We start from the raw sequence: 105,877 nt of genomic DNA, 5'->3' as shown, positions 1-105,877 counted from the left end.
CCTAATATGTTTATAAGAATGCCTCTAAAACACACACCTTGATGCACATAGCTTGTCAGAAATTCCTGAAGTGTCAGTAATTCCAATCTCTGATAAGATATAGCATATAAGGGCTTTCAGTTGTGAGGAGAGATCGTTTGCTCAGATTATCAGGCACGATACTACCGGAGACGATCTTGAGTGCCCGCACACCACTGAGAAGATGCTGCATCATGCTTGATGCTGATAACAAGCCAGTTCGAGGAGGAGAGACGCGGCTGCAATGCGTGATTTTCTTTCGCAGTTAACACTGTGTCCACAATTTTAATTGCCATAAGAAAATCTAGCCAGGCTCTCCTAGCGTAGAGCATAGAAATAGGTTTTTAGATGACATTTTAACAATGGTAGAAATGTTACTTTTACTGTCTTTGTTCACAACACTCATTTGTGCTTTTATAAATTTTGTGTGGTTATTTTAGATATGCTAAGGAACATGTTCAGCCTATCATAATATTTTTTTTCAGTTAAAGCCTCTATCCTTTTTAGTACGTATACATAGAAATCCTCGGCACACATCGCGGGCGTCTCAAATAGTTTTTAAGATACGCAGTGTAAGCACAAATAATATACAAGTGGGTGAATCCTTTTCTTGTTTCTTTTAATCTCGGGGTTTTCAAACAGCCGACACGTGTTTCGTCGCTTACATGGGAAATCGTCCCGCAACTTTATCAAGGCTGCACAAAACAAACCAGAGAATGTACCACTTTACACAATATCAGGTGTACATATACTCGGATTCAAAATCAAAATGAGGGTGACAGGTGAAATGGTAGAAATGCACAAGGTGGAGGGAATCTGCAATAGAAGTAAAAGGCGGATAAAATTATCCAGACTACCGAAAGGAGGATGGAGTGATGAGTGAGCATTCATTGCATACGTGAACAAGGCTAAGACTAAGTGTGATAATTTTCAAATAAACGTGAGTTTCCAAGGGGACTGATCGTCTTTATTAGAATGCGTGAGCATCTGAAATTCACTTCCAAATTGTGATGAAATTGACTATTAGTGATCCTTATAGAACCCAAGTCGTGAGTCAAAATAGGGCGCGATATATACCCAAGTCTTCTGAGATGTAATCTCTATAAAAGTAAGTAGGGACAGACAATGAATTAGCATGTTTGTCCAGCTGTCGATGTAGTCACTATTATCCAGATATGCGTGTAACATTTAGAAACCTACTTTATTTGTGGTGATAGTTCTGACCCACAAAGGGGTTCTGTATTTTACGACATCTAAACGCAGCCGTGTGTATACCAGAAGGATTCCAATATGTCCCCAAAGTCTCCAGCTGTAACAAAACAGAATTAAGACCGGGAATATCTGTCAGTCTGCTAATATATTAGTATTATCATTAATATCAATTCTACATATTTCAATAATCCTAAAGTGCATTACACTCCACACGTGCTATACTCAATCACTCAGCCTAATGTCTCAGAAATAATCCTTGAAAGATACATTCTTGTCATAAGCACCTCCAAATACCATGCCCATAAAATGGCACAGACCCTACACACTGCTATCTTCAAAGCAGTAAAATCTCTCTCTACCAGTAGCAGGTCAGTTGGTTTTTTCGTTCTGTGAAAGTACATGTGGGCATTATGGAAAAGCCCTTTGGTACACAGAGAACTAGAAAGCATATTACGTTAAAACCCAAGCCCATATGCAGACTTTAGTGACATTACAATATTGTCTCTCACATGATCATCGTACTATTGAAAAATGTAACACTACCGGTAACCATAATATACTATGGATCCCGCTGTGGTAGGGGGGGGGGGGGACAGTAAATCAGTGTCATCCCATATTCGTTATACGCCACCATGCAGGAAACAAGAATTGTAGCTCTAGTATCCAATTTATCATTTCGTGACCACCATATTAAAATTAACCGCCTCATTAAAGAAAGTAACCAAATCTGTGCACTCTAATATCAAGCAGTGACCGTACTCTGGAATCGACCAGCGTATCCCATAACCACATTAGACTGCCTACCAGATATGAGCAACCCATCTAACTCTTACCGTGATTCTATGTGCAGAATGTCTCAACCTCGTTCTACGATGTACTCCGAGTGCGGGACAGAGCGTACTGTTATATGCAGGCTTTTCCCCCATGATGCATGAACATCAAGAGAGGACCCAAATCAGACTCCAAGCCGTCTCTTCCTATGTGGCAACCATTTTGAGATGTCTAAGTCAGTGCCGAAATACGCGAGGCAAATCATTATTCGTCTCCCAGGACATAAATGGTACAAACCCATATCGTGATGTGAATAAGATCATCTATAATGTTGCTCAATTAGGCCTTCTTTGATTATTTCAAAGGTGCAGTTCCTCATCTCGTATTCCCATAATAATTTGTGTGCGCCATCTTGTAATGGGTAACAGACACATTCATACTGTATATATTAAGCCAAAGAGTAATATAGCGATGCGCCAAAAGTGATGCGTGATTCGCATGAAACTATTGTTACTCCATTTCCTTGAGGTAAACGAACACTACCGTAGGGAACTGATATAATCAAAAGAAACAATTAATGAACATAGCGGCAAGTCAGCATTGAGGAGGTAAACATAAGTATCACTATATAAACCGTTAATAAACATAGTGGAAACTTGCATTGTGGAAGTAAAGCAAGAAAGAATCACAGCGGTCATTTAATACATATTGTTCATACATACGTTACTTTCTATCCAACACATGAAGGAATAAATCTCAAGTCAGTATGCATAAAATGGGGCTGTTTTATGCATTTATCGTCCCAGAAAGTAATGTAGTTCCTGGTCTACATTAAGCCCTGTCTCAGTACTCCGTAATCTCAATATCCAGAGTGCCTCACGCCTCCGTAGGGCTAATTCTCTGTTGCCACCCCTGGGGTGTCGCTGAGTCTGTTCAATACCATAAAATTCGAACTGTTTGTGACTGGTCTGGGCAGGGCACTGAGCTATATGCGCCGCAATTGGATATCTTGTGTCCCCTTGCTTCACTGCTCTTATGTGTTCACCCACTCTCCCACATAGCGTTCTAATCGTACTCCCGACATATTTCTTCTTGCATTTACATTCAATAATGTAGACAACAAATTTTGTCAGGCAATTGATGTTAGTCATTATACTGTAGTTTTTGTTACCAGGGCCCCTGAATTGTGTTTTCTTGTTACATGCCCATTTGCAGGCACTGCAGTGACCGCATCCATAAAAGCCTTTCGTTTGTTGTCAGCCAGCTTTCTACCCTGGGATAGCTAGGGTTCAGCAGATTCCTTGGGGACATCCCGCGTCTGTAAGTTATGTTTGGCCTGTCCGTGATATGATCGTTGAGATTTATCTGCCCTAAGGAGGTGCCAATGTCTATTCATGCTGCGCATTAAAACATCTGACCAGGTGTTCTAACCTGTTATCAATCGTATTTTCTCAGTTTTCTTGGTAGGCTTAGTCCGTTCTCTAAGTGTATCCCGTCTTGTGATTCTGCAAATTCTCTGTTCTGCTTTCATAAGTGTATTACTATCATAGCCCCTGTTCTTGAAACGGGCCATCACACTCTTCTTGCATTCCTCAAACTCTGGATCAAAGATGCAGTTACGTCTCACCCCAACCAATTCACCATATGGAATGGACCTAAACTGATGAGCGCGGTGGGCACTGGACGCATGCAGTAATGCATTGCATGATGTTTTTTTGCTAAACAGTCTGCTCTGAATCTTGTTGTCTCTAATATACAGTTCAACATTCAAAAATGTGATTCTACTCATGCTGTACTGAAAAGTTAATCTAATGTTGTGTTCATTGTCGTTCAGGTAGGTAAAAAACTCGGCTTGTTTAGTGAGCCCGTCCATATCATTAGGCAGTCATCAATGTACCTGCCCCAATACAGAACAGAATCATTCCATTCTGATCCCATTCGGCCCCAGATTCTCATCTTTTCGAACCAACCCATGAACAGGTTCGCGTACGAAGGAGAGAATCTGGAGCCCATGGCCACCCCTTGTTTCTGTCTACACCATTGTTCTTTGAATGAAAACATTGTTGTCCAATATTAACTCAATCATTGCGATCAGCATCTCAGTGTGACTCCATGCGCTAGCTGACCTGCTGTTAAGAGTTTTTCTGATCGCACTCAGGCAAATGTCTCTCCTGATGCTGGTGTAAAATGCAGTCACGTCAAGGGTCACCAAGGTCATATTTTCATCCCAGTTTAGATCTGCCAAAATCCCTAGGACATCTTTTCTGTCGGACCATCACTGCCTGAAATTATGGGTCTACCAGGAGGGAAGGGAAGGTCTTTATGTATCTTTGGTAGTGTATAGATGCAGGGGTACCTAGGTCTGTCAACTCTCAGGTATGCCAGCTCATTGTCATCAAGTAACCCCTGTTCATGCCATCGTTTCAATTGTCTGTTAAGTTTTCAAATAGGGTTGTTAGGGAGAAGCTAACATTCCTGATCACTAAGTTGGGACAGGATGTCGTAGTCAGTACTGTGCATGAGGACAATGTTCCCCCCTTTGTCTGCTTCCCTGATTGTAATGTCCTTGTCACTCATCAGGTTCCTAAGGGGCTCACGTTCTTTGTGTGTCAGGTTTTCCCCTCTTCGTCTTATGATGTCTTTTCTTGTCCACATGCCTGTCTAGATCTGATGCCACTTGTTAGTGGAAAATATCCTAAAAGTATATCACAGACCATTATCCTTTTTAGTACAGTTAGTGTGTGTGATATAGTTAAGAGCAAAATAGGATTGTTTTTGTAACCATGGTGCCCCAGATCCCTGTTTAGGGATTGTTAGTCACCCAAAACCAATGAAACTACTTCAACTATGTATTGGATGGGGTCTTGTGAGGCTACAATAACCTGCATTGAACAAAGTTCACTCATGTCACCTGTGGGTGTGAAAACAAACCTTGTAGAGCTACGCCAGAGTCCTAGTTTATGCAACAGTATGTTCCTCTGATCCTACTGACGGGTAGGGAGGATGATTGCTCTAGTTCCAATCCTCAGTAAGAGCCTCAGATGCACACAGGTCACTATGACGTCCTCTCCTCTTTATGACAGTGAAACCAAGCAGCGTTCCTTGTTCACTGTGTCCCTTGCTGGCATACACGGTCACCGGCCTTACTCTGCCCAATTGGCACAGGAGTCTTCACAGCAGCCCTCTCTGGCATACGGGGTTGTTGACTTCACTCCGCAAACAGACTGTGGCCTAATTGGCACAGCAGTCATGCAATCTTCACAGTGGTTCTCTGGCATATGGAGTCGCTGAATTTACTCCACACACGGGCTACAGCCTGAATGATTGGGTAGTCATGCAGTTTTTATGGCAGCCCCTGGCATAAGGGGGTCACCAACTTGATTCTACACATGGGTGATGGCCCCATTGGTGCAGCAACAATTTTCTCAAACCTTGCTGCAGAGATCCTCTCACCAGGATCCTGCACTGGACCTCATTCCCTCCAAGTGCCTTCCTCTTAGGGCACACTGGAATTGGCAAGCAGGCTGACACTGGTGCTTCAGGTGCAGGTGGTCTTGGATTTCAGTGGGTGACGTCCCCATACCTAGATGGGAGATAGGCAGGCCTTAATTCCCAGTCCTGGTCACAGGCAGTCTTGCAGAGTTTCTTGCACAGCTAGACTGGCTGCTGGAAGTTGACAATCTGGGGTGCCTTGACCTCCTCTTCTTGTAATCTATTTTCAGACACCAAATACGATTTAGGTCCGAGTCTTAAGTTTATTTCGGGGGGTGGGTTCTGCATTTTTTTTTTAAGTGCCCATTCTTCTATCCTTCCTCTAGAAAGCATTCTGTCACTGCAGGAGCAACTCAAAATCTGACAGCCCCACCACACAGGCCAGGGAGTCACTGGAGGTTCACACCTGGATCATGTTAAAACCCAAGCCCATATGCATACTTTAGTGACATTAAAATAGTGTCTCTCACTTGATCATCGTACTATTGAAAAATGTAACACTATCGTAACCATAATAAACTATGGATCCCGATGTGGTAGGACAGTAAATCACAGTGTCCTCCCATATTAGTTATACGCCACCACGCAGGAAACAAGAATTGTAGCTCTAGTATCCAATTTATCATTTCGTGAACCCCATAGTAAAATTAACCACCTCATTAAAGAAAGTAACCAAATCTAAACACTTAAATATCAAGCGGTGACCGTACTCCGGAATCGACCAGCGTATACCATAACCACATTAGACTGCCTACCAGATCTGAGCAACCCATCTAACTCTTACCGTGATTCTATGTGCAGAATGTCTCAATGTTGTTCTATATAAATCAAAAGGTTACACCAGGTTTCCAGCCTTCCTCTTAATGAAACCTTTATCAGCCCCATTTCCTTGCTGAGATGTGCCCAGGCCCCCTTTCGGTAACCTTTACCAGAATCAAAGAGCACCAGTTGAAGTGTATTAAAGAGACGGACTTCTTCCTCCATCTGTGCGTGTCCCTTCCAGCTCGAAGGAATGCTGTGAGCCACAAATCTGTCTGGTATTCCTTTACTTCCTGATTTCCCTCAAGTCAGCCTTGGGTCTCCCAAAATGAAACAGTTTCCTCCATGTGTTGTACCATACACATACAGCACTACATACTAACGATGTAGACCAGGGGTGAGTTGAGTACATTGCAGCAGAACTTTACACAAGAGTCTGTAGGCTTCAATCCTACTTATCACTACACTGCCCCCACCGCAATCATACTACTTAACTATTCGCAAAGGCCTTTCACCACTGTGAAGGTCGTTTTTTTGGGCACCCTGCCTGGTCCAACACTACAAAAAGTCATGATACAGACCTATGTCATGATGCACCTGCATGATCCTTGTTTGCTGAAGACAAAAGTCAGCATCAGGGGATCCAGACATCACTGCAGTAGGGGCACTCAGTGCTTGGTTGCACATCGGTCACAATGTAAGGGACTCTTCTGTCCCAACAGTAATCCAGGTCTTTTTGTGTACTCAAGTAAATAAAATAATTGATGGCTGGAATGCTTGTATTAATCTCAGCCACTGACAATTACTCAGGCTCAATCCAGTATTACCTGTGGCTGCGATTAATTCAGGCATTCCGGCCATCACTTTTATTATGCTTTAGCTTGTCTGTGTGTAGACAAACACTTATCAAAACATTCCTTAGATGTACATTGTAAAGTACTTAAATATGTTAACTGTTCTAAATGCGAGGAACCCTCCCAAATCTACCGAAACCATGTAGGGCAGAATATAACACTTTCAGCAGGAACAAGGTTGTTTTTTATTTTTGCAACCACAAAACCCTCAAATGTATTTGATATATTCCTAAGAGCTCCTATTATCTACTTGTAATGCCAATGTCTGAATGTTCTTTTCCATCCAAATTCTTAAGGGGGACTAGCTCTTTCTCTATATATCCCTCCTACCCATCTCTACGACAATGAACTGTCACCACTGTTCCAGTTAGATGTGAAATTATACAGCCATTTGAAAAACCTAAGCATTCACGAAACCAGCAATAAATTAATTCATGAGCTGCTAAGTTAAATGCAAAACTGCTTATGGTTGAAACCACTTGGCTAAATAGTCCAACACACTTTGAAATTGATAGAGTATGGCTTTAGGTAGTCATTGAGCTAAGCTGTACAGACGTCAGAGGATTAGATGTGGTATGATCAAGGATTACATTGCATCCGATGGTATGAATGTTTAGTTAGCAGACTGTTCTCTGTTGCTGAAATCTGTGAGTGTGGCTTTTCAGTGTTCTATGGGCCCCATTGCATATGAAGTGATACAATTCTTCAACATACCTTCCACAATACATTAATTTGTTGCTACTAGTCCTGCCAGATCAGTGTCCTTGTTTTGTAACCATGTATGTTTGTATTTTTTACATTCAGAACACGTTAAGAATGTGTGTTTAAAAAAAAAAAGTTAGTCTTTCTGCCCCCCCTAGTGGCAGATCGGGACAGTAGCCCCCAATCTGCAGAAAGCCCACTAGACACCAGGTTTTCTTTCCACCCCGATGAATTTAGGGGTGGGGGATGCCCAAGATAGGCATGCCAATGCCCCCCCACCACAAACTTCCAGTCTTTCTGCCCAGAAATAGCCTCTGATTCCCCCCCCCCTCCCCAGGGCAGCAGAAAGCCCACTAGGCACTGACTTTTTTTTCGGAATGTGCCTACCTGTGGATTTTGGGTACTAGCGCAGCCGGCACCTTGGGAAACAAAGCAAACATGTATATTTTTGAAAACTAGACACTGAGGGGAATCGGGGATGGGGTGACTTGTGTGGCTCTCACTAAGTTAGGTTACCCAGAATCCCTTGCAAACCTCGAGCTTAGTTAAAAAAAAAAAACAACACATTTTCCTCACACTTCTGTGATGGAAAGTTCTGGGATCAGCATGGATCCACAAACTTCCACGCATTCCCGAAAGTCTTCCAAGAAAAATGGTACCTCACTTGTGTGGGTAAGTCAACCCATTCTGGATTTCTCTGGGTGTCTAGTTTTCTAAAATGTATAGATTTGCTAGGTTTCCCCAGGTGCCGGCAGAGCTAGGTTTCAAAATCTACAGCTAGGCACTTTGCAAAAAAACAGGTCAGATGCGTTTTGGGCCATTTCCTGTCGGGGTACTAGGCCTACCCACAAAAGTGAGGTCCCATTTTTATCGGGAGACTTAGGGTAACAGAATTGTAGAGCAACCGTTATTACCTATTGACTTTCGATGCACTTCTGCCTTCCAAATGAAAGACAATGTGTAAAAAAGTCATTTTGAAAAATGACCTATAATTCTCATACTAGTATGGGTACTCACAATTTTGGAAATGTGCAAATATCTACTCTTTCTAAACTCTATATTTTTTTCCAATTTCAGAAATACATAGGTGTCACATTTCCATGTATATATTTAATTAATTGCTATATATCGTGAGACCCTTAGCCGACGTCGCGGAAGAGGCAGGGCTATCCCCGTTTTCCTATGCTGACGAATCCCAGATAATTTTTTCTCTCTCCATGGGGAGTGCAGCCGGGCCATCCCCCCTGCAGCTTGGCTTGGGTAAAATTGCATCATGGATGCAGAATAACTACCTTAAGCTCAACGGAGAGAAAATGGAGGTCCTGATCCTTGGAAAAAACGAAGATCTCTGGGGCCCACAACTCTGGCCCGGTGAAATGGGAATACTCCCTCAGCCCTCTAGTCAAGTCCGCAACTTGGGTGTCATCATCGATGAATTGCTCACTATGCACCCTCAGGCAGTCAAAGTAACTGCCACTTGCTTTACCATCCTGAAGTGGCTAAAAAAGATCATCTGGATGCTGCCCGAGTCCACTCAGAGAACAGTAGTCCAGGCTCTTATTACCTCGAGACTGGATTACGGTAACGCTCTCTACCTCGGATCCAACAAGGCAGTGACTCGCAGGCTGCAGATGGTGCAGAACTCTGTGGCAAGATTACTCTGCAGAGTCCCCAGAGCTACCTCCGTCTCTAGTCATCTGCGGGACCTACATTGGCTCAGGGTGGAGAACTGGATCAAGTTAAAAGCCCTGAGCTACATGTTCAAAATCAAAACTGGAGTTGCCCCTCAATATCTGCAGTCTCTTGTCAGCCCCTATGTGCCTTCCCCGTGCCTTCCCTCATCCACTCAAGTGAAATTCTCTGTTCCCAGAATCAAATTATCTTGGATGGGAGGCAGATTGTTTGCATGCCTTGGTCCCTCACTATGGAACTCACTTCCCACAGCCATTCGAAACGAAATACACACTATTTTGCAAATCCCTTAAGACTTGGCTTTTTAACCAATAACCTAATAAGCTGCGATGCATTCTTCTGATCTGCTCCGGTGCCGGGAAACCCTTTTTGGGTAGCTGCCGCCCCTTACAAATTTAATAATAATAATATATACCCGGTACATAATAAAAAACCATTAAAAGACGCTGCTCAGTTATTGGCTCTGGGTTCGTCTGGTTCTTGGTGAACCTACAAGTCCTATATATCCCCACAACCAGAAAGGTCCAGCGGATGTAACAGTGTATTGCTTTCAAAGAGCTGTCATAATTAGAAGACGTTATAGGTGAAAACGTTGACACATGGCAGTTTTATTCAACTCATTTTCAATTTTTCCTATATTCAATGGTTAGGTTCTATAAAGAAACCTTGAAGGATCTACCAAATGACCACTTGCTGAATTCACTTTTCTAAAATGTATAGCTTTCCAGGATCCATTATTGCTTTCATACCCATTTCTACCATTAACTGGAAGGAGGTTCAAAGCACAAAAAATTAGCAAAAATAGGCTATGTCCCAGAAAAATGTCAAAACTGTGTAAAAAATATTGGTTTTCTGACAAAAGTCTGCTTGTCCCTGAAAGCTTGGGAAGATGGTGATTTCAGCACCACAGCCCCTTTTTTGATAACATTTGCAGGGAAAAAACACAGATGCTTTCATCTGTACCCCTTTTTCCCCATTCCCCCAAAAGAATAGTTAGCTGTATTTTGGCTAATTTCTGGGTCCCCTCCAGGGGAATCCACAAACCCTGGGTACCTTTAGAATCACCATGATGTTGGAAGAAATGGACGCAAATTTGGTGTGGATACCTAATGTGGTCAAAAGGTTACAGGGGCCTAAGCGCAAACTACCCCAAATAGCCAAAGAAAAGCTTAGCACGGGGGGGGGGGGGGGGGGAAAGCCTAGCAGCAAAGGGGTTAAGGCTCTACGAGGGTGTCAACTTTGAGAATGAGACTATAGGGTTAGTCCTAAAGGAGGTACCTGTGACTGCCAATGTGCAAGGCAGGGTTTGACTGCACTAGTCTCTGAAGTGGACATGGTACTCTTATTTATATAGAATAATACTGTTACACTACAGCAACCTATTAATCTTCGGTCAAAATAGATTAACACTGAATAAACAGCAGTGTAATCGCAGATTGTGAAAAAACATAAAAGACCCAAATGGCTGAACAATGTTCACCAATGCTCCTGCACTGGAAGCTGAAGGTAGCGAAAGCATCAAGGAAAATAACAATGGGAGCATCCTAATCCAAACCTCCAATGTCAATCTAATTAAGATAGCCATTATCTTCCCTTTACTCAAAAACGCGGTTTCGGCGAAACCCAATTACACACACTCTCATCACTCAGGTCACCACTCGGGGTACCCCCCTCGCTCTCTCTAATTCACTCTTCGCTTTTGATGACCACAGAGTGGTGTTGTCCCCTGTTGACGTGCCCCAACCTCTAGACTCCCGACTCGGAATGTGAGACATTCCAGGTTCACCCGTCGCTCAGCCAGCCAATCCGATTATATCCGTTCGTCGCTCACAGAGATCCCCATGTAACCTACTATCATTGCCTTCAACGACTGATCCCTCTTCCCACGCCTCTTACTATGTTGGTGAGTGGGCAATGGCCCTCAACCGACCATGCTCTGTCAAACCCATTCTTTCCTGTCTGGACCGTATCTGACCATCGGCTAAATGGTCATATCGCCTTCGCTAATGCTCCAACCTTGATATCCAAAGGTCAAGGAACTCCGCTAGTCCCAATTGATCAACTGCCTCCCCAGGAGCCACTCTCCATCACCTTGGACCCCAAGGGCTTACACCGAGGCCCCCCTTCTCCGCTTGCTTTCCCAACACACCTTTTACTCCTTTCAGACTTGGTTACACGCCTGGACGATATATCTCTCCAGCTGCACCTCCTCACTACTGAACTACATGACCTGAAAGCACTCTCAAACAATCTTTTCCCCGCGACCAGCTCTTTCCTCACCTATGCGAACCTGCCCAGAGCCTCCCCTAGTGTGAGTGAAAGCATGGGCCAGTTTTTAGCCCTCCCCCGTCTCACAAACCATTCCCTTAGCTATTGCACCCTCCCGCCCTAGAAGATTGGAGACCTACCTGGCACCCAATAATCTCAATGACCTTCACAAATCTTACTCTACTAGGTCCAATTCCAACATGATCCCGCCGAGCAAAATACAAACCATCCATTCTAACCCGTTCAGAGAACCTCCTCACAATCCTAGAGTCATCAATAAAGATAAATTCAAGAGAGTTAACGACATCCAGTCTCCTTCCCACACTAATCCACCCCAACTTAAATGTGTACTACTCAATTGCAGGTCAGCCATTAAACACGCCTCCGACATCTTCGACCTCATCCAACACAATGATTTAGACATTATCATCCTCACTGAAACTTGGCTAAATCCCACCTCCACTCCTATACTAGACCTACTAGCACCTCCTACTCACGACATAATTAGGCTAGACAGAGCTTGGAAGCTGGGGGGTGGCCTAGCGTGTATTCATAGGAACACACTCTATTTCTCACTTAGAGTCCTCTTCGCCCTCCTCCTGTGAATACCTTTGTCTCGGCATCGCAAGTAATAACATGCTGGTTTGCAAACTTCACACTTTTTATCACCCCCACCGGGAGACAATCTCCCCTTCATCGAGCAACTAATGCAAGTCATCTCTGGGAATGTCGACTCAGCCGTTTCCCAAATCTTCCTTGGTGATTTCAACCTTCACTGGTCTAACCCCAATGACCAAGCGATAACTTGCCTTAAAGCATTTTTGAATGATCAAGAACTGATTCAGCACTGTGACCAACCAACTCACAATAAAGGAGAAACTCTAGACCTCATTATGTCGAACATCACATTGGATACCATTACCCCTTGGGATTGATCGAACACCACAGCATCCTGTTTTATATAAACAGGGAGGTGTCGTTGAGGAAGGCTCAACCAACAAAATCAAAGATCTGGAAAAGGGATCTCAGATCAATAAACTCAGTTGGATCTAGCAGCCCACTGTAAATCTGCCCTCTCCTTCCAAGAAGACTTGATCGATGTTCAGTTACTCACTGACTCCTACAACTCTACCATCTCCAACATCATGGACGACATCGCACCACTACAACAAAAAAATGCCTCAAAAATATCCAAACCATGGTACAACGACAATTTAAACACGGAGTGCCGCAATCTTAGGACAGCTGAACGTTCCTGGAGATCCAATCCCTCCTTGGAACAACTAAAACTCCTTAGAGATGTTGGAAGCTTTTACAGCAAACAAATCAAGAGCGCTAAGGCAGACTACTTCAGACTCCAACTTGATCAAGCTGCAAACCGCCCCAAGAAACTTTTCAAGTTGGTCAAACAACAATCAGTGGTAGGCCCAAACCACCCTCACTCCAGAGGCAGCCCACCGTCTTGTGAGGATCGTGCTGCTTTATTCACTGAGAAATCAAAGCTCATCACCATTGAACTCGCTACTAAAAAGGCGCTACTGCCATCCCCCGGGTCCGCACCACCCCTTGACCTCTCTGAAAAGCGCAAACTTATTAGCCTGGACACCAAGAAGCTTGAACACTATGAACAATGCGGCATGGGGTACCTTTACCCCATTTAGTGAAAAAGACATCAACAAGATTCTTCAGAACATCAATCCATCTAACCACTTCACTGACCCGCTGCCACCGGCCATCTTCAAAGAAATCAAGAATGTACTCATCCCCACCTGGACAAGGATTGTAAACGCTTCTCTATCACAAGGCATGATCCCAGACTGCCTGGGCAGGTGTCACCTATACCAAAAAAAATGAACGTAGATAAAACTGACCTCAATAATTTCCGCCCTATCTTCAACATCCCCACATTAGCCAAACTACTTGAAAAATGCTTACAGTCCCAACACTGTGCTCACGTACAGAATTTCCAACTCCTAGACCAGCATCAATCCGGCTTTCGGAAGGGGCACAGCACCGAATCGGCTCTCACGCACGTTATGGATGACATCTTAAAAATGCTTGACCAAAAGGATTCCTGCCTCATAATCCTCCTTGATCTTTCTTTCGCTTTCGACAACGTTAATCACGACAACCTTCTATCCATTCTGAAGAACAGGATGAGTTTCTTGGGTCGGGTGTTACAATGGTTCTCGTCCTTCCTTCATCACAGATCATAAAGAATCAAGGCAAACCACTCTCACTCCAGTACTCCTGGGTGTCCCCCAAGGGCCCGCCCTATCTCCTATCCTCTTCAGCCTTTTTTTGGAACCACTAGCTAATTCTCAAAATTCCATGAACATTCTCTTCTATATGTACGCGGACAACACACAACTTTATTTGAAAATCTCATCCCCGGACAACATCATCTCACTCAACACTACCCTAAATACAACGCAAAATGGGTTAACGGAGAACCATCTACTGCTCAATACCTCCAAAACTGAATTCCTTTTCATCTCTACCCCGAACCACATCTCCAAGCTAGACCCTTGGCTGAATAACCGCACTGCCTTCAATTGCACCCCTCTCATCATAGACTCAGCCAAATCTCTCGGAATCACCCTGGACAAACACCTGAATATGAAAAATCATATCAGCAATCTATGTACTGGAGCTAATCACTTGATGAGGACTCTCAGAAACATCACGCCATTCCTTCCACAAAAGGACTTCAAGCAGGTGGTACAAGCACTGGTCCTGCCAAGGCTGGATTACGGCAGCGCTACGTTCTGTGGCATTCCCAAATACACCCTGGCTCCCCTAAGGGCATCACTGAACGCTGCGGCCAGACTGGTCACAGGTACCAAACGAAATGAGCAAATATCCCCAATCCTAAAATCTCTTAAATGGTTACCCTATGAAGCTCAAATTCAGTTAAAGATTGCCATTAGGGTGCACAAAGCCCTGCATTTCAAAAAAACTCCCAGGTACCTAGCGCAAAAGCTTGAATTATCCTGCGGTGGGAGAGCCACAAGAAGCGCTATTCCTCTCCTCCTGAAACCACCCATCCTTAGCAAAAAGAGAACCGGTCTCCGAGCCTTCTCCAGCGCAGCCCCAAGGATATGGAACTCTCTTCCACCGGAAGTACGCAGAATCTCTTCAACGCCTGCTTTCAAACTGGAAGCCAAAAGATTCCTGATGAACACATTTTTACCTTAACTTGGATTAGGAACACATGCTTGAAATCATTGTTCCTGCAACCATTGTACCTTCATGTGATGCTGCTCTTTACCACATTGTGTGTCCCCCTTCGTAGTCCGTTATATTCCTGTTTGTTGTATTACTCTCCTTGATTCACTTGTCTGGGAAACATGCGAGTATTCCTGTTGTGTATTCCTACTTGATGTCGATATTGGATCTATGCTCTTCTTTTCCGCATTGTGTACCCCCTTTCGTAGCCTGCTACATACCCGTTTATTGTACTATGCTCCTTGATTCATTTGCCTGGGAATTATGTGATTATTTGTCTGGGATTTAAGCGATTATTCCTGTTGTGTATTCTTATCTGTTGTCTATTGGATTTATGTCCTTCCTTCCTTTGTAAAGCGCTCTGATATCCTTCGGGATCTTCTTCGCGCTATATAAAACTTTATAAATAAATTAAAATAAATAAAAGCAAAGACAAAAAGTGAGATGTGTACAGGGAATCATGAAATAGCAACTGTGACCGAGCCACATCTACAGTACAACACCCTACACGTCTATAAATGGTGAATAGACCACTAAAGGCATGTGGATAATTTTAGCAGAAAAAACAAGTATGCTATAAAACTGAAAGAAGGAAAAGCACTTTAATGAACTTATAACGATTTTAAAGTAAGTGAAATAGCTTCAAGCGGTAAACCACAAAAACAACAAGGCAACAAAACATGAGAAACAGTGTGTTGTTCAAAATCATCCACATCCAACAGTCAATGGCCAGTAGGTTTAGCAAAAGCACGTTCAGGCTAACACCGTGCTCTGCACAGATGAACTGAAATAACAAATCTAAGATACAACAGGAAATGTACAGTGCATAAGCACAGTCACGTAAATAAAAGGGTGTGACAGACAAAATAAACCTGAGTAAAGAACTAACTGTCGGAAAATGAGGAATGTTGATGACGGTGTGACTTTGCATCTCATCAGGTCTTCGCTGTCTAGATCTTTGATTGACTTCTGTGATGAGGTTTCGTAGGCTCTCACGTGTTTCTGGGTCTTCGCAGTGACTAACATCAACTATGGTAATCCTCGTAGAGTCCCAAACACAGTCCTCCTCTCGCCCGGTCCTTATAGTTGTAATGTTACTGTTGGGAGGTACCCAAGCAGTGTCGTACCCATTCTGATGCCAAGTCTTCTGCATGGGGTGGTTGTCGCAGTCAATCTTCTTGACTTTGCCGATCTTTACCCTAACCTTGAATACCACCCTGTCATGGTCGCTGGCATGCAGTGGGTAACACATTGCCTTCTTCTTATCCCTGCTCACATAGATCCCTGGACCCAGAAGCCCATCTGCAGATCGTTGAAAACCAGATGTGATGATGTCCCGAGCTTTACTCCTGTGAGTTCCGTGATACATAGTATATTCCCTGTCACTTTCCGGTTCCTGGTTTGTCCTTAAACTTTGGCAAATGTGTACCGCCCCATCCATAATCACACAAAAAAGGTGTAACACAGACGTGAGTATCCTGTGAAAACAAAAGTACAAGAATGTCAATACCACACAATTTCAATATACAAGGGAACACACTGATGGACTAGAAACACAACCCAACCTTAAACATGAATTGTTGTATCCTACTGCTCTCGGTACTAATGGTTCTCATGTTATGATACACTGAACTATGTGCTGATAACTATTTCTGTAACTTGTATTCCAAAATGTGTGTGCAACCCTGATCCACGTTTTAAGTGGCATGAGGTCTCCTGTACCTGGGGATCAAATGGCGGAAGTTAAGCTCTTTCTGTAAGATAAGACATTTACTAGGAACACTACATTCCACCACATAATCCCATATTAGACCTCATGAAACTGAAAACAGTGGGTCAAGAGCACATATACACATGCGCATAAAGGGTCGCCTGTGGATTGTATATTGAATTTATATGAAGGTGGTGTGGAGTACAAACCTACAACTTAATGAAACGTATACTAGGAGTTAGTAGGGTGCAGCCAGTGCTTACACATGTAATTTTCCTTACACCATTGGAATGCTGGGAGCTCCGTTGAAAACAATGGAGTGCTCCGGACTTCTAATGGCCCGTCGAGGCCCGGAGCTCCAACATTCCAATGTTGTAATTCACAGCTGTTGTGGTGAACAAAAGCCTCACAGAGCCTAAGGGCACTTCAATCCGCTCGGGCTCCATTGAGGCCTTTTTTTTATTTGATAGAACATTCTGCTTTCTAGTGGCGGAATGTTCTAATAGCCTTATAGCCCTCCATAGCCGGGTTTTACTGGCATTAAAGTCCAGTTCCCTTGTTAAAGGCCCGAGCTGAGGTATAGCCCGCTATGGTGGGCTATAAGGCCATAGTACTTTACTTCTAACTTACAAAGCAATAGTCAAAGAATTCATATATTGGAAATATGGTGCACCATCACTAACTGGAGGGAGCAAGCAGGATTGTCTTAGGCTGCTACCCTAATGGCAAAGTATTGCATCAAACTACAGTCAGTAGAGGATTAGGCACAATACCCTCTGGGGGAATGGATGTTCTATCAATGCCTCTCCGGGTTACCACATCTCTTCCACAAGGTTAATTATGGTCACTTTCTTGGTAGTGCGTAAGATGGTCCCAGAGATTCTTAGTGTAACCGCAAAGCCACACAATACCTTTGTTACCCGGAATGTAGCCAGTAGGTCCACTTCCGCCAGTTAAAGGTAATGCTGGTGCCCAGTAGTGTGCAGTCCTGCATGGCCCACCAAGAACATCTGCACTCACTCTGCCCTGCACTGTCTAGTGTCGGACATGTCTGCAGCCTTGCATCAGGTGTGCAGATACAGGAAAGTGAGGCTGCACTCTGAAGGGACAGTTGGATCTTCGTGGATAGTTCTTCTTTGGGCATAAATACAAATCCAGTACCCAAACAAAGTCAAGAGCCCACCTTGGTTGCAGCAGGTGTCTAAAGGAGGTCAGATTGTGGTATGCAATTTTGATGTAGTGCCAACCTTTTCTTGACTTCTGTTGATGGTACTCCCAAAAAACAGTCACAATTGTACAACCACAGGCTCTCAGCCTCATAAAGGGGAGCCATTGAGATGTGGTTGCGATCTCCATGAGAGAAAGCAGTCACAATCACTTCTGTACATGCTGCATTGTCTCAAGGCCTCTCCACACAGCCCTTAGTGCAGATCGTCCCCAGGGTTGCAGTAGGCACTGATACTCCCTTCCCACTTTCAGCTCCTCACAGTGCTCCTTTTTAGGTCTCAGCTAGACTGCGCATGTGCTGTCTCTTCGAGACTGTTGTGTAAAATAACGGGCTTGCAATCCACCCATTGCATACCATTTGTTGACTTTACTGCTAATCTTCTTTGCTGCTTCGAGGTTAGCCAGAATGTGCCAGTTAGCATTTCCTTTTCTTTGTGTGGCGCATGAACAGAGTACAGATTGATTCATTGTAATTAATTTCGGTGTTGCTGCCCACTGTTCCTCCACCCCATCCTGTTTATTTAACACATCAGCACGCAGATTTTCAACTGGCCGTGTGGCTCATTTCTACAACTGCTACCCGATTGCAAGAAACATACTTGCACCGCAACTTTGACTTAAAATGTAACATGTTACCCTATTTTCTCTTCTAATTTGTAACAGCCTTGATACTGCTATATAAATCCATGCATTCAGGGCCGGCTTTAGCACTGGTGGCGCCCTGTGCCACAATGTTTGTTGGCACCCCCCAATGACCACCGCTGCCACAGATTCCCTCACTACCACCATTTAACATTGCCCCTCAAGTCTCCATAACCAGTCTCTCAGATTAATTTAGTTTTTTAGAGCCACTCATACCAGTGTGAGGCATCAGAGCACTTTTCATCATACACACATTTAACAGAGAATCACACGTGTAAAACAGTGTATAGGAAATGTTACATAAGACAGAGAATTACAAGATGTAGGAATCACATGTCATCCATACTGGTAGGCAGTATAGTTTAAGAGTCCTTGGTCTGGAAAAACACAAATTCAGAATTTAAAACATAACACTAATTGTTAGGGGTTCTCTTTAATAATAATTATTATTTCTACCCAAATGAACCCTTTTTGCAGAAGTTAAGGAAAGACCAGGCAATAAAACATGTAGGTCTAATATACACCTTGCAGTTTGCATGCAGCTCTTTGATGACAGTTAATACCTCATTTATCTATATTAGGATTTTAACTTATAAACTGCAAGTAATAAAAAAGATCTCTTTGACAAAAGCAGTAACCCATTGACCTATTAACATTATATGAACTTTGTGATCTGCATGGCACACTTTCTTAGCAGCAGCCACATTAACCCTCTGAGCTACCTTAGGAGGAGTCAAACTTTCACTAGACAAAACTCCGTCTCTCTCCAGGAAGAACATTAATCACTGAAGTTATCCTGACATTTGTATCATGTCTGAAAATTGCTGGAAGCAAGGAACGCACGGGGCAGCAGCTGGTTTTCAAGCCATAATACATTTACAAACAGGGCGCCCCCACCCCAAGTCAACACCCGGTGCGGTGGCCCCGATCGCACCGCCCTAGAGCCGGCCCTGCATGCATTTCATTTACTTGACACATGCAAGCATATTTCACACATGTGCCACTGTCTGTGTTTCCAAAAAGTTAAGGCCACATTCCAGCAGGGACACTTCCATTTCAGATCCTTCCTCCAGTCACTGTTACAAACGTCAGACGTCCTTTTTCCAGGACGCAAGTCTGTGCAAGTTTTCACAAACAAGTTTTCTTTATAAACACTCTTCTTTCCACCACTTATTTTTATTGCCTTCATCCTCGATTTCCTCATCTTGCTTATCCATGTGTTTCTAAAAACATCCCCATGTTCTTTGATTTCTTTTGTTCGATCTGCCACATTTCCACACCACACAATTTCACGCTATACAATTTCACTGTATATCGCAATTCTGCAACATAATTCCAATCCATGCCACACAATTCCACACCACATAATTGTACTTCCTGCCACATAATTCCACTCTACTCAATGCAACACAATTCCATGCTCCACATATTTTCACTCCACGCCACATGATTCCACTTAATGTCACACAATTTCATGCCACACAATTCCACTGCACACTACATAATTCCATGGCATGTCACTTTCTCTCCATGCTACACTTCCTCTCCATGCTACAACACCACAATTCCATCCCATGCCACATAATTCCACTCCACTCAAAGCCACACAATTCCTTGCCAAATAATTCCACTCCACACCACACAATTCTAGAGCATGCCACATAATTCCACACCACATATTTCTACTCCATGCTACACCACACAATGCCAGTCCAAAACAAAAAAATCTAAAAGATCTCATATATGTGATACCTACTGGCATTGCCAATAGGTCTTGCATGTGAGAGCTTTTGGCTTTGGCAATGTTTTGCAGCCATGCTGAACAGCAGCGCAAATGCTTTGAAGCGTGGCCAAAACTAATAAAAAAAAAGTGCTAGGGCTAATGCGCTTTTTTAAAATTCAAAGTGTATTAACGCTGGATGAATAGTGGTTCGTTTTTAATATTATTTTTAGTCATACTGCTATACAGCATGGCTACAAAACAATGCCCATTCAGTGCAGCAGGAACAAAAAGCAATGCCAGAGGCAATAGTCTCAACGGCGTGACCTATTGGCTTTGCAATGGTTGTCTAAGTAGTGTGTTGTTCGTGATAGGGCACATTCAGCACCCCTTTTCAGCAGTCTGTCGGCTCCTAGACTGAAGCAGGTTGAAGGCAAATCTTCCTAGCACTTTGCAGAGCTTCTATAATCCCATTGCCAAAATTGGCGAGGAGTTTGAAGGGCTTCTTGGTCTTCAGCGGCTTGGGACCTCAGATTCTGGTAAGGACCTCTTGGCACCCTAAGCTGTACTTTCTGACCCATACACTTGTACTGAGCTTGGGGAGGCTGGACTGATAGTTCCTGATTTTGCATATTCCTGCCAGACAGGTTCAGCCATATCCTGTGTCTCACAACGTCAGCAGGAAGGTGGGTAGTGTTTAGAGACTCTGGTCAGAGGAGATACAAAACAAAGACACAAGAGAGGGTCTTTCCCACCTCTCTAGTTCTCGCACTGTGCCATGGGTCGGTATATATATATATATATATATATATATATATATATATATATATATATATATATATATATATATATATATATATATATATATATATATATATATATATATATACATATATATATATATACATATATATATATATATATATATATACATATATATATATATATATATATATATATATATATATATATATATATATATATATATATATATATATATATATATATATATATATATATATATATATATATATATATATATATATATATATATATATATATATATATATATATTCTACTGGCGGTCGCCAGTAGATAGTTATATAGTTAGGACCGTGTTTCCATAGGAAATCCGCAACATTCTATTTGGAATAACTTTGGCGCCGATTGACGAATCCTCGCGAAATTTTCAAAATAGGTGGGGCGCTCCGCTCCGCTCGTACCCTGCAAATCTCGGGGAGATTCGTCAAGCGGGGGCTGAGAAAAAAGGGGGGTCCCAAAACGCGTTTTTCTCATGCAATTTTCCATAGGGACCTTTAGTCCAAGGTACAGCCCAAACAGCTGAACAGAATTACTTTAAATTTGGCAAAGAGGTAGTCCTCAGGTCAGGGATGTGCCTTTTGCATATCTGGAGTCCATCTGTTCAGTAGTTCCTGAGAAAATCAAAAGTAAAATCATATACATATCTGGGCGGAGCCTAACCACACATCTCATCGTGAGATCTGATTGGCTGTCAGCACTTCATCCAAGAAGTGTTGGCAGCCATCTTGGGACCAATATACATGATAGCACCTCATTAAAAAGCCTTGCAGTTAATAGAAGGTTTTAAGACTTTAGTTACATTATAAATCATTTGTTGATGGTACCATACTCATTTTAGGAATTGTGGTGTGTTCTAAGGTGATTTTACCATGTGAAAAAGCCTTCTGCTGTGATATCATGAATCATGTTTGAGAGAAAACTATTTTATCATGCTTTTCCCACAGAGGTTTGGAAGGTGATCTATAAGCTAAACTGAGAGCATATTTTCTGTAAATTCACATTATCTTTCTCAGTCATGGGAGAATGAAGCCTGACAGTCTCAGTAAAACATGTACATCCAACAAGGGCAGAGACTGTCAGTTGATTCCTTTGTGTTCTACTGCAGCTTCCCAGAGTGTTCTAAAGAACAACTAGAGTGCTAACAGTCCTACTTCTCACAAAAGTATGGCACACCTGAAGCCATCTTGCTTGGAATAAAGTGGTAACTCTTAAAACATTTAATTTAAAAAGGAACAAAATGAGGGGGTTCATTTTGCCATAGAAAGTATGATTAGTGCTGCAGAAAGAAAAATTAGGGCACATTTTGACTTCTCAAATCCTCTTCTATTTCATAAAAATATTCTGACATGCAGACTGAAACATGCACTTTGAATACCAGCAGCAGACTTCCCTGGTGAGCAGTAGCTTAACTACAGTGATCTAATGAGCAACTAGAGTGCTAACATTCAGAATTTATGGCAAATGTGTGACACATCTGAATGCCTTCTTGATGGAACCAAACTAAAAAACTGACAGTTTTTCCTACTGAGGAGACTGCAGTAAATGAGGAAATTAGTAAACTTCATAACAAATACATCTCCCAAGATGGCCACCAGAGACAGAAGAGCCCAAATGTAGCCCAAATATCACCCAGATGTAGCCCAAGTATAGCCCAATGACAGAATGTCCCAGAGTGTCTTAACGAACAACTAGAGCGCTAACAGTCTTACTTATGACAAAAGTATGGCACACCTGAAGCCATCTTGATTGGAATAAAGTGGTAACACTTAAAACATTTAATTTACAATGGAACAAAATGAGGGGGTTCATTTTCCCATAGAAATTATGAATAGTTCTGCAGAAAGAAAAATTAGGGCACATTTTGACTTCTCAAATTCTCTTCTATTTCATAAAAATATTCTGACATGCAGACTGAAACATACACTTTTAATACCAGCAGCAGACTTCCGTGGTGAGCAGTAGCTTTACTACAGTGATCTAATGAGCAACTGGAGTGCTAACATTCAGAATTTATGGCAAATGTGTGACATATCTGAATACCTTCTTGATGGAATCAAAGTAAAAAACTGAAAGCATTTTCTACTGAGGAGACTGCAGTAAATGAGGAAATTAGGAAACTTCATAACAAATAAATCTCCCATGATGGCCACCAGAGACAAAAGAGCCCAAATGCAGCACAAATATCACCCAGATGTAGCCCACATGTAGCCCAATGACAGAAGTGTGCAAAACACTTATTTTTTGTGTATTTGCAGTTTTATATAGTGCAGACTTGTCAGGTACTGGAGTGCTTTACATGAGCATTGGTTACATCACACAAGATCAAATTAATTTTGGTTGTAGACATGGGGAGATTAAGTGATTTGACCAGAATCACAGAATGTTGAGCTGAAGCAGAAACTCCAACCTGGTTCCCCATTTGCAGAGTCTGCAGCTCTGGAAGTAACACCACATCCTGCCCCCTAGGTGCAACATTTAATCAAATGGTCAACTGGATAAAAAAAACATAAAGATTACAAATAATTTAAAAGTTCTTTGTCGCTATTTCAAAACTCAGAAAATATGTCCTCATTTTAGTTTTTTAGAGCACTAACCATAATTTTGATGCAAATAAGACCCTCTCATATATGTAATTTCTAAAGGAAATACTCTAGGTATTACAGTTTTGATTACATCAAGATGACGTCAGGCGTTCCACACTTTTGTAATAAATATAGAATGTTAGCAATCTAGTTGTTCATTGGGAAACTGTTGAGAGGCAGAGGCCAGGGGCACGGACTCTGAAAATTGAAGGCAGGTAGGAGAGTGCAGAGGCAACAATTTGACCACACTGGGCAGGCAGGAAGGGCAGTGGCAGCACAACAGACTATGGAGGGCAGTGGAAAGGGGGGCAGGGGCAACAAACCAACAATACAGGACTGGCAAGAGAGGCTGTGGCAATATAATAGACCATTGTGGGCAGAAGGAAGAGGCAGTGGTAGTACAACCATACATGCCAACAGACCCGTTTCAGCCAGGAAACGTCCAATGTTTTTAAGCTCAAATGGGCTTTACTTGATCTGTCGCCTGTCTACAATCTCCTCTTTTTTAATGTAACTCAAAGGGGAAAATCAATACCCCAGTTTTTTTTCAAAATCTCCCTCTTACCAAGTTCAAAATGTTTGCAAGTATGGTACATTGGATCATGGTAGGCAGGAGGAATTGGGGTAGGGACATGGACTCGGATAACAGACGACAGGAGGGACATGGAGAGGTGCACCAAACTGACCCTACAGGGCAGGCATCAGGGAGTGCAGCACAACAATCCATGGAAAGCAATAGGGAGGGGACAGGACCATGCACATGGACAACAGAGAACAGAGGGGAAAGAGGCAATGGTAGCTAGCTGACCATAATGGACAGACAGGAGAGAAAGCTGCAGCATAACAGACCATAAAGGGCAGGAGGGACGGATCAGAGGCATTACAATGGAACAGGCAAGCTAGGAGGGAGGGAATAGGGGTCTGCACATGGAAACAGAGGGCTGGGGGCAAGGGGGCAGGGCAGGAGCAGCAAGATGACCATGGAGGTCAGGCAGGATGGGCATTAGAAACAAGACACACCATGGAGAGCAACAATGAGACTATGATGTCATACACACAGACCATGGAGGGAAGGTGGGAGGGGCAGCTAGCTGACCACACAGGGAAGGTGGGAGGGGCCATGGCAACACAGAAGACCATGCATGGCAAGCAGGGGGGGTTAGTGGCAGCACAATGGCTATGATGGGCAAGAAGGAGGGTGCAGGGGCATGCACAAATGACCATGGACGATAGAAGGGAGGGTCAGGACCCGGGCACAGACAAGAGAGTTCAGGGGAAGGGGCCTCACAACAGACCGCATGGGGCAGGCAGGAGGGGCAGGCAGGAGGAGCAGTTGCAGCACAACAGACCAGGGAGGGCAGAAGGGTGTGGCAGTAAAATGGACCATGGAGGACAGGAGGAAGGGGATAGGGGCATGGCATGTGGACAGGCAGGGTGGAGGTGGCAGTGACAGGTTACAGTCATCTGACAATACTAGGCAGGTGGGAGGGAAGTGGCAGCTCAACAGAACACTCAGAGTAGATAGGAGTGGCAGGTCCATGAAACATGGTGGGCAAAAAGGATGGAGCAGGGGCATGCACAAAGACATCGGAGGGCAGGGGGGAGGAGAATAGGGGCAGCAAGCTAAGCACAGAGACCAAGCAGGAGGTCAATGATGGGCCATAGAATTGGGCAATGGAGGGCAGGAGGAGTGGACTGGTACATCATGCTAAATGGAGGGCAGTGGCAGCACATCAGACCATGCATGGCAGGAGGGAGGAGGCTAGTCCATGGTTTCAGACAACAGAGGATAGGGAGGAGGTGGATGGGGCAGCAAGCTAACTGTTCAGAGAAGGTGGGTATTAGGAACTTTATTGTTTTTAAAATGTGTGTCTGTGCGTACTACTTAAAATATGAACAAGTATGCAGCATAATCTCACTTTTATTCAGGAAGAAGAGGACGTTTGTGACTGTGACTCTGGGCTCACTTGGCAGAAACACCCCCTGACCCTCCACCCCCCATCACAAAATGTAATGTCCGTGAAAAGGGTAGGTGGACGCAGTGTTATATAGAACATAGTCCTGAGAGCACGATTGAAAATGAAAACTAGATATAGTATATGGTATAAACTATGCACCAAAGAGTGTGATATAAGATGAACCGGGGCGTGAAATATAATATGCAATACATTGTGCGCAATGATAGATTCATTGGAGAGCGCGAGATAGCACAGGCACTAGCTCGTGCTATGCGATATGCGCCTTGGAGTGTAATATGCACAGGGCAGTGTTGTGTAACCTAGCTAGTCTCTAAAGTTGTAAGGTAAAATATGTGCTGGGGAGTGTAACGTTGCATATGCACTGTGACAACGATATGGATCCCAGATTGTAATATGTATGGCATAGCGCTGTGCGTTATAACATAGGCATCGAGGAAGGCATGTTAGATGGGGCAATATAACCCGTGCGAAGGCAAGTGTGGCACGACATATTCACGGGGTGGTGTTACAGTGCACATGGGCTAGAGAGTGTCATAGCATACGCACTAGCTGGTGGAATACAACACAGAGGTGTGAGGCACTCGGCGGGCACTGGTGGGTGTAACACAGCATTGGGCTCAGCCAGGAGCTCGCTGTGACTCTCAAGTGAGGTTCGTCTCCTTTCCAGAGAGTAAAATAAAAAGTATTACACATCCGGCGGTGGATGTGTGTTTGATTAACCGTGAGGGGGGTTTCTTGCATAGTTTGGTTGAATTTTTGTTGAATCCCCTTTGAATGGCTTGGTGTGCGTGTATATTAAATGTGCCCGTCAATAGCTACCCATGTTTGTATAAATAAACGACAAGGGTGTCTACTTGGAGAGTACCCACCAGCGGGGGCCCCGGGATTAGGCACGGTAGGGCGTCAGACACGTCAGAGCTTCACTAGCGGTGTAAATAGATTCCATGTGGATTCATTCTATGCATAGTTGCCTTTTAATGATTATCACGCAAATCGTCATGGTGATAGGTACATACGGTTTGTCCAGCATGTCCTAAGTGTTTCTATAAATATATATATTTTTAAAATAATAAAAAACAAAGGCCGGCCCCGGGGGATGGGGTCCCCGGGGGCCATAAGTGGCCTGAGGAGGGGGGCAACGCAGCCCCCTCCTAAAGAATTTTAAAAAAAAGGCCATGACCCGGGGGTTGGGGTCCCCTGGGTCGATTAAGGCCTTGGGAGGGCCCAATATTTTTTTTTAAAACAAAAAAATTAGGGTGCAGGCCCTGGGGGATGGGGTCCCAAGGGCCAGTAAATTAGAAAAAGAAGGGGGGCAACACAGCCCTCCTTCTTAAAAAAATAAAATAAATAAAAGACTGGCATCGCGCCGGAGGCCACGCCCCCTCCTAGCAGCACTCTGCAAACGCACCCCCTGGCCAGTTGTAAGTTGGGGAATTAATTCCCCTTCAACACTAGCCCAACAGGTATCTCCAGTATGTGCCAGGGAGCTGCGTTGCAGACAGGTGTTCTGAGGCCACGCCCCTTTTTACACCTCTATGCACACAGCTCTGTGGCGCTTACTAGAGGTACCTAGTGGGCTAGTTTGACCCTAGGGACCCCTAGGATTCAAGGGGACTTAATCTCTCAACTTAGAACGGCCACAGGGCGCGTTTACACAGTGGTGAAGGGAGGGGACGGGGCCTGAGGCACGCCCTGTGGCACGTTTTAAGTTGGGGAAATAATTCCCTTTCAATCCTGAGGGACCCTGGGGGCCAACTAGCCCACCAGGGGCTTCCAGTAAGCGCCACTGCTCTGCGTTGCAGAGAGGTGGTGCAGGCCGTGCCCCTTTTTACACATCTCTGCAATGGCGCTTACTGGACGTACCTAGTGGGCTATTTTGCCCCTAGGGATCCTCAGGATTCAAGGGGACTTAATCTCCCAACTTAAAAAACGGCCACAGGGCGTGTTTACACAGTGGGGAAGGGAGGGGACGGGGCCTGAGGTGACGTGTGCAAACACGCCCTATGGCGCGTTTTAAGTTGGGGAAATAATTCCCCTTCAATCCTGAGGGCCCCTGGGGGCTAACTAGCCCACCAGGTGCTTCCAGTAAGCGCCACTGAGCTGCGTTGCAGAGAGGTGGTCCAGGCCATGCCTCTTTTTACACCTCTCTGCAATGCAGCTCTGTGGCGCTTACTGGAGGTACCTAGTGGGCTAGTTGGACCCTAGGGACACTCAGGATTCAAATGAACTTAATCTCCCAACTAAAAATGGCCACAGGGAGTGTTTACACAGTGGTGAAGGGAGGGGACGGGGCCTGAGTTAACGTGTGCAAACAAGCCCTGTGGCACGTTTTAAGTTGGGGAAATAATTCCCCTTCAATCCTGAGGGCCCCTGGGGGCTAACTAGCCCACCAGGTGCTTCCAGTAAGCGCCACTGAGCTGCGTTGCAGAGAGGTGGTCCAGGCCGTGCCTCTTTTTACACCTCTCTGCAATGCAGCTCTGTGGCGCTTACTGGAGGTACCTAGTGGGCTAGTTGGACCCTAGGGACACTCAGGATTCAAATGAACTTAATCTCCCAACTAAAAATGGCCACAGGGCGTGTTTACACAGTGGTGAAGGGAGGGGACGGGGCCTGAGTTAACGTGTGCAAACAAGCCCTGTGGCACGTTTTAAGTTGGGGAAATAATTCCCCTTCAATCCTGAGGGACCCTGGGGGCCAACTAGCCCACCAGGTGCTTCCAGTAAGCGCCACTGCGCTGCGTTACAGAGAGGTGGTCTAGGCCGTGCCCCTTTATACATCTCTCTGCAACGCAGCTCTGTGGCGCTTACTGGATGTACCTAGTGGTCTAGTTGGACCCTAGGGACCCTCAGGATTCAAGGCGACTTAATCTCCCAATTTAAAACAGCCACAGGATGTGTTTACACAGTGGGGAAGTGAGGGGACGGGGCCTGAGGTGACATGTGCAAACACGCCCTGTGGCGCGTTTTAAGAGGTAGTTTTAATCACCTGCCCTATTATATACTAGGGGCTTACAGAGGAGGTCATGCTGATCACAGGGGGACCCCAACGCAGAGTGTTCCCTAGTGTATGTAGGTGTTTTCACTGTATTCTGAGTGTCTTTTAACATAGCACTGGCTCTAGGACTGGTTAGTCAGACTCAGTTAACACCAGTATCCGTCTGAAAAAGTTGAGGGTACAGGATGATTTTGCAACAAGGCTTCTTTCTGTTCTTCTGTTTGTTCTTTCTGCACGTTGTCCTTCTTCCTGCACTTTTCTTCGTCTTTGAGGACTTCTGTTGCTTCTTTCTGCATTTCTTTTTTTTCTTTCTGTGCGTTTTTCTTCTTTCTTCACATGTCCTATCTCTGTAGCCATAGTTAGAAATTAGCATTTAAAAAACCTTTGAAATTCACTGAAAAAACCATAGGTTTCAGGCACGTTATAGTTAGGAATTAGCATTTAAAAAACCTTTGAAATTCACTGAAAAAACCATAGGTTTCAGGGGCGTTATAGTTAGGTGGACTTTTCACTTACAAAACCATAGAAATTCCCCCGTTATAGTTAGTTCAGCTAACTATAACTCGCGCGCCCGCAATACACTGCTGATGACGTCACATATTACATCACTCATGACATGGTCAGTGACATCACTCATGACATCACTGATGACATCTCAAATGACATCACTGATGACATCATGCAGTGAATGTGTGTTTTTCTGAAAATTACATATGTTTTATATATGTATATCTCAAGGTCGATGGAAGAATAAATGGGTATATAAGTGTTTAAATGGATGATTTGTTTTTGAAAAATAGATTGTATAACTGACTGATTAAGTGTATCTTAGTGAATACATGGCTTAGTGAGTAATGTTTAAATATGTAAATATCTGTATCAGTCTCTCACTTTGTGTATAAGTGGCTGCATGGGTTGGTGAGTAGCTACATGAGTGTCTATATAGGTTATTAGTTGGTTTTTTGAGTTGTCTGTATGGTTCGGTGGGGGGTATTACGTAGTGCATAAGTGCATGAATGAGTGACTCACTGTTTGTATGTGTTGAAGACAGCATGTGTGCAGGACTGTATGGGTGGATGAGTGTGTGCATGGGTGGGTTAGTGGGTGAATGACTGTCTCAATAGTGTCTTTATGAGTAACTACATATGTTTTAAACTAGTATATGTGACTATTGGTGTATATAAGTGAGTATATGTGAGAGTGAGAGATTGAAAGAGTTCCTGTATGAATAAGTATGTGTTTCTATAAGTGATTGTTTAAAAGACTGAGTATGTGTAAGTTTCTGTAGAAGTAAGTGTGGTGGTGTGTGCTTAACTGTATATGCAAGTAAATGGATGTTTGATTCTTTATTAGCATGAGTGACTATGTGTGTGAGTAACTCTATGGATGAATGGTGTTGTGTAACAGGATGTATAGGTGTATGAGTACATATGATGAGTGAGTACATGTATGAGTGACTGTATAGGACTGTTGGTGAATGAGTGGATGTGTATGTTGCTCTTAGAATTACTGAATAGGTTGTTGTAACTGATATTGGTATGTCCATTGTTTTGAAAATTTTAGTTTCTATTTTTGAATGTGTGTATCAAAGGTTATATTAGGGTGAGAGGAGGTCTGCCACTCTATCACAAAGATGATGTCATCAGTGATGTCATTTGAGATGTCATCAGTGATGTCATGAGTGATGTCACTGACCATGTCATGAGTGATGTAATATGTGACGTCATCAGCAGTGCATTGCGGGCGCACGAGTTATAGTTAGCTGAACTAACTATAACGGGGGAATTTCAATGGTTTTGTAAGAGTGAAAAGTCCAGCTAACTATAACGCCCCTGAAACCTATGGTTTTTTCAGTGAATTTCAAAGGTTTTTTAAATGCTAATACCTAACTATAACGTGCCTGAAACCTATGGTTTTTTCAGTGAATATATATATATATATCCATCCCCCCCCCCCCCCCCCCTCTTGCTATGAGGAACTTGAGGTAAGGGTGAACACTCTCCAGAACCATGCAAGGGACCTTATCCTTCCCAAAGCACTCTACTGAGACATCACTTTGTGCCAGAGAGGACTGAATTCTGCTCTGTTGAGATAGGCTCCACTGGTAAAAAGATGTTTTGTCTATGGTTCTGAGTTCTTCTTCCAAATCTGTGAGTTCACCAAGAGTTCTCACAGTTAAAGGTTTTCATAACTTTGTTGTTATCATATGATCTGAAGGGTAGAATGGCATTCCTCTTCAAATCTAACCTTGACAATCACAGGTCACTGGTAGTGTAAGAGTTGACTCCAAGGTTCATTGGGCAGTTGATTAAAGTTTCATATGCCTTTACAAGTGTATCAAGCTGATGGACTCCCAGCTGCATGTCAGATTTCTCTTAATATAGGTGAACAGGGTTAAAAAAAAAACAAGACACCGCGCCCACCAATAAAGTTTCTTTCATGAAAAAAAAGTTTGCTTTGTAGATTTCTGCATTTTCTTATAGCACATTTCTACAAGAAGATTCTGTGATGGCATAATATCTTGCTTCTTTGCTTCTCCATCAAAAGGAACCCACTAGTCTCTGACGAACCTTAGTCACAAACCTCTGCCAAAACATCATCTGCCTTCACTTTGTCGGTGTATGCATATACATATATTATCACATTAAACACTATCACCTCTTCAAGCCTTTACACAGTTTGCACCACCTGATTGCACATACGGTGCAATCAGGAGGTGCCTGGCTCCTGCAACGTGGGCGCCATGCTGGATCGGGTACTCGGCATCGGCCTGCCCCATTTTTAAGCGTTACAACAAACAAATGATGGACGGAATGCTGACAATGCAGACATTCTCCCCCAGTCAAGAGATCTGGGTTAAATCCATTGTTCTTTTGCCCACTACACCACCACAGTTTAGACATGGCCATATGCAAATCAGTCTTGACCCTGTGCCTCATGGGAACAGTCCAGCCCGAACTGCCAAGCCATGTCTTCCCTGGACCGGAATCAAGCATCCTAGGACCGGTTTCTGGCTATCAGCCGTCATCAGCCAGGATAGCTTGACTCCAGTGGCGTAGTGAGCACGGGTCCCACGTCTGGGAATACCCATCCCACTTAGGGCGAAAAGCGTTACAACAAACAAATGATGGACGGAATGCTGACAATGCAGACATTCTCCCCCAGTCAAGAGATCTGGGTTAAATCCATTGTTCTTTTGCCCACTACACCACCACAGTTTAGACATGGCCATATGCAAATCAGTCTTGACCCTGTGCCTCATGGGAACAGTCCAGCCCGAACTGCCAAGCCATGTCTTCCCTGGACCGGAATCAAGCATCCTAGGACCGGTTTCTGGCTATCAGCCGTCATCAGCCAGGATAGCTTGACTCCAGTGGCGTAGTGAGCACGGGTCCCACGTCTGGGAATACCCATCCCACTTAGGGCGAAAAGCGTTACAACAAACAAATGATGGACGGAATGCTGACAATGCAGACATTCTCCCCCAGTCAAGAGATCTGGGTTAAATCCATTGTTCTTTTGTCCACTACACCACCACAGTTTAGACATGGCCATATGCAAATCAGTCTTGACCCTGTGCCTCATGGGAACAGTCCAGCCCGAACTGCCAAGCCATGTCTTCCCTGGACCGGAATCAAGCATCCTAGGACCGGTTTCTGGCTATCAGCCGTCATCAGCCAGGATAGCTTGACTCCAGTGGCGTAGTGAGCACGGGTCCCACGTCTGGGAATACCCATCCCACTTAGGGCGAAAAGCGTTACAACAAACAAATGATGGACGGAATGCTGACAATGCAGACATTCTCCCCCAGTCAAGAGATCTGGGTTAAATCCATTGTTCTTTTGCCCACTACACCACCACAGTTTAGACATGGCCATATGCAAATCAGTCTTGACCCTGTGCCTCATGGGAACAGTCCAGCCCGAACTGCCAAGCCATGTCTTCCCTGGACCGGAATCAAGCATCCTAGGACCGGTTTCTGGCTATCAGCCGTCATCAGCCAGGATAGCTTGACTCCAGTGGCGTAGTGAGCACGGGTCCCACGTCTGGGAATACCCATCCCACTTAGGGCGAAAAGCGTTACAACAAACAAATGATGGACGGAATGCTGACAATGCAGACATTCTCCCCCAGTCAAGAGATCTGGGTTAAATCCATTGTTCTTTTGCCCACTACACCACCACAGTTTAGACATGGCCATATGCAAATCAGTCTTGACCCTGTGCCTCATGGGAACAGTCCAGCCCGAACTGCCAAACCATGTCTTCCCTGGACCGGAATCAAGCATCCTAGGACCGGTTTCTGGCTATCAGCCGTCATCAGCCAGGATAGCTTGACTCCAGTGGCGTAGTGAGCACGGGTCCCACGTCTGGGAATACCCATCCCACTTAGGGCGAAAAGCGTTACAACAAACAAATGATGGACGGAATGCTGACAATGCAGACATTCTCCCCCAGTCAAGAGATCTGGGTTAAATCCATTGTTCTTTTGCCCACTACACCACCACAGTTTAGACATGGCCATATGCAAATCAGTCTTGACCCTGTGCCTCATGGGAACAGTCCAGCCCGAACTGCCAAGCCATGTCTTCCCTGGACCGGAATCAAGCATCCTAGGACCGGTTTCTGGCTATCAGCCGTCATCAGCCAGGATAGCTTGACTCCAGTGGCGTAGTGAGCACGGGTCCCACGTCTGGGAATACCCATCCCACTTAGGGCGAAAAGCGTTACAACAAACAAATGATGGACGGAATGCTGACAACGCAGACATTCTCCCCCAGTCAAGAGATCTGGGTTAAATCCATTGTTCTTTTGCCCACTACACCACCACAGTTTAGACATGGCCATATGCAAATCAGTCTTGACCCTGTGCCTCATGGGAACAGTCCAGCCCGAACTGCCAAGCCATGTCTTCCCTGGACCGGAATCAAGCATCCTAGGACCGGTTTTTGGCTATCAGCCGTCATCAGCCAGGATAGCTTGACTCCAGTGGCGTAGTGAGCACGGGTCCCACGTCTGGGAATACCCATCCCACTTAGGGCGAAAAGCGTTACAACAAACAAATGATGGACGGAATGCTGACAATGCAGACATTCTCCCCCAGTCAAGAGATCTGGGTTAAATCCATTGTTCTTTTGCCCACTACACCACCACAGTTTAGACATGGCCATATGCAAATCAGTCTTGACCCTGTGACTCATGGGAACAGTCCAGCCCGAACTGCCAAGCCATGTCTTCCCTGGACCGGAATCAAGCATCCTAGGACCGGTTTTTGGCTATCAGCCGTCATCAGCCAGGATAGCTTGACTCCAGTGGCGTAGTGAGCACGGGTCCCACGTCTGGGAATACCCATCCCACTTAGGGCGAAAAGCGTTACAACAAACAAATGATGGACGGAATGCTGACAATGCAGACATTCTCCCCCAGTCAAGAGATCTGGGTTAAATCCATTGTTCTTTTGCCCACTACACCACCACAGTTTAGACATGGCCATATGCAAATCAGTCTTGACCCTGTGCCTCATGGGAACAGTCCAGCCCGAACTGCCAAGCCATGTCTTCCCTGGACCGGAATCAAGCATCCTAGGACCGGTTTCTGGCTATCAGCCGTCATCAGCCAGGATAGCTTGACTCCAGTGGCGTAGTGAGCACGGGTCCCACGTCTGGGAGTACCCATCCCACTTAGGGCGAAAAGCGTTACAACAAACAAATGATGGACGGAATGCTGACAATGCAGACATTCTCCCCCAGTCAAGAGATCTGGGTTAAATCCATTGTTCTTTTGCCCACTACACCACCACAGTTTAGACATGGCCATATGCAAATCAGTCTTGACCCTGTGCCTCATGGGAACAGTCCAGCCCGAACTGCCAAGCCATGTCTTCCCTGGACCGGAATCAAGCATCCTAGGACCGGTTTCTGGCTATCAGCCGTCCTCAGCCAGGATAGCTTGACTCCAGTGGCGTAGTGAGCACGGGTCCCACGTCTGGGAATACCCATCCCACTTAGGGCGAAAAGCGTTACAACAAACAAATGATGGACGGAATGCTGACAATGCAGACATTCTCCCCCAGTCAAGAGATCTGGGTTAAATCCATTGTTCTTTTGCCCACTACACCACCACAGTTTAGACATGGCCATATGCAAATCAGTCTTGACCCTGTGCCTCATGGGAACAGTCCAGCCCGAACTGCCAAGCCATGTCTTCCCTGGACCGGAATCAAGCATCCTAGGACCGGTTTCTGGCTATCAGCCATCATCAGCCAGGATAGCTTGACTCCAGTGGCGTAGTGAGCACGGGTCCCACGTCTGGGAATACCCATCCCACTTAGGGCGAAAAGCGTTACAACAAACAAATGATGGACGGAATGCTGACAATGCAGACATTCTCCCCCAGTCAAGAGATCTGGGTTAAATCCATTGTTCTTTTGCCCACTACACCACCACAGTTTAGACATGGCCATATGCAAATCAGTCTTGACCCTGTGCCTCATGGAAACAGTCCAGCCCGAACTGCCAAGCCATGTCTTCCCTGGACCGGAATCAAGCATCCTAGGACCGGTTTCTGGCTATCAGCCGTCATCAGCCAGGATAGCTTGACTCCAGTGGCGTAGTGAGCACGGGTCCCACGTCTGGGAATACCCATCCCACTTAGGGCGAAAAGCGTTACAACAAACAAATGATGGACGGAATGCTGACAAAGCAGACATTCTCCCCCAGTCAAGAGATCTGGGTTAAATCCATTGTTCTTTTGCCCACTACACCACCACAGTTTAGACATGGCCATATGCAAATCAGTCTTGACCCTGTGCCTCATGGGAACAGTCCAGCCCGAACTGCCAAGCCATGTCTTCCCTGGACCGGAATCAAGCATCCTAGGACCGGTTTCTGGCTATCAGCCGTCATCAGCCAGGATAGCTTGACTCCAGTGGCGTAGTGAGCACGGGCCCCACGTCTGGGAATACCCATCCCACTTAGGGCGAAAAGCGTTACAACAAACAAATGATGGACGGAATGCTGACAATGCAGACATTCTCCCCCAGTCAAGAGATCTGGGTAAAATCCATTGTTCTTTTGCCCACTACACCACCACAGTTTAGACATGGCCATATGCAAATCAGTCTTGACCCTGTGCCTCATGGGAACAGTCCAGCCCGAACTGCCAAGCCATGTCTTCCCTGGACCGGAATCAAGCATCCTAGGACCGGTTTCTGGCTATCAGCCGTCATCAGCCAGGATAGCTTGACTCCAGTGGCGTAGTGAGCACGGGTCCCACGTCTGGGAATACCCATCCCACTTAGGGCGAAAAGCGTTACAACAAAAAAATGATGGACGGAATGCTGACAATGCAGACATTCTCCCCCAGTCAAGAGATCTGGGTTAAATCCATTGTTCTTTTGCCCACTACACCACCACAGTTTAGACATGGCCATATGCAAATCAGTCTTGACCCTGTGCCTCATGGGAACAGTCCAGCCCGAACTGCCAAACCATGTCTTCCCTGGACCGGAATCAAGCATCCTAGGACCGGTTTCTGGCTATCAGCCGTCATCAGCCAGGATAGCTTGACTCCAGTGGCGTAGTGAGCACGGGTCCCACGTCTGGGAATACCTATCCCACTTAGGGCGAAAAGCGTTACAACAAACAAATGATGGACGGAATGCTGACAATGCAGACATTCTCCCCCAGTCAAGAGATCTGGGTTAAATCCATTGTTCTTTTGCCCACTACACCACCACAGTTTAGACATGGCCATATGCAAATCAGTCTTGACCCTGTGCCTCATGGGAACAGTCCAGCCCGAACTGCCAAGCCATGTCTTCCCTGGACCGGAATCAAGCATCCTAGGACCGGTTTTTGGCTATCAGCCGTCATCAGCCAGGATAGCTTGACTCCAGTGGCGTAGTGAGCACGGGTCCCACGTCTGGGAATACCCATCCCACTTAGGGCGAAAAGCGTTACAACAAACAAATGATGGACGGAATGCTGACAATGCAGACATTCTCCCCCAGTCAAGAGATCTGGGTTAAATCCATTGTTCTTTTGCCCACTACACCACCACAGTTTAGACATGGCCATATGCAAATCAGTCTTGACCCTGTGCCTCATGGGAACAGTCCAGCCCGAACTGCCAAGCCATGTCTTCCCTGGACCGGAATCAAGCATCCTAGGACCGGTTTTTGGCTATCAGCCGTCATCAGCCAGGATAGCTTGACTCCAGTGGCGTAGTGAGCACGGGTCCCACGTCTGGGAATACCCATCCCACTTAGGGCGAAAAGCGTTACAACAAACAAATGATGGACGGAATGCTGACAATGCAGACATTCTCCCCCAGTCAAGAGATCTGGGTTAAATCCATTGTTCTTTTGCCCACTACACCACCACAGTTTAGACATGGCCATATGCAAATCAGTCTTGACCCTGTGCCTCATGGGAACAGTCCAGCCCGAACTGCCAAGCCATGTCTTCCCTGGACCGGAATCAAGCATCCTAGGACCGGTTTCTGGCTATCAGCCGTCATCAGCCAGGATAGCTTGACTCCAGTGGCGTAGTGAGCACGGGTCCCACGTCTGGGAATACCCATCCCACTTAGGGCGAAAAGCGTTACAACAAACAAATGATGGACGGAATGCTGACAATGCAGACATTCTCCCCCAGTCAAGAGATCTGGGTTAAATCCATTGTTCTTTTGCCCACTACACCACCACAGTTTAGACATGGCCATATGCAAATCAGTCTTGACCCTGTGCCTCATGGGAACAGTCCAGCCCGAACTGCCAAGCCATGTCTTCCCTTGACCGGAATCAAGCATCCTAGGACCGGTTTCTGGCTATCAGCCGTCATCAGCCAGGATAGCTTGACTCCAGTGGCGTAGTGAGCACGGGTCCCACGTCTGGGAATACCCATCCCACTTAGGGCGAAAAGCGTTACAACAAACAAATGATGGACGGAATGCTGACAATGCAGACATTCTCCCCCAGTCAAGAGATCTGGGTTAAATCCATTGTTCTTTTGCCCACTACACCACCACAGTTTAGACATGGCCATATGCAAATCAGTCTTGACCCTGTGCCTCATGGGAACAGTCCAGCCCGAACTGCCAAGCCATGTCTTCCCTGGACCGGAATCAAGCATCCTAGGACCGGTTTCTGGCTATCAGCCGTCATCAGCCAGGATAGCTTGACTCCAGTGGCGTAGTGAGCACGGGTCCCACGTCTGGGAATACCCATCCCACTTAGGGCGAAAAGCGTTACAACAAACAAATGATGGACGGAATGCTGACAATGCAGACATTCTCCCCCAGTCAAGAGATCTGGGTTAAATCCATTGTTCTTTTGCCCACTACACCACCACAGTTTAGACATGGCCATATGCAAATCAGTCTTGACCCTGTGCCTCATGGAAACAGTCCTGCCCGAACTGCCAAGCCATGTCTTCCCTGGACCGGAATCAAGCATCCTAGGACCGGTTTCTGGCTATCAGCCGTTATCAGCCAGGATAGCTTGACTCCAGTGGCGTAGTGAGCACGGGTCCCACGTCTGGGAATACCCATCCCACTTAGGGCGAAAAGCGTTACAACAAACAAATGATGGACGGAATGCTGACAATGCAGACATTCTCCCCCAGTCAAGAGATCTGGGTTAAATCCATTGTTCTTTTGCCCACTACACCACCACAGTTTAGACATGGCCATATGCAAATCAGTCTTGACCCTGTGCCTCATGGGAACAGTCCAGCCCGAACTGCCAAGCCATGTCTTCCCTGGACCGGAATCAAGCATCCTAGGACTGGTTTCTGGCTATCAGCCGTCATCAGCCAGGATAGCTTGACTCCAGTGGCGTAGTGAGCACGGGTCCCACGTCTGGGAATACCCATCCCACTTAGGGCGAAAAGCGTTACAACAAACAAATGATGGACGGAATGCTGACAATGCAGACATTCTCCCCCAGTCAAGAGATCTGGGTTAAATCCATTGTTCTTTTGCCCACTACACCACCACAGTTTAGACATGGCCATATGCAAATCAGTCTTGACCCTGTGCCTCATGGGAACAGTCCAGCCCGAACTGCCAAGCCATGTCTTCCCTGGACCGGAATCAAGCATCCTAGGACCGGTTTTTGGCTATCAGCCGTCATCAGCCAGGATAGCTTGACTCCAGTGGCGTAGTGAGCACGGGTCCCACGTCTGGGAATACCCATCCCACTTAGGGCGAAAAGCGTTACAACAAACAAATGATGGACGGAATGCTGACAATGCAGACATTCTCCCCCAGTCAAGAGATCTGGGTTAAATCCATTGTTCTTTTGCCCACTACACCACCACAGTTTAGACATGGCCATATGCAAATCAGTCTTGACCTTGTGACTCATGGGAACAGTCCAGCCCGAACTGCCAAGCCATGTCTTCCCTGGACCGGAATCAAGCATCCTAGGACCGGTTTTTGGCTATCAGCCGTCATCAGCCAGGATAGCTTGACTCCAGTGGCGTAGTGAGCACGGGTCCCACGTCTGGGAATACCCATCCCACTTAGGGCGAAAAGCGTTACAACAAACAAATGATGGACGGAATGCTGACAATGCAGACATTCTCCCCCAGTCAAGAGATCTGGGTTAAATCCATTGTTCTTTTGCCCACTACACCACCACAGTTTAGACATGGCCATATGCAAATCAGTCTTGACCCTGTGCCTCATGGGAACAGTCCAGCCCGAACTGCCAAGCCATGTCTTCCCTGGACCGGAATCAAGCATCCTAGGACCGGTTTCTGGCTATCAGCCGTCATCAGCCAGGATAGCTTGACTCCAGTGGCGTAGTGAGCACGGGTCCCACGTCTGGGAGTACCCATCCCACTTAGGGCGAAAAGCGTTACAACAAACAAATGATGGACGGAATGCTGACAATGCAGACATTCTCCCCCAGTCAAGAGATCTGGGTTAAATCCATTGTTCTTTTGCCCACTACACCACCACAGTTTAGACATGGCCATATGCAAATCAGTCTTGACCCTGTGCCTCATGGGAACAGTCCAGCCCGAACTGCCAAGCCATGTCTTCCCTGGACCGGAATCAAGCATCCTAGGACCGGTTTCTGGCTATCAGCCGTCCTCAGCCAGGATAGCTTGACTCCAGTGGCGTAGTGAGCACGGGTCCCACGTCTGGGAATACCCATCCCACTTAGGGCGAAAAGCGTTACAACAAACAAATGATGGACGGAATGCTGACAATGCAGACATTCTCCCCCAGTCAAGAGATCTGGGTTAAATCCATTGTTCTTTTGCCCACTACACCACCACAGTTTAGACATGGCCATATGCAAATCAGTCTTGACCCTGTGCCTCATGGGAACAGTCCAGCCGAACTGCCAAGCCATGTCTTCCCTGGACCGGAATCAAGCATCCTAGGACCGGTTTCTGGCTATCAGCCATCATCAGCCAGGATAGCTTGACTCCAGTGGCGTAGTGAGCACGGGTCCCACGTCTGGGAATACCCATCCCACTTAGGGCGAAAAGCGTTACAACAAACAAATGATGGACGGAATGCTGACAATGCAGACATTCTCCCCCAGTCAAGAGATCTGGGTTAAATCCATTGTTCTTTTGCCCACTACACCACCACAGTTTAGACATGGCCATATGCAAATCAGTCTTGACCCTGTGCCTCATGGGAACAGTCCAGCCCGAACTGCCAAGCCATGTCTTCCCTGGACCGGAATCAAGCATCCTAGGACCGGTTTCTGGCTATCAGCCGTCATCAGCCAGGATAGCTTGACTCCAGTGGCGTAGTGAGCACGGGTCCCACGTCTGGGAATACCCATCCCACTTAGGGCGAAAAGCGTTACAACAAACAAATGATGGACGGAATGCTGACAATGCAGACATTCTCCCCCAGTCAAGAGATCTGGGTTAAATCCATTGTTCTTTTGCCCACTACACCACCACAGTTTAGACATGGCCATATGCAAATCAGTCTTGACCCTGTGCCTCATGGGAACAGTCCAGCCCGAACTGCCAAGCCATGTCTTCCCTGGACCGGAATCAAGCATCCTAGGACCGGTTTCTGGCTATCAGCCGTCATCAGCCAGGATAGCTTGACTCCAGTGGCGTAGTGAGCACGGGCCCCACGTCTGGGAATACCCATCCCACTTAGGGCGAAAAGCGTTACAACAAACAAATGATGGACGGAATGCTGACAATGCAGACATTCTCCCCCAGTCAAGAGATCTGGGTTAAATCCATTGTTCTTTTGCCCACTACACCACCACAGTTTAGACATGGCCATATGCAAATCAGTCTTGACCCTGTGCCTCATGGGAACAGTCCAGCCCGAACTGCCAAGCCATGTCTTCCCTGGACCGGAATCAAGCATCCTAGGACCGGTTTCTGGCTATCAGCCGTCATCAGCCAGGATAGCTTGACTCCAGTGGCGTAGTGAGCACGGGTCCCACGTCTGGGAATACCCATCCCACTTAGGGCGAAAAGCGTTACAACAAACAAATGATGGACGGAATGCTGACAATGCAGACATTCTCCCCCAGTCAAGAGATCTGGGTTAAATCCATTGTTCTTTTGCCCACTACACCACCACAGTTTAGACATGGCCATATGCAAATCAGTCTTGACCCTGTGCCTCATGGGAACAGTCCAGCCCGAACTGCCAAACCATGTCTTCCCTGGACCGGAATCAAGCATCCTAGGACCGGTTTCTGGCTATCAGCCGTCATCAGCCAGGATAGCTTGACTCCAGTGGCGTAGTGAGCACGGGTCCCACGTCTGGGAATACCTATCCCACTTAGGGCGAAAAGCGTTACAACAAACAAATGATGGACGGAATGCTGACAATGCAGACATTCTCCCCCAGTCAAGAGATCTGGGTTAAATCCATTGTTCTTTTGCCCACTACACCACCACAGTTTAGACATGGCCATATGCAAATCAGTCTTGACCCTGTGCCTCATGGGAACAGTCCAGCCCGAACTGCCAAGCCATGTCTTCCCTGGACCGAAATCAAGCATCCTAGGACCGGTTTTTGGCTATCAGCCGTCATCAGCCAGGATAGCTTGACTTCAGTGGCGTAGTGAGCACGGGTCCCACGTCTGGGAATACCCATCCCACTTAGGGCGAAAAGCGTTACAACAAACAAATGATGGACGGAATGCTGACAATGCAGACATTCTCCCCCAGTCAAGAGATCTGGGTTAAATCCATTGTTCTTTTGCCCACTACACCACCACAGTTTAGACATGGCCATATGCAAATCAGTCTTGACCCTGTGCCTCATGGGAACAGTCCAGCCCGAACTGCCAAGCCATGTCTTCCCTGGACCGGAATCAAGCATCCTAGGACCGGTTTTTGGCTATCAGCCGTCATCAGCCAGGATAGCTTGACTCCAGTGGCGTAGTGAGCACGGGTCCCACGTCTGGGAATACCCATCCCACTTAGGGCGAAAAGCGTTACAACAAACAAATGATGGACGGAATGCTGACAATGCAGACATTCTCCCCCAGTCAAGAGATCTGGGTTAAATCCATTGTTCTTTTGCCCACTACACCACCACAGTTTAGACATGGCCATATGCAAATCAGTCTTGACCCTGTGCCTCATGGGAACAGTCCAGCCCGAACTGCCAAGCCATGTCTTCCCTGGACCGGAATCAAGCATCCTAGGACCGGTTTCTGGCTATCAGCCGTCATCCGCCAGGATAGCTTGACTCCAGTGGCGTAGTGAGCACGGGTCCCACGTCTGGGAATACCCATCCCACTTAGGGCGAAAAGCGTTACAACAAACAAATGATGGACGGAATGCTGACAATGCAGACATTCTCCCCCAGTCAAGAGATCTGGGTTAAATCCATTGTTCTTTTGCCCACTACACCACCACAGTTTAGACATGGCCATATGCAAATCAGTCTTGACCCTGTGCCTCATGGGAACAGTCCAGCCCGAACTGCCAAGCCATGTCTTCCCTTGACCGGAATCAAGCATCCTAGGACCGGTTTCTGGCTATCAGCCGTCATCAGCCAGGATAGCTTGACTCCAGTGGCGTAGTGAGCACGGGTCCCACGTCTGGGAATACCCATCCCACTTAGGGCGAAAAGCGTTACAACAAACAAATGATGGACGGAATGCTGACAATGCAGACATTCTCCCCCAGTCAAGAGATCTGGGTTAAATCCATTGTTCTTTTGCCCACTACACCACCACAGTTTAGACATGGCCATATGCAAATCAGTCTTGACCCTGTGCCTCATGGAAACAGTCCTGCCCGAACTGCCAAGCCATGTCTTCCCTGGACCGGAATCAAGCATCCTAGGACCGGTTTCTGGCTATCAGCCGTCATCAGCCAGGATAGCTTGACTCCAGTGGCGTAGTGAGCACGGGTCCCACGTCTGGGAATACCCATCCCACTTAGGGCGAAAAGCGTTACAACAAACAAATGATGGACGGAATGCTGACAATGCAGACATTCTCCCCCAGTCAAGAGATCTGGGTTAAATCCATTGTTCTTTTGCCCACTACACCACCACAGTTTAGACATGGCCATATGCAAATCAGTCTTGACCCTGTGCCTCATGGGAACAGTCCAGCCCGAACTGCCAAGCCATGTCTTCCCTGGACCGGAATCAAGCATCCTAGGACCGGTTTCTGGCTATCAGCCGTCATCAGCCAGGATAGCTTGACTCCAGTGGCGTAGTGAGCACGGGTCCCACGTCTGGGAATACCCATCCCACTTAGGGCGAAAAGCGTTACAACAAACAAATGATGGACGGAATGCTGACAATGCAGACATTCTCCCCCAGTCAAGAGATCTGGGTTAAATCCATTGTTCTTTTGCCCACTACACCACCACAGTTTAGACATGGCCATATGCAAATCAGTCTTGACCCTGTGCCTCATGGGAACAGTCCAGCCCGAACTGCCAAGCCATGTCTTCCCTTGACCGGAATCAAGCATCCTAGGACCGGTTTCTGGCTATCAGCCGTCATCAGCCAGGATAGCTTGACTCCAGTGGCGTAGTGAGCACGGGTCCCACGTCTGGGAATACCCATCCCACTTAGGGCGAAAAGCGTTACAACAAACAAATGATGGACGGAATGCTGACAATGCAGACATTCTCCCCCAGTCAAGAGATCTGGGTTAAATCCATTGTTCTTTTGCCCACTACACCACCACAGTTTAGACATGGCCATATGCAAATCAGTCTTGACCCTGTGCCTCATGGGAACAGTCCAGCCCGAACTGCCAAGCCATGTCTTCCCTGGACCGGAATCAAGCATCCTAGGACCGGTTTCTGGCTATCAGCCGTCATCAGCCAGGATAGCTTGACTCCAGTGGCGTAGTGAGCACGGGTCCCACGTCTGGGAATACCCATCCCACTTAGGGCGAAAAGCGTTACAACAAACAAATGATGGACGGAATGCTGACAATGCAGACATTCTCCCCCAGTCAAGAGATCTGGGTTAAATCCATTGTTCTTTTGCCCACTACACCACCACAGTTTAGACATGGCCATATGCAAATCAGTCTTGACCCTGTGCCTCATGGAAACAGTCCTGCCCGAACTGCCAAGCCATGTCTTCCCTGGACCGGAATCAAGCATCCTAGGACCGGTTTCTGGCTATCAGCCGTTATCAGCCAGGATAGCTTGACTCCAGTGGCGTAGTGAGCACGGGTCCCACGTCTGGGAATACCCATCCCACTTAGGGCGAAAAGCGTTACAACAAACAAATGATGGACGGAATGCTGACAATGCAGACATTCTCCCCCAGTCAAGAGATCTGGGTTAAATCCATTGTTCTTTTGCCCACTACACCACCACAGTTTAGACATGGCCATATGCAAATCAGTCTTGACCCTGTGCCTCATGGGAACAGTCCAGCCCGAACTGCCAAGCCATGTCTTCCCTGGACCGGAATCAAGCATCCTAGGACTGGTTTCTGGCTATCAGCCGTCATCAGCCAGGATAGCTTGACTCCAGTGGCGTAGTGAGCACGGGTCCCACGTCTGGGAATACCCATCCCACTTAGGGCGAAAAGCGTTACAACAAACAAATGATGGACGGAATGCTGACAATGCAGACATTCTCCCCCAGTCAAGAGATCTGGGTTAAATCCATTGTTCTTTTGCCCACTACACCACCACAGTTTAGACATGGCCATATGCAAATCAGTCTTGACCCTGTGCCTCATGGGAACAGTCCAGCCCGAACTGCCAAGCCATGTCTTCCCTGGACCGGAATCAAGCATCCTAGGACCGGTTTTTGGCTATCAGCCGTCATCAGCCAGGATAGCTTGACTCCAGTGGCGTAGTGAGCACGGGTCCCACGTCTGGGAATACCCATCCCACTTAGGGCGAAAAGCGTTACAACAAACAAATGATGGACGGAATGCTGACAATGCAGACATTCTCCCCCAGTCAAGAGATCTGGGTTAAATCCATTGTTCTTTTGCCCACTACACCACCACAGTTTAGACATGGCCATATGCAAATCAGTCTTGACCTTGTGACTCATGGGAACAGTCCAGCCCGAACTGCCAAGCCATGTCTTCCCTGGACCGGAATCAAGCATCCTAGGACCGGTTTTTGGCTATCAGCCGTCATCAGCCAGGATAGCTTGACTCCAGTGGCGTAGTGAGCACGGGTCCCACGTCTGGGAATACCCATCCCACTTAGGGCGAAAAGCGTTACAACAAACAAATGATGGACGGAATGCTGACAATGCAGACATTCTCCCCCAGTCAAGAGATCTGGGTTAAATCCATTGTTCTTTTGCCCACTACACCACCACAGTTTAGACATGGCCATATGCAAATCAGTCTTGACCCTGTGCCTCATGGGAACAGTCCAGCCCGAACTGCCAAGCCATGTCTTCCCTGGACCGGAATCAAGCATCCTAGGACCGGTTTCTGGCTATCAGCCGTCATCAGCCAGGATAGCTTGACTCCAGTGGCGTAGTGAGCACGGGTCCCACGTCTGGGAGTACCCATCCCACTTAGGGCGAAAAGCGTTACAACAAACAAATGATGGACGGAATGCTGACAATGCAGACATTCTCCCCCAGTCAAGAGATCTGGGTTAAATCCATTGTTCTTTTGCCCACTACACCACCACAGTTTAGACATGGCCATATGCAAATCAGTCTTGACCCTGTGCCTCATGGGAACAGTCCAGCCCGAACTGCCAAGCCATGTCTTCCCTGGACCGGAATCAAGCATCCTAGGACCGGTTTCTGGCTATCAGCCGTCCTCAGCCAGGATAGCTTGACTCCAGTGGCGTAGTGAGCACGGGTCCCACGTCTGGGAATACCCATCCCACTTAGGGCGAAAAGCGTTACAACAAACAAATGATGGACGGAATGCTGACAATGCAGACATTCTCCCCCAGTCAAGAGATCTGGGTTAAATCCATTGTTCTTTTGCCCACTACACCACCACAGTTTAGACATGGCCATATGCAAATCAGTCTTGACCCTGTGCCTCATGGGAACAGTCCAGCCGAACTGCCAAGCCATGTCTTCCCTGGACCGGAATCAAGCATCCTAGGACCGGTTTCTGGCTATCAGCCATCATCAGCCAGGATAGCTTGACTCCAGTGGCGTAGTGAGCACGGGTCCCACGTCTGGGAATACCCATCCCACTTAGGGCGAAAAGCGTTACAACAAACAAATGATGGACGGAATGCTGACAATGCAGACATTCTCCCCCAGTCAAGAGATCTGGGTTAAATCCATTGTTCTTTTGCCCACTACACCACCACAGTTTAGACATGGCCATATGCAAATCAGTCTTGACCCTGTGCCTCATGGGAACAGTCCAGCCCGAACTGCCAAGCCATGTCTTCCCTGGACCGGAATCAAGCATCCTAGGACCGGTTTCTGGCTATCAGCCGTCATCAGCCAGGATAGCTTGACTCCAGTGGCGTAGTGAGCACGGGTCCCACGTCTGGGAATACCCATCCCACTTAGGGCGAAAAGCGTTACAACAAACAAATGATGGACGGAATGCTGACAATGCAGACATTCTCCCCCAGTCAAGAGATCTGGGTTAAATCCATTGTTCTTTTGCCCACTACACCACCACAGTTTAGACATGGCCATATGCAAATCAGTCTTGACCCTGTGCCTCATGGGAACAGTCCAGCCCGAACTGCCAAGCCATGTCTTCCCTGGACCGGAATCAAGCATCCTAGGACCGGTTTCTGGCTATCAGCCGTCATCAGCCAGGATAGCTTGACTCCAGTGGCGTAGTGAGCACGGGCCCCACGTCTGGGAATACCCATCCCACTTAGGGCGAAAAGCGTTACAACAAACAAATGATGGACGGAATGCTGACAATGCAGACATTCTCCCCCAGTCAAGAGATCTGGGTTAAATCCATTGTTCTTTTGCCCACTACACCACCACAGTTTAGACATGGCCATATGCAAATCAGTCTTGACCCTGTGCCTCATGGGAACAGTCCAGCCCGAACTGCCAAGCCATGTCTTCCCTGGACCGGAATCAAGCATCCTAGGACCGGTTTCTGGCTATCAGCCGTCATCAGCCAGGATAGCTTGACTCCAGTGGCGTAGTGAGCACGGGTCCCACGTCTGGGAATACCCATCCCACTTAGGGCGAAAAGCGTTACAACAAACAAATGATGGACGGAATGCTGACAATGCAGACATTCTCCCCCAGTCAAGAGATCTGGGTTAAATCCATTGTTCTTTTGCCCACTACACCACCACAGTTTAGACATGGCCATATGCAAATCAGTCTTGACCCTGTGCCTCATGGGAACAGTCCAGCCCGAACTGCCAAACCATGTCTTCCCTGGACCGGAATCAAGCATCCTAGGACCGGTTTCTGGCTATCAGCCGTCATCAGCCAGGATAGCTTGACTCCAGTGGCGTAGTGAGCACGGGTCCCACGTCTGGGAATACCTATCCCACTTAGGGCGAAAAGCGTTACAACAAACAAATGATGGACGGAATGCTGACAATGCAGACATTCTCCCCCAGTCAAGAGATCTGGGTTAAATCCATTGTTCTTTTGCCCACTACACCACCACAGTTTAGACATGGCCATATGCAAATCAGTCTTGACCCTGTGCCTCATGGGAACAGTCCAGCCCGAACTGCCAAGCCATGTCTTCCCTGGACCGAAATCAAGCATCCTAGGACCGGTTTTTGGCTATCAGCCGTCATCAGCCAGGATAGCTTGACTTCAGTGGCGTAGTGAGCACGGGTCCCACGTCTGGGAATACCCATCCCACTTAGGGCGAAAAGCGTTACAACAAACAAATGATGGACGGAATGCTGACAATGCAGACATTCTCCCCCAGTCAAGAGATCTGGGTTAAATCCATTGTTCTTTTGCCCACTACACCACCACAGTTTAGACATGGCCATATGCAAATCAGTCTTGACCCTGTGCCTCATGGGAACAGTCCAGCCCGAACTGCCAAGCCATGTCTTCCCTGGACCGGAATCAAGCATCCTAGGACCGGTTTTTGGCTATCAGCCGTCATCAGCCAGGATAGCTTGACTCCAGTGGCGTAGTGAGCACGGGTCCCACGTCTGGGAATACCCATCCCACTTAGGGCGAAAAGCGTTACAACAAACAAATGATGGACGGAATGCTGACAATGCAGACATTCTCCCCCAGTCAAGAGATCTGGGTTAAATCCATTGTTCTTTTGCCCACTACACCACCACAGTTTAGACATGGCCATATGCAAATCAGTCTTGACCCTGTGCCTCATGGGAACAGTCCAGCCCGAACTGCCAAGCCATGTCTTCCCTGGACCGGAATCAAGCATCCTAGGACCGGTTTCTGGCTATCAGCCGTCATCCGCCAGGATAGCTTGACTCCAGTGGCGTAGTGAGCACGGGTCCCACGTCTGGGAATACCCATCCCACTTAGGGCGAAAAGCGTTACAACAAACAAATGATGGACGGAATGCTGACAATGCAGACATTCTCCCCCAGTCAAGAGATCTGGGTTAAATCCATTGTTCTTTTGCCCACTACACCACCACAGTTTAGACATGGCCATATGCAAATCAGTCTTGACCCTGTGCCTCATGGGAACAGTCCAGCCCGAACTGCCAAGCCATGTCTTCCCTTGACCGGAATCAAGCATCCTAGGACCGGTTTCTGGCTATCAGCCGTCATCAGCCAGGATAGCTTGACTCCAGTGGCGTAGTGAGCACGGGTCCCACGTCTGGGAATACCCATCCCACTTAGGGCGAAAAGCGTTACAACAAACAAATGATGGACGGAATGCTGACAATGCAGACATTCTCCCCCAGTCAAGAGATCTGGGTTAAATCCATTGTTCTTTTGCCCACTACACCACCACAGTTTAGACATGGCCATATGCAAATCAGTCTTGACCCTGTGCCTCATGGAAACAGTCCTGCCCGAACTGCCAAGCCATGTCTTCCCTGGACCGGAATCAAGCATCCTAGGACCGGTTTCTGGCTATCAGCCGTCATCAGCCAGGATAGCTTGACTCCAGTGGCGTAGTGAGCACGGGTCCCACGTCTGGGAATACCCATCCCACTTAGGGCGAAAAGCGTTACAACAAACAAATGATGGACGGAATGCTGACAATGCAGACATTCTCCCCCAGTCAAGAGATCTGGGTTAAATCCATTGTTCTTTTGCCCACTACACCACCACAGTTTAGACATGGCCATATGCAAATCAGTCTTGACCCTGTGCCTCATGGGAACAGTCCAGCCCGAACTGCCAAGCCATGTCTTCCCTGGACCGGAATCAAGCATCCTAGGACCGGTTTCTGGCTATCAGCCGTCATCAGCCAGGATAGCTTGACTCCAGTGGCGTAGTGAGCACGGGTCCCACGTCTGGGAATACCCATCCCACTTAGGGCGAAAAGCGTTACAACAAACAAATGATGGACGGAATGCTGACAATGCAGACATTCTCCCCCAGTCAAGAGATCTGGGTTAAATCCATTGTTCTTTTGCCCACTACACCACCACAGTTTAGACATGGCCATATGCAAATCAGTCTTGACCCTGTGCCTCATGGGAACAGTCCAGCCCGAACTGCCAAGCCATGTCTTCCCTGGACCGGAATCAAGCATCCTAGGACCGGTTTCTGGCTATCAGCCGTCATCAGCCAGGATAGCTTGACTCCAGTGGCGTAGTGAGCACGGGTCCCACGTCTGGGAATACCCATCCCACTTAGGGCGAAAAGCGTTACAACAAACAAATGATGGACGGAATGCTGACAATGCAGACATTCTCCCCCAGTCAAGAGATCTGGGTTAAATCCATTGTTCTTTTGCCCACTACACCACCACAGTTTAGACATGGCCATATGCAAATCAGTCTTGACCCTGTGCCTCATGGGAACAATCCAGCCCGAACTGCCAAGCCATGTCTTCCCTTGACCGGAATCAAGCATCCTAGGACCGGTTTCTGGCTATCAGCCGTCATCAGCCAGGATAGCTTGACTCCAGTGGCGTAGTGAGCACGGGTCCCACGTCTGGGAATACCCATCCCACTTAGGGCGAAAAGCGTTACAACAAACAAATGATGGACGGAATGCTGACAATGCAGACATTCTCCCCCAGTCAAGAGATCTGGGTTAAATCCATTGTTCTTTTGCCCACTACACCACCACAGTTTAGACATGGCCATATGCAAATCAGTCTTGACCCTGTGCCTCATGGGAACAGTCCAGCCCGAACTGCCAAGCCATGTCTTCCCTGGACCGGAATCAAGCATCCTAGGACCGTTGTTGTTTTTGCATTTGTCACCCCGAGTGGGTCGGGTATGCTCAGACGTGAGTCCCGTGCTCTCCATGCCACTGGAATCAAGCTATCCTGGCTGAAGAGGGGTGAAACCCCGAAACCGGTCCTAGGATGCTTGGTTCCAGTCCAGGGAGGACCTGGCTTGGCAGTTCGGGCTGGACTGTTCCCATGAGGCACAGGGTCAAGACTGATTTGCATATGGCTGGGTTCAAACTGGAATGGCTTGGTGAGCAAAAAAACGATGGATTTAGGCCCAGATCTCTGTACTGGGGTGAATGTATGACATTGTTCTGCATTCTGTCCATCGATTGTTGTTTTTGCATTTGTCACCCCGAGTGGGTCGGGTATGCTCAGACGTGAGTCCCGTGCTCTCCATGCCACTGGAATCAAGCTATCCTGGCTGAAGAGGGGTGAAACCCCGAAACCGGTCCTAGGATGCTTGGTTCCAGTCCAGGGAGGACCTGGCTTGGCAGTTTGGGCTGGACTGTTCCCATGAGGCACAGGGTCAAGACTGATTTGCATATGGCTGGGTTCAAACTGGAATGGCATGGTGAGCAAAAAAACGATGGATTTAGGCCCAGATCTCTGTACTGGGGTGAATGTATGACATTGTTCTGCATTCTGTCCATCGATTGTTGTTTTTGCATTTGTTGCCCCATTTTTAAGGTCACCTCATTTATTTTCCTTGTACTGCACTCAGGAGGTGCCTGGCTACCGCAACGTGGGCGCCATTTCTAACTGGTACTTCACTGATTTGAATTTTATCTATTACTTTGTTTAGCTTTTAAAATTAGAACACTTTTAAATATAGCGCGTTATTAGGGGAACGTGTAGCTGCACTCAAATCCCCTGCCTCACCTGACAGCAATTAGAGCTTGGAATAGGGACCCCCCACACATGCGAGACTACATTTAACGGCCTCAGTGCGTCCGCACAGCAGGCGGGCCAAAGGCTAGCTTGTCTGCGCCCATCCGCACTCGGCCCGTGCTCGACGCCAGCCATGCTGCCCATTTTAAGTCAACCCTTCAACACCGGATTCCTTATACTAGGAAGGAATTATTGGAGTTAAACCCCAGAGGTAAGACAACCATGGCTTGCTTAATAATGGGATGGGAGGGGAGAGAACAGTGCTACTTGCCTGGCATGTAAGGCCACACTACCTATATTCGTTAGACAAGGTGTTACACAGTTGGGGGAACCCAAAGCTAAGTAGCCAAAGACAGGACTGACTCGAAGACCTTACGTTGCACCTTATTTAATGCTAGATCCTTAGTTAAACACAGCTGCAAAGGTGCGGTATTTATTGAAAGTCAAGGATGCAACCTAATTTTTATCACAGAGACTTGGACTGATGCTTCAGAGGGTCCAAGCCTGGTGGAAGCCACACCACCAGGTTTTAGAATGTACACACTGGCTAGGAAAGGCGGAGGCCTGGCCATTCTCTACTGGGAGTCATTGGCTGGTTCCTTCTTTTCCTCTACCCTGCTGGTCTGTGAAGCATTATCCTTAAGTTTTCAACTAAGTGCCCAACAAAACTTTAAGGGCATTTTAGTGTACCGACTGCCAGGACCTAGAAGCGCCTTTACAAACAACCTCCACACTCTCTTAGAAGAGGAGTGGGCAGCCTTCAACCTAACAGTGATGGGGGATTTTAACTTCCATCTGGAAGCGACCACAGAAGCTGATACAGCAAACGTCATTGATCTTATGGAGAGTTTTGGGCATTAACAATTGGTGAAAGAGCCTACTTATTGGGCTGGTCACACGCCTGATGGGATCTTTTCTAATAACCCTCATATTCTAGTGCAGGATACTTTGCCACTCACCTGGTCAGATCATTCAGCTATCCTATTTAACATCGGATTATCAGATACTGCCCCCCCCCAACTGATGGTGTAGTCAGGAGTAGATCAGTTAGAGCCTGGAATATGATTAATCAACAGAAACTTCAAGGAAACCTTGCCAGCTCACAACCAGAGTATGGGGAAGGAGTAGACATAAACGCTAGTTCTTACAACCATTGGATGGATTCAAATGTTTCACTACTAGATTATGACCCCGCAGAGAGACAAATACAAACAAATTCTGAGCAAATATAAAGATTTTATAAGGAGCGAAAAAAACCTCATTCTTTTCCCAAAAAATAGCGAGAGTGCTAATAACACTTCTAAGGAAATTTTTAGAACAGTGCTGCCCCTTACTTCACCAGACACCACAGAGACTGTACCAAATCAATCTCTGTGCGACAAGATCGTCGCGCAATTTGTGCATAAATTAGAACGACCATAAAACGAAGTAGGCAGTCTCAGATCTAAGGAGAAATAATCCATTCCCGACGCTGAACTGGGCTGTCGGGGAGCTGAATATTGACAAGTTTATCGATTTGGACAAGGCACAAGTTATGGAACTAATGGCAAAAATCTAATCCGGATCACCGACCGATCCCTGCCCAGTGGCGGTGGTAAAACTGGCCCAAGAGCTAGTAGCGATAACCTGTCAAAAGTGTTTAACTCGATCTTTAAGGCAGAAGTTTTCCCTAAGATGTGGAAAACAGCCTCAATTTGGCCCATCTTTAAAAAAAAAAAAACTTGAACGCAGAGGATGTTAAAAATTACCGTCCCATATCACTACTGCCTTTTCATGCCAAACTCCTAGAGAGGGCCATGAATATACAGCTCATGGAATATATTGACACACATAACTGGCTTGACGAATCACAACACAGCTTTAGAACCGGACACAGTACCGAGTCGGCCCTGATCAAATCGGTCGAGGAAATTCAATTCAATTCAAAGACATTTGGAGAGCGCACAGCTACCTCCAACTGAGGTGTCCCGGCACTGATGCAGATCCTGCAGAATAGGAGGAGGGGCTACAGACTAGGGACAGGCAAACAGCCAGGTCTTCAATGCTTTTTGAAATGCTTGTTCAGTCTCTGCCTTACGAAGGTGGTCAGGCATGGAGTTCTACAAGGATGCAGTTCTCACTGAGAAAGCTCTACCACCAATCCTCGCTTTAGAAAAGCGGGGATCCTGAGAAGTTGCTGAAGATTGGATCTCAAGGGCCTCGCCTGGTGGTATTTCCAGAGTCTCTGTCTCAGGTACACCGGGCCCCTATCCCTGGAAGCTCTATAGGCGATGGTAAGTGCCTTGAACTCTATCCTCCTTTGGACAGGCAGCCAATGAAGGCTCCGCAGGTGGGGGGAGATACGATGACGAAACAACACATTTCTAATGAGTCTGCCTGCCGCATTTTGAATAACCTGCAGTCTTTGAGTCAGATAGGCAGGAAGACCCAGGTACAGGCTATTAGCATAGTCCAACCTCGATGTTACCATAGCGTGGACTACAGTCTTCCAACAATCCATTGGAAGAAAATGCAAAAAATCTCCACAAGGCTTTTAATTTCCAGAAACAAGCCGAAGAGACTTGGCAGATCTGAGCTTTACAAGAGAGGTGCGTATCAAATTTGAAACCAAGACTCGACTAGAGTGGGTGGAGGGTTCAGATCCAAAGGCCACCAGAGATCAGGAGTCGGAGGAGAAGGTTGATTAAAAAACAATACCTCCGTTTTATCAGTGTTTAATTTGAGGCAACAATCAGTCATCCAAGTCGAGATATTGACCAGACAGTTCTTGAAGCTGTCGAAAGCTGCCTCTGAGTGCTCTTTGAAAGTGAACACCAGCTGAGTGGCATCAGCATAGGAGACAGCTTTCACTCCCCATTGCTCAACGAGAGAAGCCAGCGGGGCTAGATAAACAGTGAACAAGGTGGGGCTCAGGGCAGAGCCCTGGGGCACCCCACACATAAGGGATTTAGGTGCAGAAACATGGGGTGAAAAAATACCTGTTGGGACCGGCCCTCTAAAAACAAACGGAACCAGGCCAGCACAGAACCCGTCACTCCCAGGTGCTCAAGTCTCTCCAGTAAAGTTTGGTAAGACACCGTGTCAAATGCTGCGGAGAGATCCAACAGCACAAGCATGGCTGAGCTACCCTGGTCTAAGGCTTCACGTACAGTTTCTGCCACTTCCAGGAGGGCAGTATCTGTACTATATCCCGATCTAAAGCCTGATTGGGAGTCATGCAAACAGTTGTTAGACTCAGAGAAGTTACATAATTGCTTCTGTACTTTCTTCTCAAGGATTTTGGCTGGGACAGGCAACAGGGAGATAGGCCTAAAATTCTTGAGCTCCATTGGGTCGGGGTTCGCTTTTTTCAGGATCGGCAAGACATAGACCGCTTTCCAGGAGGAAGGGTAACTGCCCGTCATCAGGGAACAGTTCCAAATAGGGTTCAGTTGCCGATTGAACCCATCAGCCAGCAATTTAAAGAACTTAGCCGGGCAAGGATCGCCAGGTGAACCTGATTTGCATTTGCTCAGTTCTAGCAGAGATGCAGCAGGGCTAAATGGACTGAACTCAGACCCCATTCTAGGTAGGTTAAGAGTAGGTTTTGGTATGATAGGAGACCCAGCTGGGGATAAAGAGAAGTAGATGGATTGCACTTTCTCCTGAAAAAAAAGAGATAGGTCCTCACAAAGGGAAGTTGAGGGAACGATAGTGCTATCCAAAGCCGTAGGTGTAATAAAGCCTTGGACAATCTTAAAGACTTCTTTGAGTGAATTGTCAGAGGACTTAATTTGGTTGGCAATAAAGTCTCTTATGGAGTTATGTTTTATCTTGTGGAATTTTTTTTAAGCTGTTCTGTAGGCACACTTTGCCTCAGAATCGTAGGCTTTGCGTCATGCACGCTCCAGCCTCTTACATGAGCTTTTCTCTACCCGGAGATCAGAAGTAAGCAAAGGGGCAGAAAGTTTCCTCCTTGCTAATTTCAAGGTCTTAATCGGAGCTACTCTGTCCAAGGCTGATGTGACCCAGGAAGGAACAAGCATCCATGCAAGGGTCACCCGACAGCTCGAGTGGATCTGACTGCAACACACGACCTAAAGTCCCAGGGAAGATCTTTCTTCAATCTCCCCTTTCTTCATACATGGATCTAGCTTTATTTAGCCATGTAGTGCAAGTCCAGCTGAAATGAACTAACCAATAGTCTGACTAAGTAAGAGGAAGCGGAGCCTGCACTTTCAAAGTGAGATCATTCGTAAAAATAAGATCCAGCATGTGTCCGGCTTTATGGGTGGGAGCGCACACCTTCTGAGCTAAATTCAATCCCTTAAGAGTGTCTGCCAACTGAGAGGCCAGGGGACAGTTGCTATTGTCCATATGGACATTGAAGTCTCCGAGGACAATAAAATTGTGACGCCTTGGAGACAGGTCTGCAATAGTACCACACAGCTCGAGCAGGTGTTTGGGGGGAGTATCCGGGGGTCTGCAGCCCAGCAGTTTGAATGCAGAAAGACAGAACATCAATCATCCCAGAGCTGTCTATTCTCTTGATCGAGATCTCCCAGTCATCTCTCAAAATTACAGCGAGCCTGCCCCCCACTTTGTTGCCAACTCGATTGGAAGTGACACCCCGAAAACCCCCTGGTATCGCCAGGAAAATATCAGGATTGGAACTGTCTTTTAACCAAGTTTCAGTTAAGAACATGAGGTCCGGAGGAGGAGCCTAGCGCGCAACCAAGATGGCCGCGTAGGTGCGAAGCTCCCGAGGACCTCCGCGACCTCCTGAATTAATCCTGATTATATCCTGTCTTTGATGAGGGGACTGTGTCTGTGTACCCGAGCTGAGGCGGCACCCGTTTTCCGTTTTCGAATCGGACCCCGGACACCGGTGGGAGCACCGATCGAAGATTGCGGCCTTCTCCGCGCCGGCCCCCCGGATTGGAGTTGTGGGGCGATCCGGGGACAAAGCGAACAACAGCGGCGGGCAGGGCTGGGCGACTCGCGTACCCCGCGCTTTCACTTTCGCTTTTGCGCCCTCCTTGCCCTCAAGCGAGGTAGGGTTGCGGAGCGGGGTGCGGTGGTGTGGCCTTGTCCCGGTGCCCGGCTGACCCGCCGGCTGTGAGTTGTCCTGCGGTCCAGTGGTCACCCCCCCGGAACCCGTGAACTGGTTTATCGGCCCTTTCGAGGAGATTGGCACGACTTTGGGAGTGCGACATGTCCACAAAGCAAGATGGCGACCGGGCAAAGGTGAAATCGACCCGCCGTGGCCCGGCACATCAGTCTAACAGCATGGACCGCTACACCCTCCAGAAGGGATCTCCAGAGGCACCGCGTACATCCCCCGCGGGCCCGACTGAGGCGTCTGCTCAGCCCGCGGATCTGACCCTCCGGGACGTCATGGGCGCCATTGCCGAGATGAAGGCCTCGGTGGACCAGCGCTTTGATACTCTGGCGCAGAAGATAGACTCGGCCCTGGTGGATGTGGGCCTGGTGAGAGCCGACTTGTCTAAAACAAATGACCGGGTCGATTCCCTGGCCCACACTACCTCGAGTCTCACTACAGACGTGGCGGCCCTTCAAAAGGAGGTGCACCGGCTTGGCCAGGCGAGCGCCCTGATGGACCGTCGATTGGAGGACTCCGAGGGTCGGGCCCGGAGGAACAACGTTCGCATTGTCGGGGTGCCGGAGGGACGGGAGGAGGAGGCGGCAGATTTGTTTGTGGAAGACCTGATCCTCACCCGTCTCCAGCCCCGGGGGCTGAGTAAACTTTTTGCGGTGGAACGTGCTCACAGGGTCCCCGGAGGAAGACCTAAGGCCGGAGCCCCGCCGCGGCCTCTCATTGCCCGGATTTTTAACTTTCGGGACAGAGACGCTATCCTGCAGACTTCCAGGCTACAGGGACCGGTCAAGCTCGATAATATGGACGTGAATTTCTACCCTGACTTTACTCCGACGGTCCAAAAGCAGAGACTGAGTTTTCTCGGAGTTAAACGTCGCCTACGGGACCTGAACCTTAAGTACTCAATGCTTTTTCCAGCTAAGCTGAGGGTGGAGGTGGATGGTCGCACGCACTTTTTTGACCGTCCCGAGGCGGCTGGGGACTGGTTGGATACTCTGCCTGGGGATCGGGGCCGGGGGGGTGGGGGGGGTGCGGTTGGCGGGGAGGGCTCGCCGGATCAGAACTGAGGGGTGAATAGTAGGCCTTGCTCTGGACAACATTCCGGTTACCATTCACTGATCGTGTATGTTCCCCTCCTATGGAGGTCGTACGGGGTCCATTGGGGGCTTTCCCTCCTCCTCTGGGGGACTAGTTAGTTTTTCGTCTATGGGGCGACAGGCACACTGCACTTTGGGGGGGCTGTCTGGGCTCATGCAGGGGTGCAGGGAGGGGGGAGTTCTGTTGGGATGGGTGGGCGGGGGTGGAGTGTTGTTTGTTTGCACCGCAAGGCGAACCCTTTACTGTATTGTTGTTTTCGAGATGCTCTTTGGGGGACGACTGATGGCTTCCATGTATGATGGGGGTAGGGATTTGACTGTGTTATCATGGAACGTTAACGGACTGGGGGATAGGATTAAGCGTGGTGTGGTCCTGCAGTATCTGAAACGTATTTCACCAGATGTGGTCTTCCTGCAGGAGACACACCTTATAGGTAATTCCTTTCATGCCATGAATCGGCGAGGCTATCGCTTGGTGGCCCATTCGGGCTTCACTTCGGGCTCGCGGGGGGTGGGCATCATGATTAAGAACTCGCTCCCATTGGAGATTGATGAGGTGCGCCATGATGAGAGGGGACGTTACACTGTCTTGGTGGGTAGAATGGAGGGCAGAGTGGTCGTTTTTGTATCAGTGTACGTTCCGCCGGGGTTGCAATCTACCACGTTTGCGGACCTGGGGCGCCTCCTCCTTGACCTCCCGGGTGGGCTTCTGGTAGTTGGGGGGGACTTCAATGCGGTGGCTTCTGGGTCTATGGATCGTCATCCCCCCAGGGACCTCCCCCGGGCACAGGCGTGGCTGTCCGGCCTTTTAGATACACTAGGATTGGTGGATTGCTGGCGACTAAAGCATCCCGCGCAGCTGCAATACACCTTCCACTCGGGTGCCCATGGTAGCCTCTCGCGGCTTGATTATGTCCTTGTCCCTGCGGCCTATGCTGGGAGAGTGGGAGAGGTGCGCCATTTGGCGCGGGGTATTTCAGATCACTCCCCACTACTGTTGCACTTTGATGTCTTCCCGAGGGGGGAGGGCAGGGTAGCCCCAATCAATGCCTGGTACCTGCGCGACCCCACTATTCGAGCCGAATTGATCAAATCCTTGCAGCGGTACTTTGAGGAGAATGTGGGGTCTGTCCCTTCGGCTATCTCCCTGTGGGAGGCTTTTAAAGTAGTTCTCAGAGGGGAGGCCCTCTCCTTTATCTCCCATGCCCGGAGGCGCGAGCGGGAGGAGGTAACCCGGGTGGAGGCCGAAATTACTGAACTAGAGGGTGACCTGGGGAGCGGGGTGACGGATGCCACATTGCATGTTCTACACCTCAAGCAGGCGGCCTATAGGGCCCTCGTCACGGAGGCGGCCAGGGGCCTCAGTAGAGAGCAACAGGGGCGACTGTATGATGTGGGTGATAAGGCTGGTAAATTGATTGCGTGGTTGGACAAAAAGGAGAGAGCGAGTCGTGTGGTTCCGTTGATTGAGAGGATGGATGGTGTGTGTGTCACCGAGCCGGACGCCATTGTCTCCTGCTTCGCGGATTATTTCCGCGAGGTGTATTCCCCGGTTTCTCCCTGCTCGGAGGAGGATTCCCATGCCCTGCTTCGGGACATCGCGCTGCCCTCCCTTTCGGTGGAGGACAGGGATTCGCTGGACGCTCCTCCCACCTCGGACGAAATTGCCCTTGCTATCCGCTCGGTCGCATCTGGCAAGGCCATGGGCCCCAATGGCATCCCTATCGAGCTGTATAAGCTGCGACCGGATGTACTGGCGCCCCACCTGCGCGCGATGTTCCTGGCGGCCCGCTCGCGGGGTTCCCTTCCGCCGGACCAGCGTCTGGCCACGATCGTGGTGATCCACAAGGGGGGGAGACCCCGTGAGCGGGTCACATCCTATAGGCCTATCTCGCTCTTGAACGCGGAGCCCAAAATCCTCGCCAAGGTGCTGGCCAACCGGCTGGTCGGCGTGGTGGGCGATTTGGTCCACCAAGACCAGTCCGGCTTCATACCCCATCGCAACACGGCCCTTAATCTGCGACGCTTGCACGGGGTGCTCGCGCGTGTCCCGTTCGTGCGGGAACCGGCCATCTTGGCGTCCTTGGACGCCACCATGGCGTTTGATACGCTCGAGTGGCCATACATTTGGGCGATGCTGGCGAAGTTTGGCTTCGGACCGGGCTTCATCAGCTGGGTCAAGTTGTTGTATTCCGGCCCATTGGCGCAGGTGGTGGTGAATGGACGAGTTTCGGCCCCATTCGCACTGGGACGGGGCACGCGACAGGGTTGCCCCCTGTCGCCTCTCCTGTTTGCACTGGCCCTGGAGCCCCTGGCGGAGTGGCTGCGGTGGCACCCTTCCATCCGTGGTCTCCGCTGGACCCCCGAGCATGAGGACCGTGTGTCCCTCTACGCTGATGATATCCTTCTATATCTCGCCTCCCCGCGTAAATCACTGATCGTCCTAGTTGATGTTTTGCGCTCATTCGGTCGCAACTCAGGCCTCGTCATCAACTGGGCGAAATCCTGTGTATATGTGCTTGCCGGGGAGGCTCCGGTCCTACCACGGGACTGTCCGATCCAGATTGCCTCCCAGGGGTTTCGGTACCTGGGTATATATATTACTCTGGACCCGGAGGCCCGCTACGAGCGGAATTTGCTGCCCCCCCTCCAGCGCTTGAAGGAGGACGTGGTGCGTTGGCGGCGTCTGCCGCTTTCGCCGCTCGGCCGAGCGGCCTTGTTTAAGATGATGTCGTTGCCGCGCTTTCTGTACGCTCTCCAGAACACTATGGACTTGGTCCCGGCGCGCTACTTCCGTGAGGTGGAGAGTTTGCAGCGTCGCCTGTTCTGGGACGGGAGGCCACGTATTGCCTTGGCTAAATTGACGCTCCCGTGGTACGATGGGGGGGTTGCCCTCCCGGATATTAAACGGTATTACTGGGCCTCCCAGCTAGCTGCGATTAATCATGGCCTTTACGGGCCCGCCCTGAACCCGGCATTTGAAATGGACAAGATGCTCCTGCCCGGTGGCGACTACAATCGAGCGCTCTACTCTGGCGCGCCGGACCCTCGCCTGACGGGACCGACGCGTGTCATGGTGCGTGTATGGCACGCGGCTAACGCAGCTATGGGGTGGAAGGACCGTTTGACCCGGGCGTCACCGCTATATGCGTCTGCGAGGTTGGGCTCCCTGTGGACCTCGAAGGGCTTCGAGAAGTGGGACACGATCGGCATCAGCACAGTGGGAGATCTCTGGACGAGGGGGGGATTCAAAACTTTCGAGACGCTGCAGACGGAGTTTCAGTTGCAAGGCAGTGAGTACTTTCGGTACTTACAAGTCCGCCACGCGCTGGGCTCCGTCTTCCCGGATGTCGCGTCCATTCCGGAGTCTTCCCCCCTGGAGGACAGAGTGCTGGATGGCCATGTCCCAGACAGCACGATCTCCCTTATATATAAAAAACTGATCAACGACCGATCGGGCCTGCTGACTGGCCTCCGCGAGGCCTGGGTTGCCGATGGGCTGGAATTGGACGACGAGGACTGGATTTCCGCGGTGGCCTCTCCGAAGGAGGTGGCCATCCCGGCTCGCCTTCGCTTCGTCCAGCTTAAGATCCTCCACCGGGTTTACGTGACGGGGCCAAGGCTTCTACGTATGGGCTTTGCTGAGGATGGACTGTGTAAGCGTGGCTGTGGTGCTTTGGCAACTTTCTTGCATATTCTGTGGGAATGCCCAAAGGTGGAGCGATTCTGGCGTGGTGTGCACGAGGTCCTGCGAGTGGTTACGCGTGTCGCGCTGTTGCCTGAAGCGAGGAGATGCTTGCTGAATGTGTGGGAGCCAACTGACTACTCGGTTCCGCAGACGCGGTGGGTGACTCTGGGATACATGATAGCTAAGCGTGACATTGCTCAATTGTGGGGATCCCAGAGGCCCCCGGCGGTGTCGGCCTGGAAAGAACACATGGATTGGTGTATGTTTCGTGAAAAGGTGGTGTATGTTGCGAGGGGTAAGCCTGGGGCGTGGGTGAAAATCTGGGGCCCCTGGAACGCCTATCGCGAGGGTATTTGCGAGCCGCCACTGCTGCCGGCTGCCTCACCAGCTCCGTCCCCCTAGCCGACCCCCTCCCCCAGCCACGGGCACGTGGTTCCCCAGTCCCTGATCTGTTCTCATTCCCCTCTTCAGAGTTTGGCGATTGGTTGGGGTCCCCCACTTAAGGAGCGCGTGCTGTCACTTGGGATTGCGGGTTGCCTTGCGGGTGTGGTTTTTTGTGTTGTTGTGTTTCGACAAAAGGAAACCGTATTGTGGGTCTGGAGTTATGTGGCCTGCACTACTGATATCTCCTGATTTACCTTTTTGCACCGCCAAGAGATTTTTCTGTATATATGTCATATGCTTCTGCCACTCTAGCGGCCGGCCAGACGGTTGTAGGCCCATACCTGTAACTATTTGAGATTGCAATAAACGGTTTCAAAAAAAAAAAAAAAAAAAAAGAGAACATGAGGTCCCACGTATTGGACTTCAATGCAAGCCAGACCTCATCAGCGTGTTTTAATAGAGATCTACAATTTATCAGGCAGGCCTTAAGTTTATGGCTTGTGGCCATATGATGTACTGTGGGTGTCTTTGGGGGGGGGAGGGGTACACCTGTTTTTCCACTACTCAGGGAATCTTTGGACAACGGCGGGAAGGCCGCCCACATTCTATTAGATTTATTGGCTGCCTTTGGCACTGTTCACCATAGCATCTTGGTTAAGAGGCTAGCAGATATAGGAGTGCGGGGATCAGCCCTCCATCTGCTTAAATCTTTTCTAGAAAATAGGACTCAATTTGTAGCCATGGATTCCTAGAAGTTCACACCTTTTCAGCTTCCTTGTGGAGAACCACAAGGCTCTTCTATAAGCCCCACCCTCTTTAACATATATATCGCAGCGCTGGCTCCAGTTGTAAGATCTTTCGGTTTTGCCCTATCCTTTTACACCGACGATACGCAAATCGTCATAGCAGTTACAAATCAACCCTACACTATTGGAAAACAATTTAGCGATTGCATGTCAGCAGTAAGCTCATGGATGAGGTTTAACTGTCTTAAGCTAAATTTTAATAAAGGCGAGGTTGTGCTTTTTGGAAATGATCCATCTTTCTGGTCCCCTAGTTGGTGGCCAACAAATTTAGGCATGCTGCCTGAGCCAGTCGAAAAAGCCAAAAACCTTGGGATAGTTGTAAACAACAAGCTCTCTTTTGCCAACTAGATCAATGCCTTGACGTCATCTATTTTGTCCTAAGAAAAATCTGTAAGATTTTGGCTTATGTTCCTAAAACCTTCAGAAATTGAGCATATTGGCTTTGGTACTGGCAAGACTAGATTATTGCAATGGCCTATACCTTAATCTCCGGGCTCAACATCTTAGAAAGCTTCAGGTGTTAGGGAATACAGCAGCCAGAGTTCTAACTCGTACCCCTAAACATGTTTAAGTCAGGAAAACTATCAAGGAGCAGCACTGGCTACCAGAGCATTGCACAAACTAGGACCACAATATTTAGACCCGAAACTCAGATGGTACATGCCTAATAGAACACTTAGATCATCCAATTCTAACACCATCGTGGTATCAAAATATAATAGAAAGAACCGGGGTGGCAGAAGTTTCTATCCAGGAACTTCAAAAATCTAGAACAAACTTCCGCTACACATTCGATCTGCTCCTTCGCTTCTTAAATTCAGACGTGAGCTGAAAACTTAGCTTTTCGGCCTATCAGACTTTTGGTAAGATACTGGTTTTCTTGTCCGGTCACTGGTTAGCGCCAGGACACCATTTGGTAACAGTGCGCTTTACAAATATCCCACGTTGACATCCTCACTACTAGCTAAGACTAGCCACTTCCCTTATGCTAACTCTAGCCCATTACCGAAATACAGCAAACCAGATTGTCTCTGAACTACACCATTTACGTAGAATATACCAATATCAGTAATATATATATATATATATATATATATATATATTACCTACTGGCGGTCGCCAGTAGGTAGTTATAGTTAGGACCACGTTTCCATAGGAAATCCGCAACATTCTATTTTGAATAACTTTGGCGCCGGTTGACGAATCCTCGCGAATTTTTCAAAATAGGTGGGGCGCTACGCTCCGCTCCTACCCTGAAAGTCTCGGGGGGATTCGTCAAGCGGGGGCTGAGATAAAAGGGGGGTCCCAAAACGCGTTTTTCCCATGCATTTTTTCATAGGACCTTTAGACACAGCTACAGCCCGAACGGCTGAACAGAATTACTTGAAATTTGGCAGAGAGGTAGTCCTCAGGTCAAGGAAGTGCCTTTTGTAGGTTTGGTGTAAATCTGTTCAGTAGATTCTGAGAAAATAGCCTTTAAATCAATATATATATCTGAGCCAGCTTACGGTGCGCTTACGGTGCGCTTACCGTACGCGTACGGTGGCGTGCGCGAGCGCGATTCTGATTGGCCCTTATATCTTAGTAAACATTCGAATCGGTCGAAACCAGGAAGCGGCGGCCGCCATTTTCTCTCTCGCACTCTGACAGGGGGTTGAAAAACAAAGTGCAAATCATGTAAAGGGGCTGTTTACACAGCTCCAAAGCACCTAGCCATGTCGAGGGAGTCCCCAACGATCCCCCAAGTGAAAAAAGGCAATTTTAATTTTTTCGAAAATTTCGCCGATTACGCTTACCGTACGCGTACGGTAAGAAATAATAAAAAAAATATATATATATCCACATTCTCCCCACCCCGTGTGCAAAAGGTGCCCGAAGGGCACCTTTTGCGCATGGCACATCAGAGCTAAACAAAACATATATTTTACCTGTCACAACGATGCTCATCATATGACCTCCATGTGCGCACGGTGCGCGAAGCGCATTGTGCGTTCATGGCCCATCTAGCGTAACGTGGGCACGCGGTGCGCGAAGCGCACCGCGTGCTCACTGTGCACGCACGGTGCACGAAGCGCACCGTGCGCACACGGAACTAACTGCGTTAAGTGGGCGCGCACGCCATAAATGGCGTAAAGTAACTTAGCATTTAAAAAACCGTACAAATTCACTGAAAAAACCATAGGTTTCACACACGTTATAGTTAGGAATTAGCATTTAAAAAACCTTGCAAATTCACTGAAAAAACCATAGGTTTCACACATGTTATAGTTAGCTGGACATTTTACTGATAAAAAACCAATGAAATTCCCCCGTTATAGTTACTGTAGGCAACTATAACTCACGCGACCGTAATCCTCTGCTGATGACATATGTGTCTTTATGAAAAAAAAATATTTGTAATATATGTATAGCTAAAATTTAATGGAAGAAGACATGGGCAAATAAGTGTCTAAATACAGTATTAGCATCAGCAGAGGATTACGGTCGCGTGAGTTATAGTTGCCTACAGTAACTATAACGGGGGAATTTCATTGGTTTTTTATCAGTAAAATGTCCAGCTAACTATAACATGTGTGAAACCTATGGTTTTTTCAGTGAATATATATATATATATATATATATATTTATTTATTATCTACTGGCGGTCGCCAGTAGATAGTTATAGTTAGGATTTTTTTTTCCATAGGAAACCTCAACATTCTATTTTGAATAACTTTGGCGCCGGTTGACGAATCCTCGCGAAATTTTCAAAACCGATGGGGCGCTCCGCTCAGCTCCTACCCTGAAAGTCTCAGGGTGATTCGTCAAGCGGGGGCCGAGAAAAAAGGGGGGTCCCAAAACGCGTTTTTCCAATGCATTTTTGCATAGGACCTTTAGTCGAAGGTACAGCCCGAACGGCTGAACAGAATTACTTGAAATTTGGCAGAGAGGTAGTCCTCAGGTCAGGGAAGTGCCTTTTGCAGGTCTGGTGTAAATCTGTTCAATATTTCCTGAGAAAATAGCATTTAAAACCATATAAATATCTATACGCGCGCACGGTGCCGTGCGCGAGCGAAATTCTGATTGGTTGTTAGATGTCAGTAAACATTCGAATCGGTCGAAATCAGGAAGTGTTGGCCGCTATTTTGTCTCTCGCAGTCTGAGGCAGTGAAAAACAAAGGTGGAGAACGTGAAAAGGGGGCAGGGTGGACAGTTTCTGACCCCCTAGCCTTTGTCAGGGGGTCCCTGAAGGACCCCCAAGGGCCAAAAAAAGATTATTATTATTTTTTTTTTAAATTGCGGGGTGCGCGCACGGTGAAAAACCCTAAAAACAAAAAAAAACATAGAAGAACGTGAAAAGGGGGCTGGGTAGAGAGTTTCTGACCCCCTAGCCTTTGTCAGAGGGTCCCTGAAGGACCCCGAAGGGTGAAAAAAAATCATTTACATTTTTTACCAAAAAATCGCGAGGTTCGCGCACGGTGCGCGCACGGTGAAAATCCCATAAAAAATTTTAAAAAATACATACATAAATTAGCATTTAAAAAACCTTTGAAATTCACTGAAAAAACCATAGGTTTCACACACGTTATAGTTAGCAATTAGCATTTAAAAAAACCTTGCAAATTCACTTAAAAAACCATAGGTTTCACACATGTTATAGTTAGCTGGACATTTCACTCGTACAAAACCAATGAAATTCCCCCATTATAGTTAGTGCAGGCAACTATAACTCACGCGACCGCAATCCACTGCTGATGACGTCAGATATTACATCACTGATGACATATGTGTCTTTCTGTAAAATAAATATTTGTAATATATGTATAGCTAAAGGTAAATGGAAGAATAAATGGGTAAATACAGTGATGTGATATCTGACGTCATCAGCAGTGGATTGCGGTCGCGTGAGTTATAGTTGCCTGCACTAACTATAACGGGGGAATTTCATTGGTTTTGTACGAGTGAAATGTCCAGCTAACTATAACATGTGTGAAACCTATGGTTTTTTAAGTGAATATATATATATACACACACACACACATATACATACACACACACACACAGGTCGCTCCTTACCCTAACCTTAACACTCACCCTAACTTACTCTTACCACATATTCTAACCCAATATTCACCGGACCCTCACATAGAACACTTTGTTATGATACACTGTGCCATGCCACAAGGTCATGTTATGGCTTGAAGTAACAATAGAGGTAAAAAGAAACCAAGGTAAACTAATCCCGATACGGTCAGCCTCCTCCTTCCCACCAAGTTGCAGCCTTGTTACACATTATTTGCTCATGCTGTGTTTTTTTTGTTTAGGTCTTGCCTACTAGACAGTGCTGTCTGTTGCAATACATTGTAAACTTACAGTGGACTTAGGGACCGCTCATTGGTTGGATTTATTGTCACTCTCATTTGCTTGAAACTTATTTGATAGTGTATGTTGGATTTTCTTCCTCTTATTGTGTTTTCCTTTCAATCGAGCATGGACACATTAGTTGTGTCCTTCTATTCTACGTTTTTCACGCACTACTTTTTTTTGGAGGGGGGGGGGGTGGTTCTTCAGAGCACGTTTTCCAGCTGTCTCCCTTGTACACTTGACCAGTCCCCACAAAGATCAGTGTTCCTCTCTTGTGTGCATGGTTCTCCGCCGCTACCTCTGCGTTGCTTTCTCACCCATGTGCTTCTTCCCGCCAGCTCTATATTGCTCGCTTGACTGTCTGCTCGCCCCTCTCTGCTTTCTGCACAGCTGTGCCCTACCCCCCATGCCACATGTTTCCTCCCACCACCCGTGCCCCCCATGTTGCTTCTGGTCCCCAGTGTTGCCTCCTTCCCCCCACCCGCTTTGCTCATCCCACCCACTCTAAAAACACTATCACATATTTATTTTAGTTACCGATCCAAACAAATCGGTAACTACAATTTTTTTTCTTTAACTAAATCACAGGTGCGTCATTTTGTAGGCGCACGCTTGCACCTATGAAATGTGGCTTGAAGCGTCAAATGCTTTAAAAAATATATTTTGCCATAGTACATAACATCAGAGATGCTGTGCAGGAAGGCTAAAGGCTTTGTCAACGCTTGTTTCTAAGATGCAGTTTTCTGGCAGTTTATGTGATGGCACAGTTAGCGATTCTTTCCTGCGACCAGTGGTCACAGTAGGATCAGGAAACGTGTTACACATGCTCCTGCTTCATGTGTTGCTGCACTTTGCTTTCTGTCTCAAACATAAATCCTCTTTATAATATAAACAAGGGCCTATGTGAATGACGGGGCTTTGAGAGGTTTGCTGCCTGCACCTCCCTTTAGGCCTGCCTTCATTTCAAAATGTTTATTTTTAGGAAGGAAAGTAAAGCTGTAGAAAGTATAGCGGACACTTTGCACACCAACAAGAATATGGTGATGGGGGGGGGGGGGGGGGAGGGGGGGTTCTCATCCCCCTCCTCCGGGCCGCCCCCGGCTCTAGCCAACCTGGACTGATTCAGAGGGCCGCATTTAGAGTCCAGTGGATGCGATACCCATCTGCCGTATCACAAGTGCCATAGGATACAATGCAATTGTAATACTGTGGACGGAATATCTGGTGAATCTCATCTGCCAAACTCTAAATCAGGCCCAGAGTCTAGAGTCACACCTTACCATCCTTTAAGAGAATGATAATGTACACAACCTGAAGATGAATGTGCCTCAATGTGTAGATGGGTGCAATATTCATAATGTATAATGCACATACAAGTGGCGGCTGCTGCCAATCCGACGTGGGGAGGGCAGCGTGGAAAAAAAAGAAGAAGAAGAAAAAAAATACACTTACCTTTCGCTGCTGTCCGCCACGATCTTCTGCTCCTGCGCCTCACTGCTCCTCTGCTCCCGGTACTCCAATACCCAGGAGCACATGCTCCCAGACTCCCCATGCAATCCCAACGCTGCGCTCATGCTATTACTACCAGCATAAGAGGAGGGCCGGGATTGAATGGAGCGGGCCAGTCTCACGCTCCAACAGGGAGCACTGGGGATAGCTCCAAAGAATAGCCTGAAGATATCCAAGAGCAAAGATCGGTTTGGCCGGCCATGGTTGGACGGCCAAACCGACATGCAAACTTTCAGTGCCTACCACCACTCCCCCCCTGCTGCTGACGCGACATGGCGCCACCCTGCCCTAGACTCGCAGATTGGATGTAAAAAATAAAATGACAGAAACATTGTTTTATTGTCATTTTCTTCTGCCTGCAGCGTTTCAGCAGTGGAGCGATGCTCTTCCGCCACAGCGGAGGAGCCGCCCCGGCACATACATAAAATTCCACTTGGGGTACTCAATCTCATATCACCTCCCAACTCCACTTTTATTGCTCAACAGGCAAAATCACACTGAATAAAAATCACGTGTGCAAACATACGAAATTCCCTTTATTTAAAAGATCTGTACTATCTCCCTGCAAAAGTGTATGCACAGAGAGAGAGAGGGTGATGGCCTCACTACTACACATTGAGGAACCTGAGCAGTCACTGCTAGAAAAAGAATAGCTATAACTGCCAAGTCAACAAGCAAAATAGGCAATGTAAATATAGGATAAATAGCTGTCATGCCTATGCAGTTAGATATTGCATATTTGATAAACACTGAAAGCAATGTATCTAATCTCCAGAACACCCTATTTTATTGACAATTTACATTTCCCTAAAATGAGCACGTCATTGTTACCTTTCACCACTACCACGTGCCTTTTTCTGAAAAACTCAATGAGTAGCTGCTTAATTTCCTGAAGAAGAGAGCAAGAGCTGCAACAGCCCAGAGGACATGGGAAAGAGGAGGAGGAATTATTAGAATATGAGCAGATCCTCAGGCAAAATAACTCTGAGTTCCAATATGCAGATATTGCGTTGTAATATTCTTAGTACAGGCTCTATATATTTACAATCGTTTTTGCTGAACGTCCATTTCCCACTAGCCTCCATGGCAGAGGTTCATGAAGAATTCTTCCTGCTGTTCTGTCATGTGGTAAACTTTGATCTACCATGTAAAACAGTGGAGACAACCACCGAAAGGATAATGCCCCTATTGCAACACCCAGCAAGAATGGCTAAAGATAACATTTGTATTCTTGTTAATAACAATAATAAAAACCATAGTAATAATAATGATGATAAAAACAATTATTATAATTATCATTACATCGCTAAATAACATAAAAATAAAATATAATAAAGAAATGTATTCAGGATGATCTAGAGTAATTATTAACCTATTAGACACACTGGGCCTTTTTTGCCACTATGTCTCATTGTAGAGTAAATGAGTCATCAGTTACGCCTCTCCCTTTTATTGCCATGAAATAGCGATTCATTACATCTACAACAAATCAGCAAAACCTATTTTCCGGCCATTTTCTCCTCAACTAATCTTGGAGGACATGTGGTACTGCAACAGACTGAGTGATGGGAACTCCTTGTCTGCCCCCATGGCAGATGTGGCAGCATAGAATGGGTGGGTAGGAAGCTGACTGGTCAGTTGGGGGCAGCCGATTTTCAGAAACACTACAGTTGAGGAGATTGAAGGAGTGGGCAGACACACATCTCAGGTTTTTAAGGTACCAGCTTGGCATCTGCCGCCAGGACGGGAACACCAAGGAAGAAATCTGAAGGATTTTTAAAAGTGGAAGGTTTAAAGAAGCGGAGGCCTTGGATGCAGATGTCGTACCGGGCACCGTGAGTATTCAGGGCTGAATAGTCGCTCGCGAGTGCGGTTTGACGGCAATAGTTCATTCCACGGACTATTGCCGTCAGACCGCACTCGCGACCGACTATTCAGCCTGGAATACTCACGGTGCATGGTACGACTTTTGCGTCCAAGGCCTCCGCTTGGACCATTTGCCGCTAGACTGCACAGGCAAGCTACCATGCATCTCAGATTCTTCTCGGCGCCTGGTAGGTCCATCGCGTCCAAAGCCTCTCCCAGGAAGAATATTCCTCTTTCCAGCGCGCTACACTACCGCCTATTGGACTAAGACCTAAAAGCAGCTAGGATATCACCAGTCCTTGATTTATCTCGAACAGGTCCCAGTTGGATCACACTCCTGACCCCTCGCCTCCAAAGTCTTGTGACGTTGATTCACTTACATCACAAGGAGCTTATCAATACTGGCTGTCCACCTCACTTGTTTGTTCTGAAGAAGACCCTTGTTGACATCATTAATTCATACAGTCTGTCAGGGTCGAAACGTCGACGGTCCTTTTGTCCATGTCATAGGTCCCCTAGCACACAAGTATCTAATTAATTTAGCAATCTAGGGTGATCTCCATTTTTTTATGTGAATATTGGACTTTGTTTTTCAATCTGTGTTGAAAATATCCGTGTACAGTATTTGTTGTATAATACACATTTTTAGTCACATTGTCACTCTATTCACCAAGTCACCACAACCACACCCACTTGCGTTGTTCTTTTAATTAGAATTATCAGACAGCTTTCCTGTTATGGTAATTCTTTACCTTACTTAATGTTTTGCAAATATGAAGTAAAATATCCTTGTGAATTCGATACATTCATCGTTTTGATTTAATTACGTACCTTTCAGTGAATTATTCATGTTGCAAAGAAATTGTCAGACCCGACAGAACCATTTGCCTCTTGTACTATGTATATGCCCAGGTGAGGGATACTGGGTTACCCCATTGCTCTAAATATATACCACTGAAAATTAGTCAAGAATAATCCTCACTTGGCCTTTCAGATAGCAGACAAAAATGCTACTTCGCCAATTAGCGGGATGATGTTTCATCGATGGCATTCCCTCTCCTTTGCCGTATTATACCTTCATACTATTCAGAATGTTTTGTGCATAAAGCAGATAAATAGAAATCCATACAACAAAGACACTTCCTGTAGAAACCATCCTGCCAGATATTTATTTCTGCTACTGTAATTTCACTGAATATTCTTCCTTACAGTTTTTAAAAACGTTACTGACTTTGTGAAGATTGCACAGTTTTAAGGAAAATGTCCAAACGTTCACAGGGGAAAAACATTGCGACTCCAACAGTGCTTACTACTCACCCAGAAGGGAGCACTACTATGTCCATCTCTGTGCTGGCGATATGACCGCGTCCTTGCTGGTTTACAGGTTGTGTTATCCCAGATCATTGATCCCTCTTCACATTCCATCTGGATTTCATTTGCTGATCTGCTTTGTAGAGTTTCTACCTTAGTAGATTTCTCATCAATAGAATAAGTCAATATAAATGTTGCTGAAAAGAAAGAATGATAGTTATTCGACTGAGGCATAACATACATCTTGGCTAGGTTCACCAACATCAAAATATCTTGTAAGCATGATGAATGGGGAAGTGGGACTTTAGAAAGTTGTTTATAGTAGAAAACCTTGGTAGAAATGTCAGTTGTACTGCTGCCTTTCTTGCACTGGATAGAGATGCAGCTTATTTATTTCTGGCCACTGAACTACATGTTTCCAGTACAAAAACGCTGGTTTTATTAGTTTGAAATAAATAGCAACAGAAAACGTACAGACACCTTTAAGCACCAAAACCATAATGTCAAAATACTGACCAACTTCTTATTGGACCCCATAAAAACCCTTTATAACTAACTGGTCAACTGTAATTTCTACCAGAGACAAGGGCCATGTAAGAGTTGTTTCTGTTGTAAGCGCCCACCATCTACATACATGCCATCTCACCCCATGTCATGAAAAAGGCATTTAGCCAGTTCTGGATTTTTAGCCAACAGCAATGAGTATGTCATGACTTGTAGAGTCATCTTTCCCATTCTGGGCATGGGTAGGCAAATAAATCGGAAATGGCTGAAAGTAACAGTGGGCGCATCACTTTGCATGATGGGATTGTGCAATGGGCGTTGCTATGCGTGTTCCACCACAACACCCATTCCTTTTAGACACTGCCCCAGATTTACAAGGATGTGTCAATTTGAGGCAGTGCCAAAAACAGTTGCCACTAAAAAGAGGGCGTTAAGAGTGGCGCAACGAGGAGAAATACTTGTATTTCTCCTCGTTTTTTGCTCTTTCGTGTGTGCTGCATTCTGCAGCACACATAGAAGGAGCAAATCACCTTTAATAATTGTTTATGTGCAGGAAGACATGCTTTCCTGTACATAAACCATCATCCCTGTAATGCAGGCATCCTTGCACCATGGCACAAGGGTGTCTGAGTTGGCACTAGCACCTTTTTTTGCGCTGGCACTAGGGAAAACACAGTGGTGCGCCATATTCTTGTTTTTTAAATGATGCAGCACAGCGCTGCAAAATTGCTTGCAGTGGTGTCATTTCTTTGGAAATATGCTCCCAGGTTTGAGAGGAACGACATTCTCTGATCTGGCCTTCCACATAAGATCACTCCCACTTACCATCAAAGCACAAAAAAGCACCTGTTCTTCGGGAAAGCTCTCATGTGCACTGACTGCACCATAATTGTCCTAATTAGGACACCTCCCCACTATCAACGAGGAACTAACATGGGGCACTGTATTATATGGAGAGCTTAAAAGAGCTTTATGTGCAGTGCATTTATTAAAAATCCCAAAAAAGTCTATTGAACATGTGTGCCAAGTGGCCTAGCTCATGAAAGATTACAGAAAAAGAGGAATTTCCCTTTTGAGGAATTACTATAATTAGAGAGATACCCCTGGGATATTAGGTTGCCCTATATTGTGCAATAGCCTTAGTCGTGTGACACCTCCACCCGCTTCTGACAACTTAGCCTACAGCAGTGTCCGTGTTATGATTTTTAGTATTATAGACAAAAGTACAACCCCCAGAAGGAAACAAAACTTTTAGGTAAATACCCTATACTGACTGAATGCATCATACACAACTGATAATCACCCGGCAACTGTGTGAGATAAGGCGGCTGACAATATTGCTTGAATGATTATTTCGGAACGCAGCATCAGTCAATCTTTTTGGTGGAAGTTGTATTGGATCCTGATACTGAAAGCATGGACTGCATGAATGGTTTATTGTGCAAGATTAATTAAACTCATTGCACACAAAAAACAGAACAAAGTGCAAGGCAGCAGTATATAAAATTCAATACAGTTAAAAATGTATTTCATTTTCATTCATATCCTAATAACTATTTAGTAAAATGACAATCAAATATAGAGCATCTCAATAAAAAAGCTATATCACTAACATACCGGAAAATAATAAACAACCAGACGGACCACCTAACCGCCCTTAAAGCCAAATGGGAAGCAGAGATAGGAGAACTAGACGACACAGACTGGCAGGACGCACTCTCATCCCCTAAGACAGTAGCGATACCCTCAAAACTAAAGTTGATACAACTAAAAATCCTACACCGTACATATTACACCCGAACATTACTATATAAACTGCACCAGACAGATTCACCACTTTGTCTTAGGCAGTGTGGGGAAGAGGGGACTCTCTTTCACACCCTTTGGCTATGTCCAGCAATCGTCCGTTATTGGAAGGCAGTTATGCGGACCCTCTCACAGGTTACAAAAATTACGATTCTCCCGGACCCAAAAAGATATCTCCTTAACGTATGGGAACAGACTGATCTAACTCGCATGACGCAAACATGGGTAACACTGGGCATGATGTTGGCGAAGAGAAGTATAGCGCAGCAGTGGGGGTCCCGCCAGACTCCCACCCTTCCTCAGTGGAGTGAAGCAATGGATAATGTGATGATAGTGGAAAAGACTGTATACATTCACAGAGGGTGCCCCAAAAAATGGTCTCTGATATGGGGAGGGTGGAATACCTACCGTGGGAATATATGTGAGCTCCCGAGGGAGGATCCAGGCTCGGAAGTAAGTGATTGAATTGATCATAAAAAAAGGGATGTACTATAGTATGTAATTCAAGTGTAGGTGCATGAATAGGGGCGCAACAAGAGACTAAAAATGACAAGAATGTCATCTACCGGATATACTGTATGTCAATGGACCATATACGTGTTATCTATGTGTTTCTCATGATGATCAGTGCCAAAACTACTTTGTGTTATATTGGACATGTTAATAAACATAATATTTTTTAAAAAAAGAATAGCTTGGCGGCAAGTACAAATTCCCCTTGCTAAAACAGATGCCCTCAAGAGCTCTTTTCATTCATAGGGCTTGACATATGCAAACCAAATGTACCATATCCTCCTTGCAAGCTCCACACAGAGGACAGCAGCTTTGTTTGTAGGCCCCTTAACCAAGTGCGGTAAGGCTGGTAAGTGTCCAAAGCGAAAAAGCATAACCTTCGGTTTTAGGAACAGTGAGTAACCGGAATCAAAGTAGGGCTGAGATTTTAGGAGCTTGGAATTCTGTAACACTTTCCAGGCAGGAGCTATTTAGGACAGTGTTGCCTTATCTTCCACTACCGTCAGCCTACTTGTGATGCCACTGATCAGTTATTTTATGGCAGTGTAAGGTATACTCAGGTCCCAAAAGGAGTTCAAACCAAAAATGTTTATAGCAGAGTTCAGATACTGTCTGCCAGGCATTGAGGGGCAGTTAGCTTGAGTATACCATAATATTGTGTTCACTGAATATCCGTATGTACTTTTTTAGCCTATAGCAAGTCTTAATATAGGCTCCTTTTTTGCAAAAGGACGGTGCACCAAAGAAAAGTCTTTTCAAATACTCCAATTGTTGTTCTTCTATTCTTAGTCAACTTTTTAGAGATATCAGACTCAGCCAACGCGTTTCGTTCTTTACGAACTTCGTCAGGGCATGAATTATATTTTAGAAACGACCTCCAGGAATTTCAAAGGATGGTCAACTTCCAATTGGCATGATTGTTCAAAAGAAATGTCATGTGACCTCTCCAAGTAGCTGATAGGTGTATATACAGATAAGATCCTGTGTACACCACCGGTTAGTTCAATTAGAGATCGGACTCTCAGTTAGTCCATGGGTAACGTAAGTGAAAATAATTCAACACTGTTGTTGTATATTTAAGACCAATGTGTGGGCTCCATTTTCTTAGCAATGGGTGCTCCCTCGAATCTCGCCGCATATTCGAGGGAGCACCCGTTGCTAAGAAAATGGAGCCCACACATTGGTCTTAAATATACAACAACAGTGTTGAATTATTTTCACTTACGTTACCTATGGACTAACTGAGAGTCCGATCTCTAATTGAACTAACCGGCGGTGTACACAGGATCTTATCTGTATATACACCTATCAGCTACTTGGAGAGGTCACATGACATTTCTTTTGAACAATCATGCCAATTGGAAGTTGACCATCCTTTGAAATTCCTGGAGGTCGTTTCTAAAATATAATTCATGCCCTGACGAGGTTCGTAAAGAACGAAACGCGTTGGCTGAGTCTGATATCTCTAAAAAGTTGACTAAGAATAAAAGAACAACAATTGGAGTATTTGAAAAGACTTTTCTTTGGTGCACCGTCCTTTTGCAAAAAAGTTTGTATATCTGGTTTCCAGTAGAGCATAAGTACGGCTTGCTCTGGACGTGTTCTTGCACCTACCAAGAATTTGTATATTGATTTTGGATTTGATGTGCTCAACATTGGTCAGCCGTACCGTTCTTTTGTTCATATTTAATATAGGCTCCTTGTCTGGCTAGAGACTGTTAATAATTGCAAAATTCTAAATGACACTGGACACCACTTCCTCTGACCCGAAGAGAAGAAACTTTTCTTCGAAGGATAGATGAAGCACCTTGTCAAGAAAAGAGGAGTCATTATATCTCAAGATAGACGATAAGTTGACCTTGGCATTAGGGCCTTGCAAAACTGAGGGGTCCTGAACACTGGACACCACTTGAATTGTGCAGCAGGGATAGGAGGGGGTGAGCAAGTACACACAAGGATAAAATGGAGGCATTGCTGCATGAGTGGAAATATGCTCCAACATCACAGAGAAAAAGGTAACAGACACAGAATAGAAGAAAAAAACAACCTTAGTCCACCTTCGTTTCAACTGAGCTCCAGGGGTTCCCACCCCACCTTTGAAGCTAAATCCACATAGACTTGGTTTGCCATTTACTTAATTAAATGAATATACCTGAGTGCACTGATTTGTTAGCGAAAAGTCCAGTCCTGATAACACAATGTCCGTGATGACTTGGAGCGAGGTGCCCACCGTAGGAGAGATGGAAACCTGATCGAGGGTTAGGACTGTGGAGGAGCCCTTTCTTCCTAGCTAAGAGCATGCTGCATTCAAAGACATGTGGCATGGCTGCTATCATTTCCGATATGGGCTCAAAAATCCCAGCGCGCAAAGTGAGGACTGGTTAAATGTATCCTGCATGGATTGGGCCGATTGTCAGCAATATTTTAACAAGAAACTTTTTATGGAAGCAGAAGCACCTCAAGCATAAAGTGCTGTGTATAGTGCGATATGTTATGCAGTGTCAGGTTACAAGGAACCCGGATGTTTTTTAGATAACAATATTCTGCATATTTTCAATCTGACACACAGGGCTAAAAAGCGACTGGGCCAGAATCGTATGGTAAGAGCAGGAGTATCAGGTTCTAATTTCAGAAACTTTGAATCCGATTTATTTTAAGACGGATGGACCGTGGGTCTGCCATGGGAATGGCGTAAATTACTCTGTCTCCACGGTGGAGAGGCCACCCACCTAAATTTATTAATGACCGCCAAGCAGGTGGTCATTTATAAAGGCACTGGCAGGAACAGCTGTCGCAGCAGTTACTGTCGATGCATTTGGCTGTTTGTTACAGGGCTGCATCGGAAGGACGCAGCCCAGTAGCAAACAATATCATTTTTTTCAAAAAGAAAAGCCCGAAACTGGATTTTCTTTTTGAAAAGTAAGAAAGTAATGCTCCCCTCACCATGGGAGACTTCTTACATGGCAGGGGGAGCATTAGAATTGTTTAATTGTTCCTTATTGATATGTTTTACATGGCAGTAAGGAACAGTAAAAAGTGACTACATGTCCACCCATCTAATTTGGGAAGGCGGACATGTAGCTATTTCTCAGACGGCTCTTCCTCCCCAGGGCAGTATGAAAACTTTGGCCATGGCAGAAACAGAGTAGTCTATGCCGGGGCCATACCGAAGATCCACCTGCATTTAAATCAACTGAGCAAACCTTCATATTGGCAGTATGTATACTTTGGCGCCATTGCAATGGAGTATACATACCGCCAACATATAAATCGGGCCCTTTGTTTAGGTTAAAATGTTTATATTTGAAAAGGGTGCCTTTTTACAACAACAAAAAATTGGGAGGGTGGTGGATGTAGAGTCGGCAGTAAAATATTCCAATGCGGAACGTCTCAAAGTTTACTGACGTAATATATATACACCACAAGGCCACACTACGCATTTAAGTGGCTCTTTTGGCAACACAAGCAGGCACATCTCCTGCCCTTTCTCTTTGTATCTCTGTTTCTTTCTGCCAGGCATTACAAGTAATTTTGGCAGAATAGGGAAGGGATTTGGTAGAACCCTCCAGTATTATCAGGGCCACTGGAATTATGCGATTGTCCTGTAGCTGCTTTTTTCGGATTTTTATAGATTTGTTGCATTTTACACATAATCCACCATCTGCCAAATAACCTTAAGATTTTAAGAAACCAAGTTTATTTTTAGCTCAAAGGGTTCAAGTAATACCATCACAAAATGTACTGCATTATGCCAAAAAATGTGCATTTTCCTGCCGCACAGTCTCTTCAACCCTGCCACAGAATTTGGCCCTCGCCTGCCGCATAATTCCAGTGGCCCTAAGTATTATCCATCAAACCCTGAAAAATGTTTACTCACTACTCATCGAAGTTGACACATTCACTTACATAGAAATATACACTTTCACACTAGGTGTAGCACATCTTTATAAGCTCAACTAATCTGTGACAGTAGCATCAGAGCGGCTGGGAAAATCATCACAGCACTGCAAAAAGCACTGCAATGGCATACTAAAAGCTCTCTATGCAGAGCCCTTCCGGGTAGGAGTGTGTCAGTAGCTCATTCAGTCAGGAATTTTCTTTACATCAGTGACTCGAAGTTGAGTCATGATTTTATAATAGAGGTGCCTGGACAACAAATCTCAAAATGCAATTAGTAAAAAAACACGGACTAGGAAATTGGAAACCCGTGAGCTTTGAAAGTTATTATTCAAATGCCTAGAACATAACATGCACTGCACTGGGGACTGCTACGGGAGATATAAGCAACAGAACCCTCAAGTTTTTCAAGTCCATGCCAGAGTCACTCATCCAGACCAGGTTTTTTGCTTTACATTTATTTTGGGACATGTAATCCCGTTTATCCGATTATAAAATGAAAACTGCAAGAAACAAAAACGTAAAGCTTAAGACTTGTACTGAAATAATGGATCTGGGAAGCTTAAAAGTTCTGGAATAGAAGGGAGTGTAGGGGGGGGGGGGTTAATCAGCAAACGAAGAAGAGAAAGGGCTCGTCTGAGATCTGAGCACAGAAAAGCGAACGGGGGTAATGTTTGCACAACTGGAATTCGGTAAAATTACTTACCGTTTGAACACACTCGTATATCCCTCGCACAGGAATACGTCGTCGCTCTGAAACGTCATTGTCAAAGTGCCCTCTTTCTCCCAATTTCCGTCTTTGTTTCGGTTTCTGTTCTTCGAACTGAAAAAACATTTATATTACTTCCAGTTCATGGAACTGACATGGCGGCTGCTCCCCGGACTGCAAGCGCCAGACGCTTAAAATCTTTGAAAGATACATACAAATTCGATTTTATCTATATTCGCTCTGGTCAGACTCACAAAAAACAAACATTTTTAAAGAAATGTAGCTTTTCGAAAGTTTAAAAATCCCTTTGGAAACAACAAAAAAAGCGCCCAGCCGATACTGCTAAGAGCCAGAAGGTGGCGCCAGAGGGCAATCAACGGCCGCATCTGTTTTAAATGTGTAGTAATTGCAAGCATGATGTGGCATTGACTGCAGATGGTGTGTTATTATGCAATAGTATATGAATATCGATCATGATAAAAATGTATTACTTTTATTTATCTGGGAGCTTTAGAAAGTGCTGCACATCCCCTAAACTTCAGGCGAGAGGTCCAGGGTGCACCTAGATCTGGCATGCCACTGTACTTAACGCTGTCAGATGTATTATATTGTATTGCAACCATTCATATAGGATCTTTTGATCCTGTTTGAGAAGTATTTCCATGTTCTGTGTGAGCAGGGACGGCATTAGGCATGGGCAGTGTGGGCAGCTGCCCAGGGCCTCGATCCCGCGTATAACTAAAGGGCCTCATCCAGTCTACCTGTGTCTTTTAAAAGGAACTGATTTAGAGTAGGTGGTTATGGAATGAAGTGCTAAACATTTGTTCTGTGACTAATAGTCCGCCAATACCTAAAAACATCTTATGAGGCCCAAAGAAAGGGCAAAATTCAGGTAGGAAAGGCAGGGAAACCACAGTTGCCTGGCTGGCAGGCCTATGGCCGGGCCACTGAGTGAGACGTTTGTTTTATTACTGTGGATAAACTGGGCTCCTTGCTTGGGCCGGCTTGGCCGTTGGTGCACAACCCAAAAGACTGCTACAGCCTTAAGGTTGGTGTGCACAGAGTTATTCTGACTGTGTTCATAAAGCCAGCTGGCTCATTGTCATTTGCAGAACATGTTCCAGCCTTTGTTGCTTCGGCCTGCCAATATATTAGCCACTCCCTCTGTTGATGATATTTGTGCTGTTGCCTCTTCTTATATTTTAGAGCCTGTGCCTTCTGCTGTTGGCTGTGGCTCCTGCAGGCCCTCACCCGATGTAGCATGTATCTTTTGTGTAGAGCCTCCAGGTTTTATCAAAAGAGGGGGACTCTAGGAGCTATTCGAAAGGTCCAGTGACCCGTGCTCCCGAAGTTAAACTTATACCAAAAGGGAGTCAGCGTTCCTAAGTAGAGAAAGAAGAGAAGTAAGAGGTACGCCCGTCATGTGCTACTTCAATTGTGGGGGGCACTGTGTCCTCATCTTGATGCGCTCACACACCCCGAAGGATGTCATGCTTCATCATTGGGCTTTTGCTCCTCGTCGGGCCGGTGCTGCAATGCCCTGCGGGACCCTGAAGGGTCTCTTTTTCGGAGATCTTTTGATGAAGCAGTATGGGTGCGGGGGTGTAAGTGGCAGTAAAGTCCTAGAAGGTGTATTAAAAAATGGCTGGAGGGAGAGTAAATAATTTTTATTAAGGTGATCCCTCTCATTATTAAAACAAAGTGTATGGTGCTACTTTAAGGGGTATTATGTCCCTTGGTAGCTGAGCAACTATATGTCCCTAGTGGGCATTTGTTCTTGTCAACATGTTTCACGCTTAAGTGGTCTCAGGGGGAGATCCAGGGCGCTTCGTCAGGACCGAGTAAGAAAATTGTATCCACAGTGACCCGAAATATTCGGTGCACCTGGATAAACAAAGGGAGTAGAACTTCTGAAACGACAAGAGTCAAGAAACAAAGATAAAGTTTGACATTAGGGTATCTATACCAACGGAAGTTTTTATAAGGTCTGGGTTCTCCATTGGAGGGCCAGGTGCTTGTAGTTTGTAGCGTGATCATTACTGCTAACGGTCGCGGGACACTATCAATGTGGAACTTGTAATGTCTGCCCGCTCACAGCACATACCAAAACACTCCAATTGAAGAACCAAGAGTGGACACAAAAGAGACACACCAATTGCAATACATAAAATTGCCTCTACATGGTGAAATGTCCTTGTAACCTACTATACATAGGGATGACCTCCAGTGCTGTAAAAACAAGGGTGAATGAGCACTGGAGCAACATCCGGTGCAGTAGGAACACCACCAAAATGAGCAGGCACTACTTTGAAAAGGGACATACACCAGACCAAGTCAATTGGATCGTCATTGAGTCCAATCCTCTTTGGACAACAAAGACCCTTTTCCAAAAAGAGCAAAGATGGGTCCATCGCCTCCAAACGAACGCCTAGGGTCTTAACGATGAAATACCTTGGATTGAGGTACTATAGAAACCAAACTCTTGACATCGACCTCACGAGTGCAACATTCATAAACACTATAGTGATGACTATGTTAGCACACCTCTCAAAAAACACTATGAAAATATCCAAGATGCACCACCCACCGCAAAATGATGCACCAACTGTAAAAACTGACAAAGAGGACACTGATGTGCTGCATTTAACACCAATAAATGCAGTAACCTTTTATTGCTATTCATTAGTCCACCAGGGATACTTTACTTACCAACATCTATCGAAAGAACCCACTCCAAGATGGCGACCGAGACATTACCCATGCGGGCCTCACTAAAATAAAATAAAATATACATTTAACTTTATGCACAATACATGCATCGCCTCCCTTTGATAAATATCACCATGCCAGCGACACATAAAAACAATGAGCGCACAAATATCCAACACCCCGAGAATATTCCTCATACGAGCTTAACATAGAGTATACCACTCTAAGATGGCACCCATAGTAACAACAAAAACTTGCCAATCAATCCAGTGATTAAACAATTAATGCCCCACCAGGAAGCAGGCTACTTCTATAAAAGGAGACAGGGCTTTCACTTCTCCACTGGGAGGAGACAGCTAGAGGCACACAGGTGACACAGCCCAGATGCACAGAGAGAACCGTGAGTAACTAAGATGTAAGATCGGTCCAGGACAGATCCTACACATAGCTGCATCCCCTCCCTTCATTTGTAAAACTAGCTGTGGGTTATACCTTAGAGCCTTAGGAAGCCCTCCAAAATGTCACATGGGTTTTCTGTCTTCTTTTTCATCACAGCTCTCAAGTGACCCTCACTGATCTCATGTGATCTTACCCTACCTACTAAGGGGTGAGATATATTATCTATGTATTTGTGCTTATAAACACAGCGTCTCGAGGTTTTCCATCAAGGGTGGGGCCCGACGGTAATAATTACCTAGATTTAAAAGGTTCACGAGCTTACTGGATAATAGACCCTTTTCACTTTTGAATTTTGATTTTATTTATACGATTAATTTCTACTTGATAAGACCGGGGCATGTTTACAAATAAAAATACTGATACAGAGAACAACCCTGACACCATTCTCTCAGCACTAATCATTGATCTTATATGTCTGTCTGTCTGTCACTTAGCTATAACTTCCCTTTTAACAATTTTTAGAATGACCACAGCACCTTTAACTCACGTATATATAACGCGACCGTTACCAGTAATGATCACGCTACAAACTACAAGCACCTAACCCTTCAATGGAGAACCCAGACCTTAGCAAAACGTCTATTGGTATAGATACCCTAATGTCAAACTTTATCTTTGCTTCTTGACTCTTGTCATTTCTGAAGTTCTACTCCCTTCGTTTATCCGGGGGCACCGAAATTTCGGGCCACTGTAGATACAACTTTCTTACTCAGTCCTGACGAAGCGTCCTGGATCTCCCCCTGAGACCACTAAAGCGCAAAACATGTTGTCCAGAGCATATGCCCACTAGGGACATATAGTTACTCAGCTACCAAGGGACATAATACCCCTTAAAGTAGCACCATACACTTTGTTTTCATAATGACAGAGGGATCACCTTAATAAAAATTAATCACTCTCCCTCCAGCCATTATTTAATACACCTTCTAGGACTTACGAAAAAGAGACTCTTCGTGGGACCCGTAGGGCATTGCAGCGCCGGCCTGACGAGGAGCAAAAGCCCAATGATGAAGCATGACATCCTTCGGGGGGGGGAAACGTCGCAATGTGGAGGCATTCGGCGTCGTTAGAGGAAACGGAAAGACACTTCTGCTTCCTCTTTACGACGTGCAACGTCAAAATGGAAGAGATTGAAGAGGAGAGGTCGAGGAGAGGTAAGGGGGCTTTTCGTTTTTAAAAATAAAAATGTAATGGATGAGGAGGTTGTGAAGAGATGGGGTAAATTATTAGGGTTAAGGGGAGGGGTATTTGATAAAAGGGTTTGTGGGTGGTATTCTGGAGCAGTTTATAGAATTGGGGCAGGGATCGGAGATAACCTTTACCAAAAAAATGCCATTAACATGCATAGATTTACAACGAAAATCGTTGTACAAATATGCGTGGTAAAGGCATTTTCGTGGTAAAGGTTATGCGCAGTAATTGCATTCGCGTTGTAACGCATGCGTGGTAAAGGCATGCTTTGCAACGGAATGCGTTGTAACGTCATTCAACCCTTCGGGGTGTGTAAGGGCATCAAGATGAGGACACAGTGCCCCCCACAATTAGAGTAGCACACGACGAGAGTACCTCTTATTTCCCTTCTTTCTCTCTCTACTTAGGAAGGGTGACTCCCTTTTGGTATTAGTTAGATTTTAGCTATTTTAGTGATGCCCACACTAGGTAAGTAGTTTCTTGCAAAGCTGCTTCAACAATGTCAGGAAATTGCTGTTCAGTTGATGTCACATCTTAGAGGGGCCTTGCATGTTCCTATTCTACCCATAGCCCCGCAAACTCTAGAACCGGCCCTGCGTGTAAGGCCCACCGAGGTGCAGTTATCGTGTTATGGAACGCAGCACTTAGCAATGTGTTAGGAAGAAGCATGAGAGACAGGTGTGCAGTTTATAGGTTTCAGTAAGATGGCAACTTTGAGTAGCTCTGCAAGTTCCATTTTGGTATTTCTTATATTCATAGTCCACTTAGCTGGTCACTGCACTGTTGTCCATTGTGAAATATTTTGTTTAATGTTTATGGTCCTGAGCAGACATAGGATAAAAGGGAGAAATGGTGGAGCGATAGACCTTAGTAATATCATCGGAAATCTGATTGTCCTTGTGAGATGCCAAGAAGTGGCAATAGTATGTAGCTAGTCGGGATCTGCAGTGGTGTACTAAATTAGAGTCCTCCATTGCCCAGCGGCATATGGCAGATCTCTTTAGTTAGTCCACGCCTGTTTAGATGGCAAGGGGTGGTTTATTGCGGTGGACTAGTACACTACTCTGTTATGGATATGACCCTTAGCAGTTTTGTATTATGTGTAAGCAGGTCAAGCAGTAAAGGGAATTATTAGGCAGTCTGTATGAACTACAATCAACTATCAAACTGCTGACTGTCATGGTTTTCGTTTTAGTGTGGAATATATATTGTATTTTGATTGCATTATATAGCACTTACCGACCCCTAAGAAGGCATTGCTGTGCATTAAGCTGCAAATGCTGCACTTAACTTACAACATCATCTTTTACTGCGTGTATTGATTGAAACAATACCACTGATGACTACTTTTTCAGTCAGATTTAATCAACAGCAAATCCTTAAATTACTTTAAATTTTTCTTTACAACAAATATTCCATAACCCTGATACCACATCTCATAGTAATGTCCGCATTGTATTTTGAACATGAATTTTCTTTTGAACTTTTTAGACACCTTCTAGCATTGTACAACAGTATTAGCATACACATCACTAACTTTCTATACACTCATACCCACTCACACCCATTCATATCCTTTGTCACAATAAAACAAACTAAGTGATATTGCATACATAAACAAAAAAGACCATCAACATAGACAGTATTATGTATTTTTTGAGAACTTTGATCTTTGTTTTTAAGTTTTCACTAATAGATTGGCCTCAAATTATAAGGTCTACACGTTTCGAATCCCTTTTCTTCCTGGGACCCTCGTCAGGACCAGTATTCACTGAAAGAAACAAACAAAACTTTGTTTACCCAATGACCTGCCTCTCTCTGCCTCAAAACTCTGCCATTGCTTTCGTCGCTTACCTGCAGTTTAAATGCAGTCAGAAAACTCCAAGAGTATTAGGCGTATTAAGCGTCCAACCTCTGCCTAAAAGCATACAATGAAGAACCGGTTTAAAACCCACTCTAATTATGTCACTCGTCATTATTACTGTCGGCTTGTTTGGTCACAATATTAGTCATTTATTCTTACTTGAGGTGTCAGCTGGTGGAAAGGACTCAAGTAATTCGTTGCGTGCAACAATCTGTGGAGTGAATGAATGTTTCAATTTAGCGCAATTGTGTTATCGAATAAACGATAAAAATGGAAATGAAAAATGGCAATGGTTACTGCGCGCTACCTTTTAATGGATCTTGGTCCATGGACCGGGGTGGCTTCGGTGTTGCCAATTGCACTCGTAGCACTGTGAAGCGAAGGAGACACACGTAAGGAATTCTTTCTCCAAAATAGCGTATCAAGCGGCATGTCATACTATCTGGCGCCTATTTGTTCCGCTTCTTTCAAGGGAAGAATATCATCTTACCTTTGAGTCACGAGCGTCCAACGTGTCTGTGGCGGGCTAACGATCAGCTGCTCTGCTTCTTTCTGATGCCGTGAATCTTTTCCGGCTTAAACTTGACGCGTGACGTATGTCTAACGGGACCACGTGGTGCTTCTTGGAAATGTAGTTCATTCACACTGGCTTGTAGTTTTCTTTGCCGTATCCTGGAAAAAAGCACAATTGGATTGTCTGAAAAACTTTATTAGTTGGATGTTGTCATATTCCAGCAGGCTGGGGTTGTGTTAACCAATGCTCTGCCTCTCAAGTTAGACGGCTGGTCCCAAACGTTGACCCGATTTTATAGGTGGCTCCTTGTGCATAAAGGACGGCTTTAGTCAACATTTTAACTATCTATAATAAAAAGGCATGATACTGGCTTTGCCATCTATGCTGTCTGATATTATAATTCTTAGATGGAGTTGTTCCCGAATTCTGTGTGTATCTCACTCACTCGCTTCAAGCCCTTTCACAGGTTTTTCTTTTTATTTGTACCGTTATAGAATGGACATTCCCACGCGCAATCTATAATGCTTAAAGTTTCCATTTGTGCCTCTCTTGTAGCTCTAAGTTGCACTAGTAGTGCTTAAAGGTTATATATTTCTGATAATTCGTTTAAACCATCTACTGATGTGTTAAATTTGATAATCAGCATTACTTCGCGTTTCAATAATTTCGAATCCAGATCTCCTCCTCTGGCATCTTGTTCTACTTTCGAAATGGTAGTCCATCTTAAATCTCTTTCAGTGTGGTTGTTCGAAGACCAATGGTTAACCAAAGGCGCATTTTGGACCTGCTTTCGAATTCTTGATTTATGTTGTTGTATTTTGTGTCTGATTTCCTGGTTTGTCTTGCTGATGTATAACTTATTGCACGGGCACAGTATACCATACACCACAAACTTGGATTTACAGTTGGAAAACGTATCATGTTTCCAATGGATACCATTATACGAAAAGAGATCTCCTTCGATGGTTGACTCGCAACAAACGCATGTGCCACATTTGTGATGTCCTTGTATTGGCGGTAGATTAAAAAAACTTCTGATTGTCAAATTTTTTGTTTTCGGCATGGCGGCTCGCACAATCTGGTTTGCAATACTTTTATCTTTTTTAAAAGCAAAAAGTGGGACTTCTTTGAGCGATGGATCCAGATTTTTTACTAAATGACAATTTTGGTTGATTGTCTTCTTTAGCTAATTTGATGTAGGACCAAAAGTGGATACACAGACAATCCTGTCTGTTTTGATTTTGTTTTTTCTCTCTAATAGTACTTCACGAGGAGTCTACCATGCTCTTTTGATTGCCTTTTTGGCCCACTATTTGCTTTTAAAAAAGATAAAAGTATTGCAAACCAGATTGTGCGAGCCGCCATGCCGAAAACAAAAAATTTGACAATCAGAAGTTTTTTTAATCTACCGCCAAAAGAAAGAAGCGGAACAAATAGGCGCCAGATAGTATGACATGCCGCTTGATACGCTATTTTGGAGAAGGAATTCCTTACGCGTGTCTCCTTCGCTTCACAGTGCTACGAGTGCAATTGGCAACACCGAAGCCACCCCGGTCCATGGACCAAGATCCATTAAAAGGTAGCGCACAGTAACCATTGCCATTTTTCATTTCCATTTTTATTGTTTATTCGATAACACAATTGCGCTAAATTGAAACATTCATTCACTCCACAGATTGTTGCACGCAACGAATTACTTGAGTCCTTTCCACCAGCTGACACCTCAAGTAAGAATAAATTACTAATATTGTGACCAAACAGGCCGACAGTAATAATGACGAGTGACATAATTAGAGTGGGTGTTAAACTGGTTCTTCATTGTATGCTTTTAGGCAGAGGTTGGACGCTTAATACGCCTAATACTCTTGGAGTTTTCTGACTGCATTTAAACTGCAGGTAAGCGACGAAAGCAATGGCAGAGTTTTGAGGCAGAGAGAGGCAGGTCATTGGGTAAACAAAGTTTTGTTTGTTTCTTTCAGTGAATACTGGTCCTGACGAGGGTCCCAGGAAGAAAAGGGATTCGAAACGCGTAGACCTTATAATTTGAGGCCAATCTATTAGTGAAAACTTAAAAACAAAGATCAAAGTTCTCAAAAAATACATAATACTGTCTATGTCGATGGTCTTTTTTGTTTATGTATGCAATATCACTTAGTTTGTTTTATTGTGACAAATGATATGAATGGGTGTGAGTGGGTATGAGTGTATAGAAAGTTAGTGATGTGTATGCTAATACTGTTGTACAATGCTAGGAGATGTCTAAAAAGTTCAAAAGAAAATTCATGTTAAAAAAACAATGCGGACATTACTATGAGATGTGGTATCAGGGTTATGGAATAATTGTTGTAAAGAAAAATTTAATGTAATTTAAGGATTTGCTGTTGATTAAATCTGACTGAAAAAGTAGTCATCAGTGGTATAGTTTCAATCAATACACGCAGTAAAAGATGATGTTGTAAGTTAAGTGCAGCACTGGCACATTTTTTGGTATTTGCTATTATTAGGCTAGGCCTTGCTGCCATTAAGCCAAGACCCAAGACTGTTGTTTTCGGTGCTTTAAGCTGGGCAGCATGCTTCTCTAGGTCCCAGCCAGTGGCATAGCTAGACCTTAGACCGCCCGGGCAGGAGCATTGAGGAGCGGGGGAGGGAGTGCTGGCGATTGCCGCCCGAGACGGCAGGTACAAGCTGGGGAGGGGTCACTGCCCCCAAAACTCTTGCAGGCGGGGCAGACCACCCACCCTCCTCTTACGCCACTGGTCCCAGGTTTAGTGTTTTTTGTAGTTATTGTTGCTTATTGAGATTAGTCTTGCACTCCACATTAACCATTCCATGCTTGTACTGCGGTTTCTATGTGGTAGATTACATGAGTAGGAAATTGGGTCTGATTTCAATTGGGAGAGGGGAGTAAGGGAATTGAATGCTTTGGTTGGCGGTATTAATAGACGAGCTACAGGAGATTAGGTATTGTTAGGTTGCAGTGGGTATGACATTTAAAGGAGAGGTTGTGATTTTTTAAATAAGGTGTAGGCAATTTGAAGAGATACAATAATAGGTATTAAAGCAAAGATGCATGTGACTTATAGCAGCCTGTACTCAGAGAGCAGAGGCATGTATGTAGATGATGGAAAGGAAGGAGAGAGACATAGGAAAAAAAGGAGAGCTGACAATCAGAAATTTTAAGTCAAGGATTGTTTTCATGCACAGTTTTCTGGATTATTACAGTTGAAAAGTTTGTTTTAAGAGCTTCTCAACAGACTCAAGTGCACAGTTGAGGGTTGAGGCTGTTCCACAGTTTTGACCCAAAGCGCGACATGCTTCTTCCTTAGGCCTGATTTAGAGTTTTGTTTACAGAGTTATCTGTCACAAACGTGACGGGGCACCTTGTCTACCAAACCCTCACTCTTACCACTCAGTTATGACTCTGGTGCACCATCATCTTTCTGACGGAGGAGCAACCACTTGCTCCACTGTCAGAAAGCTTACTCTTGACAGACCAATGGAGTAGGGGCTGCCAGTCTAAGGACATCAGACCTACCTATTTATTTAGAGGGAATGCCCTTTTGTTGTAAGTCTATCACAACCAGGGGAAAACATCTGGCTGTCACAAACAGAATAAAATGACCCCCAGACCGTGGGAGGTTTTTTTTATGGTGTGGGGGGCATTACAAATTTCTTTTTCATAAGCAAATGTCTTCTTTGGGAGTTTGTTTGTTAAACACAAAGGCCCTGCCTCTGAAGGCACAGAGAGCACCACACCCTGATGGAAGATGGATGGAGGGTGTAAGAAAAGGGGCCATTACTTGTGTTGCCTGCACAAGTGAAGGGTCCACATTCACCTTTTCAGTGGGAACCAAACACTCTATTGTAGTGCTTACGTCTCTCATGGTGGCAAACCACAGACTTCCAAGGCTTACTTAAGAGAGGTATATGGGCTCCATTCGAGGTCACATAATAATTACACACCCACTACTTAAAACTATTGAACAACTTCACAAATATACATAAAGCTAGTAGAAATACCTTTGGCGACATGACATTTGACCCCTAAAGGGCCATGATCACAAAAATCACAGTACCCCTCGCCATGTACAATACAGCACATAACCATATGGGGAGTCACTTTAAATCAGGTCACAAACGTGACCGGGTACCTTGTCCAGCAAACCCTCAGTCTGTCCACTCAATTATGACTTGGTGAACCTTCATCTTTTTGATGGTGGTGCACCCATTCACTCAACAGTCAGAAAATTAACTTTTGACCGCCCATTGAAGTTGGAACAAATAGGAAAAACACAGACCAGGAGAGCTACAAATGCATGGAACTTGGAAACCTGAGAGCTCTGAAAGTTATTATGCAAATGCCTGGAAGCACGCTTAAAGATCAGAATCACATGTCAAAATCCCTCATTTAATCACTGACTTCAGTAACCATAATCCATCTGCATTTAGTATGAGTACTCAAGCATTACAATCTCATGCTCACACTATAATTAATAAAGCCTTGCAGCCTTTTTGGAATAGTATTACTCTCAGCAAAAACAACGCCTTTAAATAAGGAACTGTAAATAACATTTTTGAATGAAGCAGTGCGTAAAACATTGTGAATAATACTGATAAATAAAGCATTCTTCAAACCATTATAAATATCACTTTTAAATAAAGCATTATTAGAACAGAAACCATGTGTCTGTGTCATTTTTCAAATATCTTCAGTCCACATAAAGTGCAGTCATAAAATCAGCCCCTAGAGGAGGTTGCACTCCCACCTGTAGAACAAAAAGCTCAAGCCTTGGGAGTGCTGTAAAATCCTTGGGTGGTCATCAGTTTTTAGACCTTCCAGGCCTAGGGTCAGCACTTGTGTAAACTTCCTTTGGAGGGGCTGCTGCACTTATGCAGCTGCCCACACTCTCTTGGTATAATTGGTGCCACCCCCGCCATCCTGGGCCAGCCACATCACAAAACCTTTGAGCTCGCTGGGAAAAGCCTTGCAGGGATTTATGGGGTGCTCCCTCCCGGGAGTGTGCATATTTAATCAGCCGCTTGGCAGCATACTTTTCTGTAGCTGTGGGGCCTCATGCAGCTTTTCCCTTTTGCATTTTTTTCCCCTTGGGGGTGCCCGCCCCACCAGGGTATCCTGCATGCCTCTGTGCATTGAGGGCACCCCTGGAAGTCCACCCCCGGCTGTACCAATCGACTTACCACCCGACCAGCAGTCTCTTTTGCTGCAGGCGCGGGAGCAGGCATCTCTTCCCTCCTGCCTGCTTGTGCGGGTCAGATGTGCTTCCTGTGGTGACCGCCCATTTACCCCAGACATGGGCACTGCTGGCGGGACGTGGCAGTGCTCCCCCTTTTCCATTCCTCTGCTGGGGCCAGATTCCTGGCTCCTCTTTTGCCTATCAAAGGGTGCAACGACACGTGTTTTTGTGGTTTGCGGCCCGGCGTTAGGATACCAGGCTTCTGGTATATGAAATCTGGTCCGTAGGTTGGGATCCCTGGGCCTTCCAAACTCTGGGGACGGGGGCTACATGCACGTCCCCTCCCAGGGATAAACATTGATTATAGTCCTTGTGCAGACACACGAGCTGTGGCCCACACCGAGGGGAGGGGGGAGGTTTAGAAACCTCGGGAAGCCGAGCTCCACACGTTCTAGGGCCATGCTGAGGTCAAATCCTTTTTCCTTTGATATCTCAGGACCGTTGGGCAATTTTGCTTGATCTTGAACTAATTTTGCTCCTGTTGGTGAGCCCTAGACACATGTTGCTTTTTCCTTAGGCCTCTTTCCCTCTATGGTAGGACACTTTGCAGGGAGGTGGTTCCACTTGTTCCCTGCACCAGCCTTTCTTCTTTGTCCCTCTGGTGCTTCTCTCCTCCTGGGTGCAGAAGTCCAGTTCATCCCCAACTAGTCCTCAGGGAGCACAAGGGGGCCAGCTTTCCTGGTCCTGGGGAGAGACCCACTGGTTATGGGACCAACTGTAGTCAACTGTAGTCAGACTCCTTAGTGCAGGTAGGCTTCATGGGGTTCGTCATTCCAGTCGTCTATGGCTGAAGTCTCCAGTCTCAATGTCTAGTTCCAACAAAAGCATCCTCTCCCTCTTGTGCAAGACTTTTTTAGTGGGTGCAGAAAGTTCTAGAAGCCAGGTACCCATGGCCAATCCTACGGTGCCACATCACCTCTAGGCCCCTGCCCCAACCCTCCTCCACAGCATGCTGGGGCAATTAAAGATGGCATCACTCAGGAGTGACTGGCCACATTTCCTCTGGGGACCATAACACCACCCCTTGCTGACATCACTGCCAGGGCCTTTCCCTCTATAGCTTTAAAGAGGATCCCCTTCCAGTGTTGGTCCCTCGAGGTATGGACTTGCTCCTTTGTTCAGTGGGTTTGGGCTATCCCATCCCTGGTATAGTATGACAGCCAATTGATGAATGCAGATTCTTCTCCCCACCCCTTCCTACTCAGGAGCTGAATGAAGCACTGGTAATTTCTCCCTTTTTGTGGGGAGGCCTTTGTTCCTGTTGCTGGTGAGCAATGTAATTAACTTGGCCAAGCAGGGTGACAAAAGGTCTGGGTTCTGAACCTGATCTGAGCCAGAGAAATATGACAACTCTGGATGACCCACAAAATATACAGATACCTTTTTGGAACTCACAGATTTGATCTTAGCTCCCATGTTTTACCCCATTTTGATACGTCACTGGACTTTTTAGGCCAAAGGTTAGCGAAATTAAACTTTTAAGGCAGATTTCCTTCTATGTGTATAATAGTGTCGCTGCAGATAAGACAGTAACCCACACTAACTATCCCTATGAGTGTGCACTAACATTATAAACACTCCTGCAAAGTCCCCTAGACTCATTTACTGGGCTGTGCATAACGGTGGTCTCACTCGGGAAGTCCTCACACCAGTGCACACGTGTGTGCCAACATTTTAATTTGTAACCAGGCAATTTACCCCTGCTGCGTTACAGCAGCCTTATCTTAAAGGGCGGACACTGGCGGTATACACATGCAGTCCATTTACTATTTATTTACTGTGGGTGAGTCACCAGTTGTGAGGCTCACCCACAGGAAAAAGGCCAAAAACCACGTGATCAAAAAATAAAAAATCCAGGCAGATTACATGGGGAGAACCCATTTTATTATAGTAGGCCACCCCACCAGGATCCAAGTTAGATAATGTTGAAAAATATTTTAGAATCAAGTGGATGAGGAGGATCACGGGTTCCTGGATTCAGACCACAATATGTCTTTAAAAGGACTCTGTCCCTCATAATCTTTGTGGGATGCTTCATCACTGAGTGCTTAATCCAGAATGACCGTGCATTTGGATGGGCTCAACACCAGAGGGAGCTCCGGATACTGTTGATTCAACGGATCTAGGGAAGCAATTTAGGATTAAAATTACTGAGTAGGCTGCTCCACTGTGAGATAATTAACACTCCTGCCTCACCATTTTCATGCTGTCTTTATCTTTTTTGGTACCTCTACATTAAGGTTATAAAGGTGATGCAACCAACCCATAGACTAGTATAGACTCGTTTGTGTTTTTTACGATATTGCCATTACTATAGCATGTGTGTGCTCTATTTATTGGTCAGTCTGTGGAACTGTGTGGGTTTTTCAAAGGTGGGAAAGTTGGAAGCTAGTCCTTTGACCAGTGCATTCATTTGTGGGGTGATATAGAAGTCAGAGTCAAAAACGATCACCTGAATTTGTCCTTCTGTGATCAGGTATGGGGGTGTGGAGACAGACTAAAGGGTAGCTGAAAGGCGGTAACGCAGGGGAGGTGAGGTGTTGTGGAGGCAAGTGCGGCGTCAGTTCCATACTGCTATGCAGATATTTGGCATGTTGGCACTCATGGACAGTGCATTGCACGAAGGAGGTGAGGCATCACTAAAGCACTTGAGGCATAGGTTCCTAGCGGCTGTACAGAGTTGTGGAGTCGCTGATGCCCGGGGGCATTGCGGGGTGCAATGGAGGTGATGTGGCAGTTGCTGAGATAACCCTCAGTTCTTTACTGCTGGGGGTCATCGATGAGGCGTTGTAGGTCAAGCACCTAGGCTTAAGTTTCACAGCTCCAAGGTCGAACCACTGGGCCACAGCTAAGGCATTGGAGTCGGAGCATTGTGCCACGGATGTTGGTGGCGGGGTGCTCGGGACTCCCGCATTGGCTGTTCTTCGGAGGCACTGCAGTGTTGTCGAAGACTGCGTTGTAAGTCGCGGTCGTTGCATCGAGTGGGGACCACGGCTTCAGTGCAGCCAGCGGCAATGCGTCAAAGTTGCAGACAGGCACCAGTTCTGAAGTTGCTTGCCATCGGTTTCTTCTTGTAGCACTAAATCTCACTTTCAAGGGCCCAGGAACTGGATTTGGCACAACTTGGCAAGTAGGGCTCTCAGCAGAGGAGCCCAGGTACAACAGGTGAAGTCTTTAATGGCCCTGAGACTTCCAACAAGTGGCAAGCTCAACTGAAACTCAACAAGGTAGTTCCTTTCTTCCAAAAGCTGCTCCATAAGCTGCTATGCTTTTCAGAGCTGTTCTCTAACCACATGCTTATCTGCGTAGGATCCACTTCGATATAGAATGATGCACAAAGTTGGTATAGAACTTAGGTCAAAAGCAGCCTGTCGATGTTCAAGAGAAACAAAGGGAAGGAGGACCCCTTTGGGAGTCCTCAGTGCTTTACAGCCTGAAGAGCCAGACAATCCTATTCATACTTATTTACTCCAGTTGTTATGAATTGAAAACAAAATCCACTGGACAGCCGACCCTAGTAGCAAAGCTTGTACCTGTTCATAAGGATGGTGTAGTTGACTGTGTCGGAGGCAGCAGAGAGGTCATGTAGAAGCAGAGCACCTTGCTGGGCTTCATCTAACATGATAAGAAGTTCTTGATGTTTACCAATTACTGATCTTGTTCTACGCAATAGTCTAGAGCTAGACTGATGACCATACAAAATAAAATTCTATTCCATACACTTTCAAGTTGTGTACTGCCTTGGGTTTTGCTCAACTTTGCTTGAAAGGGAAAGTTTGACATTGAACAGTTATTGGAAAATCGTTGAAGCTCGACCATAGAACTATCAAGAAGGGACTGACAATATGTTTCAAGGAGTCATGGACTTTGCCACTTAAAAGAGGACCATTCATTAAAATTGTAACGGTCTATGCAATGGATGGGGAACTTTCTTCAAGAAAGCAACTGGGTCATGTCACTTATGGAAATTGGAGACTTTGAATATCTTGGCCTGATGTCTAACTTCCTTTTCTGACATGAGTTTTAGAGAAGACAAGGATGATTAGAATGGTGCGGTGCGGGTAGGGGACTAAGGGCCAAATGTACAAAGCTTTATTCTGGTGGCAAGCGGGCCAATTCACAGAATTGACCTACTTGCGACCAGAAAACATGCGTTTTGGGATGCACAAAGCTCAAATTGCAATTCGGTAACTCATTACCGAATCGCAATTTGGGTTTTGAGATTCGGTATTCGGAATGGGCGTGTTTTGGGTGTCCTTTACAAATACCAAATCGAAATGGTATGTACAAATGTTCTGTGACCGAAATGCGGTTGCAAAACATTCATACTTTACCACCAACTCAAAGTTGGAGGTAATCTGCCAACTCTTAAAAATGAAACTTCAATGTTTATTTTTAACGCATCTGTTTTCCTTTGAGGAAAAAGGGCTGTGTTTAAAAAAAAGATTGCTTTATTTAAAAGCAATCACAGAAATGTTGTCTGCTGACCCTGGCAGACCACCATCCTTGTGATGGCTGCGATTCCTAATAGGCCCAAATTGCGACCTACCTCATTAATATTCATGAGGTAGGTCTATTTGCGACTCACTAGGAATCACAAATGAAACTCAAAAGAGTTTCATACATTAGGAATAGCAATTTCCTAATTGCGGTTTGCAGGAAATCGCAATTAGGAAACTGCTATTCCTAGTCTTCATACATGTAGCCCTTGCTGATTATAATGTGATTGTGCTTTGCTGCTGGTGATGGACTCATGGATATTATAGATCCATCAGTATCTGCAATGTTGCTTAGTGGAGTTCGACATATGACGGGAAAGGTGAAAGTAAGTAAATAAATAAAACCACTTACCTTGCTCTTGCCGCATCGCCAATTCAGTGATGCGGCGAGCGCAAGGTAAGTGGTTTTATTTATTTACTTTCACCTTTCCTTTTGTATGTCGGACTCCACTAACCGCCCCCACCTTACCCCCTCCACACAGCGTTATCTGTGCGAGCCGCCACTGGAAGATCTGAAAATACTTATTAAAGCCACATGCAAGGTTCCACTCCGACTGTGCTCCAACCTAGCCTGGCTCTGGTCTCTGCTGCCAGCCGGTCCACCCCGTTGCTACTCCTTTAAAAGTGAAGTACATGCCTGACAAGCTTCGATATATCTGCTGCCATCAGCATATTCATGTGAGAAAGCTGAGCCACCGAGGAAGATTGGTTCAGTCAGTGTGTGAAAAGGTACACATACATTTGTTTTATCACCATGTTATTGGGTTCAGAACAGGGGAGCTGGAACTAGGGATGCGGGAGGTGCTGCAGGAACCCCAGAATAACCTTGCAGGGGTTCAAAAGGAGAACAATCAATAAAGAGGCCTTCCAAGTTATTTTTGTCTTGCAGCATTTGCTGTGCATTCAAAGGTCAAATGCCAAGAAGTGTCTTCTAATGAACTGCAGCTTATTCTTTTTTAGGTCGCAGCCTAAACCTGGTTTGCTATAGGCATCTTGGGGACATTCAGAAAGTTGACCTAGGAATGCATTCTGCCCTTCTTGTCAATGGCTTTGTGGGTTGTAATTCACCTTTTATTTGCTTTCCATTTACTGGCTTTATTTGTTTTAGGCTGTCCATCTTGAGTTCATACCTTCCCTTGGCCAAATCTTATTTATAGTATTCTTCCAAGTGCTCCATTTCTGTAAACAGGCCGGTAAATCTTTTTCTTATCTCGTCACATTTCCTGTGCTTTCAAAGACTGAGGTCAAATATAAGGTGTGTCTTCCGAGGGCGCTTGTTTACTTTTCTTTCTCCGATTTTAAAGTTAGAGCATTTATGTGACAATCTTGCTGGATACTGGGGTTATGAAGAGTTTTTTTTTTTTTCAAACATCACATCATTTACATGAACTGTGTACGTAGTTCAGAATATATCAGAATTAGAAACACAAATGAAGCAATTTTTATGTTATTTCTGTAGTGTGTTGGAAACAAATACTTTAATATGATCAAAACAAATCATTCCCCAGGTGATGCAATTTCAAAACATTTTCGTCTGTGCACTGGATAGTTTTATTAGTAAAACTGTATGTCCGTGCAGATGTAATGGTCATTCCAAATGAAAATGTGTTGTCTGTAATGGCAGTGTTCTACCACACCATGAATACTCCACTCTACTGTACACCACTGCACTCTGCACCACTCCAGTCAAAGCAACACCAATCTATTCTACACAACTCCACTCTACACCTTTATGCTACCCTGCACTCTAACACCACTGCATGTTATGGCCAATACATTCTATGCCAATGCACTTTACTCTGTAATACTCAACTTGATGCCCTTGCACTCTATGCCAATTCACTGTAAGGCACTCTAATCTACTCTGCACCACTGCTCTCTTTGCTATTGCACTCTACACCACTTTAGTCTACACCATAACAGTCTATGCAGCTCTAAGCAACTACACTCTACCCTGCACCACTCCACTCTACGCCACTTCACTCTACTCTGAAACAATCTACTCAATGCAAATCCACTTTATGCCACTGCACTCTACGCCACTCTACTCTTAAGAACTGCACTCTACACAACTGCACTCTGTCACTGCACTCTACGCCACAGGTATGCCACTCTACACCACTGCACTCTGACACTCTACTCTGCAGCACTGCACTCTCGCCACTAAACTCTACACCACTCTACTCTGCACTAGTCCACTCTACGCTACTCCATTCTATGCCACTGCACTCAATGGCACTATACTCTACTCTCACCACACTGCACCACTTCACTGTATGCTACTCATCTCTACCCTGCACTCTATGCCACTTGACTCTACTCTGCGCCACTGCATCACTCAGCTTTATGCCACTGTACTCTACACAACTGCACTCTATTTTACTCTACTCTGTGGCACTCTACTCTGCACCACTCCACTCTGCGCCACTCCAGACTGGGCCACTCCACTCTGCACCACTGCACTTTGCACCACCGCCCTCTACTATGCACAACTCTAATCTACGCCACTGCATTCTACGCTGCTGAATTGAATGCCACTGCACTCTACGCCACTATACTGTGCAACACTTTACGATACTGCACACTATACCAGTCCACTCTAATCTATGTCACTCTGCTCGGCTCCACACTATTCTGCTCCAATACATGGCACTCTCTGCCACTCCACTCTACAATATTCTACTCCATTCTTCGCCATTCCATTCTATGCCACTCCCCTCTACGGTAATAACTTTTAGCCATGCTGAACATTAGCCACCATGGTGTACAACATAACTAAGACACAATGGCAGAGTCAACAGCTCTTGCATAGGCAAGACCTATTGGCTTTGCCAATGCTTGTTTAACATGGAGAATGTTGTTTATTTTTCCCTTCTCTTTCTGCACAGTGAGTTTGTTTGGAAACCATGTGACAAAATTGAAAGCTGCAGTGTGAAAGATTGTGAAAGCAGAAGACTGCAGTATGTCAAATGTTTTCTGACACACAACAACATTTAAATAATTGCAAATTAACTTTACAAATATAAAAAATATATCAGCAGCAATTAAAGAGCAAAGAAGGTATGTTTTTTTTCTAACTGTGAAATGTTATGGCTACAAAGATGTTTATATGACCGTTACAAACCAAGACACTTTACTTGCGTGATATGTATGCACAGAAACCATATTTCCACAAGTTGTTGTTTGTGTGCCATATACATTTAGAAATGTAGCTTCATGCCTGATGCAAATTCAATGGTCATTTGAAGAGGACATTTCAATGAAAAATGTGCTCTCTGTACATCAGGGGTATAATACAAGCCTTTGCATCCCCTGCAGAGCAGGCAAGCAGGGAATCCCCCCCCACTGCCCCCCCTCCCCCACGGAGCTCCATTCATTTAATGGCTGCCACATTGAATCCAAAACCAATGAATACCTGTGAGATATGGGAGACTCAGGGGCCTCTCACCACATTCTGTAGAGGGGCCCAATCCTTTCGTGTTACGCCACTGCTATACATGGCTGTACCCTACCGCTACCGGCTTTACTCATATATTTGGGACAGTGTGCAGGAAAATGCAGTACTGGACACATGCTACAACCCTATCATACTTCTGCTGAATGGACATGGCTCCTTTGCTACACTTGTCATTTCTGTAGCGCTTTGATGTTTTCACAAACCCTGTGACTCCGGTGACACAAATTTGATGGCAGCAGCAGTACCCTCAATCGGAAAATTGTTCCACCACAACTGGTTCCGAAACTATGTGGGTGCTCGCAAGGGAGAGAACGATACTAGTAAGGTTTCTGAGTTGCAATCTCCTCCCTCCCAAAGTCTACATAACTCTCCTTTTGCCTACTTGTCTCAAACAGATTTGCTTTTCTTTTTCTGGTGTGAACAGTACTCTTCCTGGCGACAAAATATCACGGGCATATTTACAACAAAATGTCAGAGCGTGGATATTTGGTAGCACTAAGCTCTGACATTTCCAAAATGGAGGGATGTGCCATATTTACTACGTTGTTATATCCTGCACATATAAGGGTCATATATTAGTTGCAGTCCTTCTTCGATTTCCCCCCCAAGCGAATCGCATTTGGACTGACGAGGCGGTGAACCTTTGGCCACATACGCCACCTCCACCGGAATCTGATTCTTCTCAGGGTAATCGACGTAACCGCCCAAAGATGTCCACATCGTAAGACAGCACCGATCTCGTTCTAATTGGTGATCTCAGACGCAAGGCGAAGGCTCATAATGCAGCTGTAGTCACAGCCACAGCACTGGCCCGGACGGGGCCCGACCTATTCTGGAATTATGAGCTTCGGCATCGTCCAGCCCGGTCTGCTCTCGTGGGGCTCCCAGGCCTGACGCATTTGAAGGTTTCAGAGACTCATGGTTAAGGGAGGTGGGAGGTTGTGGATACATTAGCGGGGGTCCCCCCCCGGCTCCCATTGGGGGGGGGGAGGGGTACTTCCGCCGCAAGATACTTCATGTTTTCTGAGGTATAAGGGTGGAGGGAGGGGGCGGGCATGTTGAAGTTCACAGTTAAACGTTTAATCTTTCCATGACACAGACACGACCTACGAACACTTGGGCTACACATGTTATCCCCCTTGAATGTAGATGGTTGCCTACACACCTAGGGACCAGATTGGAGGGATTCCAGTCATGACATGGAATCTTTGATAAAGTCAAATGTGGGGCGATCCTGAAACAAGCCAAATGTCTCGAGATAGACGTATTATTATTACCGAAAACTCACATGATGGGAACGAGGGCACCGTGTCTGGCACGATATGGGTTCGATCAGATGTTCCATCCCGGGTTTATCCAGGGTTTGTGGGGCACAGCAATTCTAATCCACCGCAGGGTCCCCTTTAGACCCACCAGAGTATAGACAGATTTGGGCGGGAGGTATGCTTTAGTGACGGGGACACTACATGGGGAATTGTTGATGTTGGGTAGAATCTATGACATCCCCCCGACCCCCTCCCGGCCAGGCATTTGTTGATATGGTCATGCGCCTCTGGGGGGAATTGCCAGATGGACTGTCGGTGGTTGTGGAGGACTGGAATGACATAATGGCACTGGAAGATAGATGGCACGTAGCTGGGCCGGGTCGTAGCTGAGGTGACTCAAAGCTGTGTTTCCTGGGCTGGACAGATGCATGGAGGGCATACCAACCAGCAGAGGCCGGTTATACCTTTATTTCCACAGTCTACGGGTCCAGGTTAGATTACCTTTTTCTCACTAGCCCCCTTGTTCACAGGGTCTCAGCGATTGCGATCCTGCTGCGGGGGGTTGTCAGATAATTCTAGAGTGGCACTCACGCTACATATCATACCCCATAGATCTCCATTTTGGCGGCAAATGTTGCCCTGGCACCTGTGTAATCCATTGTACAGATCCATGCCTCACTGATCAATCATGGAATACCTATCATTTAATGCCGATACAGCTTCCTCTGGTGTGGATTTTTGGGAGGCTCTGAAGCCTATGCTAGGGGTCGACATAAGGTTTTGCGCCGGGGAACGGCATCGCCGAACTGAAAAAGAAGTGCAGTTAGAAGCCCAGCAGCAGACTCTTGAAATCGAGATGATAGACGGGGTGGGGCGCAGGCTCAACGCAGATTGCTCTTCTCACAACAAGAACTGCAACAATTACTCTTAAACGAGGCCTGGATAGCATAGCAAGCGGCTCAGTGTAGGATATATGAATGAATGGGATGACACATCTTGCAAAATTCTACATCGCTGTGTCAGGTGGTGCAGACATCGGCGCCGGTGCTACGAGATGTTAGAGGCAGCTGAGTATTTATTCATTCTCTTGCAAGCTCTTACTTTCGGCCCACGGTTTCTGGCTTATATCCGCCTACCTTATGTAGATCTCTCCACATCTGTGCATGTGGCGCTATCCGACCAGTTCCCCATACTGAGAGGCACTAGGCAGGGTTGTTCGCTATCGCCCCTGCTGTTTGCACTCGCTATAGAGCCACTAGCTGCATGGGTGAGGCGTGAGCCCCTGGTGCGCCGGTCTGAATGGTCCACCGAGATATCTGATAGAATCGCACTGTATGTGGATGATGTGCTGTTTTTTTCTCGCTGACTCGACGTTCTCTGAGAGTTTACGTGGAGACTTTAGGGTTGTATACATATCCATCGAAATCGGTACAGTTTCCCGTTTACGGTGATCAAAGCAGGGGGATGGGGGCACTTCAGTCGACTCGGGCTGTTGACGGCTTTCAATATTTAGAGGTTTATATTTCCCCAGACCCGACTATCTCCTGGTGACATATTTATCCTCTATTGCCGCATTTCCGGGAATAGGTGAGAGCATGGTTTCCCTTGCCTTTGTCACTATTGGGTCGGTCTGCCATCTTCAAGATGGTGTCTGCCGTGATTATTGTATCGGCTCCAGAATTTCCCATATGGCATTACACAATTGTGGTTCCTGCAAATAAATGCAGTACTTAGCCACTTTCTGTGGGGGGCGGTGCGGTTTCGAGTAGCGTGCCACACTTGTGTTCTGTCTACTTTCTGTGGGGGGATAGCAGCAGCGGATGTGTATTCCTACTATGCCGCCTCTCATTTACTTAACGTTAACGAATGGTGGTACACTGAGCAGGCTGACCCAGAATACGTGGTGGAGAGATGGGCAGTGGCCAGTAAGTCGGTTCTGGACCTCCTTTACAGTCATGTGGGAATGAACACTTACACCCAGGGTACAGGGTGGTCATTCAATTATGGCAACAGATTGTCTGGCGGTTGGGCTGGTGCGGGACATTGGCCCGGGAGACCCTGCTATGGCATGGGATCTTTATACGCCAAGTGTGCTGTCTGGGTTTCGAGCATGGGACTTTATTGGCTTGTCCACGCTGGGTGACGTTATGAAGGGGACAGTGATTAAATCCTTTCATCAATTGCAGAAGGAGTACCAGCTCCACCGTAGCCAATTCTACAAGTAGATCTACAATTCCGACATGCTCTAACTCCTTAGTTTATGGACATGGCAGACTTACTGGAGTTCAACCCATTAGAAGTTAGGCAGTTGATGGGGGATCTGGGCACTCATAAGATCCAACAAATATATCAAACCCCGATTAAACACAGCCACACCACCCTGGGGGCACTACAAACTGCCTGGGAGGTAGACATTGAAGATTTAAATGACAATCAAATGACAATCATTGGACTGAAGACCTGGAGGGACTCCGTAACGCCACTTTATCATCCCTCTACTGCCTGATTCAATTTAAATATCTACATCGAGCCTACTACACTAGGAACTGCCTTTGGCGGTTGGGGGTGATATCCTCTCCTGTGTTCCTGCGCTGTAGTGTGGAGGAGGCGACCTTCCTCCACATGGTGTGGAGTTGCACCGCGGTGCAGACTTTTTGTCGCGGGTTACTTCGATGTCTGGCCCAGGTGTTGTCGTGGCAGGTCCCCCCGAGCCTAAGTTGGTCCTCCTACAGAGGAGATAGGTGGGAATGGATACAAACAACACCTCCTGTTTTTGGGGCTGACATTAGCTAAGCATGACATCGCCCAACATTGGAAAGCGGACTCTCCGTCCTTGGTGGGTGGCTTGAAGTGGACCAAGGTCAGGTGAATGGGGACGGAAATAGCTGTCTTCCAGGCAAGGGGCTGTCCCCAGAAGTATAACAAAATCAGGAAGCGATGGGCGGATTATTGGGGTATCGAATTGCCTCCTGTGCAGCCTACCAAAACCCTTATAGAGATGGAGGTGCGGTCATATAGGACTTAGATACACAGTAGCCCTTATTTCTAATCACACGAGTGTGATGGACACTTGCGTTGTAGAGGGTTCGGGGAATAGTATTTGGTCTGTGCCTGGTTTCTGAAGCTTTGTAACATTGGTATCATGCAGAACTGATGTAATGCTGGATACATTTATATGTGCATGCCTTGATTTACTGCCAAATAAAACCACAATAAAATGCGTTATTGAAAAAAAGCCATCACAGGGCATTCTGGGGCGCTCCTTGCAAGGAGCATTGAAAACTAAATCAGTGGCTCTTCCTTGGTTATTCAGTAATCATTTTTTAAAATATGTATTTTGGGTTTCCTAATGCCCTCCCGGGACACACAGATCTTTATTTTTGTTGGGAGGCTGCGGGGGTGGACCTAGGGCCCCCGGGACTCTACCGGCACCCCAGCACCCATCTTGTGAGCCGTCGGGAGCCAACAATACTTTTCTTTTTAAAAAAGTATTAGGGGGACACTCACAACACACAGAGGCGGAGAAAGCCCCAGGGCCCCCCTGCATGCATGCATCCTCTGGTGCAGTGGCAGCAGACATTGCTGCCACCTGGCAGGAGTAGTTTGTTTTCTCTGCTCCCGGGAGCAATTCATTTCCCAGCCTGCAAGAGCATTGTTAGGGCAAAACTTGTGTGCTCCCATCCTGTGGGAGCATTTCTGGATTTTCCACCGGGCTGCAGCACACATTTCCCTGCCCAAACTCCTGCGGGCAGTGAGACTGTGTCTCGACGATGGGCTACCGGAGACCCAAAAATAGAGCCGGCCATGAGAGGACAAGGTCCCTGGGGCATTTAGAGGTTAAAGGAGAAAAAGCTGCATGCCCCCTTCCCTTTTTTAGGTCTCGCCTGACCCAGCGCATGCGCTGGTCTGGCAAGACTTATTGAGATGAGAGGGCTCCAAAAAGTGCTACCAGGCCAGCATAGAGCTACAGTGCATGTGCGCGGGCGCGCGACGCGCTTTACCGAGAATACTTTCACTTTTGCGGCCGCCCAGCCGCTTTGCATAGGCAATAGGTCTCGCTTTTGGGACCTTATAAGTATTTAGTTATGCAACTGTTGCATAGCTAAACACTTATAAAGTCCCAAAGGTGAGACCTATTGGCTATGCCAATGCTTGTTTCAAATAGTGACTCTAAGGGATGGGGTTTCTGGGTCTTATGAGCCTAGGGGAGTAGGGAGTGCCTCTCCCACTTTATATAATTACACCCCTGGATATAGGGTCCACAGGGCCCTTTGAGGCTCAGGGAGGGGGCTGCGTCCTCCTCTTCCCTTTTATTTTCAATCTACCTCTTCAATGAGATCCCTGGGGACTCCTAGAGATTTGGGGAAGGGGCCACATGCCCCCCTTCCCCTAAATATTTGGGTGGGAATTTGGGGATTCAACGTGAATTTGTGGAATTTTGTTTTTAAATATATGTTTTTGGCCCCAGCAGGAGTCCCTCGGAGAGCCCCTAACAGGCTTAGGGGGCAGATTATCCCTATCCTTCCCACTTATATTTGTTTTTTAACCCTTTTCATAGGACTTGGACTGAGTCCTGCTTCCCAGGGTGGCTGCCGCAACATCGTTGTTGATGTGGTGAAGGCAATCAGATCTCATCTTGGAATCTGTCAGCTTCGCAGATCCTCTGCCGTGTGATATATACATAATTTTTCAACCTTCATTTCTCAAAAACTACTTAATGTATTTACACCAAATCACAAAAGAACGCTAACTGAACCAATGTCTAGCTTTCTGCCAAATTTGGTATAATTCCGGTCAGGGGTTTTTGCGCTACGGCAATTTTTCTATGGAAAACAGAATGGGGAATGACAGAGGTACTGTCTGGAAATGGGGAATGCATTCAGTGCTTATTTCAAAGGATTCATTTGTGAATAAAAGATGTTCTGGAATCTGAGCTGCCAAAGACATACCTAAAGGGCAAATATTATGCTAGCTGCCAGATGCATGTGAACAAATATGTATGCATGCACGGATTCACATTTTCATATTTTAAAATGCATTTTTTGCCAATCTGCTCTAAAGCAACTGGGGAAAAAAGTTTTGTGAATCATAACGATCCTATCTATGGCATACTTCAGTTTTATTTCTCTCACTGTTTCAACTCACTATAATATTAAAATGTGTTGATGCACTAGCCACTCTCCGACTTCATAACTCACAGAGCACGTCAGCTGTACTAAAATCACTTACACAATGCATGAATGTAGGAGTGTTTTGCCAGCTAATCTATAGAAGACCCCAACTAAAATTGGAGAACTTAAAGGAGAAATGCCTTTACGTACTGTTTTAATTTACGATTTTTTTTTTACACTGATCAAACCATTTCATGTGTCAGAGCATCAAACAATACTCAATCTTTTCCCAATTATCAAAACACAAGTTTAAAAAGAGCCACCAACTGGCGATACTGGTTGCTAAAAAAAAACTCCAGAGATTGTCAAAATTAAGACAAGGAATTCAAATACTATATTTAAGCTGATCATACATACCAGGAGAAACTGTGGCTTTCTTTTATGTTGATATGACTCCATTGCAGCAAGTGAAAATCTTTGACACACTGTTAGACCTGTCAGCCCTTTGGGTGGTCCCTCCTCATCATTATTTATTTTGTCCCACTTTTGCCTCAAACCCTGTTAGTATTTTTTCCTTTTTGGGAACCACCAGACTTTTTAGTGTTGATGCAGATTCAGGGAGCCATTTTATCTACCCCTGGAACTTCTGTCTGAGGGCCTGAAACACAAAATGGTGGCCACCCATTGTCACCTGTGACATCACTGGAACCTACCAGCACCTTCCAGA

General features: G+C 46.1%; 1 protein-coding gene and 1 long non-coding RNA gene across 2 annotated transcripts; both read right to left on the bottom strand.

Annotated features, from left to right (window-relative positions):
- Nucleotides 1-15,579: 15,579 nt before the first annotated feature.
- Nucleotides 15,580-78,957, bottom strand: LOC146861395 (uncharacterized). The gene is made up of 3 exons (XM_085645700.1): nt 78,824-78,957; nt 71,404-71,594; nt 15,580-16,474 (listed from the first exon to the last, which is right to left on the bottom strand). The coding sequence occupies exons 2-3, from the start codon at nt 71,427-71,429 to the stop codon at nt 15,619-15,621; spliced, it is 882 nt and encodes a 293-aa protein (XP_085501826.1). The 5' UTR covers nt 71,430-71,594; nt 78,824-78,957; the 3' UTR covers nt 15,580-15,618.
- A 6,094-nt stretch (nt 78,958-85,051) lies between these two features.
- Nucleotides 85,052-85,670, bottom strand: LOC146861394 (uncharacterized). Its single transcript, XR_014978960.1, has 4 exons — nt 85,540-85,670; nt 85,357-85,419; nt 85,209-85,260; nt 85,052-85,103 (listed from the first exon to the last, which is right to left on the bottom strand). It is a non-coding gene; the product is annotated as an uncharacterized LOC146861394 (long non-coding RNA).
- Between the last annotated feature and the right edge of the window lie 20,207 nt (nt 85,671-105,877).

Source organism: Triturus cristatus, chromosome 3_1 (genome assembly GCF_964204655.1).
Source record: "Triturus cristatus chromosome 3_1, aTriCri1.1, whole genome shotgun sequence".
Lineage (NCBI taxonomy): Eukaryota > Metazoa > Chordata > Amphibia > Caudata > Salamandridae > Triturus > Triturus cristatus.
This window is presented reverse-complemented; position numbering and strand designations above follow the sequence as displayed.

Excerpts from the sequence above, each read along its gene's own strand:
- LOC146861395 (XM_085645700.1), bottom strand. The coding sequence starts at position 71,429 with ATGGACATAGTAGTGCTCCCTTCTGG. Across the intron at positions 16,475-71,403 it reads ATAGTAGTGCTCCCTTCTGG|GATACTCACGTCTGTGTTAC; the intron begins GTGAGTAGTAAG and ends TTGTTTTCACAG.